This window comes from Homalodisca vitripennis, chromosome 2 (genome assembly GCF_021130785.1).
Source record: "Homalodisca vitripennis isolate AUS2020 chromosome 2, UT_GWSS_2.1, whole genome shotgun sequence".
Lineage (NCBI taxonomy): Eukaryota > Metazoa > Arthropoda > Insecta > Hemiptera > Cicadellidae > Homalodisca > Homalodisca vitripennis.
In genome coordinates, this window is record NC_060208.1 from 70,015,568 (window position 1) to 70,137,463 (window position 121,896).

Below are 121,896 nucleotides of genomic sequence, written 5' to 3' on the forward strand. Positions count from 1 at the left end.
GCACGCGATTTCCTACAGAAAAATTGGGACATAAGAGGCATATTTCTTTTGATCGTCGTTATTACCCTTATGAGATAAATGGTAGCCACTGAAAGATACTCCAAGCTCATGTTAAAGATTTAAATTTTAAAACAGTCTCAATATGCACCTGTGAAATAACTGGAATTTTTCTCCAATATTCTACGATTTTTGTATATAATTGATCTATATTAGCCCAGCGTGGACAGGAGTCAAACAGTCGAATTCATTAGCGCACATACGATGTAATAAATGATGGCGCTCAATGTAATTTTGAAACAAAAATAGGCATATTGTAGGTACATATTATTACAGTCTAAAGATTATGAGCTTCAGGTGTTAAGCGAAATTGCGTATGGTTTTTATTTTAGGCTTTGCGCGTGTATCACTTCTGGATCGACTTAGTTATATCCCCGATGCCATGATTGAGCTTGCTTTGTTCTCTAGATCGAGAGAATATGTACGCACGGAGTTCTGAGAACCAACTTTAAATGATGTAAACATATATCTTTTGTCGCATTATATATTTTTACAAAGAACAGCTGATTAAATTTGAACAGGCTTTTTCACTTAATAACATGTGTTTGCTGCAATGCATTTCTTACGGGCATTTCCCTAACTTTTAGAGACCAGTGGGGCGGAATCCTGCCCACGGGAACGGGATAAAGTATCCTATGTCCTCCTCCCAGTTCTTAGCTACCTCCCTACCAATTTTCAGCCAAATCGGTTCAGCTGTTCTTGAGTTATAAATAGTGTAACTAACACGACTTTCTTTTATATATATAGATACTATTTTCTCGTTGCCATCATGGTTACCCATAAGACCAATGTAAAAAATGCAAAATCATGCAACATTTAGTCTATAACTCAGTTTGTTTTCGAGATATCGTCAGGACATACAGGTAGACAGACATCGCCGGTTTTTGTTGGATTTAACGAGATAAGGACACCTAGTTAATTTGTTGATAAGTCCAATATAAACAAAAGATATCATTGCACATCGGAAATGATTCCACATTTCTGCGTATGGTTAATAATTTCTACGGGTAATTTAGTTCTTATGATTCATGACAGAGTGGAACTGGCCAAGCGCGTGCCATGGCTGGCCATCAACGAACAAGCGCCGCCGCCAGAGACGGCCTCGACCACTACAACTGAGGCTACAGCAACCACTCCGGCCGAGTGAACGAACCGAGGCACTCGCCCCCCACCGACAGGACAAGTACTACTGAGTGCGTTACTAGGCCCATCCATATCTCATATTCACATATTTCTTGCTCCTGTATTATGCTCTAAATTACGCGCTGTAACGTTAAGTCGGTTTAGTGTTAATTTGTTATATTTAGAATTGATTGATGAGGGAAATGAATAGTGAATATAAAGTCTTCCATTATTAATTAGAGGCATTTTTTTGAAGTTAACATTCAATTTTCAAAAGTTTGGGATTATGAAATAATTTATATATGTATAATAATAATATGATATATATATATATATATATATATATATATATATGTGTGTGTGTGTGTGTGTGTGTGTGTGTAAATTTAAGTACACATAATTCAATATTATATGTAAATACAAATTTTTACTTATAAACATTTCATATCAATCATTACTAAGTATTAGTATGACAGTTATTTTTAGTAATTAACGCATTCCTGTTGGGTAGAATATCTACCTTAAGACCACATAACATTATGAAGTGATACTTTTCATTAAATTTGGAAATTCTAAAAAACCTGTCAGTCATGAGCATGTGAAATGTGGGTTGTCGGGTTTACTGACGATGCTAAACCCACTTGAAAGTAGGTTTCTTGGTTTTTGAGCTACGGAACTACCGATAATGAATGCTGAAAGAAACACACACGTCTCCAGTAAAATATTACAAAATCAGTCTATAAGTGTTTTCAAAACAATCTTTACTGATATATATTACCTCTTAAAACAATTGGTTAAGTAATCTGGAGTTTGATTTCAAACTGTAAAAATGGTCGTCTTTGTATGTTTTATTCCATGTGAAATAAAATATACAATTTATGATCTATTGTAAATGTTTCAACACGTAAATAAAGTGTAATAACATAGTTTAAAGTATTTCCGATAAAGGTTTTTGTAAGTTAGAATATGGTATTAGAAATAAATCGTAGTAAATAGTTCCTTCTTTTGAAGCTTAAAAGATTTTATGAGTAATAATGTGACCTCTCTTCCCACCAAAACATATTACAATGATATATACTATCAATGCAGGCGTAGAAAATGACGGTTTATGACTCTTTAATGCCTGTTTCCAACAGCATACACTGTAACTGTACAATGGAGAGCGCAACTTTAATAAGAGTTGCGCTCTTCTTCTCTGTATATGGCCCACAAAGTGTCAAAAAAATACCATGTGGCTTATGGATTGATAATATTAAAAGTGAAACTCAAAATCAATTCCTTGTATGTACCATCAGCGACTTCTCATTTCCTTACAGTAACGTCCCACAAGAAGTCCGTGGAAAATTTCAAGTAAAAGTATAGGTCAGGTAACATATCTTTTGAGGGTTTTAATAAAAGTACTGTGAATAGTAAATATACAATTTTGACAAAACTTAAAGATTATGTCCTGTATTTGATAGTTAATTGCTTACTAAATATGCCTTATAATATCGCACAACATAAGGTTTATCCCAAAATTGAATTAAAAAGAAAAGTTCTAAAATATAGAGCTAGAATTATTCGAGAGGGTTTGGGGGAATCTAAGGCTCCACTTCTGAAAACCCCTTTTTAACGTTACATATCCTATTTATATTTGTTACTGTATTTTTTATAAATCTCCATGTATTAAGTGGCTAGAATTCAATATACAAAAGCTACAATATCCGCCGTTTTTCACTGTCATATAAATTTTATACTTCTCCCAAAAATTTTAAAATGTTACTTAATTTATTTTCTCGTTCCAATCTTTGAACCAACCCTCATTTGACGTGAATTGAAATACGGCTAACGTTGATCATATGATTTTTTTAATGTAGCAGGAAAACTCAGCAATAGCTTACAAATTATGGCAGACTTCATAATATTGTTATAAGTATTCACAAAAGAAAAAAGTAATAACTTTTTAAGAAAATTACAAAATTACAGACAGTGATTTATTACTCGAATTTTCATTAAAATAAAATAGTTGAAATTTTTTTGTTAAAATAATAACAGTTTTACTAGATTTTAGCACGTATTATTTGTATTTATGAATATTCGTGTGTATGTGTAATTATATACGGATGGGCCATAATTTAAAGTTGTCTAAGGATTTAATATGAACAAAAGCTAACATATGTTTATTAGGGAACAAAGTAATGTGCAGAAAATATTATAAGAAAATATAACCAAAATAATATATTTTAAGTCATATATGGATTCTAGTACTTGTTCTGGGTTTCTCTACTCATTTGTACAACACCGGCTAAGTCTAAGGCTAACGAGTTTGGATACGGAAAATTTTCTTTTAGTTTTGTGTTTTATGCACACACTTTTATTTTGTGTTTTTGTAAAAATGTGATAGTCTTTATAGAACACCATACCAAGCACATTTCCACAATGTTACAAGAATAATATTTAACGAGTTTGATATGTCATGCTTGTTGTATATTTTACTATGTAAATCTTTAGTAAGTATTTCCTAAATGTATTTTATTTGTGAGTCGTTGATTTTTTACAAATAAAGTATTGTTTATCTTGCAACGGAAAGTGTCTTCTCTTATTTAACCAACCTACATTATAATATTATCTTATTTTAGTTTCAGTAAACACTAACAAACTACGTCTAATATTAAACAGCAGTTTTGCTCTTTACGCAAACCATCTTCACAATTGGGAGACAGGCGTTATAATGTTAATGATTAAACTACTGTATTCATTTTTATTACTTGTTATAATTTATTAATTAAAGCTGATTGTAAAGAAATACCGCACGTAAGATTTCATCATAATTATACATGTTCTAATAACTCAGTAAAATAAAGCAAAATAAGGATGCAACCTCTGAATGAAAGATAATAAGCTAAAAATTTGCATACGTCTTTATTTTGATGGTATAAAACTTACCTCAAAAGTCTCATATAATCACGTGTACGCGACTTAAGATATTTAAGGTCGAAGGTTACGAAAATCAGTTTTTTGCAAATATCTCGTTTCCCTTACGCTAAATAACTTTGAAGGTTGTTAGAGAATTTTCCGTTCTACAATTTCTCTAACCACCTTTATTACGATGATTTTCGTGACCTTTGACCTTAAATATCTTAAGGCGCGTACACGTGATTATATGAGACTTTTGAGGTAAGGTTTTATACCATCAAAATAAAGACGTATGCAAATTTTTAGCTTATCATCTTTCATTCCGAGGTTGCATCCTTATTTTACCGGACTATAAAGACATCTATAACATAGCTGTGACAGGAAAGGCTGATTCAATGTGATTATTGAGTTTAGCTCAAGTTTGCCTTCATCTTAGTGCAGCGTCTGGAACCTGAGATTCGGCCTTTGAGCTTGTTCGTCCGACTTTTTTGGATCTCCAGATTCTAGGAGTCAAGTCTGAGACAGCGTCAAATTCCAAACGCTACACTAAGACAACCTATCATATAAGTAAGTCCAATGTCACCTAGACATACGTTTTTCATTCATAAGCTATTAAAATGCTTGCTTAAAGCAGAACATGCAAATTGTAATCTAAATTTATACTAATATATTAGTGTAAAATGTAAACTCATAAGTTTATTTTTACCTTGCAAAAATATCTTAAAGACATAAGTTAGAAACCTATGTGTTTGGACTTCCAATTACGTAAGTGTTTCAGAGCTGTCTTGAATTTTTACTGTTAACAACATCTTTAATACGAACTGTACCTATATATATATATATATATATATATATATATATATATATATATATATATACAATTTAGAGCGTGCTATGTTATATATTACATAGACCTATAAGCTTTATATTTATCTTAATTGAGAGATTATACAACTTTTTATCACAATTTAATGTGAACAAATTTAGCTTTGTCAAGTAAATTACCATTTAGTTTTGTTCAGTAAACTAATGCAAACTTTATATTTTATATTTACAGAATTACATATACATAGTACATACTTTACCACTCGACATACTTTTCAAAATACAGAAAATACCATTAACTATGAAGGAGGAGGAGCTCTTCTTATTGGAATATAAATTTTCTATTATTTCACAAAAGAAAACTCACAATTATCCAACAAATTATTGGATAATTGTGAGTTTTCTTTTGTGAAATAATAGAAAACCATTAACTATGTTTTCAAAATGATTGATTTTGAATTCAATGTATGATTTTAATTCGAACATGTGAATGAGTAGTAACTATATTTAAAGTTACTTTGTGACTAAGATATTATCAAAATATATTGCATTAACTTTTAAACTACAAGTCCGCCCCTTCTTCCCGTAACAGGTTTTGTGAAGTTAGACGATTCGCGCCTAACGACTTCCGCTAATTATTTGCAGAAGTACTTACATAAGTAATTATTTGCATATATATATATATATATATATATATATATATATATATGTATATATATATATATATATATATACATATGGGGTCCCTTGACTGCCATTTTGACTCCTAGAAATAGAAAAAAGTCGCACGGAGCGATATCTGGTGAATAAGGTGGCTGTGGTAGTACTGAAATTTGTTTTGAGATTAAAACTTGCTGTACTGATGGAATGGGGCATTATCGTGATGCAGAATCCAATTATCAGCAATGTTAGCACTGGCAAGGAAAGACTCTTTTACAATGTCTTTTTAATATTTCTTTGTAGTAATTTTGGTTAACTTTTTGTCCAGGAAGTACCCATTCTTTTTTAACAATTCCCTTGGAATCAAAGAATCACACAAGCATGCATTTCACTTTTGACTTTGACATGCGAGCACCATTTGTAAACTTTGACGTTTTGTTCAACCAATTTCATCACTAATGATAACACTGTTCAACAATTATGGATTGATTTCCGATTGCTCTAACGGATCGGCTGCCACATTTTTCCATGTTTCACGCTGTTGTGGTTTGAGATTTTTTTGGATCTCTTTGAACAAATCTTTCTCATACCAACATCTTCAGTTATTACTAGACGAACAGTTTATCGATCGATGTTCAGTTCTTCTGCAATCCTTTTCACGGATAATCTTAGATCAGATTAGCACGAGTTCACGCACCCTGGTCAAGTTGACATCCGTCCGTAAAGTCGATGGTCGTTCACAGCGGTCTTCATTTTCAACATTCGTTCTGCCTTCACGAAACATTTTACGCCAACAAAAAACTTGAGTTCTTGACATAAACTCCTCTCCAAAAGCCCTCTGAAGCTTACCGTAAGTTGCCGTTATGTTTTCACCCAATTTAACACAAAAAGAAATGGCATACCGTTGCGCAATATTATGTGGTTCAATTTCCGAGACGAGAGACACAAACACGTCTAAACTTATTACAGCACAACTCACAACTGAGCAGTTGCGTAGAGATGCCCGCTTGGTCTAGAAGCAGTTTATAGATCAAGGTTAAAGATATTGTGCCTATGGAAGCCTTCAGAGTTGCCAGATCTTGCAAAGAAAATCAGTCTTATTAATTTATTGTTGGACCTCGTACATATATTTCTTATGCTGAGTTGGAACGTGTGAAGCGGAATAACATGTTGTGTTTATACGGTCAGACCAGCTTGTTTTGCTAAAGACAATGTTAACATCAGATGCTTGTGATAGAAGTAAAAGCATAAACAAGTATTAGACATTAAACACCACTCCCGTGTACACTCACATCTAAGGTTTTGTTCTAGGTACATCGTGGTACCTTAAAACTAAAAACCCAAATAAGACCTTGATAATAAACTTTAAACTGGTGAAACCTATGTGCAATTGAGTCAATTTTGTTAATTTTTTAGCTCATAATGTGATAATTTATAGGCATCTAAGATTGAAATATTTTGGAATATTGTATTCAAGCCTGCAGAAACAAATTTCTTTGTACCTGTATGAAACACGTCTAACTTTTACCACTGGAACCACCTGCGTTCTATACTTCTAGTATTAGTATTGGGGAGATCCCCAATCAAGTCCATTTCTATTGTACGCACGTAGAACCAAGTATCTTAAGTTACTGTGCATTTCCTCCGATATTGAGGATCAAGGTCTTCTGAAAATCGTGTCATTTTTATCCACAGAATAAAGCTCTCAGGACCGAAGCTTGTTCGGATAAAACCACCATTATACAAAACGTAATTGATAAATTATCAAAATGAGCCTAATGTTATTTATAGTCATTACTGTTCGTTTTATAGACACTAAAACTCGTTTCCGTTTCGCTCCATTCTTTAAGTTAAGTAATTGTACAAAGTACAATACAGTAAACTTACAAACACAGTTAAAAATATAATAAATAGTATTCTACGTAACACTGGTTAAATCAGAACTACGAATATAGAAACATCGACTTGTACTAACTTGTGAGGAATTCAGCTGGGACTGCACACAGTTTGCCTTAAAAGGCCCCCCTCCCCTCCTAATAACTTTCTTCTGAATACAGATTTGAATTACTGTGATGCATGTTTATATAACTAACTGAGGAGTTTTTATGTATGATAAGTATTGACACTTCCCTCCTGCCCCAAAAAGGGCAGTTAAAGATAAGGATCGAAGACATGTGCCACCTCAATACCTGAAATCTTACATAATGTGAGGCACGATTTTGAATCCAAGCTTTATTTTTGTCAAGGCATTTCGAACATCTCACTTAAGTGAAATTGAGGCGAGGTTGCAAGATTTTTACCATTTTATTTCATTACAAAATTATTCACAGTTAATGAGGATTTATAAAACAATTCAAACTTTAATTAGCCACCAAATTTCATAAAAGTAACATTCTAGGCCTCTAGTTTTTTCTATTCTTCTTTTTATAATGCCTTTAAAATGATGAGTCACTTGCTAGTGGTTCCATTTTTGGGAGATAAAAAAGTACAACCAAAAACTTCTCAGTTGATCATATAAACATGCACAAAAGTAAATCACTTCATCTGTATCCATAAGGGCCATCAATAGGGAGGTCTTTTAAGACACCCGGTATAAAAACTGCTTCTCGTGATCATTTTAGCCAACCCGAGTGTCGAATTGTGAAGAATAGGAATTTTCAAGAAGCAAGGTCGGAAAGGGTGGATATGTCCAAAGCGGTACGGCCGAATAGGTATATAAAGGTATATAAGATAAATATCTACTATGGATATGGTCATTTGAAATCAGAATCAAAGGGCACCCAAATAAAAATCTGTAAAACTGTGTGGTTTAGTACTGTAGGATTTTAATGGGTGACGTAACCTATTATAACAGCAGTCTAGAGGCTACAGGAATAATCATTATTCGAAATATTAATTATAAAACAAAAACTCTAATTATAATAGACAACCTTTCAAGCCAGATTAACTTACTCTCAGGATCGTAATAGACGACGGAACCGCTTGTTACGGCAGTCTAGAGCCTATAAGAATTACTACACCTTAAAAACCATTTTGACACAATTTTGATAAAGAATTATTTACAGGTGGTTCTGGAAATAATAACATACTATTATTTCCATGTCTACTACTATCATTCGACGGCATTTAGCTGTATTGACATATTCAGTAACAAACTCAATCTACAAGGCCTAGTAAATAGTTAAACGTACCGACTCGCTGTCACTATAACTCTAGCAAACTGGTTTTATCAAATGTAAGTCGTAACACCGTATGGTAAGCGGCCGAAGAACTATTACTTCAGACTTATGGCGGCAGATCGATACCAGCATCATGTCGGGGCCGCTTCTAGACTGGTGCCACTCGATAAATCGTTATAGAACTTTTACAACTTGTTATTTATTTATTTATACCACATGCAATTTTAACATTTAAATATTTATTATAGTATAATAAATATTTGGAAAACAACTTTTTTATAAAATTTTAATTGTTATATTTTTCCTGCCATTTTCAAAAGCTTAAGTATGTTTAGAAACCATCATGATAGCATATCTTTTGAATAGAGCCTTAAAATCAAGTATCATGTGTCACAGATTTATATTTAAAAACTGTCAGATTTTAAGGGGAGTCGGATGGTCCTATGTCGCTCATGTTAAATTTAACAAGTTTGATGTACATCTCTATATAAAGTATAACAGGTAAAAGGTTGGTTTATGTTTTATTTTAAAGTTTAGGCCTCGATCTATAATATGAGCAAACAGGTTTTTTATCATGTAACAAATAAATTTTTGGGCTGTTGATTCGAGGTTGGTTAAGGAAGCAGTTCACCTTCCGTATCTGAATTGGATTAGAAGAAATGGTTCAGGACATCTCTAAAGGGCTGTATTATTTTAAAAAGGCACAGATTAAAACTGAAAGATGCACACATGGTCAATTAATTACCAATGAAGGTTGAAATATGCTCTCAGTACATTAGATGGGAGAGGAATTTTGGTTATTTACATGTCATTCTTTTGTTCCCATTTCAAATTTTTTACCCATCCGATTCTAAAATATATTTTTTTGATATGCTGCGTAATACACGCAATTGATGAGACCTACGTTGTGTGCCCGATGTGTTTTGTGTCGTGTGCCGGTGATAATTGTAATGACTGATAATATTAATGTAGTTTAACGTGAATTAATTTTTATAACAATAATAATCTGCTATCTAGGAACACATATCTACGTTTGTAATATTATTGAAAAGTATATCAGACTAATGAGGAATAGTTATTTTATTCTGCAGGCTTATCCTGAATTTTGACTTGAAAGTAAAGTTCCGGTTCTCAAATTATTTACAACCGCTGTTTTTTCAACAATTTTATTAAATATTTCGTAACGTTTCTAGATAGCGTAGAGTAACGAATAAAAAATATAGAGTGGGAACTCCGAGTTAAAAGTCGGTTCCTAGATTTCATTATCACGCACTCACGTGTTGTGGTGCCCTACCGCTCACCACAATCGAGCGGCCCTAATCATCAACCACACGGAGCCATATTCAAATTCATCCATATTACATCATTTTTATGTTAAAGAAACTAATAAATTTTACTGACTGGTTTCTGAACATTCTGTTAAAATAGTCAACAGGTTTCTATTTTACAGACTCTCATTACGATAGAATATAAATAATGTCAATAAGAGAACTTCCTGAAAATAATATGTGTTATATAAAACACAAGGTTTCCAATACATTTAACAAAAATTTAAATAGTTATGGCAATATAAATAAGTAGTTGAATACAAAGCAACCCGTAACGAGAACCAATGAATACAAACCTTATTTTGTATTCATTACGAGAACTGCGAAGAATGTAAACAATGGTTTGTACTACCTTTGATTATGTACCAGTCTATTAGAATTGAATGTATCAGTCTATCGCATCCAATGTTACAATCTGTTGCCACTTACAACGTTGTGTTTGGGCACTATCTAGCGGCAAATGATGGAAACAGCATTTATAAATATATTTACAGAAAAATAACCAAACACATCCTAATCTTTTTTAATATAATTTGTAAATATGAGGTAATAACTACACGATTAAAATGGGTAAAAACTATGAGCAAAAGATTTAGTACAGTAGCGCTATATATGCTTTAAATAACAGAACTAACTTTACTGAACAAAATATCTGCCACACAATCCCCATACGGATTAAAGTTTTATTCTCTGAAGTCATATAGCACCAAGAGCGCACATACACAGGGACGGACGGGGCCCGTCCCCTCCCCCAAGAGCATATATTTTATTTCAAAATAATCAATCGCCTAATAGGCACATAAAAAACACACACACTAAAAATAACACTCATTTTTGAACTTTGAAATTAGAATTTTAAAAAATGAATTCAAACTTCATCACCATTTGAATTTACAAAATAAAGGGAGCTACACATATAATACGTCAACTGAATTCAAAACACTAGATATCTGAATTTTTCCATCACAAAGAAACTACGAAACTGAGGTTAGTTCTTACTATTTCTTGTGACTTCTACATGTACCCGGTACTTACAGTAACCGAGTACAAAATGTACTTGTACTGATTTAGAATTATGGGATACAGAGTACTTCTTAAATGGTGCAGGTACATATTCCAGTTACTGTTAATGATGAATAAGTCCGAGTATTGTGGAACGGCGGTAAACGTGTAAAGAAAGTGTATATATATATATATATATATATATATATATATATACTTATATATACGATATATATATCGTATACGTACCTTTACCCCTAACCTGCACGGGTTACTTGTGATCGGCGGTACTCGTACTCTTGGGACAGACGAGTACCCGGTACAAAGTACCTGGTACAATAGACCTGACGTGATCAGTTGTGAGTGAGTTGCCAAGCTCCGAGCAGTTCTGGCGATCTGTGGTTCAAAACGAGCTGTTGCTGATTACGGCAAATTTGAAAAATCTGTTCAAATGAATCTGGGTTAAAATTTTAACGTTTTAGATATTGGTTTTCTAATTTACATGCTCAAGCTAATGGCTATAAGTTCCATAACGTAACCAATGGTGAAGGAGGCTGGATTTTCCGGACATTTGCCATCGTTCAGTGAAGCAAAAATCAGTAACACTACGTTTCGAGATCTGCAATCTGATCTCTTCTTCAGGTAAATAACTAACATAACACATAATTACAAACTAGGTTAAAATAAACAATTCATACCAGAGCATTGTGAGACGTCTAAGTCAGGAATCACAACCACCATGTTGTGTGTCAACTTCACATGCAATTAATACAAAACTAAACACAACACTAATTATTAAAACAGAACTACAGAATACAGGTCACAATACGTCTGCATTAATTGACCAACCACCAACAACTGACCAGAGGCCAATAACAAATGGCAGAACGTCACGGCAGAAACATGATGGCGGAAATAAAAATGATTGGGGGACAGGAATGGGCCCTTTTTTATTATTGGTTCATGCTAGATGAACTTCTTAAAACCATACTGTGACTTCGTATTGGTTTATTACAAATATCTAATATGTTTGATACTTTTAGTTTTCTTTTTAGTTCATTTTTTAGAATTGACAACCAAAGCGGCCTAATCTCGACCGATGGTTGACTGATTGGTTGTTCTGCCAATTTAATGTATGTTGCCTCTAATAGAGGCACTAGCATGTTAACATTACATAATAAATTACATTACGCTTGTATATCTTGGATTAACATTTAGTTTTTATCGGAATACAAGTTGCCGAGTTATGAGTTTTCAAAGTTACTGAGAAGCGCAAATAACGGTAATTTTTATTGAATCAAAAACTAGAAGTTTTCAGTAAATAGTTTTATGTGGCGAAATGCAGAAATAAGACGCTCCCCCGTCATTGTAGTTCAATGTTAGTTTAGTTAGTTTGTAGTAAACTTTTAAACACGGATATCTATACTTTTTGATCCGTGATTCAGCTTTCTTGATTTGTGATTTAAACTTAACTATTTTGTTCAATATTTTGTTAATGTTATAATAACATTTAATTTTAAGTATACTTTATATTAACTGTATTTGTCGTAGAAGATTTTAATTATCCCTGTATAATCTTCCTGGTAATTGGTGGTAAACTGGTTTTACTGTAAACTTTATTCACTCTAACTAGATTAAAGTGTATAAAGTGCCCTCTTTTTATTAGTTTAAACGTACTGTAAAATAACCTAATATTTTAAAAACTTTCCGAAGGAGGGCACTCGGGCCCCACTACTGATTTGGGGGATTTTCCAAATCATCCCGCACTTTCCGGTGCTCCGGATACCCCCCCCCCCCCAAGAGAAGATTTCTGGGTGCACTAATTGATTGATCTGAGGCAGGCCCAGTTAAGTCACATATGGTGACCGTGGAACCATTATTCATACATTTTTCTCAGTTAGTTGGGTACCACACCGCAAAGAGCGCTAGTCTGTTTGAATCTATCACCGCATCATCGCAATCACCGCAAAGAGTTTGAATCTAACGTATTTTACTAGTGCAAGTTATTTTACTGTTTTATACTTTGTTATTGGTGCTCAGGTGTATTTAGACTATATTTATATCATCAATTGAACCAGAGTGAGTGCATCTACCTATTAGTTCTGAAATTCTATTGTTTAATCTTTGCATAATTTAATTAATTTTTCAACCCTATTTCACTTACCGTTGAGAGTGCAAACGGTTTCCAGCTGTCATCATCACTCAACAAGTCATAGACACTAAAATTCAATCAACTGAATCCCAAGAGCCTGGCAGGTTATTTATGCATGTAGCCTGTATATTTTAATTCGCTTCGCTTAGTATAGTTGTTTGACGAGTGTATTATCTCATTCCTTGTTGCTTCTCGCCGCTTTATAACATAGTTCGTCAGTCAACGTGACAAATATCAACTTACTTTTCCATTTATGATACATAATTTACTCATGTTTTGAAATTATTGCTTAGTGTTGCCAGTCATTATTTCAACATTATTCAATTTAGGTGATATAAAAAGCACACTTTCAGTGGTGAACTGAGTAGCTACTGATTTGTGAGCTGTTTGCTTTCTCGTTGTTGCATTTCACAAAGTATAGTTTTGAGATATAAAATACAGTACATTCTTTTTATTATGTCTACTTCCTGTCCTGTTTGCGTAAAAGAAGTCTTAGATACAGAAGAAGGCTTGTGCTGTGATGCCGAGTGTGAGAGATGGTTTCACAGAGAATGTGTAAAAATGTCTAAATCTGAATACCAACGATTTAGCAACGACAACAATACAAAATGGTATTGTCATAGAACTGACTGTAAAAAGACACTGGCAAGCCCAATAGATGCCAAGCTGGATACCATTCTCTCTAAGTTGTCTTCCCTTGCCACTAAAACAGAACTCTCAGAAGGACTACAACTTATAAAAAAAGACCTGGAATTGGTGACCTCCAAATTACTGGAACTTGAGCCTCGCTTGGCCTATGTTGAATCTGAAATAAGCACTATCAAGGATAAACAGGTAGCGGGTTGTGATCAGCTTTTTGAAGATGTTTTATCCGAATGCAACGATCGTAATCGACGTGCCAAAAATGTTATTGTACATAACATCCCCGAGTCAAACACAACCTCAAAAACTGCGGATGCCGTTTTTGTCCAGGATTTTCTTGCTCATTTGAAATCTAATGTTCAGTATTCAGATGTTCGTCATTTTAGATTGGGGAAAAAAAGGACAAATCGTCCTCTCATGCTTTGTATGCCGTCTGAAGGCACTGCTATTCACATTTTCAAAAACTTCAAGGAAAATGATGTTCCTAATAGCATGCGTGGAATATCAATCTCTCATGACCGCACTCCTCGAGAGAAAAGACATCTGGAGACTCTTCGTGCCACCTTAAAGTCCAAACAGGATGCTGGTGATACTTCCCTAACGATTAGATATAAGAATGGAACGCCTTCTATTGTGCCAAAAAAGAATAAATTCCAACGGTAAACAGCAGCATGTTTCTCTGAATGTTTACTGCCAAAATGTAAATGGTCTTCGTTCGAAGCTTATTGAGTTAAAAAATAGTTTATCTGCATGCCTTGATGATGTTATTCTACTATGTGAAACAAATCTCTCTCCTGATATCCCCGACTCCGAAGTTGTTGGTGATACTGACTTCATTGTTCATAGATGTGATAGGTCTGCTGCTACAAGTCACAAAAGTTCTGGTGGAGGATCCCTACTTGCAGTTCGTAAGAAGCTTTTGTCTAAGCGACTATACTCTGGATTCAACATCGAAAGCGTCTTTGCCCTTGTGAAATTAGGATTTGGTTTTGATCTTCTTCTGGCCTGTGTCTACATCCCCCCTTCAAGTCCTCTTTCTGTTTACCGTGAATTCTGTGATGTGGTTACTGAGACAGTCGAATTGGCAAATTTCCCAAAGAAGACACTCATTTTCGGAGACTTCAACTTGCCTCACTTCGATGTCAATTTACCTGTATCTGGCCTCCCTCAACATTGCAGCGAATACCTCCGTGACATGTCTTCCCTGCACTCTCTCTTCCAGATAAATCATGTTCAGAACCATAGAGGAGTAACACTGGACTTGGTCTTTCATTCTGATAGCGAGGTGCAAGTTAGCAGGGCTAATGATTGGTTGATTAAACCTGAAATTCATCATCCTCCTCTGTCCCTTACTCTTGAGTGCTATATGCCCTCTACTTGTGACAACAGCTACAGCGGCTACAACTTGGGGAAATGTGACCTCCCAGCTGCTTTTACAGCCCTACAGGAGGCAGATATGGGATTTATTCACCAGCTGATCTCAGTTGATGAAAAGTTCGACATTCTGGAAAGTTCCTTAGAGAAAATCGTCAAAAATGCAAGTCCGTTGAAGAAATTTGGTATCTCACGCTTCCCTAGGTGGTTTAATAATGACCTAAAAAAATGCATTATCGAAAAGAAAGCTGCGCATGCACGTTTCAAGAGAAGTTTCAATCTTGCCCATTATTATGAGTTCTCGAGGCTGAGAGATACTTGTAGGTCGCTGTCTCGTGAATGCCACATTCGATATTTGTCCAATGTTCAATCAAACATATCTTCTAATCCACGAGCTTTCTGGGGACTAGTTAAAGCTCAAAGAAATACTCCTGATATGCCATCTAGTCTGCATTTAGATGATGAAGTGGCCAGTGACACAACAAGCATTTGCCAGCTGTTCTCCAGTTATTTCAACTCAGTCTACTCTCCCTCGTTACGAGTTTCACCTAGCTTTAGCTATGCTGTCTTCGATTCTCTTTGTGTCATAACAACCTCAACAGAAGAAGTTCTCAGCAAGCTTAAGAATCTGGACACTACAAAGGGAGCTGGAATTGACAATATACCGCCATCTATGCTTCATCACTGCCGATCTCTCTTAGCTGAACCCCTCACAGTGTTGTTCAATGAATCACTTAACAAAGGAATCTTCCCTAGCTCTTTAAAGTTGGGCTTCATCATTCCTTTACATAAAGCAAATGATCCCAGCGACATACGGAACTACCGTCCAATCACTATTCTGCCGGCAATTGGCAAAGTTTTTGAAAGTATCGTGGTAGATAGACTGAATCCTTTTCTATCCAAAATAATCCATCCTTCCCAACATGGTTTTATGAAGGGCAAGTCTACTGTCTCCAACCTCCTGCTCTTTCAAGAATATGTTTTGTCTGCTTTTCGCAAGAACTACCAAGTTGATACAGCCTACATCGATATGGCAAAAGCCTTCGACAAGGTCGACCACACAATTCTTGTGTCTATGTTGCTGGGTTACGGAGTGGCTGAACCTCTTTTGTCATGGATTTCTAGTTATCTTCAAAAACGTTCTCTGGTCGTGAGGATTGGTTCCGCCACTTCCACTCAGTTCTCACCTTCTTCAGGAGTTCCACAAGGTTCTTTGCTGGGACCTTGCCTCTTCAATGTCTTTGTCAATGACCTACTAGACAAATTAACTGTAAAGGCCTTACAATTTGCTGACGACCTGAAGATTTTCATCGCTGTGTCTACACCAGAAGACTCTCAAGAAATTCAAAATAGCCTTTCCGGAATTGAGGATTGGCGTGTCAGGAATAACATGTCTGTAAATCCCAGTAAGTGCTCTTGTATAACTTATCACCGCATCAAATCTCCAGTCATATACGTATACTCCATTTCTGGTACATCCATTCCACGGTCCCAGTGTATAAAAGACCTAGGCGTTATATTTGCCAGCGACATGGGATTTTCTGGACATATAGACCACATCAGTAGCAAAGCAAACAAGATGCTTGGTTTCATAGCAAGATTCTCCAGAGGCATCGACAACCCTTCTGCTCTTCGCTCTCTGTATTGTTCCCTTGTGAGACAGCTTGTGGAATATGCAAGTCCCGTGTGGTCGCCTTACACTGTTGGCAATAGGACGAGACTGGAGGCTCTACAAAGGCGTTTTCTTCGCTTGATTGGTGTCCGGCTGGGTTTTGCCTATCTTGATGTGCCTGTGGAGGAACTGTCCAGCAATCTGAACTTGTCACCTCTTGCCCTGCGACGTGACGTGGCTGATGTTGTCCTTCTCTGGAAGATAGTGAATGGTCGCATGAACTGTCCAGATCTCCTAGCTGAAATCGACCTCAGAGTTCCGGCAAACACAAGATCTCGAGATCTGCTGGGTCGAAGATACCACTCAACCAACTTCGACTTCAACAGTCCTTTCGCAAGGTTTATTCGCCTGGGAAATCGGGTTGCGTCTGGGTGTGACCTGTTCTTCGATGGACTTCACCAGGTTCGCCGGCAGGCCTTCTCTCTTCTTTCTGCTGGGGTTGTACAGGCGCGGACCATCGCGCGGGGAGTGGAAGTTCTCGCCAATTAAGCTACTGATTATACAGCAGTGGCCAGCTGTTCAGGAGGAAGGACACCTCACTTATCGCAGCTCAAGAGTGATTGGAAGCGCCTCTACGGAGTGTCGTGTACTGCAATTTTATATAATAATTTATTTCCTAGCTACTTATTAATTACTCATTTTTAATACTAATATATGGTATTCTTGTTATTGCTAAATTACATAGTTTATTAGCTGTTAATATTAGTTCTCATTGCTTTTATATATTTATTATATTTTATTTATTCCTGTTATTGCACTTTTATATAGTTTATTATTGTTGGTATTTATTATTATATATATTGTATTGTTGTTAGTATCTGATTTTTGTTAATTAATTGCTGTATTTGCAGAACACATCTTGCAGTTTCATTGTTTATGTTTCAATAGTTTATATTTTTGTTTACATCTTGTTGTTTATAAGCTTCATAATGTTATTGTATCGCATTCTCTCGATTTGTACACTTATTCTTTTTTTGTATTTTTGTTGCCTTATCGCTTGTATCAGCTATTGTGTAATTTATTGTAAAATGGTTTGTCCGTTAATAAATAAATAAATAAATAAATAGTCATGGTAACCCGTTTCTGACTGGCTGAGGGTTTTCTTGATTCTTTTAATTTATCAACACCGTTTATGCTGCATGCAGACTGTAGTAATTGGACCGGTTTTTTCGAACAATTTTACTGGGGCCCGAGTCCTCAGGGGTTTCGGGCTACACGTATACTATTTGAAGAACCTATGTAGCGAGACATAACGGGGTCCGGCCGAATATCATTGCCGGGGCCCGCCAAAGCTGAGTTCGGCCCTGGTTGAATGGCAATTTATGTTGGCGTTGTGATAGGAAAAGAAAAAATCATATCCCAATCATCATATATTAATTAAACATGTAACCTTACTCAATTATCAAACTGTTATGGTAGTTAGAAGCCATACAAATCTTAAAGAAGTATTCTTTAAGACAAAAGCAATTTACCGATTGCATTCAAACCTAGTTAATTATTTTGAATCCACCTGTACACATACAGGTATAACATTTAAATCTTGTAGGATTTTAATGGAGGTTCTAAAATGTTTTAAAGAGCCATCAATGTTGTGCAAATCTTTCGCTACTAATAATGTTTCTTAAATTAGTATTTCAAGATGATAGCCTTTCTTCCGACTGAGCTGGAAGAAATATTAAAAAGCAGGTTCTTCTGAAACTCGATTAGGTATAAATCTAGGAATGAATGAACATTTTAATCTTGACGATGAAATATATTGCTTTAATTGAATTTGTTTACTTAAAACTATTTAAATCGTACAAACAGCAACCACAATGCTGTTCTTACTAGGATGCCCGGAGCAAAGGGGAGTTTCAGCTACTACAGCCTACAACCAAGGGTCAATAGTCAATAATTTTAGCTGATCCACCAACCTTGACACTACAGAAGGGTGTGGGAAGGTCCTAACGCTATTACCATAATCCTCATAATAAGATCAGCTTATCTGGCACATTAATATTAGAGCTGATCTAGTAGCACCTCAGTCTGTTGGCAGCCATGGATCTTAGTGGGGCCTTCAACACCACCCCTCCCTCCCCCTCTCTATGGGAACCTCAGGCCCTAGCCAGGTAACCTTTCAGGCGCGCACACACAAATGACACCATTTGTAATAATCGGCCATAATCAAATGAAGATGTTGATTTTAACAGGGTTGTAGATACATGTGTAATGTTATATTTTGAATTCTCAAACGAATTTAATCCTATAGATCATTTTTCGTGTTTCAATCAAAATTAGGACATTTAAAAATGTTTAAACGATTGATTACATTTAAAATTGAACTAAAATTTAATGTAGGCTTATAACCGTTGTAAATACCCCAGTCCTCTTTTGTAGGTTTTTCCAATAATTTAAAGGTTTAAACGTATTATGGCAATATCCATGTTTAACTCAAAATAACTTTGACCATTTAAATTAAATTGTAATGATTTAAAGCTTAGTATATGATTTACATAAGTATTGTATCTATTCGGTGTTAAGCAGTCAAATACTTTTAGCTTCGAGGTTTGAAAGAAATATTGATACTCGATCATTTAATATAATTTATATACTCGTACATACATTTTAAATTGTAACAATTGAAAGGAATATTCAACTACAGAACAATGTATTATGTTATTATTTATAATACATACAAGTGCAACCTTTCCCAACTAAAATGGCGACAATGTAGATTGTTTATTACTCTTATTTCTCAGAATAATTTTTATTTTCATAGACTGTTATAAAGCATTTTTATTAAAATGATAGGTAATTTTACATTTTTTGACCATACATAAAATGTTTAATTTGTTTATTTCCAATTATGTTTATGAATGTGTTATATGATAGTAGTTTTAAAGTGGGCATTGCATTTGTTAACTTTAATATATACATCTGAGCTACAGATTCGCTCTTATGTACTATTTTATAGGTAGTAACCATATTTTTTTTTATCAAATGCACAGTACAGAAGCAGCTAACATGCATACGTAAAACCATTGTTCTATTATATTGTTCTCTCTTCTCACCAGAGCTTGAAGAGATCCTGATCGTGTCAGAGGCGCAAAAAGAGTATAAGTGAAATACAGTATAGTAAAGGGAAAAAGCCAAACAATGGTTTTGCAATGTTTACTTTGAATTTTCCAAATTATTAAATTTTCCTTTTCTTGAATTCCTATCGCTATTTTACAAGGAATAAAAATATATCGTATTCTTATAATTTTTTACATTAATTATTATATATGATTAAGATCATATTAATTTCTTTCAGGCTTCCTAAAACTTAAAATATATAATCTTTATCAAGTTTAAAATCTCTTTGTCTTCCGTAATAATCTTTGTAATCATAAACATAATATTCGAAATAGTTAGGCAATACAATTTAATCATTTCTATTTATCTGTGGTGTACAAGTATAAAAATTTCGATTATAATATATATATATATACTTATATATATATATATATATATATATATATATATATATATTTATATTGGTAGATGTAATTTTATAATTTCTCTTAGCATTTATAATTGGGTAGAGGAGTAATTATCATCAACTGCTATAGCTGTTATAACAAAAGATATGTTAATAATAAAGATTATTTAGATTGTAAAGATTTAAATTTAATATTTTAATATTGTATGAGAAACCCAAACCCAAGAAATATGTAAATAAATTACCACATTTGAATAATCTGCTTATAAAAACACAACATAGAAGCAAGAATCAAACAGAATTTGCTAAAGAATTCAGATGAAAGAATGAAAAGTTTAGATATCTTATGATGATTTAGAAAACACCAATGTATTAGTGAAAGAATATATCGTTTTTGTTGATACTTTATTTATGTCTTTGTACTAAAAAGCATTCAGTATTTCTATTCTTTAATTCAACTTTACTATCTTAAACTATCTTAAAGAACTTACACTTAATAATATAGGCTAAGAAGTTAATTGAATTGGAAGAAAATAAAAAATATAAAATCTTGAAAAATAAAAAATGAAGATGAATCTAGTTTGACGTTCATTTGTGAAATGGATTTTTAAATGTCTTAAATGACAAAAATATTAAATAAACAAAAGAGATAACCTCATTTAACTATAATTTGAATAAAGAAAGTTAAAGATAATGATTGTATATAATTAAATTTGTATAATATATTTTAAAATGCAATATAATAATTTTATAATTTTTCAATGCAACACTCGTATTAAGGGTAACAAATAGAAAATAATTCTGCTCTAAGCATATTTTCTCTTTGATTAAAAAATTGGAAGAAGAAATTTTCTGGACGTCTTTAAACAATAAATTTAAATTATAACTATATAATTTTAATTTATAATTTTTATAATTTTAATATATATATATATAATAAATATAATATATATTATATATATATATATATATAATATATATAGAGTGACAATATAATATATACTAATACATAAACTCATATACAGGATGTTAAAAAGGTCCTGCACGGACTTGATAATTTCCGAGCGATACAGGTAAAAGCAATAAAACTTGGTACAACATGACTGCACCTATAAAACTACTTTTTGAAGTAACTAGCATGTTTTGTCATGTCGGGGGGTGGCTTGCAGGGAGTCATAAGGAAATATTAATTGAATGCATAAATTGAGCATCAAATTAAAGGTTTTTATTAGTAAAGTACAATGGCGCAAATCAGACTTCAAAATATTCACTCTTTAAAAATTACGCTGGTTTAAAGTTTGAAACATGTACAATGTATGTCATGTTATAGATAATGCCTGCCTTGGCTCAAGTTGTGAAAGTTAAATTTAGTAAATGAATACTGGACTTAAGGAATAGTTTTTAAGGTAGTTAGTGACTCTTCACAATCATGTAATGAATGATGTTCTACAAGGAGTTCGTCAAGAAATTTAACGTAAGCATAGCACAATATGTACAATATTATAAATTGATTGATTAGCGAAGAGGAAAACCCTGGTACCAGTTATTACAATAGAAAACTATTTTTAGGTTAAGCTTTGGACTTTAATCTATTCATATCTTACAATGATGTACGTCTTGAGCTATGCTTACGTTAAACTTAGTTGTGTGTACATCAATATCATGTACAACATAAGATGGAAACAATTTTGTTAACCACAAAAGACATATTTAAATGTATTTTCTGAGCATTCAAAATTATCAAACAATGTATTTAAATTTATGGAAGCATATTTATACGTATCCTTAGAACTGTCAATAATTATGTTCCTCGCAGGATGGGCATGGGAGCAGGAGGTCCTCGTATGATGGGATGGAACGTCCCCACAGAAGAACTGGCACATGTCCCTCAACACTGGCTCAAGTACCAAGCTCCTGAGCCAATCCAACATTACGTCCTCGGCTTCCTCTACGTATTCTTCACTATCGCCTCCCTTTTCGGAAACGGACTTGTCATCTGGGTATTTTGCGGGTTTGTGACTCACTGACTTCACTTATAACTTTATCTAACAATGATCATACTTACTTTAAATCTCATCGTGGTTAAAAGTCAATCTTCCAGAAATAATGCAAACCCCAATCTTGATGGTTTTCATGGCTGTGAACTGAAATATTTCAAACTAATTTACAAAAAAAAAAATATTTTTTGAAGCCCTGAAGCACTGGCGTGATCAGAGCGATTGTCCAATCAACCTGACAACAAAACCTGAGTCCTAGCTGGCGACTGCTAGCTGTTACCTGCTGCTTACATCTTCAAACTCAAATCATCTTTATTTTTCATTGTACAAATTTACGTTCAACATGAAAGTCCCAACTAAGATTTTGGTCCAATTTTAACTCCTGAAAATTTTGTTTTAGGCAGCTTTTTTCGGTTTATCATCATTGATCACAATAATTTCTAGATAAAGTGGATTTTTTTTTGTATGAAATAAAATAAAATTATTTTACTTTAGATGAGAATTAATCGATTTTCACTAAAACGTTGCTGTAATTTTGAAAGCTCTTCACTTGCAGCATTCCCCACTTCATTTTCTTTTACCAGATTCAACAGGTTAGTCATCTGCATAAAACCACATTGACATTTTTTTAATGTGTTTATGGTTTGAAAGAGATTTCGGCATATCTTGTAAATAACAAATAAATAATAGGGTCCCAAAATTGAATCTTGAGGTTCATCATTTATAACTACTTGAGTTTGTGATTTGAATGGTTTAATCTTATTATCATGGATTTAAGTCATTTCAACATATCGCCTCCTATTTAGGTTCAAACCACTTTAAATGTATATTTTTAATTCCAAAGCTTTGCAGTTTTTTAAGCATCCTTTCATGTGATATGCTATCGAAAACCTTAGATAGGTCCATAAAAAATCCAACAATTCTACCCTGTTTGTCAGCTGATTCTATTAGAGACTCAGTAAAGTCTATTTAAAGGTGTGATGGTGGATTTCTTTTTAAAAAATCCATGCTGTTTATCATCAAAAAGATTATTAATTATGACTTTATTAAATGCAACAATATGCTGTATCAGAGGAACCCTGACACTGAATAAACTTAGTGGGCATTTCATCGTATCCACTTGACCACTTATTGTTAATAGCATCAAATATGTTAAGTTCGTCTTCACTGAATGGGCAACAACTGAATTTTGACAAATGTGAAAACTTTTATTTAAGAACAAGGAGGTACGTTTTTTAACATTTGATTTATATGATTTGTAAAGTAGTTATTAAAGACATTACTTATAACTAAAGGGTCGCTTATGGGCACCTCACTATCTTCTAAACTAATATTTTCTCTGATTTAATACAATTGAAATTTGTTTCCATATTTATAATTTTTTTGTATTTAAATAGTTTTTCTTGCCCGCAGCATAACAAAAAATCTTTTTATACAACCCTTTTTAAATGATACACCAGCTTTCCTGAAATATGCAACGTATATTCTAAGAACTCCTGAGATCTGAAGCCCTGAAGTCGAATATGGTATTTACGGATAAACATACTGCTTGAAATTGGCTAAATTTCTTTTCCTGTTTTTCCTAGTTTTCAACTACTAACGTTTATCTATTAAACCAATATAACCTACTAACATTTTAATATGACCTTTAATTTTGATTTTTTAATCTCGAAATCAATAGAGTTCTGTTCCAAATAGAACATATGTACTAAGTTTCTAGACTTTTATATTAAGAATAATATCGCACAGAAAGGCAGACAGACTGACAACACCATGATTTTAAAAAGGGCCTGTCGGTCCTTAATAATTAATAGCATTTTATAATTTGTTGTTAGTTAGAAAATATTTGGAGTAATGGTGGTGATGATAAACCCATTTAGGAACCTTCTGGTTCGGAGTCCTTAGTTCTAAAATTAAGGTCTATGAACTGTGTGCGACGAAATCGATCTGAATCCTGTAGCTTGCAGCTGTAGAAGGTACCTCCATATCTGGAACTCAAATTATTGGATGTTTAATTTTAAAGTCAAGGATGTTGGAGCCCTGAAGCTGGAGAGTTAAATGGCTTCTTACCGAGCATATATGAAATAACTTAAATATGCCTCATTTATATAATAGTTTCCAAAATTTCGGTTGAAGTAGTTTTTACCGAAGTCGACAACCGTAGTCGTGTTTAAGATCCATTACTGAGGAAGCAGGAATGTGTGTACAACATACAATTGTATTATTTCAAGATGTGTTGACCTTGCAGTAGTTGTCTAAGCTTGAATCTCCAGAAAAGTAGAGATTCTGAAATCTGAGTGCATAGTTATTTCAAAGAGATCGCTATGAGTTTTGAAGAAAATTTTAAAAGATTCGTGAAATTGATCGTGGTAACCAAAAATCGTTATTATGCTATCCTTTTTGAATGGTACTCCAGCATTCTTGAAATATCCATTGAACATTCTAAGATCTCCGAACATACCGCTTAAAATTTCCCAAATTTATATACCCGTTTTTTCTTATAGTTCTATCATTGTTTTGAACTTCAGTTTCCGGCTATAAAAAATTAATTAATTGTCACTCACTCTATTTATAAGTTACCATAAGCAAACTTATGAATTTTATACAGCAAATGTTAACATTTTTGTACAAATTCCTGCTTAATTTAAATAATTTAGTAAGTCAATTTCAAAACATTTCTTAAGAATTAGTTATTTTGATACTCTAAAACTGAAATTATTTTAACTGCTATGTGAAATGAGTCAGATAGAAACAGCCATTGCTTATTTTTAAGTGTGCCAGATATCATGTAATATTATAAATTTAATTTTGATGAAAATCAGAATTCATTGAATGCAATGAAAAACAGATTTTAGTTTTATAGCAGTAGGATGGTTTTTGTAATTTTAGTTAATTACCGACCGTTCTGTATGTGTAGAACTATATATTTTTTGAGAAATTACTTAAAACATAGACTATTTATTTTCAAGGTTAGTTTCGGACAATGTTCCTCTGTGTTAAACTCAACTAACATTATTCGCTACAGAGCCAAGAACCTGAGGACGCCTTCCAACATGTTTGTGGTAAACCTGGCTTTGTGCGACTTTGTGATGATGCTAAAGACTCCAATTTTCATCTACAACTCCTTCAAGTTGGGCTTCGCGCTTGGCCAGTTCGGATGTCAGGTGTTCGGCATCATGGGCTCCCTCTCCGGAATCGGAGCATCCGCTACAAACGCAGTCATCGCCTACGATAGATACAGGTATTTGTCCTCTTACCGTAACAATCCGTTATATCATTTTCTTATGTGGTCATTGTTAGAATGGGTTTACCAAGACTGTAGAATACGTGTAACGATGCGGTTCTCTAAAGCCAGAGGCCGCGTGTTCGATTCCTGCAGTTTTCAACAACATTTTTAAATATGTTTGGACCTTATTCCTTTAAAACTAATTACCAATTAAAAGAGCTATTGGCGATTAAACATTTCCAAAACATCAAAGTAAAACAAAAGTATTGTTAGGACAAAAGTAATCTTTTACTTATAAATCTTGACTAATTTCTTTTCAGAAAATATCGATACCATCAAATACTGTAAACTATACCGACTTATTGGTTACAGATTTCATTTTTTTTCTTCTAATAAGTATAACACAAACATAGTAAGTTACGAGTTGCTTTTTTCTTTTTATAACTTCAAGCGTAGATTTAATTGGTCTTGTTTAATAGCACAATAGCCCGACCGCTCGAAGGGAGAATGTCGAAAGGGAAGGCCTTTTTATTCATCCTGATGATCTGGGCTTACGTGACACCGTGGGTCTTCCTGCCGGCATCGCAGACTTGGGGGCGCTACGTACCAGGTACTGTCAAAATTCAATATTGTCTCAACATTTTGGTTTTAATATGTTATTTTGGTGCTTCATTTCAACTGGTTTTTACAATCAGCTATGCTACTAATAGTCGAGATTGGTTTTAATATAAAGGTAGAATTATTCCAAATTGAACTTCACCATTCAAATCATAAATTTGACACATCCTTGGAAAATTACCGATAACGGGAGTTGACGGGAAACTACGGTATGTTTCAGAGGGGTACCTGACAGCTTGCACGTTTGACTACCTAACCAAAACCGACGAGACGAGGTTCTTCGTGCTGGTCTTATTCTGCGTCTGCTATGTACTTCCTATGAGCATGATTGTTTTCTTCTACTCCCAGATAGTCAGTCACGTCGTCAACCACGAAAAAGCTCTTCGAGACCAGGTCAGCTAGTCTTAGAGAACTCTAAGATTTTATTGAAAGTAGTTATAACTTGTTCAGATGTTCTAATAGATTCAAAGCTCTATTAATCGATCATGATTTCTTTATACTGATAATTAGGAATAGTATATGGTCTTTGTACATTTCTTTTTTCCAGGCCAAGAAAATGAACGTGGAATCCTTACGAAGCAACCAAAACCAACAGAACCAGTCCGCGGAGGTCAGGATCGCCAAGGCTGCTATCACTATATGTTTCCTGTTTGTGGCTTCCTGGACTCCTTACGCGGTTCTCGCTCTTATCGGAGCTTTTGGCAATCAGTAAGTTTGAGCCAAAATATTTTCGTTTTTATATATTCCGTTTTACAAAATCTTTCGTTGGTTTTACTTGTAACTAAAGTGACTATATTGTGTACACTATGTAGCTGTCACTAAGACACTTCGAAAATCATTATTAAAGTAATTAAAAGATATAAACACATAAAAAGTCATTTATACGCAAATCTCATTTTATGATTTATTAAAATTTTTACAAGAGCCTAGTAACAGTAGTAACTCCAGAACGCAGAGAGTAGTGAACTTAATGGATGTCTAAATTAGAACTAAACTGTAACTTGAACTTGTACTAAAACTTAATGTGGAATTTGAAACTTGACCTCACCTAAATAACCCCATTTATAATTTACTTTGATAGCCTACTTGCAATAAACATTTACAAAGTATAATTAATATTTAACGTAGCCTACCCGGTGACGCAAGATACAAATGTTTTCTCCTCCCAGGGAATTTAAACAAGAAAATACAAAATAAGTGTGAAATGGTATTTTATTGATATTTGAACTTTGTAATCAATAAAATCTAGAAAAATGAAAAACAAACGTTCTCACTTAATATTAATCTAAAAATATTTCTTAATTTTAACTAAATATAAATTTTATTTTATAAGCAGACTCGAGAACAGCGTCGTGGCTTATGGGAGAAGAGTGTCTAATTGACTTGCGTAACCACGGACTGTAGTGATAAACCCTTGCCGCACACCAATGGACGTTCAGAAACTAAGGTCACCCAGAACCTTAGTTCCAGAACCAGTTTGGTTCAGTTTGGTTCCAGTTTATCCAGCGAGAGTGTGAATGAACATCTAACTAATTGCTTGAATGATGTAGATGAGGATGTGGTATTGAAAGGCATATATAGGAAATCAAGGAGAGAGAAAGTGACTCAACAATATTTATTGGAAGGAATTGTCATTAATTGGTAAGGATTGATTGGGTTTTGGAAGTTAATGGTAGTGCTGTTAATCTCGAAAGTGGGTTTGGCTCAAGTACATGTGTTGGTTATGTCCTGTGTCTGTACAGGGCCCTGTTGACCCCAGGAGTCACGATGATTCCTGCCCTCACCTGTAAAGCTGTGGCCTGCATCGACCCTTATGTCTATGCCATAAGCCATCCTAGATACAGGTAAATCCCCAGGAATATTTATATTTGCCTTGTTTTTAGAACTGTTAATTATTTTATATTGTTTAACTTTTAAATCGAATATCGAAGATACCCTGTTTCTTTATTAACACATTTAATTAAAGGCTTGTAATTTTATGTTTATATCTAAAATATTTTTGTCGTTTATGCGTTTTTTTATAACTTTTAAAAAGTTTTCAGTAATAATTTAAACATGTATTCTAATGAAATCAGTAATTTAAGAAAAACTGGCCTTTCTCCTTATTTTGAAATTGCTTCCAGTTTCCAACTACTACTTCTTTAAAAGTACTACTAGATAGTAGATAGTGTAGGCATACGCACACTAATTCGTAATGACAGTATCGCCGAGTGTGCCCGGCTCTTAAAATAACGTGTGGAGTATATATTTTGTCACCGTGACCTGAAAGTGGTACCGGATGCGTTCAATTTGCTGTCGCAGGTTGCCGATCGCCAAGTGAAGCCGTCTCCATTTGTTTCTATCGCGGCATTCAGTCTGCCTAAAGTGGCCGTAGCCATATCTCCCACACTGTAATTAAAACATTCTAAATCACGACAAAACTGTAATAAGCTTTAAACTAGGTTATGTGCCTAAGTTTCTACAAAAAAACCTTCACTGTTCCAATATTATTAACTCCAAACCGGTGTGCTGTTTACAGGGTTGAGTTGTCCAAACGGCTTCCTTGGTTGCCAATCAACGAGAAGCCTCCGAGCGACACTGCCTCTACTACAACAACCGAGGCTACAGCCACCACTCCTGCTGAGTAACGTGCAACCGAGGCCACCCACTGAGGCCAACAGAGTATAAACGCTGCTCTACTAGACAAATACTACAATAGGGTCGTTTGAAAGATTTCTTAACGATTTAATTAACAGCTGAAATGCATTTATTGTTACCATCAACACAGAAACAAACACTATTAAATTAATATTAAATTAGGTAGTTGGTTTAAATCAGCGCATTACTTTAAAAAGCGTATTTCCCTTCGACCTGCTAAAATACAAAACTAATAATACTACGTCTAAAGTACAACTCTAAATGTATTTTATGACGTAATGTTACATACTTTATTAATAAAACACTTTTTTAGTTATCTTAACGCGTATTTGTTTGTATTTTCAAAATGCCCCACTGTTCTGTCATTGTAACGAAAAATAAAAACCTTTACAGATTATTTTATGTTGAAATGTTATTTTTATTTTTACGTATATTACAATATTTACGTAATCTTTTTCAATGCTTTCTTCCAATAACGGCGAATTGAAATGAAATGTCTTCTAAGTTACCAAAATTTTAGATACCTAATACTTGTGACAGATCTTTAAAATATTAAGTTATCTAAAATAATACACAACATGATTAAAGTTATAGAATATTATCGATTTATGCTTTAATGTTGTCGGTAATTAACGCCACCAGATTCTAGTATAGCAGCGTTGTTCAGGTTTTTGACCATGTTCACAAATAAGGCTAACGATTTAGGATACGGAACTAACTTTTTTTATTTTTATTGCACATTTAATTTATCAAACATAGTATGTGATATGTTATATATTTAACATTAGTATAGATTATCTTATGGATTTTATTATACACATTACATTGACATCAATGTAACATTTTAATTTTGTATGTCTATACCATCCTATTATTTTGCATGTATAAATATGTTGTGTTTTGTTTTACAACATATTCCACCTCCTCCATTAGTTTTCTTTGTAAATGGATATATTTTTACAGAGAAATTAAATTATTGTTAGTTGAGCATCCATAAAAACTGTGGTACTTTATTTCAATATATTCCTGATTCTTATTTTGTACTATTTAATAGTAATTATATTAGCTAAGGTTTTTAGTTTTAAACTGGTTTTGGTTGTTTTTATCTCAGAATCAGGGCCGTCACATGCGGTCGCATGGAACTCCGAAACCGAGGGGGTGGCAATGAAGTTGGCCCATCTCTGGCTAACAAAAGGTAGGGGCGCTACGTAGAAGATCCCGGTGCATCAGCGACCCGATATTTCATTTAATTAGAATAATAATTTAAATCAAATAACATAGAGAATATTTGTGTATGATTTCTTTCAGACGCATCTGTGTTTTTATGATTTTAGTATATCCCGAATCCATTACGTTTCCTATATACTTAAGTTTGCTTTTTGGAGTATCGATACCGATACAAAGAGAGCCTCTAATTATAGCTAAAACGTTATTTATTATCACGATATCTCCCACAAGTAATGCGCCGCAGTTGCATTACACCAGTAATATTGAGCTCACCGATCGGCAATACAGTGAAATTGTTCAAACATGCCGGACCGTTTTTGTAGCCTAATGTTATGACAGCACTATTCTAGGATATACTTAATAAATTAAACTAATATTTTCAGATGTTAACAAAATATTACAACGTGAGAGCCAGTAGCGTAGCCAGAAATGTCGTTCGGGGGGGGGGTCTGAAACCGGGGGATCCGGGGGACGTTTTTTGTTATTTGCCAATTAACTCACTGGTAAAAGGTAAATACCAAAAATATGGAGCTTTAGTAACTACGACTTATAGAAAGTGGAAAGATGTAATAGGCAAATTAAACTCTCACAGCAACTCTAGTACCACAAATTTTCTTGTATAGCTACAGAAACTTTACGAAGTTCGATTCTGGCCGAGTAGAAGGCACCAAAGTGATGTTGGATTCACTGGATAAGAAAGAAAAAGAACAAAACAGATCTTCACTCAAACGTATAATAATTGACACAACTATATTCTGTGGAGAAAATTAAATACCCCTTCAGGGACATTGGGCCACTGACGGCCGAAGATCCTTTAGAAAAGGAGGGCAATTTTCGAGTGTTACTCGGGTACGGATCAAACTAACGGTCGGAAATGCACCGGAAAACTCTACTAATTAGAAGTTCGGCTACGGATTTCACTGATTGAGGTATTTTGAATGAGTTATAATGACGATTTTTTGTATCATTACACTGTAGACGAGTATATAATTATCGGAAAAAATAAAATAAATCACTTTCTGTCTGAAATAAAATACACCTGAAAAACTCTAATTATTAGAACTTCAACTACTTCGGACTTTGGTTATTGAGGTAAATGGTATTTTTGATTGAGTTAGGACGGCGATTTTTTGTTATCATTAAACTGTACTCGACTACCTATATAATTATCGAGAAATAAAACACTTCCGGTCGGTAAATACCGAAGAAAAGCTCTCTACTGATTCATTTTAGATATTAATTCATGTCGACTAATAAATATATAATTATCGAGAAAAAAAAACAAAAATAATCACTTCCGATCGGAATATACTAAGGAAAATGAAATAATACCTCAGTCAGTGAAATCCAAAGTAGTCGGAACTTCTTATCAGTAGAGTTTTCCGGTGTATTAACCGACCGGAAGTGATTTTTTTCAATTTTCCTTCTATAATTATATAGGTATTAGTCAGCGTTCAATTGATACCTAAAATCAATGTTCTAACATAATTCTAAGTACCACTTTTATCTCAACGACTCAACCAGTGAAATCCAAAATCGTCAAATTCTGAATCAGTACCGGTAGAGCTTTTCTCGGTATTTTCCAACCGGAAGTGATTTAATTGTTTTTTCTCGATAATTATATATGTATTAGTCGGCGTTGAATTAATACCTAAAATCACCGTCCTAACATAATTATAAGTACCACTTTTACCTCAACCACTCAACCAGTGAAATCCAAAATCGTCAAAACTTGAATCTCTAGAGAGCTTTTCTTCGCTTTTTTTCCCGACCGGAAGTGATATTTTTTCTCGATAATTATATAGGTACAGTGTACAGTTTAATGATAACAAAAATCGTCGTCCTAACTCAATCGAAAACACCACGTTTACCTCAATCACTGAAGTCCAAATTAGTTGAAGTTCTAATCAGTAGAGTTTTTGAAGTGTATTTTCCGACCGAAAATGATTTTTTATATTTTTTTCGATACGGTAATTATTTACACGTGTACAGTTTAATGACACCTAAAATCTATGTCGTAACTTAATTCTCAGCAGTCATGAACGAAGTGGTCGCTAATTTAAACTGTTCGCCGTGTTACGGTTCAGGTTACTTTGCGACGTCACGTGACCGCGCCCTATAGAAATACCGTGATTACACTACAGTATCCGAAAGGCCGAGCCCAAAAGTATCGTTTGATACTTTATGATTTAACGAAAGGACAATTATATGTTTAACAACGGTCATTTCAATCAATTAAATCAATCAATTTAATGTTTGTAGACAAGAGTAATGATAACTATCCTTTTTTCTCCTGCTCCACGCTTTATTTTTTAATATGTCTTCAAATTTCGGGGGGGGGGTCCGGATCCCCTGGACCCCCCTTCGCTACGCCACTGGTTAGAGCTGAGTTTCATAAATATTACCCAACATACTAATAAATCACAGCTAAATGTTGACAGAAATTAACATCACTGTAATAAATTGAAACTTACACTTTATTTATTATATCAAAAACGTTATATCTAGTTTTATGAACTAACAACTTATTTACGGAATTAGAATAATACGGAGTTGTATTCGAAAATGGTAAGACTAGTATTGTACAAAACAGGCTCCAGTAATAAATTACACATGATGTTGTTCATTAATTTAAGTTCATGATTGTTTCAAAACATGTCTTTTTTTTGTTGAACGATTATACAAACTTAGATTTAGTTTAATAGCTTAGTTAAACATAGAACAAATTAATAGTTAGGATCCAAAAACCTGCCCTTCGAACCCCCGTCTAAAATATCTTGGATAATAAGCAATACAATTTGAGATTTCATAAAAACAAAAACTATATTGGACCACACGTATGCTTGCTATGCTAAAAAATTACGTTTATGGGCAAATTCACGTATATCTTATTTATTTGTGATGTTCATCATTTCGATTGTTTTATAGTAGCAGTTATGGAGTTTCTTATTAATACTAGTCCAGAAAAGCTGCCTTGCCAAAGTAATAACTTTCTAATTTTCAAAAACTATTTGGATTGCCAGTCATTTGTTTAACAGTACGCTTTAGGTTGTGATTCCACTTTAAAAAGCATTAGAATGCAAGATGTTTTACGTTTATTAAGTAAAAATAGAGAAATATTCTGAAATTATGACAAAATTTTCAACTTATCAAACTAAAAAAGCATAAAACTATGTGTTTATATTAGTATGTATAGAGCATATAACAACAAACATAAGATCTCTGCCAAAAATACATTATGTGTTATTAAACATAATCAACACAAATCAATAAAAACGTATCAATAATGAAGACGGACCTATTCAAAATTCAATTCTACTCTCATCTCAATCTATAAGAAAATTAAAATGTAATTCTGTTTGAATATTTATACTGGCTAATCATATATCCAAATCTTTTACCATATGTTATTATAATACCCATTATTTAGAAAAATGTAAACATTTGTTCATTTGTGAAGTCCCTGATGATGGAATCATTGATTCCGAAAGGCCTTGGGTAATAATAACATTTATATTGGAAAATATTTTATTAATTTACGGGTGGTAGTAAATAAAAAAATAATCACGTAAAAGTTGCTAATATAATTATTCAATAAATATTTCAGTTGTTGCTAAAAATGTAGAGTTTTAGGTGATAACTAACACGCGTTTAATTAGGGTTACAGCAAATATACATTTCTAACAATTTGTACAACACATGTACTTATCAAATTAATAACTACACGACCCCTAATTATTTTTTCATCACGCAGTAGATTAGGAGCTGGAAAATAATCACCAAGTTATCTGGGATGCAAGATACCCAGCTTATTAAGTTCCAATTAGCCACACAGAATATAAACTGTGTCGGTAGCTTGTTCTGAGCTCAGTTGAGAGTGTCCAGCTGTAACTAGGGATAGAAACCCATACGGGATGGACCTTCAAGATCCCAGAGGACTGAAGATGGAACAGATGGTTGCTATGGAGACCCCCGAGGGTGGAAAGAACGTATTCTTCATCGTAGTTGTGGACCCCTCGCAGTTGAAAGCCGCTTTGCACCAGCTTCCTTTGCAATCAAATAATGCCAAGATCACCTTGTATGAAGATGACGATACTTCTGAAGAAGAAGAAGGTAATTTCAGAATATTGTATTTATTGATAGTCATAGATGTTAAAAAAAGTAAACGGATTTAAAATACAGAAATATTAAAATATTGTGTTAAAGAAAAGAGTTATGGCTCTATTGAAGACGCACAATATTTTGTCCCGTTTTTTTATTTATAGCCTACACATGCTATTAGTCGCAAATTAATTTTATACACTTTTATAATGGATTTTCGACGAAAACTTTTAATATACAGTATACGATAAACTAAACTATTTTCCTACCAGCCATAATGTAGTATATAGACAAGATACATATTTGTACGATAGATGATAAGAGGACAGTATAATAAGTGTATTATTATTTCTATAATATTCGTTGAGATCAATATAATTCGTATTACCATTTGAACGAATAAAATATTTTGACAATAATCATAAATAAACAATAAAATATTATTAACAATATGTTTTGCGATGTAAATTATAATGTGGGAAGGGTTGATGTACAAGTATAGCCATGTTAGCGCCGTATACAATTCTCGATATGTTGTGAAGTTAATTAACTTGGTCTGTGGCAAGAATTTCTTATTTTTAGGAAGGATAAATTTATCATATTTCTCAGCTGATGGGCGGAATACCATTATTGTGGGCTAAGTGCAGGGGTGACCCAAGATAGAAACAACCTTTGCAAGGCCGTATTTTAGTGCCCCCACCCAATCCACCATCCTCCACCCCCACTCCTTCCATTTTTATGAACGTACTAAACTCCACAACGACAATATATCCAATCTTCCTAAAAGCTTTATTAATGGAAAGTAGAGAGGAGGCTGATAACGTATGCAACTAAACAACCGGATTTGGGATGAGGTCAAATCCATTAATTCATACTTTTTCAGGGGGTATAGTATTGACTTTTTAGAATATTATGCAACCTATTACAGAAGAAGGATTTTCGGAAAATGTGGACCAAACTTCTACGAATAAGCAAACGGGTTTTACTTCTCAGAATTGGTAGGGAAAGAATTTCCGTGGGATACTTCCGTAGAAATTCTTGGAAGCTCAAAGAGCTTCTTCAACCATTATATGTACTTTTTCACTTAATAATGCACTGAAGCTATGTCAATCTACTATGTAGCGATGAATAATGTTAACTAACAAACACATTTACTTTTCCTAACCTTATACCTATTACTCGTACAGTCAACTCAGGGAACACTTTAAAATCGGGTTTTAGTTATAATGAATAAGCAAGTTATATTAACCAATGACGTAATAAATAACGAAATGTATATATAATTTACTTTTAGAGATTTGTATGATACTCACAAACAGGTCAATGAGGAAAAGATATTGTGTTATGATCGAATAATTAAATTTAATGTAAGAGTTAAAATCACAACTGCCCAGGTTGAGCTTTACAATTTGATGAAATGACGTGAGAAACGCTGCTGAAACGTTTGAATAAAGAAATAAATTCAAACTATATATAAATTTATATATAAATCAGTATATAGAGATTTTAGTTCTTACAAATTAAAAAATCATAATATTTTAAAATTGTATAGCTTGTTCAAATTATACATAGAACTATACTCTGTTAAAGGATTGTATTATTTTCATAGAACAATGAATATAAAGAAAATGTTTTCTTGGAAATCCTAATATGCCCATATCATTTCACAGTAGGAAGTTGTATTGTACTAGTGAGATTTTAAATTTACTCGGCTCGAAACTCAAAACCGCGAACAGAAGAAAGCTAGGTGAAGCGTTAATGGTGAATCATCAGGCGAGTCTTCTTTTCAATTCTTAGGAGAACGATAAAAAGAAAGTTGTGCTTATAACGCAGAAGGTTTCCGGAATTCCTCAGAAATACTATGGAATGATATCAACTCTCTTTATTTATGTAACTGTAAAGTGTAATCTATTTTTATATTGTATATGTTTAATATTTTTATTGATTTATAGCGCCCTTGCCGAAACTGTGCTCTGTGCAGTAGCACGAATTGATTAAACGTCGAGCAGTCCCTGGCTATGTGTATGATAGCTACAATAAGATTAATTCCTATTAAACTTTAGTTCTGGGACAAAGGTTGTTTTATTTTTAGTATACCTTTAAATAGGCAGTAACTTTTATGTGATGAAGGATGATAATCAATGATAATATTTTAGGGATCAATTTTTATTTTAGCTCTATTACATTATATTTGATTGTAAGCAACTAGTGATACCTTCACCCAATACACTAAAGTTAACTAAATTAATGTATAAAATTAACTATAACCTTGTATAAAATTTATCGGAAAAATTATTATTATTCTCAAACTGTTTGGAGGAATACACAACTCCTGAATACACAACTATTCTTAGTTGTCTGATGGTTAGAAGTGATGCACGTTTGTTTCAGATCGCTAGACATTTTTCTAGTGTTGGATTAAAAAAAAACACACGTTATTCCAGTCAATAACCACGTTTTATTATTCTTGAAAATGTTTAAAAAAAAACATGAATACAGCAAAACGGAGAAACATTGTGGAGACATTCACAATTTAGAATTGCATACAAAATTTCACAAAAATTATATCAGCCGTTTAATCTTAATCATGGTACATGTTTAAACCTTAACCATGACAGGAAAAGTCACGTAGCCTATGTACACTTTTTAGATTAATATATTTTATGAGAACTAGTCTTGCAATTCATCTAATTGTGTTTTAATAGATGTCTATGGTATTTTGTACATTCAAATACTTTTAATATCCAATTTAAGCTACACTCTAATAATATTTTACAAATCAATCACAACTAATTTAGTTTAATACATAATACAAGAAACTTTTTAATATAACAAACCAATTATAATTATATACAAATGTTAGTATTACTTACGAAATAATTAAAGAATGAAACTATTTTGTTCATTTGTTGGCTGGTTTTTGTATTCGTCTTTGATATTTGTACCAGTACTGTTCAGTTTTTTTACTAAATCCGTCATAAATAGAAACAGCTGAGACATCATGGCGACTAAAAGAAGACCATTACATCAAAATTCTCAGTCTAAATTAAATTTTCGTCCTAATGTTGCAGAAAATACCAAATGGGAACCAAAAGGAACGAAACCGCTTCCAGAGCCCTCTTCTGTACCCAAGGTGATTTTAATGATGATCTTACATGTATGCCGTAAAATTATGTTCATGGATACCAGATTGAAGGTTGGAATATACCTAGCAAGTTTGTTTGTGGTATCACTACTTGCTGATGTGTTTCCTTTTCCAAAAACTTATTTTGCCAGGAAAGACAATATTTTCAATGTTTACTTTGTGAAAATCGCATGGGGATGGACTTTAATTCTATCAGTACCTTTTGTAGTTCTGACAAGTTCAACCTACTGTTGTGGGAAAAGAGAAAAGATATTGAAACATTTGATCAGACTTGCTGTGGCTACTGCATCATGGTTTTTTTGGGTTCATTTGTTTGCTTATATCGAAAGCACTGTGGGAAGATGCAATGTAAAAGGAGATAAATATCAAAATAAATCTGCATGTTTAGAACGAGGACTGTTCTGGCAAGGGTTTGATATATCTGGCCATACATTTATTTTGATTTATAGCAGTCTTGTTTTAATTGAAGAAGCAAGAGCAATTATCGGATGGGAAGGAATTGGAGATATGCTGAGAAATGAAGAGTACACCCGAACTTTCAACATCAAGGAAACCAGCAGCAATCCATTAAGAAATTTAAATTCAAGAGACTTTGAAGTACTTAAATTTAATTATGAAAGGTATACTCCTTATGTCAGAGGAATATTTATTGGTATCACTTGCTTTATTATTTTATGGGATTCAATGCTTGTGAGTACAATGCTATATTTTCACAGCATGGTAGAGAAGTTTCTCAGCGGTTGTATAGCAATTTTAATGTGGTATGCTACCTACAACTTTTGGTATGCATTACCTAATTGTCTTCCTCAATTACCAGGGGAGGGAGATTTTAAATATAAAGACTCAAAACCCTTCCAGGGAACTGCCATTGGCTAGAAAGAGCAAACCTGTAGAAAAAGGGCAATTGCCAAAATTTATGGGAATGCCTCTCTATGGTCTCAGAAACGAAATGCCTTCACAAGAAAAATCTGACTCGATGGGAAGTGATAACGGTTTGGGAATTACAGCTCAGACGTGATCTGTAATAAGACAAACGTTAAGATTTTCATTTTAATATGCTCTCTTAGTCCTGATTTTGATAAATTTAACAAATAGGCTAAGTAAAGACAATGTCAGTGTTTTATAAAATATTCAATTAGATAACGTTAAATTTGTTCAAAATATTGATTAATTTTTGTGTTTTCTTATGTTTCCTTTAAATTATCATCTCATTATTTAAATATAAATATTCATGTACATTATTGAAAGGAAATTGCGCCTAGGTCTATGTAAAACAGCTTTATGGATAGAATACAATAAGGGGACTCAGTTTTTTTATGTCAATTAGTATAAACATCGATACTTAATATTCATATATCGAATAAGAGTCTTTCAACATATCTATATTTATAATAACAATCATATTTGAAATTAAAATAATTGGTACTTTGGGATTATACCGACCACACCCAGACATGAATCGTTATTTCACATTTCGTTTCTACTGATTACTAGATTAGCGTAGAACAATATTTCGTCAATATAAAACAGGAATTGTCTTATCGCAAACACCTCCCCATCCTCAGACAGAGGTCAAAGTCGAGCGTCTAGTAGATAACGTGATTGCAGAGTCTCGCCGCCCGTTCAGCTGGTGCATCGCTTTGTTGTACTTCCGTGTTTTACCTCTACATTTCTCCAAACACAAAAATTCAACAAAAACAAACATTTACCAAACTAAACTTTTTATTAAAAAAACACTCAAAACTTGTTTTTATTCTTGATCACATTCCGCCACCCAAAATGCGAGTGCCTCCGGCCATCAGCGCGGGGCAGCACCGAAGGTGCTGCCCCGCGCTGATGTCGACGAAAGAAAAACATCCCTCGAGATAGTACCTATCAGTAAAATATCAAATTCTAGAGGGGCTAATCAGAAATATAAATTGAATTGTAATGGAAAGGCAATGATGTACCGTGCAAATCACGTGATGCCGCGCGGCCTGCCGTAATCAGGATTCTCGAGAGAAAGATAAGATAACAGCGACAACAATACCGATCACAATACCTGGAAATGCTTGTAAGTTTGTAATTTTGTAATTGAAGAGTTGTTTTTTCGTTCTATCATGTTTGTTTCTATAAATTTCTATTTTTGTGTTCTTCATACTGGTGTGGTCGGTATAATCCCAAAGTACCAAATAATTTATATAATATACATAGTGACAATCTCATAAAGAATAAAGGAGCTATAACGATCAAACAAGCAACTAGAACTGGAAATAGGAAAAGTCATAAGTAATAACAAAATGATAATAATATAACAAACATAGAAAGTACAAAATATCCTATTTATACGTTTTCTCCTTGATAGTAATGATTAAACGCTTTCTAGATGTTACTGAAAGCATCTTCTCTAGAAAATCTTGCTTCTCTTCTGTACAAATACAGAGATGATCTGCAAGCAGGTCAGCTGAGACTTTTAAAACTTTGTTTCACGGTCCTATACAAGCTTTTGACTTTCTGTTATTGTCTACAAAAGATAATATGTTTATTTGATGAAAAAATGTTAACAAGTTAGTTATCATTCAAAATCATTATCTGTTGGTTATATCGATAGTTATAATTAAGTAATACTTTCAATATATAAAAAAACGGGTCCAATTATCGTACTCTACCCCAGCTTTATTTATCAGTGAAAGCAGCTAGATCATATAGTGAACTGATTTATTTTAAAATTGTTTATGGTATGCATCAATAATGAAATTACCCAGCCTAGCCAATCATCCAGTGTTAATTTTAATTTATTATTCATCATAGTAAATATTAAAGTGGAATTCCTATATAAACAGTGCAATAAGTACATTTTGAGAACTTTTGTATTTGGTCAAAGTTTGTAACTAATCAGTTCAAATGTAATTGCAGATTTTAGATTACTAAGACTCAAATAATTTCATTTAAAAATGTATTAAGTTGTTTGTTAAATATTTATCAAGTATGCAGTCTTAATTTGCATGTTATATTAAAATACATAATTCAAGTAACTAGTTTTAAGGCAGATTAATTATATTGAGAAAAAGAAAGTAGACTATGAACAATGGTATGAAGGTATTTGATTATTTTGTACATTTTTTATAGCTAGATTTTTAGGTACTTTGGTATTAGCTTATGTGGATATCACTATTTTTGGGAGTTTTTCTTACCGGAAACCCAAACGTAATGGGACATCAGAAAAGTTGAACGATCTGGTATGTGATCTGAGCTCACAAATATACTGATTGGAAAAACCCTGACCATCAGTGCAGGCTTCAGTAGCGCCTTCGACGCCATCCTGCACTTAAAATTAAATGAAATTAAAAATACCTTTGTTAAAGAGGCAGAGTTAGGGCTATTAAGCCCTCTCTACCACTCAACCTGCATTTCTGGAAAAAAAAGAAAAATATCCCTCGAGATAGTACCCAAATTTAAGCTCAGATCACGTGAACGCTCATAAAGATTATCTTTAACTATGCTAATACTATTAATATAATATATTTATGATAACCTAATCCAAACCTTCTTGTATAGCCTAATAAATATAGTAGATAGGGACGGAGTAACCTTCTTCTCGCCAACATTGTTTTCTTTTGCGAGGCAGAAAACAAGGACCAATCGTCATAATAACATTTAATTTTCACAGTAAGTCAAATAAATTCTGTTCTCTCTAATAATGTAGTTTTTCTACGTCCCTGGTAAGGAAAACTCCTCCAAAAATAGTGGCCTCAGAATAACACCAAAGTACCGATTTTTATATTATTTTAGAAAGTGTTGGTAAATGTTTGGAAACAAGTCTTATTCCCATGTTTCCTTTCAAATTGAATGTGCTCTTTACTTAGGAAGTAAATGCAATATTAATAAATAAATGTCAGAAAAAACTGAAAAGAGATAATGAAATCATCTGTTTTCACACACTTTTGCATTGCTTGAAAATTAAAATGTTAACATTAAAATATTTTAACTTAAAATAAAAACATTTAAATAATAAATAAAATGCTCCTGATAAAACACGATATACATTGATTGAACTGTAGAGTTGAAGACTAGTTCACACTGATCTAATCTTTGATCCATCTTATCGCTCAGCATAACTGCCTTCTTGCTTCACATTTCAATTGTTTTGAAAAAAATCTATATGGAAAAAACTTCTTAATGTAGGGAGTTTCTAGTGCATTCTATCACAGACCTACAATCAAATAATTTTAGCCTAATAATATTTCACTAAATTATTTTTAAACCATTTTGCAGTATAGAGTATTGTGTTGAAAAAACTAAGAAAAAGTACTTATCCTAATTACCTGTCAGTTACATACGTGCTCAGACCTATCCTACGAAATAGCCCACCACACTACCTGACAACCCATCCCCTTATCTGACAATCCACCTATCTATCCTTGGGTAAACCACCATACACGAGAGCTAAACGTCTTAGCCAAAAGCCAACCGCTTATTCTGAGGGCTTACCCTACTCAAGAGGGGTTTTCTCCCTCTCTTTAACCTTTCTTTAGTTTTTAGGTCTTTCCTCACTTTTATTTAAGTAGTAGTGCTACCATATTCAATTTTTAAGCACTTTCCATTTGAAAAATCAACATAATGTGAAGTGGAACAGTAACTGTGCTCTCAAATTCAACTATTGCAAATGTGAATTATTTTCTTTCAGACATAATAGATGATTAGTTTTATTGTTATCTTTAACTACAGCGCTACAACTTGAAGGATTAAATATACTGTAAATGTGGCAGAGTACTAAACTAAAAGCTGATGGTGGTACTTAATTGTCTAGATCACAAACACGTTTGCTGCTTAAAAATTGTGCACATGTACAATTGAGTAGGAATTGCACACCCTACATTTGTATAGATAAATTTAGCCTATACTATTTTTTGTATCAATCTCAAACAAATTTGAAAATACAAACCGTATCACTAGAGCTTCATTATGATCTGATAATCGATTAATTATTATTATCTTCGTATTGCAACATAATGACTAATTTTTCAATTTCAAAAACACAATAGATGGTAAAAATCATATTAAACATTGACTATTTTACTGTTTAAAATGTTTCTATCCAACAATTTCAGCACAATTTACAGCCATCTCACATTTTAATGGATAGAGCACAATACTATAAACACCTAGATCAAAAAGAGTCACACATGATTTTCAAGAGTCACAACACAAATACCTCTTTATCTCTTTAAAATTGTGTCTGTGATTCACTGATTTGTCGAATACTAAAAATATCTACATAATTTGTTACACAGTATAGTTGACACCATAAGTCTTAATTATTCCACAGTATAACATAATTGTTTTAAAATACTTGTTATACTATAAGTACAATAAATAATAAACTATTTTAATCAAGGAGAGTGGACACCTTAGCTTCTGGGAGCTTGTTTCTCAATTAGCTTTAATCAAATGATAGTATAAAATGATACTTAATAATAGTTAACTTAGTAGACATCATGTTACAAACAGGATAAGATATCTCTTATATTCTTAATTGCATTATTTTTATGTAGTTTTATGGAAAATATAACTCATTAAAGTAATTATATTAATTAATTAGTGAAGTTAACTTGTACAATTAAATTTAATTGCTAAACATTAACATATGTATTCATCAATTTATCTCTAAATTTTATTAGTTTTTTATATCCCTTAAAAGGTGTGTGTGTTGAAAATGAAGGAGTATTCAATTCTTAATCAACTGTGGGTAATTTATTCGGGAGATTTTATAACAAGTTACATATAAAGAATTTTTACAATTTCTTTAAGGTTTGTGGCCCCTGGATCCTCCTTTTATTACCATTGACCTGGAGATGTACAAAGTTTCATACTTTCTATAAATCTTCTCATAATAAACTGTTTTTGCAAACACGATAGTGTAGACGCTAATCTAATCTTTTAAAGGGGGTCGGTTTTCACTAATTTTTAATGTAGCACAAAAAGTAGTTTATATATCTAGCTTTTATTATTTTAATTTAATTACAAAGTAAGGATGGTGTTTTTTATGATTATGTTTGTAACTATAAAAGTAACTAAATATAGCCCAGACCTGATTAGCTTGTGTGTGATGCCATATTAAAGTTTTTTCATTTCTCATCATAAATGGGTACTAGTTGAGCACCTAACTTTTTTATGCTGAGAGTTTTTATTGTTTTTCAAAGCACAGCTTATAAACGAAGTTTATATAACTATTAATATTATTAAGCTTTTTTATTTATTTTTGTTATTACTTTTGTTAACATTACTCTTATTTTATAATGTGAAATGTCTATAAACTAAGTCAGCAGAATAGTAGTTATTTCTTGAATCATGATATTCATGAGTTTAAAATTAGTGCCACCTGGTAGGGTCTCTCATTTATGGTTAACTAGGGAGGGAACATGATGCAAAAGCCCATGGTAGTCAGGTATTCGTATAGACCTTCCACTCTAGTTTTTTATTACTTACATCTAAATAAACTCTATTTACTCTGTTTGTAAAAGGAAAACCTATTTGAAATAATTGTTGACAAACCAGGAGGAAAAAAGCGTGGGATTTAAAAAAAAATATTTTTAACAATTTGTTACTTTATAACATTTCGAAATCCTATAATTTTGCTAATCTTAAGTTGTTTGAGCAAGACCTAACTAGGCAAGTTGTCTTTGAGGAATCTCTAACTACAACTCCATGCTTGCTTTGGTTTGTCAGCAGTACTTCTTTGATATTCTTTGAATAATCTAATTTTTAAGATTAGCATTTCATATTATATTATCATATAACATTGCGAAATTAAAGCATTAAAATTATTCCGATGGTTGTACATTATACTGGTATTGCGTTTTTGTTTTCCTGCCTAGCAAAAGAGTTTGTATAAAAAGTTTGTTTATTTAATTTTCTCATTACAGTACAGAAAAGGTCTTGCCATAAGTGTTTTCTTAATTCCTTACTTAGTTCATGCACACATATTAGTTATTATTAAGGTAAAAATCATATGTTCCCAAGGAATTTACCTACATGTTGATTAAAATTCTCTGTAAGTACAAGAAGAAAAAAAAAACAAGTGGAAAGATAATGATGATAATATTATCAGTCATATGATGATGAAGCCCTTTCTTAACGATTGTTATTTAAATTAGTTTGACCTCAGGGTGGTGTTGCATATTCATTAGTGGTAAGAGCATATTCATTGCGTGTATTCTAAGTTTATAAAATATTTATTAGTTATCAGTGTACAAGTCATTTTTACTGAGTTTTATTTGAATCATTAAATAGGCTTTTGTAATAAATAAACTGTGAAGATATTCTTACAGTAATCATTAAAGTAGAATCAAATTTTTTTAGTAGAATAAGGTAAGCCTATAAAATAAACCATGAACAGTAAACTCAATTTTTGTTTTGTACGTTCTGACTTGTTTTATATCTGTGATGTTTAAAAATTACAAATAAGTTACAACAAATGTGCCTTGATATACAAGGTCTTTCATTAGAAATTATCTAAACAATTTCTATGTTATTGTGAGTTTATCATTTACTACTAGATTAATAGAGAATAAAAATATTAGGTTTTGTAATAAAAATGTTTTTATTTTAAATTCATATATTTCCCATTTTAATGATAGTATTTCAGTAGTTCATTGTCCATTTACATTATAACTAAAAGAATAATTTAGCGTCAACTTAAGAAACTTGTATCTAGTGCATTATTTTACTAAAATTTTGGTGCCTCATAGTTTTTATTAGACAGTAAATTACAATGCTTGTCATCTTGCTCATTATTAAGCCCGGTGATAATATCATTTAATTGTTTCTTAGTGCTGAAGTTTCTTTTACACCATTAAATTATTTTATATAGACTATTTACTAAATATGAGTTGTTAGCATTCAAAATTATATCCAATATTATTTTAGTTTTAATAGATTTGTTTATATGTATTTTTTAATTTAAAGATTATAGTTTGTTCATCACGGTGTAGGCTGACATACAATGTAGGACATTTTGTTTATTACAAGTGAGACTCAGGTGTTTTTAATATATTGTGTAGATCAAAATTGATGTAAAGTAATGTTTACTTTGCTACTAGTTTTAATGCCATATTATTTTACATTTCATGTAAAACGTTCTAGATTAAATGTTTGAATGTGCAAATATGTCTTTTGTATAGAAATATTTTAATTGCAGTAACATTTTCCACATTTTCTTTTCTTAATCTTGTTTGTTTGTTTGTTTTTATATGGTTATCAGAATCCAAAATTTATAAAATTGACAGCATTTCAGTTTTATATAATTTATGTTAAAATTAAACATAACTCGAGGGAAATGCAATTACCACTCTTCTGCAATCAAATTTAATAAATTTACGTAAGGTTTTTGTCTTTCAAAACAATAAAAATATTATTTTTCTGTCATTTTAAATTTATATGTAAACTATTTTTGGCCTTTTTATTTTCTCTGGTTATTATTGTCTTATCATTATTTGTTATGAAATTTGATATATCAAAGCTTTAAAAGGCTATTAGTTTCAAAAGGAACATGCATGAACTTTTTATGCTTTTAGTTTAGCAAAAACATTTGTGCCAAGTTTGAATTTTATACCTTGAGTCTGTATACAAATTTAATTTTATGTACAAAAATACACAGTTATACGATAAACAAAGCAATGTTAATTAAAGCCTTAATCATATTATATTTTAGAAAATTTTTATCAGATAATCTGGTAATGAGTAATTCTCGACACCCTTAAAAATCTTTATGCAATTGAAGAGATTCCTAAAAGAATTGATTATTTTGAGTGACCAATTGTTATTTTATAAAATCTTAGCCTTTAAAATGAAACATCTTACGAAGCTCTGATGAACAAAATTAAATATGATCTGTCGTCACTACAGTCAGTTCTAGGTGGCCGTTCAAGAATATGAAAATACTATCATTAGTTTTAGATAAACTTCTTAAAATATAATTTTGGATTCTGATTGGAAATAAATGTATTTTGTGTTTGGTAACTCTACTACAAATAAGTTAACCCATTTAATTTTAGGGAATGTGTATACGCTTATCAGTTTAGTTGTAATAGGTTGCTAAAAATATGAGATGTTTTCTTGATTCAACGTAATATTCTCTTAAATTTGGTCTGACAGAGAAAAATCATTGACCAATTAATTTGTATTTTATTGTCTACATAAAGTATTGTATATAATAATTTAATAACTAATTATGAAATTTCTTGTAATTTTTATAAATGCATTCTCTGACCAAAATATTTGGAATTACTAATAAATGTTTTGATGCGTCTCAGATTTTTTTTGTTAAGTTTGTTTTGTATAAGTTATTTAGTATTTTTGAAACGATGTTACTGTTTGTCATATTTCTTATTTATACCATATCATTTCCTGCACAAAATGTTATTTTGGTTTGTTACGAATAAAATTTTGTAATGTATCATTTGTTTTTTTATTAGACCACATTTGACAGAAACAAGTAAATGTGCCAAGTACGATTTACGATTGAATTGCAACCTTAAACCGAGGATGTAAATGCAGAAACGTTAAATTTTCTGTAGTAGATGCATTGGTAAACTAATACTTCAATGGGTCAATATGAGACTATAGCTTTCTCTTAAAATGACAGTAGTCACTACATGAGTTTTTTTCTTAAAAAAATATTTTTGTGACTAGCTTTGTCCCTTGTCTATTCTGCGATTAAATATTTTTGCTCCTCTTGGCTTCGTTAGTGTTTACATGAAAAGAGTAGAACTTGATAGTGACATTTTCATAGTGATAAGTAGAGAAGTTAACTTCCTGTAAATGTGACCAAGTATTTAGATAACTGAAATTACACTTGGCTCTATCTGAGATGTATAATATTGAGGCCAAAAACATCTCATATAGCATGATTACTTGGCATGACATATGTAGCCATAGAACTTTCAGTAACACCGGCCATATGGTGTATTGACTTTTCTCCTCCTTATTCTTTTTGATATGATCTTCGCACAGGCCTGAAGAAGGGCAGTAAAAAGCTAAAAAGGAGAGATCAGCCTCTCTTTTAAAATATTTGTTTCAATTTTGCAAACACCTTTCAGGTGAGCACTTAAGGTAAATGTTAGTACTTTTAATTTCAGCTGTTTGGAATCTTTATATGGAATTTTACAAGTGCATTCGTTAATATCTCACTTCACAAAATGAATGGTGGAGAACTGTTTTATCCTGAATTTTTAAACCTAGCTATGCAGCATATTTACATAGACTATAATTTATCTTGGAATTGTCACAAAACCAGACTAAGCATGTTGTGGGTACTACACAAACCTGCAGTTGACCTAGTGAATATATATATAAGGCACTTATTTTCACAATTTATATGTCACTTCTGTAAATTGGATAGGAAGATCTCTTATGGTATCTATCGATCCGGTTGTCATACTATTTCATTGGCTACTGATGTAAATCCTGATAATTATTCCTTTAAAAAATAGGGATTTGTAATCAAACCAAACAAAACTTTGTACTGTAGAACCAACTCCACATTCAAGATCTTGAATAAGATTTCTATAAAAATAATTGAAGTAGTTTGTGACATTGAAGTGTGTTATTTCACTAAGTGTTGCCTTGATATGGCATGTACTGTAGCTAAGAGTTCACATTTAGCTCTAACCAAATTCCTCAGAAACCATCCAAATAAGTGTTGCTCTGTGGATAAATCTGCCATTTACAGAAATGGAATAATTTACGTTTGAATTGCTGGCCAGCTTAGAGAAATCGTAATATCATCCGTTTTTTAACAGGAGAAACAATTTTTAGTTATTCAAAGTTTTTACTTATTCTATTAGGACTTTTAATTATTTAAAATACTATTTAAGGACATCTAGTAATCAGCCCCAAAGAAAAAATTATTCAGTACAAAAAATAAACATTTTACATGAATAATGTTTTTTATTTATAACAAAATATTTTCATAACCCTTTGCACTTTTCTGGCCACTAAGTGTGGTCCATACTGATTAGTCATTCAGCTCAGGTGAAATTACAAGTATTTGTCTTCAGCTAGTGGACGGCTGGGTACTTGCTTCTCCACTCAACGACTCATATTTAAACGGCAGTATTTGACCCTTGGCCCTTTAAATGACTGGTATTTCAATGCAAACCTCAAACACTTACAAAATTTATTAGCTAAATGTTTTGCCAGAGATAAATTTTAATTGCTTAGAGCATTTGGGCGCTTTGCTAATAATCAGACAAATCAAGGAACAAAAAGTTAAGAGTTAGAGACATCTTAGATTATTTACACAGCTTTTATGGTAGCTACGGTTTCAGGTAAAGAACTAGTTATTAACACGTTTGCTGCTAAAAATCGCTATATAGAGTTCCGTATATGCTGAAATTTTTAAAATTCTTTTTACTTACTTTTCGATGAAATATGACCCTAATGAGAAATAGATGGAAATTACTCATTAGTCACAAAAATTATCACTCTACCATTTTGAGAATGCGGTAACTGTTGTTACTGCTAGATCTTGGGGACAGTCTTCCTCTAGTTACCACCTGCACTAGGGAACGCCCTTTTATGGCAGTGGGAATATTCCAAATGAATACATCATAGCTAAGTGAACTTTATTTTATTCATTTTAGACAAACATTAACAATATTTATACATAAATGTGTAAACCAAAATGAACGTTAAAGTTTATATACATCCCCACTAACTCACTCAAATTCAGTTATTATTTACAAATATGTGGTAAATAATTATAAAAAAGATATTTAAACGTTTACTTGAAACAATATGAAAAATATTGTAGTATATAAATATATCAAATGTAGGGAAAATGAAGAAACAAGTTTTCTAAAATAAAATATTGATACAAATGTGTATATATCCCATCCAAAAGTTGTTTATTATTTAAAAAATATGTGGTAAAAAATAATATTTTTAATACTTGAAAAAAAAAACAATCATCCCAAAAATCCCTTTTTGTCTGTCATTCATGGTATTGGTCAAAAATAATATGGCACACACAAGCCAGGTTGTTCATCACACTGCAAACAGTGCCATACCACTTGTTTCACAATTCCCTTTGACTTTTTACCACTAAATGGCTTCAGTGGCCTTGGATGTGTGGGAGAGTTCAGTAGGAGTTGGTCAACAACTGCTAGATGAAAATCATATAGAGGTATTTTTGTTCATTACAAGAAATTCGCATTTCGTTGAAGAGGTAGTGGGCGTTCATCATGAGTATCTGCAACACGTGAATAAAAATCTTGTACCAACGTATGGGTTTCTTCTTACAGGGATAATAGGCCATCATCTAGTCACTTCGGTCAACTCCCTACATCAAGTGATTATATTTCACGATTGGCAGAGGCTTTTTCCTTTCAAGTTGGTTGCGGTTAACTGAAGTGACTATTTAATTAGTGTGTTCTGTGGATATGTAAGACACTACTCATTTATACCTCCATTTAGCTACAAATACACGTTTGGCATAGCGTGCAATGGTTTCTCCTTTTTTCAACTTAGCTGACTTAACTTCTGTTGAAATGTACTTTCTATCCAATCTGAGCGTACCTGTGATGTATGTATTTCTTCTGCAAAGAGTGGAGGCGAGAGAAAAACTATTATAATTGTCAATGTAAAGGCTGTGTCCATAATTCAGTTTTCCTTGCAATAAGTTTGGTACGTTAGCTGCATGTCCCTTATCACCAAAATTATCTTGTACATCACAATACAAAGAGAACTTTAAAATCAAACGATGAGATCGCACAAACTGTACAGTTTGATCCCATATTTGTGCCATTTTCCTTTTATGTATTAACGAAAATACAGCTGACCACGCCAAAGTACCATGCCCTCATAAATACACAGGTTTTGTTGCGGGTAGTACACAGACATTATTTTGTTATTGAAGTAATCAATAAGAAACTGGACTTTAGATCGATCAGGTTGGCTTTATAAATTGTAGCAACGTAAGATAATCAAAAATTGGTCTCGTGACATGAAATTTGGGAAACAAGAAGAAAACAATTTATTCCTTCTCCAATAATCTTGGAGTATGGGCATTTGTATTATACCCATGTGTAAAAGAAGACCAAGAAAAACCATCAACTCTTCAATAGATAGGTCTTACCACTTACCAACTCAAGAGCCGGGTACAGTATGGGATCCACAAAAATCTCAAGTGCATACTTGTTGGTTACCATAACAATTCCCTCTAAAAAACTATATCCACAAGCAGTCTGAAAAAACTAATTGGAGACTTGCCATCTGGCAAAGGAACTAAAAAACCTTCCTGACTAGTAAAGAGAACATCTTTCATTCCAATCCGGTTGTGAGCGTTCTATTGGGGTGGGTTGTTCTTGTAATCAGGATCCTCAACTTCCGGCTGTGTTTGGTACTCCACATTGTCCATGTTGTCATCCTCATCGTCTGAACTCAATACTGGCACTGTTGTATACCTAGAACTTGGTTGTGGTACACATTATTTGGTCCCGGGGGAAGTTCCATTGTATTGCACAATCACTTACTACTAAAAAACTTTAAAAATAATGAAAAAGTCTAATGCAAAATCAAACTACATAAAAATGCGGAAAAAGTACCTCCTGAGGAGTGAGAAATACAGCGTTGTTACAGCTTGAGTGCTGGCCACACACTGACCTCATTTCTGAACAAAGGCGCAGGGTAGCGGTGGTAACCAGAGTTACCGCTCGCTCCTAGTGCAGTGTAGTGGTGGTAACCAAAGTTACTGCCTGCAGGGAACATGTTAATAAACATTGATTCCATGGTATGGAAGACTTGTTTTAAACACTACATAAAAAATAAATCCTACAATTGTGTTTTAAAACTACAAACGTTTTTATCGTAGTGGATATACCCTGCGTATTTTCTTACACACCAGGAAAATGAAACTCCAGTTGATGCTAATGGTTACAAGTATGATGTGGAGTTTATGGGCTCAATCAAAAATGTTCACTTTAATGGATTCCTCAATGAAACTGTAAAAAACTTTTATAAGAGTGTCCTAACAGCAAAAAAATATTAGACAGCAAAACACGTATTTATGGACATTTCAATAAAAGTAGGATGGGACTGCCAAAAAAGCCTGCAACAATCCAAACTGAAGAAGTACCAAATCTCAACATGGGAAGAAAATTCTAAAATGTACTGATTAAAGAGATGTTAGCATGATCCCAACTGCTTTTGGTCATAATAGCACCCTCATTGATACTGGTAATAAAACAAAAATCAAACACAATATCTATCTTCAAACCTAAGTCTGTGTCAGATTATAATGGTACTAAAAAGGGGTAGCAAAAATTTCAAATTATTAAAAAAATAGTGCTTAGAACTGCTTACTGGTACCACAATGGATAACTCATGGATTTTATGTACTAAGCTCATTTGGAATAAAATTTCCATAATGAAGATTAAAGAAATTGCAGCTCAGAACCTGATTCTAGCAATGAATGCAGTTCCGGTACAAGTCTATTCAGAACGAAATCCCTCAGTCTGGTAAACCCTTAAAGATTGGAAAGAAAAAAGTGCGAAGATGCAGAGGATGCTATGAATGAATCTGAAAAACTTCATCTGCTAGAGAGACTTACAAAAATAACAAAAACTGTGACTGAATTCTGTAAGGACTATCCTGATCCAAACATTTGAAAGTAAAAGACAATATAACTTAATCTTGAATATTCCATGTTACATTTTAATCAAAACTTCAAACTTTATTCTACTTATATTTTTAATTTTGTAAGTATCACTTGTAGACAGGTCTTTATAATATTGTTTACCTACACCTACATAATAATAATCATAATTGGAATAATCATATATATATATATATATATATATATATATATATATATATATATATATATATATATATATATAATTATATTCCAGTTTAAATTGTGAAATAATATGTGCTTTATTGCCTTGTACAAATAAAACCAAGAACTTTGTTCTTACATTTCTATATCAAGTATGTATACCAACATTGCTATGGGACAATATACAAAAAGAAATAAACCATAATTATATAACTTATCAAAGACAATTATTCAAGTGAAACTTATCAAGGACTTTTCTTATGGTGATGTTTATTTTTGTTAATCAATAATTATTTCCTTAATTGTATTCACATTCCTTAATTTACTTCCCTTGCTTCTGAAATGATTTGACTAGTGGCTTTTAATTACCTTTTTTCTTTAATGCAAATCTGTTGTGAAAACTACAATCTGGTTCCAACTTTCACAAAGAAAGAACATATTCTATGATATTTACAGTAAATTCCCTTAACCATTAACAGCTGCAGCTCGTTCTAAATGGATTGCCTTTGTTTAATAAGAAAGTAACATGTTTTCACAGGAGACGTATTAACACAAGTACCCTAACTAATTCAACACATACATAATTTTATGGTGACAGTGTGTAGACTTTTATTATTTAACCCTTTAAGCCCCGGACCTAAAAATATAGTTTGTGCAAATTTTTACCAAGTCTAGTTTTACAAGTAACTGTCTAAAAACCCCAAGGCCTTTTCAGTGATTTTGTACGATTTCATTTGAAAAATCATACCATCACTAATATACTAGCTAATGACCTAAATAATACATTAAAATGTTTGAAATAAGGTACTTTACAAATAAAAAATTCAATAAGGGCTAAAAAATGTTTGTGTACTTTTATATATGTAAAATAACGCATATGTGCAAACTAAAAAAAAGAAAAAAGTTACATTTAACATTTTTTAGAAATAAAACAAGGAACAATTAACCTGTGGGAAATAATTTTATTTCATTTGTCATGTTATTGCAAACATGGAAAAAAAATTTCAGACAGATTAGTTCAATAATAAATATTTTGTAAAATATTTTTTTTAATGACTCAAAACCTGTGACGTACTAGGCCTAGGTTGTGTAACATTATTCTGAGCTGATGTAGATGGTATCTCAGGTGTTAAGTCTTTAGCACTAAATAGGCCTACATTTCTGCCATTGTCACTATCATATTTAGGATCATACGTCGGATCAAGGTCACTATCATCGTCAAAAATATCAGATAATACTGAATCGTCATCTGAAAAGTCAATATTCAATTGTCTGTCAATGTCACTTGAATGTTCTGCTAGGTTTGAGGGTACTTTGGGATTATACCGACCACACCCAGACATGAATCGTTATTTGACATTTCGCTTCTACTGATTACTAGATTAGCGTAGAACAATATTTCGGTAATATAAAACAGGAATTGTCTTATCGCAAACCCCTCCCCATCCTCAGACAGAGGTCAAAGTCGAGCGATCTAGTAGATAACGTGATTGCAGAGTCGCATCGCTTTGTTGTACTTCCGTGTTTTACCTCTACATTTCTCCAAACACAAAAATTCAACAAAAACAAACATTACCAAACTAAAACTAAACTCTTTATTGAAAAAACACTCAAAACTTGTTTTTATTCTTGATCACATTCCGCCACCCAAAATGCGAGTGCCTCCAGTCATCAGCGCGGGCTTCGGCAGCACCCGCGCTGATGTCAACGAAAGAAAAACATCCCTCGAGATAGTACCTATCAGTAAAATATCAAATTCTAGAGGGGCTGATCAGAAATATAAATTGAATTTTAATGGAAAGGCAATTATGTACCTTGCAAATCATGTGATGCCGCGCGGCCTGCCGTAATCGGGATTCTCGAGAAAGATAAGATAACAGCGACAACAATACCGATCACAATACCTGGAAATGCTTGTAAGTTTGTAATTTTGTAATTACAGAGTTGTTTTTACGTTCTATCATGTTTGTTTCTATAAATTTATATTTTTGTGTTCTTCATACTGGTGTGGTCGGTATAATCCCAAAGTACCGGTTTGAGTCACCCATTATTTACAAAATAAAACAATATTTCATACTGAAAGTACCGAAACAATAATATAACTGTCTACTCACACAAACGTAATGAACATCAACACAGTCTACTAAACGTAAACAATGTCACATCAGATGCAGATGTTGTTCTTAGTAACAGCTGATCTTCTTACTCTCTCTTTAGGAGTAGTGTAAATATTATTTAGTAACATTTGACCATGAAATCATATTGCATATGTATGAAAATAAAATTATAAGTTCTAAAACCACTGGTGTCGCTAAAATTAAACACTTAAGAGCCATTTATAATAACTTATATCATGCCGACGACATATCGTCGGCTGGGGTTTCTCGCACTATTTTTAACGCCGGAATATCGTCGGCCTGGGGTTTTTAGACAGTGAAATTTACCGACGATATACCGGCGGCTGGGGCTCAAAGGGTTAAACACTGATATGAAACCCAATTTAATATAGAAATATGTGAATGTATCATGTTACAAGGTATCTTGAGAAAGATTTCAATTGTAGACTTCAAATTTTCCATAGAACATCATTCTACATAGGCAAAAATGAGTTCTACAAAGGTGCATGTCCAGCCGTGGAATTTGGCTGATCGTCGTTGAAGCCCATCACTCAATACGTTGACACAATTTCTTTTTTGTTTGATGGGGAATGTAAAACTTTCTTTTCCATATGATGGTCAGTCGTTTTATCCGTCAATAATGAATGGGCATTAGACTTGAAATTTTTGTATTGAACCTCACTGACTTTTTATGAAACTGAGGTAAATATACCTTTGGCATATCACTCGCTATAATAGTAGCTCGGCAATTATTAACCTATGTCAATAATAATTAAGCTACCAATATTCAAACAAAATTACTGACAACAAATTTTGGGCATTGTTTAAAAAATTATATTGTTTTTACATTTTTGTATTAAAACTTTGTCTTAATCTGATTCTATGGTTATTCAAAAACAAAACACCAAATTTCTTTTAAGGTAGTTTAAAAACCAAGACAAAACTACAAACTATGAATTATTTATTTATGAAAAATGAACAGCAAAACTTATAATCAGTCTAAGTACTGTGAGGGGCACTCCTACTGGAATGATAGCAAGAGGTAACCAACTCATCTATTTCTTCTTGAGGAAGAGAAAGCCCCCGATGATGACAGCGATCGCAGTGAAGATAACAGTTCCGATAACAAGCCCAGGCTGCATCTCTAAAAATGTCTTGAGATGAGTTATCTGCGAGGGCACCGTCTGTTTATATGTATCACGTTGGCATACACGAGCGTAATACCGTGCAATGCCTGGCTTCTTGCCATCACTCCAGTACCTTGTCTCTAACCCCAGCAAATAAAGTCGGTCTAGAAGGATAGTCAAGCTGATGTCCGCTACAGTGAAACGTTCGCTGCACAACCACCTTGGGTCATTCTCTGGAACAAAGACTCACTTGTCATAAGACTAATTTAATTTATATGTTGTTTATATATAAACAATGATACAAATAATTAGTTTAATTATTATTGTTTTATTCTATTGCTAAGTCTCAACCATTTCAGGCCATGAACGCAAATTGCTTACACACATTTTTTAATTTATTACTTTGCTTTTGTGAAAATGATCCACAACAAACTTAGTAAAGTATCTTTCAAAATATACTACTATAGAGATAAAAAAAATAACAGAAATATTTTTAATAAAGTCCAAAAATTATGCATACTGTTTAGTAATTCATTCTTGAAATTTACCATGATAAAATGTAAAATTCGACTTTTTTATAACATTTTCAACTCACAATGCACATTCATTACACCAAAAATTAACTTAAAACTGTGAAACTTAAAAAATAATTGCTATGGGCCATTAATTAGGCTTTTATAAAAAGATTTTAAAGACCTTTGTGGGGAAGTGGATACAAATAAAAAGAAACATTTAACACTATTTTCACCATCGATCTAATTAATTTAACTTTAAATGCAGAGTCCAGATACATCGTGGTTCTCAAGGCCAGTACACTTACATAGATGAGACACCACAGCAAAAAGTATTTTTCCCATTGTAATGTATGCGGGTCGACACTGTACTCTCTATGGGTCGGGAAGAATAATTAAACTACACATTTAGAGTAACATTGCTCTAGGACCGCTCGTAAAAGGAACGGACGGGACGCGGAGGTTACATGACGGTGTCTGGTGGTGGACTCCGGGTGGACTGGCTGGCTGGCCAGCTTGGACCGTTGGTTGTAGGGTAGTGGCGTGATGTGACGTCACAGGAGAGCAGCCTATGAGCATTCTTTATTCTTTTAGACCACATCGTATGTTACCATCGCCTGACAATACATTACTGCCAACATCACTGGTGCAGACATTAAATATCACTATGGATACCTACCAACTTAGTACTTCTCACACTAAATACACTACAATCCTCCCCCTTAAATACATAAGTCCCCTACAATTTTAGAAAATTTATCAATTACAATTTGTTTTACAATTCTCCAATTTTAAATCAATTACAAATGAATAAGAAAATTGACATTATACTCTTTTATTTTTGTAAGTATAGATTATAGAGAACAAAATATAAACTCAATATAATCATTTAACACAAATCACAAAACACTTCAATCAAAACCAATAAATCAGAATATAGCAATTAATAACACTATTGAATGAACACAATTAACAAATCGATAATAATAATGCTTAAACAATATTAATTATATACAAGTCACAATTGGGTTGTATTTACAAGTCCATTTTGACTAAAGGTTTACGATCCCTTAGTGGGTATCGTCTAACAGGTGTCATTGTTTGGGGTGAAACGCTGGAACTGTTATTGTTTACATTTGTACGTGGGCTGGGGCTTTGCCCCTGAGCGTTTCTGTTATTGTTATTGGTTTTGCGGAGCGGGGGGGCAAGGTCGTTGCTAAAAGTACTGGCGACCTTGCGCTCGCTCTGTCCCGCGACTGTATATCGATCGTTTCCTGCGTGTGCTCTGTTTGCCACGCTTGCGTCTGGGAGTCTAGGCATTGTTGTCAAACTCAGGGACATTTTCCGGACTACACTGTAAACCTACCAACTGGTCGATATGTCGTTTCCACCTCATGCCCGTATTCAGTTCAAACTTAAATACGTGACTGGTCCTAATCGTGAAAAACTACCACACCTGGTATCCACTTATTTCTACCTCTGTAATCTCTGGCTATGATTGGTTGTCCAATAGCTAACTGTCTAGTTTTACTACCCCTATAGTACAATCGTTGTTTTTCTTGATTATCTGACATTATTGCTTTAACATTTGGGGCGAATTAAATCTAACCTAGACTTTAGCGATCTGCCCAACATTAATTGAGCTGGCGATAGATTTGGTAGTAGAATGCACTGTATTTCTATAAGTGAACAGGAAGTAGTTACTCAAAGCTAATTCTAAATCCTTGGAATTATGAAGAGCTGTTTTCAATTTATTTTTAATAGTTCTGACTGACCGTTCTGCCAAACCATTGGTTTCTGGGTGGTATGGTGGTGTGAAAAACGTGTGTTTGATACCATTTGACATCAAAAAATTCTTTAAACTCTTGACTGGTAAAAGGTGGTCCGTTGTCGGACACTATGTGGTCTACAATACCATACCTACTAAATAATTCCTTAATTTCACAATCGTGTGAACAGCTGCCGTTGAAGCAACGGGCAACACCTCTGGCCACTTAGAGTACGCAATCTTTTACCACCAAAAATAACTTGGACTGAAAAGGTCCAAAAAAAATCAATATGAATTCGAGACCAAACTCGTTCCGGAACATTCCAATGATGCAGGAAAGCCTTGGGCGGTTTTGCTCGTTCCTCCAAACAGGCTGCAACAGCTGTTAGCTAGTTGTTCTATGTCCCGGTCGATATTAGGCCACCATACATATGCACGGGCTAATGCCTTCATGCGAACAATACCTATGTGTGAAGTATGCAATTCGTTCAGAATGTTTATTCTGAACCTTTTAGGTATTACCACCCTGTACCCCCACATTAGCCCCACATTAGGATTCCTTGCTCCAAGGTTAATTCCGACTGTCTAATTTCAAATGGCTTTAGATCTGGTTCAGTTACAATAGGCCAACCTAATTCTACATTAGGATATTACCTTTTTGATTTCACTAATCTACCATTGATTCTCTTTTTATGTCTACATTAGCTTAATGGTATGTCATTTTCAGCTAAACACTGCAAATGGGTACCTATGACATTAATATTAAGGTCATTCATCCGAGATTTCATCTTTAATCTCACTATTTACAGGTAATCTAGATAAAACCATCGGCATTGCCATGGTTTTGGGACTTAACATACACAATCTCATATTGGAAACCACTTAAAAACAAAGCGTATCGTTGTAACCTACTGGCTGCGAAAGCAGGTAACCCTTTCTTTGGTCCTCAAAAATAGCCACTAAAGGCTTATGATCAGTCTTTAACAAAAAACTGTGTACCATATAAATATTGACTAAATTTCTTAACACAAATACAATGCTTAATGCTTCCTTATCTATTTGTGAATAGTTTTTCTCAGCGCTATTTAACACTCTACTTGCGAATGATATAGGTCTTTCTGTACCGTTCGTATTGAATCTGACTCAAAACTGATGCAATGCCATATGGACTAGCATCACTGGCTACCACTAGTGGTAATGCAGGATCATAATGCGCTAAAACTTCAGCAGAGATTAACTTTTGCTTAATCTCTTGTAGTGCCTTCTTACATGCTAAATTAAATACAAATCGGTATCCTTTTCTTAACAACTGATACATTGGGGTTAAAATAGTGGATATCCTAGGAATGAAACGTGAATAGTAATTAACAAGGACCAAGGAAGGCTTTAAGCTGTGTCACATTTTGAGGTTCAGAGTGCCTTGACAATTGCTTCAACCTTACTAGGTGCGGTATGCAACCCTTGTTTACTGATTAACAAAACCTAAATATTCTAAACTGTCACAGAAAAATTTACATTTGTTCTTGCTCACTGTGAACCCATTGTCTTCAAGTCTTTGACACCACTAGTCTAAGTCTATGCATGTGTTCCTCATTGTTTTTACCTGTTACTAGAATGTCATCTAAAAATACAGTTACCCCCTGGATACCTTGTAATGTTCGTTCTATTATTCTCTGGAATATTCCCGGTGCTGAACTGATACCAAACATAGGCGATTGTAAGCATACAATCCTTTGTGTGTGCTAATTGTACAATACGTTTGACTATCTACATCTAGTTTAAGCTGCTGATAAGCTGAAGATAAATCTATTTTAGAGAATTTTTCTCCGTTTTGTAGGCTGGCAAATATTTCTTCAATTTTTCGGTAACGGGTGTCGGTCTACCTCCAAGAAAGGATTTACAGTTATTTTATAATCCCCACAAATTCTTTTTTTCCCATTAGCCTTAATAATTGGTACAATGGGAGTCCCCATTCACTGGTATCTACTGGTGAAAATAACGTTCTCTTGTTCTAGTCTAGTCAGCTCGGCTTCTACTTTTTCTTTAAGTGTAAAAGGTAACGTCCTAGGTTTAAAGTATTTTGGTACTACATTTTCTTTTAACTTTAATTTAACTGGTGCACCCTTGAAACATCCCAACTTATCCGTAAATACATTTGGAAACTCATTGTACAGTAATTCTACTTGTTTGTTGTTGTTGACAACAGGACGGATTGACAGATGTTTGTTTGTTTACCTCTACAGGTGTGTTGTGGCTTCCACTGACAGGCGTGCATGCGTCTGCCGCCTGCAGTTGGGCACAACCCCCACCATGCTCGTGCGATCAGCTGACTGTACATTGTTTACATTACTAGGCTCTCTAACTGTTAAATCTAATTGCTTGCATCCAATCACGCACTCCCCTTAACAAGGGATTTAGCCCCATTATCTACGATGTATAAAGCTAATTGTTTCTCTTTACCTTTATGTTGTACATTGACCATAACCTTACCTAAAAGGCCTGAGCCTGATCCTTTTCATGTGTATATGAACTTAATACTAAGCTAGTTGGATAAATGTTTATATTTCCTAACTTAGTCTTACAATCTTTTTCTGACATAACTGAAACACAAGCTCCACTATCGACTTCAAATACAATTTCCTTACTTTCCACTAATAACTGTACCGTTATTGGCTCAATTTTATTAATCTTAGTTTCTATTTCTTTAACCGTAAATAGATTGGAAATGTCATACACATCGTCATTGTCTTTATGTTTCCAGTGATTATCTGAACCGGACTCTGCTGATTCTTTACTTTCCTCTACATAGTGCTGCCTACCTTTATAAACATATTGCTTTTTATTGCTGTAAAACTGTTTCCCTTTAGCTGAAGGCTCCTTAGACCTATTTGTAAAAACATTTGGTTTGTTCTCATTAGGTTTGTTAACATAATTTTTCGATCTACAAACTCTTTCAAGGTGTCCCTTCTTTTTACAATGATTACACGTGTACTCACGGAAACGACATTGCGATGCTGTGTGTGATCCTCGCTTTGCCGCAACAATAGCAGGTGATGTCTCCCCAGCGCCTTCCCGCCGTCCGATGACCGTCTCGCTGCGATGCTCGCCGCCTGTGTCCTTTTCGGTATCGACCCGCTGCTCTGCATCCGGTGAATACGTCCTCCTGCAGTTGTCATCTGGGCCCGCCCCCTTCTCAGCAAATTCCATTGCAGTAGCTAGTTGCACGGCTTTTTCATAAGTGAGGTTCTCCTCCCCGAGAAGTCTTTTTTCTGTATCTGTTGGTCTTGCAGACCCGCGACTAATCTGTCCCTTAAGTTAGTCTGGCAATTTATCACCAAATTCACAATACTTAGATAACTGTTTTAAATGCACAATATAATCGCTAACCGTTTCATGATCCAATTGATTCCGCCTACTAAATTTAAATCTTTCCGTGATAAAAGAAGGCTTGGGATGCAGATGATTCGCTATAGTGTCCCACAATTTCCTTGTACGACTTGTCAGACGGTTTTGTCTGGTGTAATTAAGTCTTTCAGTAACGTATAGGTCCTTACACCCATAACTGTCAACAAAGTGCTTAGTTTCTTTGAATTATCGATATCATTACAATCAATAAAAAAACTCAAATCTCTCTATATAAGACTGCCACGATTCTTCCGCACTATCAAAATAACCCATAGACCCGATAGTTGCCATTTTGTTTTCTTGTACACTCCGTAATAACTGTTTAAATGTCCGGTAAAAAATAATCGTCTAACGGCATTAATTGCAACGATTAAAATCAGCTTTGTGCGCGCTTACACCCAGAATAGTTTATATCGATCGGCGTACCTTACTACTCCCGACCGTTGGAATGTCCGGAATGTCCTTGCACATTCGCGGTTATTTGCACGTGTTCATTACGATAGTTGCCCTTCCGCACTATATCACTGTAATTCACTGTTTCAATGTCCCGAATGTCCCTGCACATTCGTTGTTATTTGCACTGTGTTCATTACGCTTGTTGCCCTTCCGCACGTAAATCACTGTAATTCACTGTTGCAGTTGTTTTCCTCGTCGCCACTGTAAGCGACGTTCCACTGTTGCAGTTGTTTTCCTCGTCGCCACTGTAAGCGACGTTCCACTGTTGCAGTTGTTTTCCTCGTCGCCACTGTAAGCGACGTTCCACTGTTGCAGTTTGTTTTCCTCGTCGCCACTGTAAGCGACGTTCCACTGTTGCAGTTGTTTTCCTCGTCGCCACTGTAATGTATGCGGGTCGACACTGTACTCTCTATGGGTCGGGAAGAATAATTAAACTACACATTTAGAGTTAACATTGCTTAGGACCGCTCGTAAAGGAACGGACGGGGACGCGGAGGTTACATGACGGTGTCTGGTGGTGGACTCCGGTGTGGACTTTGGCTGGCTGGCCAGCTGGACCGTTGGTTGTAGGGTAGTGGCGTGATGTGACGTCACAGGAGAGCAGCCTATGAGCATTCTTTATTCTTTTAGACCACATCGTATGTTACATCGCCTGACAATACTTACTGCCAACATCACTGGTGCAGACATTAAATATCACTATGGATACCTACCAACTTAGTACTTCTCACACTAAATACACTACACCCATATTAGTAGTTTTTGACATGTTTATTTAAAATGTATTAATTAGAGCAAATTTTTGTCAATAACATTCAGGATCAACTTAGATGTCAATAAATTTTGTAATAAAACCTTTTATTTTCCCATAGGGAAGAGTTGAAATATAACAGCCCTCATTCAAAATGTCCGATTGTAAACTTGGAAGCTCAAAATCTCTACTAAATCATCACAATAAACAATATCAATGAGTAAACATGATGAAATGATTCATAAAATAAAATTCACACCCAACAACAACTTCTTGAATTCGCGTACAAAACGAAGTGTGGGGCCTCCCCAAGTAGTTTCATCAAAATCCAAAGGATATCAGTAACAACCGGACAGAAATTTTCTACACATTTTCAACCTATAGTGTCCCAAGTAACAAGAGATAACACCTGTCACTATGAAAGAAATACAGCTGATAAATAGAAAGCAAAGCAATTGCCTTGCTTTACTAAAGGTTTTTCTAAAAACTAATATTGCACGATATATTCAACCATAGTGGTTAAAGAGTTAAACATTTAATAGCATAATCAATACATTATACATTACTTTGTAATGATAAAGAGAGTGTGTTTAACTCTTTTCTTGGCAATATAGTGAGTGTGTCAAACGACAGGGCATAGTCACCGTCAGGATGACGTATCTAAACGGAAACAAATGCTAAGTAAAGGGTTAACCAGGAGTACTGATGGCTTTAACCGTCCGTGAATATCCCTAGGATCTACTAGAAATAAGGAAAATTGTCTTTGATGAACTCCAGAAGTAAAAATAGTAACGACAGGGCATAGTCACCGTCAGGATGGCATATCTAAACGGAAACAAATGCTAAGTAAAGGGTTAACCAGGAGTACTGATGGCTATAACCGTCCGTCAATATACCTAGGATCTACTAGAAGGAAGGAAAATTGTCTTTAATGAACTCCAGAAGTAAAAACAGTTTTTAGTTGTATTTATTCAAAATGTATTGAAATATAATGTACCAAAGTAATGCATTATTGGCACCTTATAGCACGTTAAACTGTACATTTTTTGGCAAGGTAATTTTTTAAACACGGGTACACGCAAAGTGCTACTACACGTTTAGTGCACTCATAAGCAGTTTCTTTTCTTTTATACTCTCTGTGTGTTATATTTGAGCACACAAAGCAGCGTTTTGATTATTTGTTTTATTATTACTATTCTGTCACTAGGAACCAGCACCGTACATCAATGATCAAAGAATTGCAAGAACCGAGAATAACTTATAAATGGATTTGCACGAGAAAATTATAGGACTTTGGCAGAAAAGCTGTGATTACATATTCATCACCTTAGAGCAATAATTACTTTGAACACTTCACAATAGAAATAGTACTTAAGAACGCCACAAGGAAACATAATATTATTGATTATTATTGAATATTATTATATATTATTAATATTGATTATCAATAATAATCAATATTATTGATTATTTAAAAATCCGGTCATATAGTGTTAAATTGTTTTTTGAGATCAAACAGCTATAATCGCCAGTACTCTTTTGAAATCATTATCAGCTACTCCTAAACAGATTAACTCTTTTCTTAGCAGTATATAGTGGTGTCACATGACAGAGTATAAACACAGTCAGGATGATATACCAAAACGAATACATGTTAGAATTAAGCAAGAATATGTAAAATCAGAGTTGTTCATATTAGTTCAACTGAAAATAGAGAATGGAAGCTGAAAGATAATTGTAACCATTCTCATCCCCACATTATTATTTACGAGAATTCAGACTCAATTCTAATTCAATAAATTCCAAGCTTGAAAAATTAATAATTTAACGTAAATAAAAACGTAATGTTATGTAAACATTCATTATAAGCATTTTGCACATGTTTTTATTCTAAATTTTAATTGCAATCAAAAGCAATTAATTTTTGTTAAATGTCAATTGAACATAAATCATTATTTTTCTGGAATAAGAAAACCTAAATTTATTATTAAGGCAGTGAGTGAAAAGAAACAATGATATTATACAACTTAAGGCTAAAAAGCAACATTAGTCAAAAAAGACTGTTGTGAGTAATTACAAGCAATTGTTTTTACTGTAGTGTAGACATTTGTTATAATTGAAAAACCATAGTCTTCCACATAGAAAAGAGCTTTTTAATTCAATTTCACATGTGTTAATAGACTGTGAGTAGATACTGGCAATAAGCTAGCAATGAATTATTTTAGGTAGCTAGTGGCCTGTTCATTTGCCCTATCTCTTATCAGGTCAGATAAAATATCTGCCTGATCAGTTCTATCCTTTTCATCTAGACCAAGACAAAGCTATAAAAAATCATTCTGCATCTACTGTAGATTCATTCCTGTTGGGATATGTATGGTATTTGCTACACACATTTTCAATTGACCTATACAATCGATTTTTACTGTGCCTTATTTAAAGTAACTGAGCAAAATTATTGTAAATTGTAAAAGTTAAATTGAAAGTATGGATATAATACTAATAATAGAAAACTGTACAATATTGTTTGAGTCTACAGAACAGTGTCTTGTGATGAAGCCTTTAAGGGGTAAGCGTTACAATTTTTAAATTTATTTTATTATGTTCCATGTAACACTTTATTATATTATTATATGTGTAATATGTAATAATTATATATTAATATCTAGGATCCTCGCTTTAAAAATTCTTTATTTGAATACAATAATAGAGTAAGCCTCAGTTTTATACTTTTCTTTTAGGAAATGTCTAAATTTTAACCCTTTCAATGTGCATTACAAAAAATTCCGTACAGTATAAATAACTCCACCAACGTATGACAGGAAATGTCAAATTCAAAGATTTTGTCTTCAATCGCAAACTGTAGTTCTCAAAACTGGTGTTAAAATGTTAAGTGAACGTCATAGAACAGCTACACTCTACACAATGTTATCAATCTAAAACCGGTTGTCATAGCAACCGAACTTCATTTTGCACTATCAATGGTAGGTTTGACATCTTTTTCCATGTGGGGAGGATGACAGTGCAATACTTGAAAATAATCCGGCTACATAACTCTTAACGCTCTTTTTAATTGTGATGTAACTGTGTTATTTCACTCACACAAGATGAGGGTATTCGTAACTCTTGGTGTGAATTATGTTTATACTCTATGTGTGATTTAACCTGCCAGTCTACCTATAGACAATCTGTCGACCCTATGGGATTCTTTTGGGAGGATGAGACATCTCAGATGTGCTCTGGTGAGAAGCATCATTCCTCTAGTTAACCCTTTTTCTCTCACTCTACCCAATCACAATTGTCTAAGTTATGCTAGTCTTTATCTTTCTTTAAAGTGAAAATAATATAATTAATTAGTCTATATAGCACTCATTGGATGAACTATATTCTTTAGTCTCAAACTAATCACTTTTATTATTTATTTCTTTGCTTTATTTTTAGCTTCAAATTATTCAATGAATTTAATTAGGATTTCAATTTTGTTCCTTTAAAATTATAATTAGGTCTCTTTTTAGTGGATTGGAAAATCCCATGTCTTGTTTCCTTATACGTATTTATTTGTAAAAAATATAACAGTTTTAAAAATTTGTTTTTATTTGTTAAACCCTATGTTAACCCTTTTAACCCCGGCCACTAAATCAAGTGATGTGCCAGAAATCCCAAGCCATTTTCAGACAAAATGTAAGGGTTTTGTAAAAAATTCATAACTCAGTTATTTTTTAGAATATTTAGGTAATTCTTTTTTTGTTTTACTTCTATATACATGTAGCTTACAGAATTATACAAATAAAATTATTATTATGAAAGTATTTTTTTTTACATACATATACATATATAAAAAAAATAAAAAAATGAAAAAATTCAAGTTTGATCATGGAAACCATATAGATAAAAAAATATTTGACACGAAAATACCCATTTCCTTTATGGTACATTTAATCCTTAATAAAAGGAAACAAAAATTATAGGCCTACCTTATTTAAAAGTGAAGTAACATAAACTTTTGTAAAGCCGCGTAAATTTTTCTTTTTACCATTTCTGGGCAAGGCAATGTAACAAGACCTTTGAAATTCACAGCACTTAAAATAAACATAAAACCAAAGTTATTTCTGACAAAATAACTAAAACTGTTCATAATCTAAATTAAAAAAAAAAAGTTTTAAAAACAATATTTACATCAGTACAAAATGTTTTAGCACTTGTGGTCACCAAAACAATTGGGGTGAATTGTTTGTTTGCAACTGAGTTACTAATTAGTGTATTTCCACTTACGGGAGACTTTGAACAATGTCTTTTACTCATTTTGAAATCAAACAAATAATAAACTAAACTTTAACTGCCGTACTTTACACTGCTTTAACCTAAAACTGTGAAGAAAAACGGAATATTCACAACCACGTGATATACAGCTGTCTGCAACAAGCGTGAGCAGTCAGTCGAGACGAACTGCAATTGCGTAGTCACAGACTGACAACATATGAATTCAAACCATTACAAACTAATATATTTCGATGCAAAATATCTTTGTGCACAAGTCTATGGAATTTCAAAGCATTTGGTGAAATAGGTGGCCAGTAAAGTTATAAAAAGTGCATGTCCGCACTATACGGACGTCGGGAGTTGCCGCCATTTTTACGACGTCCGTATAGTACGGACGTCGGGGTTAAAAGGGTTAACTTTATGAATCTGGATTTAAGTAGAATTTTAGGAAAATTAACATGAATGTTTCAAGCTAATTCCACGCTAAGGAGAAATAAAGAAATTTAAATCCAGCACTCTAAGGGTTAACTCACCACTCCTAGAAGCAAGTTCCTTCTCAACTTCTTGTAGGGCTGTGTCCACTTGGTCTAGTAGTTTTTCAAATGATGCCTCGTCCATTACCAATTGATGCTTCTTCTCTTGAACTTCTGCCTTCTCCAACAAAATTCTCTTGATGTTCGGATGTTTCTCCGCAAGCTTTCGAAGATTCGCAACATTCTTTTCTTCACCAGCTTTAGCACAGACATTATATTTCTTAATACACAATATTAACCACTTATATAACAGCCCACTGAATTTACTTCAGTGATAACTTAAGAGTACATTTTCTGTAATAACAATTTTATAAAGTTACCTATTTCATTATATTTATAAAAAAACTATTTATAAAAGAAAATAAAAAATTAATTCTTATGCATATTTAAATATTACAATTATTATGGTAAATAACACAAGCAATATTACATAAGCCATTTCAATATTGGATAGTGAATTATTGTTAAATTGTCAAATAATATAAAAAATACAAAATTATAAAATTTTGTTATTGGAAAATATTTAAATACTAATATTTTGTGTTTATAGAAAAAGCATTTCTATAATGGTCGATAGTATAATGTCCATAAAACATGTCAACTATAATGTTGGCAAAAGCGTGGTTTCAAGTCTAAAAATGGCTATGCAACAATCACCAGCTTGGACACTGGCAAAGTCTTCGAATCTGAAGTTTTAACCAAACATTGTGATGGATGTATGAAGGTGAAGGGAAAAGACAATATAAAAAAAGACCTACACAAAACCATTTTGTTAAAAACTATGAGGGGTCTAGTGGAGGGATGGAGAGCATGGCAGCTGTAAATATATTTGCCCGGTCTGAAGAAAGAAGTGGAGTGCGCTATGTAAACTACTTAGGAGTCTCTAAGGCATTTGATAGTGTGAACCAAGTAAAACTCTATGGTGAGGATGTGGAAATAAAGAAGCTCGAATGAGAATAGGATGGGCACGCTACTAAGAAACCTTGATGAGATCTAAAAAAATACTATCTTGAGTCAGTAGCGTAGCCAGAAATTTCGTTCGGGGGGGGTCCGAAACCGGTGATCTGGGGGACGTTTTGTGTGTTAATAAATTGCCAATGAGTTCACTGGTAAAAGGTAAATACCAAAAATATGGAACTTTAGTAACTACGCCTTATAGAAAGTGGAAAGATGTAATAGGCAAATTCAACTCTCACAGCAACTCTAGTACCACAAATGTTCTTGTATAGCTACAGAAACTTTACGAAGTTCGATTCTGGCCGAGTAGAAGGCACCAATGTGATGTTGCATTCACTGGATAAGAAAGAAAAAGAACAAAACAGAGCTTCACTCAAGCGTATAATTGACACAACTATATTCTGTGGAGAAAATGAAATACTCCTTCGGGGACATTGGGCCACTGACGGCCGAAAACCCTTTAGAAAAGGAGGGCAATTTTCTAGCGTTGCTCGGGTACAGATCAAACTAACGGTAGGAAAATGCACTGGAAAAACTCTACTGATTAGAAGTTCGGCTGCTTTGGATTCACTGATTGAGGTATTTATGAATGAGTTATAATGACGATTTTTTTGTATCATTACACTGTAGACGAGTATATAATTATCGGGAAAAAATCACTTTCGGTCGGAAATAAAATACACGTTAAAAACTATAATGATTAAAACTTCAACTACTTCGGACTTCAGTTATTGAGGTAAACGTGGTGTTTTTGATTGAGTTAGGGCGACGATTTTTTGTTATCATTAAACTGTACTCGACTAACTATATAATTATCGAGAAAAAAATCACTTCCGGTCGGTAAATACTGAAGAAAAGCTCTCTAAAGATTCAAGTTTTGACGATTTTGGATTTCACTAGTTGAGGTAAAAGTAGTACTTATAATTATGTTAGGACATTGATTTTAGGTATTAATTCGACGCCGACTAATAAATATATAATTATAATAAAAAAAAAAACGAAAATAATCACTTCCGATGGGAATATACTAAGGAGAATGAAATAATACCTCGGTCAGTGAAATCCAAAATAGTCGGAACTTCTTATCAGTACAGTTTTTCCGGTGTATTATCCGACCGGAAGTGATTTTTTCAATTTTTCTTCGATAATTATATAGTTATTAGTCGGCGTCCAATTGATACGCGAAATCAATGTTCTAACATAATTCTAAGTACTACTTTTACCTCAACCACTCAACCAGTGAAATCCAAAATCGTCAAAACTTGAATCTGTAGATAGCTTTTCTTCAGTATTTACCGACCGGAAGTGATATTTTTCTCGATAATTATATAGGGTACAGTGTACAGTTTAATGATAACAAAAATCGTCGTCCTAACTCAACCGAAAACACCACGTTTACCTCAATCACTGAGTCCAAATTAGTTGAAGTTCTAATCAGTAGAGTTTTTCAAGTGTATTTTCCGACCAAAAGTGATTTTTTTTATTTTGTTCAATAATTATATACACGTCTACAGTTTAATGACACATAAAATCAACATCATAACTTAATTCTAAGCGGTCATTTTACGTCCCCAAGACGAATTTGAACGAAGTGGTCGCTAATTTAAACTGTTCGCCGTGTTACGGTTCAGGTTACTTTGCGACGTCACGTGACCGTGCCCTATAGAAATACCGTGATTACACTAAACTATCTGAAAGGCCGAGCCCAAAAGTATCGTTTGATACTTTATGATTTAAACGAAAGGACAATTACATTTTTAACAATGGTCACTTTAATCAATTAAATCAATCAATTTAATGTTTGTAGACAAGAGTAATGATAACTCTCCTTTTTTCTCCTGCATTTTTAATGTCTTAAAATTTCGGGGGGGGGTCCGGACCCCCTGGACCCCCCCTTCGCTACGCCACTGTCTTGAGTGATGTTAAAGCATTACAAGGGAAAGGAAGACTTATTTATAAAAAAAATTAATCAGCTACAAGAATACTATAGAAAAGCCATTAGAGAAAACACAAATGATTTGCGAGGTATGAGAAGAGCTGTTTGGGCCACATATTGTCATTGTGGTTCCTTGGACGATGAACCCCTACATCTACTTTGCCCTGATCCACCAAACACATGGTGTAGGTATAAAATTGCTGAACATGAAGGAAAGCTTGAAACTTTTAAACACAAAAATTCACTACCTCAACCTGTCATGGAGGCAATAAAACCTGTCTAAAAGCTCTTGTAACCCAAGTTTATTATGTGTTTACCCATGTAAAACTAAGGATGTAAATGAGTCTTTCAATAGTGTGGTGTGGACTCGAGTACCTAAAGGAACATTTGTTGGAATGAAAACTTTAGAAATGGGTGTTTGGGACAGTGTAGTAACATTCAACAATGGCAATGCTGGAAGACTACATACTCTTAAGATGCTGGGCCTGAAAGACGTAGGAGAGTACACTTTAGAAGGATTGCTCCGATCCGACATTGAAAGGCTTCGGAAAGCAGCAGAGGATATGACAAAAGAAGCCAGGATTAAGAAGAGAAGGCAGCTACTTGCAGAAGAAGAGATAAATAATGACTATTACTGCCCTGGAGGGTTTTAAGAATCACTAAGTTCAGTAATAGTGTTATCTTTATCTGCGATTTCTCGAATTTAAATTTTTTTGTATAAGTACACTTTATTCAGACAGTAATACAGATATCTTGCTGACATGTTTATCCTGTGTTCTTGACAGTATAACTGATGTGTGGAACTAGGATTATGCCAATCTAGTTGACAATAAATTAAAAAAATTAAAATATCAAAAATAAATAAAAAAATAAAAGGATTTACAAAATTTAATTGTTTTTTATATATATATATTTGTAACCATAGAGACAAAATTCTAGTTCAGTGTACTGCTCAAGCATACAGATTGACTGTGTAAAAGTTTTCACGCTATAGGTTAAGGGTTCCTCAGAATAATGTACCTAAACATAGAAAATTTAACTTTGGCTCTTATGGACCGTTCAACTCCCCTTAATATGAGTTTTCGGGTTCTTCTGTGAAGTGATCCCATAAATATTCACACCATAAGATAGATATTTAAGAGTCCATGCTCACAAAATATATTTTTAAAATGTTGAAGTACACATATTTTACATTTGTCTTAATGTAAAAAAATTTAATGGAAGAAATTCTTTAAATTATACTTTCATGAATATCTCAGCCAAATTTTTATCGATGAGTTAGTTATTTCCAAAATTTCGAACTATTTTCATGTAGTACGATGTCATTGCCAATTTCTATAATTAGGTCAATTTGGTTCATGATGGTTTTATTGAAAAACATATAAAATTATATTTTGTTGGATTTAAAACAAAGTTTTTACTTTCAAAGAAATGTTTGATTAATGTTGTTACTAAAAAAACGTACCTAGCCAAAAGAACTTTTCTGAGGCTACTACTACATGAAAAGTTAAATTTGAATATACAAACCTGTAGATAATTTTATTATTTATTATTTACTGGTAGATTTATATAATTGATGTATCAAATTAAAGAACAAGTAGATTTTAAATGATTAAAATAATTTTTAGTTTGATATAATAAAGAAATCAACCTCCATGAATTAATAGTTAAAATATGGAAATGTATTAACCCTGGAACTGGCAGCCACTTTTCCTCATATGGCAGGCCTATGTTTGGGTGTTTTGTACCCGTACTTTACAAATGTTGTAAAAAATACATTTTTAATTGCTATAAACCTATATGTGTAATACATTTTTAAAGAGAATGTGGGGATGATTATAGTATAGAACATTAAGCTAAACCATTAAAAAATATGACTATACTACGAACATTGCTTTTTAAATATTTTTAAAGTGGTGGGACTGCACCTATTAAATTGTGATAAAATAATAAATATTAGAATCTGATATAACTAGTAGATTCTTAATTTTATCTAGTTTCAGAAAATATATAATGGTATCCAGGTTATGTTGAAGAAAAATGAAATATATTGTAAAGAAATACAAATAGTAGGCCTACACGAAAGCTAAATTTGTTACTATGGGTACGATTATTTACACAAAATATATACAAAAAGAAATTTACATGCCATACCTACAAATAGATCTGTACATAAACATATGACTAGAAACTCAAATTCTCTTAGAATATCTCAATGTAGTCTTAAAACCACTTTAAATTGTTTTGCTGAAACAGGCATTAAATTCTACACAACTCTCTTCCTTCTCATCTTAAATCTCTTGAAATTAATTGTTTCAAGAAAAGTGTAAAAAAGCTATTGATTATTATCAGCCCATATGACATCAGTGATTATTATGCTGTAATTGGATAGACACTTGTTACTAGGCCTAGGCAATGTATATCATAGATGATAGTTCATGCTGAATTTGTTTCTGACACTGCTACACATTGTAAAGATGTTCTGGCAATAAAGAATTTCAATACTTCTTACAGTAAATGTTTCCAAAATATACCAAAATTTATAGAATTATATGCACTGAGAAACAATAAATAAATTAATAACCAATTTATAAGTCTTTCTATTTTTTATTTTGGAAAAGAGGTAGGATGTACCTACAATTTGTTACTATGGGTACAATTATCTTAAAACATTAAAATTAAGAAAGTACATTTTGATATGGAGATATTAACTGATATATTAATTTTTACAATAAATAAATACTAATCTGTAACTCGCTGAAATACTGATGTAGTTTTTTGTTTCAGAAAGCATAAAGGGAAACCAAGGTGTCTTTTTCTTCTTCTTTTTCTAAGGGGTGGGCTGTTGCCATGCACTTAAGCTTAAGAGCTTTTTTGCGCACCCTAGAAGCACATCATGAAACTGACCAGTCTACGGTGTCAGTAGTTCTACAAACCCCAAAACATCCGATCAGGTCCTCCTGGAGAAATTCACCACCCTTGTCCAAACTATCAAAGATGACATACTGCTTACTTGCTATTGCAGGATAATAAAAGAGCAGGTGTTCAACAGTTTCCTTCTGCTCATCACACATTCTACAGAGCGGATCCTTCCAAAGGATACCGTCTCAGTGAAAATGCTTTCTCAGGTAACCATGTCCGATAGAGAAAACACTGATCTACATAGTGAGAGAAGGTCAGATGCCACCCTAGGGGAAGGCAACTGTAGAACCATTCTGCTCATTCTCAGACCCGGATGCAGCCTCCACCTTCTCTCATGTTCAGCGCAAACCCATTTCAAGACAGCCCCCAGGGATTCACACCTAGAAATGCCACAAAACGGTTGAGGTCACATTATATTGGACGCTGAGCCCAAGTTAGCCAGGGCATCAGCTCTTTTGTTCCCAGAGATCCCCTCATGACCAGGAACCCAACAAACAGTCACCTTGTTGATTCTGGCAAGGGAAGAAATGACTTGATAGCAATCCCAGACAAGTTTGGAGTTGAACAGACAAGAACCAACGCCTTCAGTGCTACCTGGCTATCTGTGAAAATGCTAATCTTCTTACTCCTATACTGCAAATGAAGATTCTCACGAGCACACTTCATAATGGCTGTGACTTCTACCTGAAAGACTGTGGGTTAAGGATTCATAGGAACCACCAGCTCTTTCCTTGTCTCACCCCTGTAGTTCCAGCACTTGTGCCACTTTTTGTTTTAGAGCCTTCTGTAAACCATTCAAAAGCTCCGCTGGTGGAAGATTTTTTTTTTCCTCCGACCAATCCTCCCTAGAATGTATAACAATCCTAAAATGTTTGTTAAAGGAAAATTTTTGTGGCATCTAATCACAAAGCATGTGCAAAGCAATCCTGTGAATCAGGAAACCTAGGTGTCACTCTCAAGACCTAGGTTTTCTGAGTCTCTGACAGGTTCTCTAATGTCAAAAGTCAGCAAAATTTTGGAACATAACTAGGCTTACTAGTATCAAACATAAAACCATGAAATTACTAACAAAATACTATACGTATTACAAAAAAAGATACATAATAAATTCGTTTATAAGTAAATAACAATATGCCACAATATAAATACCTTTTGAGACTAAACCTAATGACCAAAATAGAGACAACTGCTTCAAAATGGCTAGATGAAGATGATCGTTCTGGCAAGTTTATGACATCACTGTTGCCAAAACAGCTAGACAAATTTCACCATTAAAATCAGCAATTCTTTCTGTTTGAAATGGTATATAAATAGTGGTGGTAGTGTTGACTTATGTACTATATGAACTGTCAAAAAGGGTGCATGTCAGATTGACATTATAGTGTCGATTTTCACTCCCGAATCAATTCAAATCGACATATTTCGATTGCCAGTTCCAGGATTAATTAATCTATAATATTATATAAAAATCTAATGGTGTCTATGGTTCGTGTGTGTATTACTCTATTTGCAAAAATTACTGGACTGATTATACTGAAATTTTACATGACATTCTTAGGGTCCCTGGTTAACATATAGACCTATTCTTATTTCGAACATTCCTCTGGGCTACTCCCCACTGGCCTCAAAAATTGTGAAAAATCCCATCTTGGTCTAAAGATACATTACAACAAATAAATATTACTCATTTAAAGAGCCTGTAAAATCTTATCAAAGTCCTGTGTGAACATAATTTTATGACAGCATAAACATATGTTTAATTAATTTAACTATTATTATTAATTTGTTTACATTTAGTCTTGAAAGGATAAGTAAGTTTGATAGTAATAACACTTACTTTTTCTGCAACCGCTGTTGAGCTCAGAATAAGAAAATGTGTAGTAAAAATATACTTGTAACCTTCTGTATACTTGTAACTGTTCATATTAGCAAATATTAACCCTCCAAATGCCAAACCGTTTTTATCCAATTTTGCAACTTTTCTTTCTAAAATCTGTCTTTCTAAAATCTGTAAAAAAAATTTTTTTTTACTGCAAAACTCTATTTTGTATCATTTTTTCACAATGAACAGTGTAATACAATGTTAATAAGTAACTAAAGATAAAAATTTCATTTAGATTTTTTATGGTGAGAGGAAATTTTTTTTGTTTTTTGCACGTAAACAAGGAGAGAGGTGTGGCTGGAAAATACAGTAAAGGACATAAATTTCAAATTCTAAGATAGCCTAAAGGTTAAAATTTAGTCTAGTTTCAGAAAATATATAGTTTTGTATGAGTCATTGGGTAAATAAATTAGTCTCAGTACAAAAAGTGAAAGTAATACAAGAAACGTGGGTTTCGTAATCAAAAATACATACATTTGTAAAAATTTTAATAAATTGTTATAAACTGTAAACCTAACTATATTTGATATAATTTCATTTACAATAAGCTAGAGAACACTATAATAATAAATATTGTAAGAAAACCTAAGGTTTTTACTTTGTATGGTTAGTAGAAACCAAAATTGTTATAATACGTTGCTAAAAAAAGGGATAGTTACCTGATAAAAACAGTTATCTAATAATGTTTTGAGTTTTGTTGAATTTTCCAAACCGATACCGACAATCTGTTGATTGGCATTTAAGGAACAAAAATAAACAACGGATATTGATAGTCGTTGAATAATGATAGTCCGAAAATGATAAGTATGCAGTGTTTGGTCAGTTCTATAATACAGATATCAAAGACAAAGTTACTATCTAACTTTTACTATAAATTTACCCTCCGAGCATCCATCATCAATATTTTTGTGATAAACATTCATCTCTTTAAATTCACTTTACCGATGCTAACACCGGTCAAATCGCATTATAACCTATACCGTTCAAAATCCAGTAAGTTTTTATGTTTAGTGGTCTTTGGATTTCTCGTAGTCTGTACCGAACATTAGTTTAAATTGTACTCAACTGTTGTTTCCAGCGTAGTGTGTATGCACTGTATGTTGCTACTCAGATATGAACATGTGAATTTCACTGTTTATAGTCCATTTTGTCCTTCTTTACTTTTCTTTTCGTTATTATGTAGTTACTAATTGCTAGAAATGATTATTGCATATAAATTTTGTTTATGCTTTTCATAAAAGATGTTCACTATTTTGATTTTCCTATTTATATATATATATATATATATATATATATATATATATATATATATATATATATATATATATATATATATATATATATATACATATATATATATATTTACATTAAATTTATATAAATGGCAATAGCCGAATTTAATTTCAATAAATATTCAATCACAAAAAGTACTTGCTCCACCGGAAATCAAACCCAGATCTCTCACTTGCCAGGTGAATGTGCTGCCATTACACCACAGAGCTCTACTTTTGAAATTAAATTCGGCTATTGCCATTTATACAAATTTAATTTAAATTAAAAAGTTGTTTTATAGGTATTTGGTCTGTCGATATATATATATATATATATATATATATATATATATAATATAATTAAATAATTTAAAAAATCTTATAGCAATGTATATTTCTGTGTTCATGGCAAAATTTGCTACAAGTAGGCCAATCTAAATGTATTACTGCCATATTTATTATAATATAAAAAGTAGGAACATTGTTAATCAATGTGTTATATACCTACCGCAAGTAGGGAAAATTTCAAATATGAGCTTTTTCATAAAAGTATATATAACAAAATTTATTAATATAAACTGTTCAACATTACACATTTCTGTCTTCAGGATAAAGTTTCCTATTTTGACATATTTCCTTGATTCTGGAAACAAGGAAAACAACACTGGCGTCGCAAATATAGTAAGTCACTTAAACCAGCAGTGCTCATACATAATTGCTCAAACCTACAAAATGAATGCAAAGCCACTGGTAGCTGTTATTAGAATTATAAGGACATAAAATCTAATATTTGAGTTAGAGGCAAAATACCAGAAATATTATAAATTTTCACTTTGTTTCATTGCCATAGTAGAGGCCGTGAGGAACGAGGCGGTCCCTGACCTTGAGCAGAGAAAGCAGTTAGAACCGGATTTTCAGTGGTGGGGACGGCAGACGCTCAGTTCGCTGCTATCTCTTCCGCAGTAAACACCGTGCCATACACGCCTTACTAAAAACATTATTTCTCGTGATATAAACGTGAAGTGCCAATTTCATAGTATTTAAGTACCGTAAGTTTAGTAAAACGTGTTACGTACCGTTATAACAGTGTGTATTTTACAATTTTTATATACTTAGTAAATATTTTTGTTATACATTTGTGAATACCTACTGGGCTAACTTTTCTTCCTAGAGTAGTACATCACTGGGCCGCTATCTTACACTTCCCCTCCACTGGCGAGCTATCCCACCATTACCCGCCTCTTCCCCTACTCAGGGCTCCGCTCGTTCCTCACGTCCTATACTTGGTTTACACAGTACAACATTCCACTGACAGGAAGATAGATAGCTCAGTAGACTATGTATGGACCTGGTTAGGTGGTCACACTAAGCAGAAGTATTCCATCCGGTAATTTAGACCAGTCAATACTCCCAATGATGTGTTTGTTTTATTATTAAATATTTATAAATACTTTGATTTCATTTTATTTTCAAATTATTATGTAAAACTTAATTTTTGTTGTATCCTATACAAAAATCTGGGGTTCAGATCCTCACCCCCAGCAATCATTTATTGTACAGTCATAACATAATATATATATTATAAATAAATATTAATATATATTTCTTAAATATACTATATATACAGGGTGTATATTAAGTCCTGCACAGGTATAATATTTTCTGAACGATAACAGATAAACCAACAAGATTTGGTACATCAACACTACACCTAAAAATCTACTTTTTGAAGGAACTATCAGTTTTCTGTAATATCATGGGGACGTCCCGCAAGGAGTCAGAAGGAAATCTTAAATAGGAACATAGGTCAATATGCACATCATTTTAACCCTTCCAACGCGGCTAACGCCTAAAGACGCGGAACTGTCGATGCTTTAAACGCGGATTACGTCTACAAACGCAAATGCTTTACTTATGAAATGGCGAAGAATTAGTTGTTAAAACTTCCGTAAGAGAGCAGGTCGATGTTCCTTTCGACTGTTGGGACTAGATAAAACGCTTTGTCACCATTGGTGGACGTTGTAACGGTATCTACTCGGGTTGAAAGCAATCGCCGCCATTTTTTTATGGCCTGTGACGCGGCATACGCCTACAGACGCGATCGTTTCATTCAGCTGTTTAACTACGTGTGTGTTGGTCGTATGTTGGTTATATTGTTAAACAAAGTGTTTTTAATCAGTCCGTTGTAATTCTTATACAATTATCTTATACAATTCTTATAAAATTGTTTTTACTAACATTTAGTATAATTTTTTTGTTATAATGGCTAATCCAGATGATCCAAGTTTTGACAAATGAGCGCATTTTTGGTATATTATGTGTAATATTTTTTTCAATTATTTGTTTTGTATTTTATACCAGTTTCACCATACAAGTCCAGTTTATTTATTCTAAATAAATAAGGTTTATAAGTATAATATTTGTTTCATTTCCCTTGTAGGCTATCTATAAATAAGTTTGTGTTGAATTTCACATTATCACATTTCAAAATCTTATACTGAACTTATTTATTTTATGTACTAATGATACAGGAACTTCAGTTACAATTTTACTCATTATAAATAACCTGTATAAATGTAATGTAATCTGTCAAATAGTGTTGCTATGTACATTATCCTGCAATGCAGTTTATTCAAAATTTCAAATATTTTCGTACGTATAAAATTTTCAAAAATATGTAATATTACATGTTTATTATTTTTTCTTATTAAGGTAATACCAAGGTATATGAAACAAAAATTAGCATTGGGAAATTAAAAAAAAAAATATTCTTTTATGTCTTAGCGTTTGACAGTAATTTAGATTAGCGCTTTAAGGGTTAAAGGGCTTATCTAGCAGAGTTTAATGCTGCAAACCGCACTCAAAAAGGTTGATCCAGTACAAAATGGCGGCTGTTCAAAGGTTTTACTTGGTTACATTTTATTAGTAGCCATAACCCCAGTAAAGCAAAACTGCAACCAAACGAATACTGCAGCTAAATACTATATTATGCTTGTCAGTTGTACAGAAGTAAATTATGACATTAGTTATCCTCAAGTAGTAGCAGGCCTTCCTGACCTATGACGATCGGAAACACTTCCTGTTTCCATAAAGCGTTGAACAGTTCTCCCTACAGGTGTTCTAGAAATTGCCTGCCTATCGTGAAAGTAGTCATTAAATAAATGGCATGCTTCCTCGTGTGATCGTCTGTTGTTTCCCCAACGAACCATCATAAGAAGTGTTATACGTTTACGTTCGCCAAGCGACATAGTGTAGTTGAAGAACTACAAGCAATACGACAAACTCATTTGTACTAATAGAAAGGATGGACAGCACTACCAAAACAAGAAAACTAGAATAGCCTACTATGAACAGACTGGCTAATAGGAAAGTCCAAACTGCGACCCAAAGATAAGAGCTTTCTAATTGTTACTTATCAGGTTTTCTCCGTTATCAATATATTAGGACCAAATTTGTAACCCTTGAGGATAACTAATGTCATAATTCACTTCTGTACAACTGACAAGCATAATATAGTAGCATACAGCATATTTAGAAAAGCATATTTAGCTGCAGTATTCGTTTGGTTGCAGTTTTGCTTTACTGGGGTTATGGCTACTAATAAAATGTAACCAAGTAAAAACTTTGAACAGCCGCCATTTTGTACTGGATCAACCTTTTTGAGTGCGGTTTGTGGCATTAAACTCTGCTAGATAAGCCCTTTAAAATGATGTGCATATTGACCTATGCTCCTATTTAAGATTTCTTTCTGACTCCTTGCAGGACGTCCCCATGATATTACAGAAAACTGAGAGTTCCTTCAAAAAGTAGATTTTTAGGTTTAGTGTTGATGTACCAAATCTTGTTGATTTATCTGTTGTCATTCGAAAATATTATACCTGTGCAGGACTTTATGTACACCCTGTATAACCCAAATAATGGACAAAGATTAATGCAAACTTACCTACGAGAGCTTTCCTGACAGGAGCAATGAATGGTGCTTTTGGTTTGCCAACAAATTTGGGATGTAAAAACGAACCAATGGTGATTACGTTTGCTGGAATGGGATCCAACAGGTTTCGAAAATGTAGGACCCTCTGGCGGATTTCTGGCCCTTGATCCAAAGGTATCAGTCGTGTGTCCCCTGAAGTGATAATAACAAAAACAATTCCTTAAAGAAAAATATTACACATAAGTGTGCCCAATAAGAGTTGCAGGGCAAATTTACCCTTTTACCTGATTACAAGCATGTATATATACAGGGTGAGTCAGAAATATGGTAAAATATTTTAAGACGTGATTCTAGAGCTAAAAATAAGAAAAAAATGTTATATAAAGGTAGGTCCGGAAACGCTCCATTACTGAGTAATGGCTGCCGAAAGATTTTGCTTTGTTTTCAGTTCACCTGGTGAAATTAAGTGATTCTGAAAGGTTTTGTTCTTACTTTTTAAGTAAAATAAGATAGATTTATAAAGAAAATCACCTGAAAAATCAAATAAAACCACTCTAGAGGTTGTAGTGTGAATAGTTTTTGAGAAAAAGTATGACATTTGCCAAACATCTAATAACAAAAATACCGTCTTAAATGTTTGATGTCGAATAACATTGTTAAATGACCAGTAAACAAATTGTTTTTCATAATACAGATTTTAGAAAATTTAATTCTGAAAACAACCATAATAAGCAAAGTCTAAATGTGTAAAAAGGTTATGAAATTGACTCCTCACGTATTACACTACACAGCAAACTTTCAGGTGAACTGAAAAGAAAGCAAAATCTTTCGGCAGCCATTACTCAGTAATGGAGCGTTTCCGGACCTACCTTTATATAACATTTTTTTTCTTATATTTAGCTCTAGAATCACGTCTTAAAATATTTTACCATATTTCTGACTCACCCTGTACATAGTCTTTATGATATATCTGTCCGACGATCAAAGTTTCTCAAGCATATGGTCATTTTGGTGTGTTAAATCTTTGATAATTTAATTTAATTGGAAAGTAGATAATACACTAAATTACTATTTGTGAAGAAGAATAGAGGATATGTAATCCATGAAGATGTATTGTCTGTGAAAAGAAAAATCACAATTGCTCTAACACACCATATATATCTAAAAAATGATATTTTTAGTTTGTACTTTCCCAACATAACTAAGTTTGTTTTCTATAAATTTTAAGTGTTAACTTTTAAAAATCATGTTTTATGAAATAAAAAATGTTTTTGGGTATTTTAGACATCTTTTTCTTTTATGTTATCAGAGAAAACAATAATTTTCATTACTCTTTTACGTTATAAAAAAAAATGTAAAATATTAAAGCATGTAGCCTACGTTGTATAAAGCACCCTTGTTGTCAAGCATTGAAGTTCATTGTAATTTACACATCTAATAATGTTTTGAACAGTTTAGTTATTTGAAACGTATTAGTATAACATTATACGTCTTCATTTAGAATGTAATTAAATAACTGTGCTCAGTTTAACACAAGCAAGATTCGGCAAGATTAGCCTTGTTGTAAAGCTATTTGTTTGGTTATTAACCCTTTCCGGGCCAGGCGGCAATATATTGGCGCCGGTGACATACGCGAAAAGCGCCAGGCGGCAATATATTGCCGCCTTGATATTCGTCGTTTTCTTAAATAAATACGACGTTAAATGATTAAAGTTTTATGTTTTTTTTATTCCCTGGTATATTTGTAGATAATTAATACGAATATCATTTTTATTTTGGAGGTCTATGCGTTTTTATTTCGTAATTTGTCACGTGACATTATCAGCTGACTCGATCTATTGTTGTTATTCTTTATGCTTTAGTGTAATTGTATTATTGTATGCTGGATTCTTCATTATTTTATTTTGTGGTTGTAAATATTAGTAGTGTTAGTAGTTACCTGCTTAGCTATTGTGTGTAGTAGTTACAATGACTGACAATTTGCGATCTCACGGGAGTGAAATTGTAAGTAGCATATTTGTAAATAGAAAAAGTGTAAATAAATTTCAAATAAAATTGTGTAAATATTTCTTAGTAGATAGTGTTTTTAACTGTATTGAAACTGTTTATGGAATCCTACAATCATCTGTTTACTGGTACATCCATAATGTGAATATTTATTTTAAGTTTCTTGCAGTGTAAGAGTCAGTTGCTTTATCATTTATAAAATGTTGCGAAGTACAATTATGCGTATTTATACAAAATGTGTCATAATAAATTTATTTATGAGAGAAATAACACAAAATTTTGTATGGTTGTTCCTTTCTAAATGTACAATATAATAACATAGCTTCCCATGGTAAAATTATTTTTTCTTTTTTAGTTATTTACAAAAAAAAATAAAAAAATAAAAATTTTTTTATGTAACCATTAAAACATCATTTTTTCTAAATTTTAAATTACTTAAAACTACATCTATATATTTTTTTGTTGATAGTATATATCTATACGAGTAATTTGGTGCAACTTTTAGGTCACTCTCTAATTTTTATGAAAAGTTATAAATTTTAATCTAAGAGACTGCAAAATCGCCAATTTTAGCCTGGCACTTTTGACTAGTCACAAGGGGATATGATATGTGAAAAAATTTTGCAACACCTCACATTTGGTCCTGGCCCTGAAAGGGTTAAAAGAGTTGAGAACAGTGACATCAAGTGCAGAAAGAAGGGAGGAACTAATTAAGGGGCAAGAGGAGTAAGGGGACTGATGTTAGTGGGGGAAGGGCAAGTGCGCTAATACTCGTGCATCCAAGAGCAACCCGGCAGGAAGCAGATTGAAAATCCGAAGGTGCACTGTGTCTTTTTAAGAATCAACACATTCCATATGAATGGATTTTTTACAATACAAAAATTCCAACTTTTACATATAATTCTTCCAGAGGGAGTAACACATTTTTAATTCCAAATTATGCATTAATTAATATTTTGTCCATAACATTTTAAACATATGGAAAATGAACTCATGTTTTTCAAAATAAAAAATATGACTATCCCTCTGATCATGTTTCACATACTGTACAAATTTTAAATCCTTACTGTCACACGTTTTCCATTGGGCCTGGTTATAATAAAAACACCCAAAATAACTTCTTTTAATGTCTATAATTTTTCGTGAAATGACCCAAAAAATATTTTGTTCTTTTTTTATCTTCAGGAAGGGTATCTTGAAGGAGATTTTACTCAACCCAAAATCGATTGCACCACCTTCAGAAGTGAGGTTATGTTTGAAGTCTATCACTGCAAAAAGCATTGATAGGTATGTGGATATCTAGGTGTTAAAAAGTGTCCAGTTCAGTAAAATTGTTTGATACTACATTTAAAATTTGTTTACAATGTTTTTTTTTTCGTATAATTTAAATTGGATTTGGAGTATTATGAAGTAACAACAAAACAATTTTATCACAATTATTTAAAATTACCTTAATGATAAAATTAGCACTTTCATAACAAAATCCTGCTCCTTAAGTGTCCATTTCAAATTTTAAAAATTCATTTAAACTTTGATTATCAATAATCAGTTAAAGTAGGAAGAGAGGGGTTAAATTACTTGTATTCCGTTAGTCTGTAGCATTTTCAAAATCTGCCATGTTTACATTTACATTCAAGTAAATGTTTTTACACATAAAACACAAAATAAAACTAGTTTTAATAATTATTTATTATTTTACAGAATTTTAAAAGATAGGTGCTGAATCAAGTCAAAATTGGGCTTAACTTGTTAGAATGTAAACTCCCATCACTTTTTTTATGAATGAATATATTTATTCAAAGTTTTGCTGTACATTAACTTATTTCTAAATGCTGTATGTCAAAATCTTTAATACTTTAGGAAATTGTGTATATCATATTCTTCTTTAACATTTTAAGTAGCAGGTTTTCTAGAGGCCAATTCTTCACATTTAGCTTTCCAACTTGGTCAATTTACATTTAAATAATGGTTTTATTTTACTCTAGGCATGATTGTTTACATGCATCACCTCAATAATCATACTATAATGAAAATTGAACAAATTTATATTGTTTTAATATTTTATATTATAATTTTATTACACCAGAAATATAAGAAAAAAATGTTTGAATCAAATTATGAGTTAGTTTTTCCTAACATTCTTAAACTGTAATAGATATGGCCAAACTCTGAATTTAAAAAAATCCATAATTATTTAATTGATCTTCAAATTTTTTTAATCATAATGTGTATTAATTATTTAATTGATCTTCAAAGTTTTTTAATCATAATGTGTATGTATCAGAGGTTATTGTTTAAATGTTTTGATTTAAAGCTAATTTTATGTTTCAGATCTTTATGGTTTTTAATTAGACAGAGAGCGAAGGGCTCTTACTTTATACTTTCAGAAACATTATGCCAGAGCCTTTGATAACAATTTTGTTCCTCTCCAAAAACAGCAAGGAGTTGACAAACAGAATGCCACCACGGGTGCCAAATACCTTTGGCCCGCAATTGGTTTACAATTAATTTAATATGCATGTTTTAGAGAACTTTCATCTTACGAAAGTTTATTCTTGCACTATGTAATACAGTAATGAACACTTGCATGTCTATTTCAAACAATTTAAATCTGGTGCCTTTTACCATTGCTGAAGTTGTCCTCTAAATAGTCTATAATCCGTGCAGAATCTGGGATTATTTTCACACCATCTTTCAGCACTGGAACTTCTCCACGAGGATTTATGTCCAGAAACCATGGTTGATACTGTTCACCCTTTGCTATGTTGACAACTTGAGATTTGAATGGTAACCTCTTCTCCATCAGTGCCATGATCACCTAGAAATTATAAGTATTTTAAACCCATTCTTACAGTCTAGAAGTATGAGTAAAGCCAATGCCATTCAAGGGAACAAAATGTAAAAGAGAATAATATCTTTGTGTTACATGCTTCATCATAAAAGCTTGTTTGTATAAGAAGAAAACTAATTGGAGATTAGAAAAGTTGGATTTTATGTTTTAAAGTAATTTACCAAGCAACAATAAATTTAAGATATTAAAATTAGGCAAGAGATTAACACATCCACTGCTGACGACGCCTTTAGGCGTCACGCCAGCCTTATGGTGTGTGCAGCTGATGCCTTTCGGCATCAAAGACCGGTTATGGCGCGCGCTTATTTCCTGCCATATTCTGGTGCAGCTTGTCAGTCAGTAGTTACCAGTGATACTGTAAAATTTCATTTGGAGGTTATATTACTTGGTGTTACCGATAGTTTTTTATTACATGTTATACATCGTATAAATATGGGTGACAAAAGGAAAAGAGACTTTCGTAATCCTGATAACTAAACGATTAGTGAAATTGATCGTGATGTTGATTATGATTTGTGAATTTTAATATTGGAAGACAGTATACAGGTGTGTAGTTATTATAATAAACATCTGTACAATATAAAATCGTTATATTATGTCCTGTATCAAAAATACATCAATCGCCCATAGGCGCCATTAGCACACACTACAAGAATGTTGTGTTATGTGCTGACAACGCCCATGGGCGTCATTATGATTTTTTATTGATTTTGACTAAAAATTATTATTAATATGCATTTCTAATACTAATAAACAATTAAAAGTACTAAATTTAATTTTTGTATATATATATATATATATATATATATATATAATATATATACATATATGATTCACGAAGATACAAAGATATATTCAGCACACAGTGTAGGTGTAGATGATATGGTCAGCAGTGAATGTGTTAAACATTCAAATTTGTATTTTATATCAGAGGAGATTGTAAGTTACCTTTATGGCACAGCTTCCAGATATACTGCTTTGTGACATTATACATACGTGTGAATCAATCACATTGTGCTAGCAGCTACTTGCTACTGTGGTGCTATTGAGTCTGCTCATTTTGTATGATGTGATTTCAGTTTGTTGATATTTTGTGATAAGGAATTCATATTAGTGATATCAGTTGTTCAATAGAAGAAAACTTGGGTGATTCTGACAATAATGATGATATTCAAAACTATATGTTTAGTGATGAGCAAACATTTTTTACTGTGTAGAATCTTGGAGCATTGGAAAAAAGGTTTATTGTACTATCACTAGTATAAACGAATACAACATTTTCCAATATAACTTTTATTTTGTGCAAGGCCTTTCTGAATCAAAGATTCCATCATCAGGCACTTCAATAATTATCAAATGTTTGATAATTTTTTTAGTATAATTTTTTGATAATTTTTGAAGTGCCTGATGATGGAATATTTGATTCAGAAAGGCCTTGAACAAAATAAAAATTATATTGGAAAATGTTTTACTCGTTTATACTAGTAATAGTACAATAAAGTTTTTACTGTGTTTTGTATTGTACATATTATATAAAAAACCTTATGTAAGTAAAATGTTAATTTCTTGTAGCTTAAATTTTACTGACTAAACAAATATATTCATCATACATTCATTTTCATAGTGTAACTAAATTTAAAATTTGGTTACCCACACTTTCTTGGAAACTGTAAGAAATACTTTGTTGAAAGCATACATGTTTTAGCAATCATTTTGCTTTTTCTTAAAAACAAAGTTATAGCCTTATTCATTACAAATTTTAATAAACTGCTATTTTTGGATGTTGTAATACAAAAATATGTAATGTCAGTGCTTCTGAAAAAAGTATGTACAGTAAGCCTGTAAAAGGCTTAGCGCAGGACTGTACGTGATCCGCAGGATGAAACATATCAGCGACCTAGGAACAGCTAAAACTGCATACTATGCTCTCTACGAATCACATCTTCGATACGGTATAGCAGTCTGGGGAGGTACCACACTAGGCAACCTGCAACGGGTCCTAATACACCAAAAGAGAGCAATTCGGATCCTTGCAAGCCTACGCACAAGAGATTCATGCAGACAAGGCTTTCAAGAACTGAAGATTCTCACTGTGGTTAACCTATACATCCTGGAAGCTGTGACCTACGTACACCTGAAATCACCTGATGAAGTGATGACGAGCACAGCAACATGACTACAACACTCGGCATGCTGCAAACTACCATCTTCCAGCTCACCGCCTAGCGTCCACGGAGAAGAAGCCAACGTATGTCGGAGCAAAGCTGTGGAACGCCCTTCCATTAGAACTGAAGAGGAGAGACCGACTGCAGTTTGGACACAAACTAAAACTCTGGCTTCGAGACCATCCATTCTACACAATAAATGAATTTTTAAACAGAACTTTCTAACCTGCTGTAACAAAATAAAATCTGACGATTGTACTGTTCTCTAAGAATATGTTCAATAAAGAATGTTCAAAAGTTCAAATTAAATTAAATAGTTACAAAGTTTAGGACATACACGATAGGCAGTCATATACATTTCCATTGTCACAATATAGGATTGCACCAAATACTGAAGCTTGATGTTCTTTTTAGCTTACTACTTTCTACACTTACATTAACCCTACGTTGGTTGAGGGGTGAGCACTGTGCTCACTTAAAAAATAATTTTGCTCCAAATTCTGTTAATTTGGCAATACTAACCCATAACCTGCAATAGCTGCAGCCTCAAAATTGGGGAGTAGGCCTAACGGGCTGGCAGTCTGAGTCACTAAATGACCTTCAGTCAAAGACGCCAAAACAAATGATACTATGTATCAGTGAGCGCGTTATTTTGATTGTATTCAGTACAGGTGCTATAAATTATTTTATTATGGACAGAGAGAATCAGCGAATATGTTATCTTGAACAAAATGCTTGAGTCATTTAGGGAGAGATGTTCTTTCTGGCAATACATGCCGAAGAAGCCTGCAAGGTATGGTTTGAAATTGATTGCTCTAGTTGACACCAGAATGTATTATACATACAATTTAGAATTGTACTGTGCAACTCAACCAGACGGGCCTTTCTCATTCGATAACAGAATCCAAGCATTTGTAAAAGGAGTGAATGTGATAGACAATATGAAAGAATATTCCGTTGCAAGAATTTTGTTTCACTTGCCCCATCATATTTTCTTTTCTCTTCTTGATATTGGAAGGATCGATGCACTGATCATCCTGAATTGTAACACTTGAGAGAAGTTTACAAGATTACTTCTTAAAAAGCTGGCTTGTAATCTTATAAATCCACATTAGACATGGAGAGTTTCAGGTAATGGACTAAAAAATTATCACAACTGAAAATAAGGAACCATCTTGGGATGCCCTCTCAAACACCTCCGCCAGTGAGGAACACAGAGAGGGTCAAGTGTGGATTCTGTCCTAAAAAAAAAAAAAAAAAAACTGATGACAGTGAAGTGTGCAAGTTGTGCAGCACCAATATATGGTGAACACACAGAGAACACCGAGACACTTTGTGCTCAGTGCAACAGGAACATAAACTCTGAAAGTGGATCTGACTCTGACTAGATTGGTACTTCTTGTGTATAAGTTATTCCACATCTCTTTAGCTTATAAATTAAAAATGTGTAAAATTAGATTTTGGTATCATAAACATTGGTAACAGTTAAACGTATTTCTGATTAGACATATCTTGTAGAGTTGTTAATTTTATCTTTTATAATGTGATTGATACATATTCAAGGGTATGGTAACTTACTACATGTATTTGTATGATGCTTGTTTAGCTAATTAAACAATAATGAAACATAAACCTAATTTGTTTGATTTATAATTCAACATTAAATCACACTTAGTAGGGCAAAAATCATTAGATTAGTGCAACACTTATCCGTCAACTATCTGCATGAGTCAGGTTACCTTAACCAACATAGGGATAAAGAATAAGACAAGTGTAATTTATAATAGTTTCAAATATGCTTACAATGCAAAAATGGGGTTTCTAATGTAGTCAGAACACTAGCCTGGATAACACAATTACAGAATGGAAAGTTAATTACTCAATTTTTATAATGAGTGAGTAAATCTACAGTTTGGTGTTAATTTGTTGCAGTTAACTCAGCATTACATATCTATCAAAATTAATTTTGACATAATAATAATTAATCTAGACTAAGTTTTAGGTTATGTTATTTATCATGAATCAGCTGTTTATTCAACCATCAGCTGTCTACTAGATTACATAACCTGTTAAGCAATTTTGACTTTAGAGGTAAAATTGTCAACATTTCTTGGATCGATTCATATACAACTAATATGTGAGAAATATAATAAAACATACCTTTTGAGCATAGAATGAATAATTATTCAGGTACAATAATAATCCATTTCCCTTTTCTTGTTCCTTGGGAGAAGAGACTGCTTCACTACCCGTTGCGGCCATGACTTTGACATCCGTATGATAATTGCTGTTAAGGTTACGATCCTGCAAGTTAGAGTTTGAATTGCTAAAATAAGAAAAATTATATACATAACCCACACACAAACATTGTCCAGTTTTCAGTGCACACAATCTATTTAATAGGACCTTGGCAGCTTGAGAAAAAAACATTTTAATCTACACAAACTAATACTTTTACATCAGGTCACCACAGCCCAGCATTTTATAGAAATATAAGTTAAATTTATAAGTGTGTATTATATTAAATCAGAAATGACCTTGTCAAGATTCTATCCATCACTTCTTCACACTGTATATATTTTATTATGAACACAAAGTAAAATGCGTTTCTTCCAATATTCTGACTAATTGCGTTACTGTTACTATCGGAATGAAAGTGCCTGCCTGACGTAAGACGAGGTAATCTAAATTTGGAGGATAGCGAAGCTTCTATCTGACTGTCGGTATGATATTTTTAACTAGCAATTCCCTAACTCAGACAGTACAATCATCCAATGGCCATTCTTCATTTTTATATGAATAGGTCTTTTGAGATTAAATCAGTAAATAATTCAAATTTAAATTAAGACGTGGTCATATATTTATAATTTAACCACAAACGGCTAATTACAATGTTTTCTAATAAGTTATTCTCTATCGGTGTAGGTAACATATTCTGTTGATCCCTTTAAACAGTCCTAAAATCTTTCTAATATCAAGAAACATTTAATGGTACATTTTTCAATTTAATATTTGTCCACTGTTCAGTATAACGGACACACTATCTGTATGAGTTACATGAGTAAAGTTATTTATAAGTAAACTATATATAAATTATTTAAATTAAAATTTACTTTTTCACCAGTAGTATTGAGTGTGCATATTCCTAAGAAACACAACAATATCCCACACTTCATTGTTTTATTTTCGATCCCACGATTTAGCTATATGCACTGTACTCAACAAACCACAGTAACATAGAACAAGAACGGACTAAAACGCAATCAGCTTGTGTAAATATAGACCATTCTAATCACTACATAGTGATAGTTTTATAGGTATAATAGTTTGGTGTGTGGTCAGATTCCGTTATATGCCCCCAACGCTTAAACTTTTGCAACTCCTGTTTTGTGCATTACAACTATAATTTTATATTAAATCTAATATATATACAACCGCATGTGTAACTGACTGACTGACTGACTCACTCACTCACGTATACTAATTCTAACCTACTTCCAGATGAGTTAGAGACTTGAAATTTGGTACACAGATAGCTTTCCACGTGTAACCACCAGGAAAATCCCGAAAAGTGAGAATTTTTCATTTTCAACCCCTCAAAAAAATTCCCAAAAAATCGCGCATTCTTCACCCCTGCAGGCATTTTTTGTAAGCCCGATAGCGGGCGAACCGTTGGAGCTAGCTCGGATCTGACGGAAAATTCATGGTCAGGAATGAAGTGAACTACAAAAAAGGTCTAATGACTTTTTGCTCTATCTTCCATGGTTAAGCGACAAAACGCTCGAACATTTGAAATTCCAGAGATTTTTTCGATAAAAATAATGTTTCAAGCCCGATAGCGGCCGAACCGTTGGTCGTAGCTCAAATCTGATTGACCCATCAAATTAGCAAATTGCGCGATCTACAGAAAAGGTCCAGTAATCTTTTGCCCTATCTCGATTGGTTTGGCCGAAAAACGTGATTATGTACAATTTTGTTGTAACTTTTACGCGAAACTTTTGTTTTTGGGGTCGATAGCGGCGAAACCATTGGTCGGAGGTCAAAATAAGACTAACGTTTTATTTAGGAAATAAGATGACCTACAAAAAAGGTCCAGTGACTTTTTACTACTATATTTCCCTTAGTTTGACCGCAAAACGCGATTAAGTGAAAATATTGGACATTTTCGCCTAAAAAATTTACATTCCGGGCTTGATAGCGGCTAAACGGTTGGTCGTAACTCAAAACAAATTTTAAACGGGATTTAGGAAATCACGTGATCTACAGAAAAGGTTCAGTGACTTCGGGAGTTGGCTGAGCGTTAGCTAAGCGTCAATAGTAGATAGGGACAGAGGAATATTTATTATGTTCACAGACACAATACCCTCTAAAAAAGGCCCAAGTGTATCATTAACCCCCGGTAATATTAACCCCCCCCCCCGGGGATTTCCTGGTATGACCTGATAACCTCCTGTACATTCAACCCCCTGATGTGTTAACCCCCCTGGTAACATTAAACCCCCCCAGGGAATTTCCTGCCATGACCTCATGTCCGAATTTTACCAGTCACCAAATCTCTTAACCCCCCCCCCCTGGGAAGATCCTGGTATGACCAGATAACCCCCTGGAGACTTATCCCCCGGTAACGTTAACCCCCCCTGGGAATTTGTTCATATGACCAGACAATATCCTGACGAAATTAAACCCCCTCTTGTCTTAACCTCCTTAACATTAATCACCCACCCAGGGAATTTCTCGCCTTGACTAGATAGTCTCCTGGTGATATTAAACCCCCTGTTCGACTTAAAATACTGCCTTGAGGTCGGTTTTTATTATGTTTATACTAAACAATTCAAGATAGCTGACCCGTGCAGACTTTTCTCCCGAGCTCATTTCTGGCTAAACCATAGGTCGTAGATCAGATCTGAGGGCACAATCGAAAGACAAAATTAAATTTCCAACAAGAAAGGTCCAGTCACTTTTTGTCGTATCTCTAACGGTTTAACCGCAAAATGCCCTCAAAGTCAAAAGTTTTTACGAATCCGGAAAAAAATCTATGAAAAAGGTCAATTTTTAAATCCCTTGTCATTTACTTAATGTCCGGACTTAACCAGTCACCGAATTCCGCTTATCCCCGAATTTGCAAGCGTTTACTTTGGGGGCCTGGGGGCGTAGCCCCCAGCGAGCCGAAGGCGAGTTGCTGTAACTATTGTACAATGATCATGCTTTAAGATCATTCATGACCGATGATAATAAAGAATGTATACAATGAACAAACATTTTAAATATATTTCGCCAATATTTTAAGCAATTTACTTCAACACATAACTAATTAAAAATTTGTTTAAACAATTCATAATTAATTGATACTTTCAACATAGTAAAACACGTACTTTTTAATGTCAGTGGGTAAAAAAGTAACTGGTATTTAATACCCTCTATGGTTCTGACTTGAATTTATTAATTAAATAATGTTGAATAATGTATTGAATACAAGTAATTGTACTTGTGTCTTAACTATAATGGGTTCAAACATTCCTGAAAGTTTTTATTATATAATATTAATACTACCACACATTAAATACTTGACCATCACCACAGCCTAATATTAAGGTGAGTAGTTTTTATACTTCTCAAAAATCTAGAATTGATCGCAATTAGTTGCTGGATTACTCACATTTTATGTTATATAGAACCAGATATTGTGAATTTAAAATTATTAAGAGGAAATTATAGGTTAGGAAGATGAAGTATACATATCCTGTTAGGTTTCTGTGTTTCTTTGAATTATGAAGTGAATTATTTAGATATAAATTTTTCTGAGTATAATTTGCTTCAACATAAATTGAACAAGTTTGTGACATTGAACTAATGCATATTGGCACGTTTTTTGTAGTTAGACCTAAAGAAGCCTACACCAAAAAAAATTATATTTGGTATTTGTGGGAAATGTGCTTTCACACAAATATTATATAATATAGTGTATTATAAAGTAATAGTATAGTATGCTTGTTATTTTTGGATTAAAACTATCTGAAATCCAATGCTATAAGTTTCTGTTATGAACCTTATAGTTTCAAGTGACAAATAGTCTAGTCTCGAAGTAATATATGTTATTACACCAAATATATATCATGCTAAGTTTCACCACAAATCAAGATAAAAGGTAGTGATGAATAATTACCAATATATTAAATAAGGAGACCAGGTTTTTGTTTTCTCATAATCAGTACTGTTATAAATATTTATGAAAATGTATACATTCATATCTTGAATTGAACACTCTAGTTTAGAAATATAAACTACTCATAATTTTTACTTACCTATTTGAAGTATTATCAGGAGTTGAACTAGTAGATGCATGTGTCATGTTGTTTCATTAGACGCCATCGTATGAAAATTTCAATTTCCACAGCATTTCTTCTTGAATATGGAGACATCACAGAAGAGGACAGTGGAAACGAACTGAAGCTGACATGAATCAACTTCCTTCTCGTGTGCTTCGATCTACAGTTCAGGTTTACAATTTGTCTACATAAAGCTCTGTCAAAACGGAGTACAGGAGGAACATGAGCCAACCATCAAAGAAAACAGGACTGATACATGCCCACTTGAAACTCTAAAAGCTATGGAGAAAGACAAACGTGGTTCGTCGACATTCAAGACCAAGAAAACATTTAGTCGAGAGGTGGCACGACAATGCTATTGTAATCTTACCTTCCAAATGCCAGTGTTTGGCCTCTAACAAAAGTAGACAGAGTTTTTGCTGTGGAAGGTAAACTCACCAAAAAATGGCTAGCCATAATTTGTAAATGTAACAAGTATACGAGTATGAGTGGTGTTGATCGCTTTTACGAAAATGTACAGTCAGTCACTACAGTACAGAACTACTCTAAAATCTAAGGACGAAGAAATGGTGGTTTCTTTTATTTGCATTCGGACTTGATGCAACCTATCAAAACGCTTGGCAGCTTTTCAAAATAATGACTGGGCAAAATCTTACGTATGTAGATTTAGGAGAGTGGTTTTTTATATGTACTGTGGGCTATATGGAGTGCAATCAAAGAAAATGACTCCTGTGGATCTCCACTCGAGAGAAAATTAGTTTCTGAAGTCGATCGCAAAAGTGATAAAGTTGATGAACATTTCCGTAAAGACTGTTCTCAAAGAAGATATGCCCAATGCCATCAGCGCACGATAATCATGTACACACATGTGTTGTAGGACTATATATTCAATGTTGGTTTACATACCATGCCAAAATGTAAGGCTAAGAAAATCCAAACCCAAGAACGAACGTTTTCTTTGTAATCTTTACAAATCTAAGTCTACTATTAAAATTATTACCTTTGTTAGTTTTTAAATTTTCTCATTGTATGAATAAAACAAGTCTTATTTTATAAGACGTATTCTTATTGTTATCCTTGAATACATCCCTAAATAAGTGATTAGGTGGTAGGAAATATATGTTTAGCAAACACAATAACAATAAACTCTTCTCACTGCAATGCCCAGTGTCACATAGAGGTAACACCCATACAAAATAGTAAACAATATTTTATTTTACAGGCTTAAATGGTGCCAAATTACACAATTTTTATTATAAACAATAAATAAAAGTTATGGGAATAGAATACCTCTGTACTAGTCGTAGCCCAAAACAAGTGTTGATATGTTCTAATGTTTTTTGTACGTTATTAACTGAAAGGACAATAGTTTTGGATTGTGGTCTTGTTGATATTGAAAAGTATCTTGGCTAGACAGTGTTGTCGAAAAAAGAAGGGTCCAAAAACCAAAAAGGATGATTTATATATCCATGTTCATGAGTTCAGATTGGGTGAATAAATTATGGATATTATTGGAATCCAAGATCCATATGAGAAGAAAAGTAAAAGGAGGAAGCAGCATTAAACACACTCAACCATTTTAGAAACTGTGCAGGTAAATCAAAGGGGGCATTGTGAGGTGCGGTTTTAATGTATTAAAGGACATACATCTACAGATAAATTTCGAGTTAGGCCAAGTTGGTCTCAAAAATGGAGCTAACTGTCAAGAAACTTGAGAATGCAGTGTCCAGAGCAAAATATGATGAAGTACAGAATGAGTGGTTAGAGAGAAGATTATAGAAGAAGTGCATGCTTAAGATTGGGAAAATTGGCACTAATTACCACATCGACCAAAGTTCAAATCAAAGAGCAGCACTCAGGTAAGACCTGCTTTTATGCTTCAGCCAAAAAAGAACATTTGTCTTTAAACGATTTTTTAGTTATTGGAATGGATTCACTTGGATTAATACCGTGATTACTGCGCTTTACTATTAATAACGTTGAAGTAATTCTATAATTATTATATGGAAGCTTCTATATTATGGATTGTGAGTGTTGCTTTCTTCAGTGACTTAGACTACTCTTATATGTCTGAAGGTCCTCAGATTACCATTTATCAATCCACAGAACAGAATCTAAAAAAAAACTTTATCTTCATTGCCCAAACTAATCAGTAAAAAACTCTTTTCAGAACGCCTTCTATGTTTATAATTGTGTAACAAGCTGGCAGAGCCCCCAGGAAGTTGTACAATTTATCAAGGGGGCAAACAATATTTTTGATGAAGAAATGATTGACTTAAGAGGGTGAAAAGTCTCAGATCCGAGTCTTTTAGAATCAACATATACTTCTGCTCTAGGCATACGGACAAGGCGGAAGAAACTCTGTAAGTTCGTTATATGGAGAACTATATTGTCCACAGCGCATAGAATCTTTGACCTCATTGAGATAGCTTGTCCTATTTCTCTTTTTCGCAAGTTAATGATACAACAGAGTTCGGTTACTAAGTGTGACTGTGATAAAAAGGTGAGAGAATGAATAAGTAAAATATTCATACAGTTGTTGGAGACACTCATATTTTAGAATATCTAAAAATACCAAGATGGGTGCTAGAAATGGAAATATACCTAAGGAACTCAATAGTGTATAACTGTTACGATGACAGCAAAGATGCATTTGCTACAGCAACCTTTCTTAAAACAGATTATGCAGATTGCTCAGTGAATATTCAACCTATTGTGCTGCACCGCTCAAGGCAATGGCAATCCTCATAATGGAAGTTATGGATGTTACAATCGTTGCAAGACTCACAGTTACAATAACAAAACTAATTATATTCCACGATTTGGAGTGGATCTTCTGCAGTTGTTGCGTGGGTAATAAGAAAAGAACCATGGGAAGATTTTGTCTGGAATCCGTGAGCGAAATAATACTTCCTGTTAAGGGAAATGGCAATGCGCATATGAGTCCTGAATCCCACATACTTGCCTTCTCGAATGTGTAAAACTACTTGAATCCTAATGGCGAAAGAAAGAAAAAATTGACTTGTAATTTAATTTTTGTATGTAAAATGAAATGTAAATATTTATTGTACTTTAAGTATACTGGTGTACAGTGTACTATTACATTCTACTTCGATTTCATAATTAATTTGTAAACTTACATTTTTTTCAGAGCTTTTAAGATGGCTTAACCTGTAATAAGTACAAAAACCGTTTTTAATGTTGTTAATGGTTGTATTTGGTTAGATGTAAATAAAATATTTTAGGTTACGTTTTAATATAGGAGTATAAATTTTATTTTGTTTGTTCATATGTGTGTATGTATTTTCGGGGGTCGTCCACAATTATTGAGAAATATGTATCTCCACATTGTTGTCTTTGTTCCACTATGCATACCGAATCAGCAGAAAACATTTGGCCCAATCGGAGAATGATTAGAGATCCCTTTGATTTGAAAGATTCCGTTTTTATTTTAAATTTGTATACATTTACCGTTTAAAGGTTACTTTTAAGCAGTCCAGCTAAATATTACGATACACTTGCTTTCAATAGGTTTAATTAGTTGCACCAATTTCACCTACTTTATGTTGTGAAGATCCATTATTCTTATACTGGGATGGTAAATTACTCACAGACATTTGGGAGGGGGGCAATGACAAAGTTGACAGAGTGGCGATTCTTGTTACTGGATACGGGGTCGAAAAACTTATAGGAGTCCCAAAGACTGAACAGGAACAAGCTACAGCTTGTCTAAACGCTCTGGATGATTGGAAACTCCAGAAAAATGTGCGTGCTTTAGTATTTGACACAACAGCTGCCAATACAGGGTTGAAGAGTGGTGTATGTGCCATTCTTGAAGACAGTTTACATTCTAGCCTTGTGTGGATTCGATGTAGTCAACATGTACTTGAAATTGTGCTGTACTTCGTTTTTTGGGCAGCTTTTGGAGTTAGTGAGGGCCCTGATGTTGCCTAGCGTTTCAAGAAATACTGGCCTCAGTTTGACAAGGAAAATTTTTCCAGTAGTAATGATTTGTTTTAAGCCAATGACAAAACAAAATATCTCAGAAAAAATATGGTGCTATTTTAGAGTTAAAATCAGTGAAAGCTGCCTCGAGATTGACTACTTAGAGCGTCTACAGTTGTGTAATGTTTTTCTTAGTGATACAATTTTAGAATCGAAAATAAAGTTCCGAGCCCTAGGTGGTTTGCATAATGCACGTTAGATGGCTAAGGCTATTTATTGTCTCAAAATAGATTTATTTAAGGATCAGTTTACCCTTACATCTAAAGAAAAGAAGGGAATCACTGAGGTCAACTTGTTTGTAGCAATAATCTATGGGCGGCATTTGGAACGAGGCGCCCAAAGCTAAGAAGGTAGTTATAAATGACGTTGCTTCTTTTAAAGCAAGTTGAAACATATCCTAACTGCATTGTTAGGAATGTCGCTTTAGTAGCATTTAAACTCCACCTATGGTTTTTTCCGAACACTTGATTGGATTAGTACTTTTTGATTCCCGCGTCAGTATCAACACCAAAATAATTGTGATGGTTAAAAACCTACAGCACCCATCAAAGCCTAAGGCCCTTAAGAGACTAAAGAAAAATGTACAAAAATGGTAAAGAAAAGCCTCTTCTTTCTTTTTCAAGGACCCTGTGTTGTAGCCTAATGATCCGAACTTTATCGATTCTCAAGAGAAAGCACAGAACATTAAAATAGTGAACTACTGTGCTGAAAGAGAGATTGCTGTGATTCAAACATACACATTGAATTCTTCTATAACAAAAAATGAAGAACAGTTGTTTCATTACCTTCTTCAGTTAGTATCACTACACAGAAAACAGTTTCTAACGGCAAAGAAGGCACTTTTGTTCTTTATAGTGTGAAATCGTAGGGACCTCTAAATATTGACCTATTCGCCTAAAAATTATTTATATATTATATAATGCCAAATGGAACAAGGACATGAATATGGGGAATACGTTTTCTAACATTTGAGCTTTTGAGCCACTCTAATGTATATGCATGCGTGTGTGTGTGTGTGTGTGTGTGTGTGTGTGTGTGTGTGTGTGTGTGTGTGTGTGTGTGTGTGAGATTTAACTTTAGAAGATAAAATACAGGTGGCTTCGTCATATGAATACCAAGCAAAAAAAATTATGACAGTTGTCAAAATGAAAACACCATAACAGTCAAAACCTAAATCAATGTGTAATTGTCATGGCCACTGAGAATTAGTTATATTTTTCTTTTTGCTAATTAGTAAGAAATTTTCCTTAAAACTACAAAGTAAATTTAATTTATTCAATTTTTATTTCTTCTTGTTGTAGAGGGACATTAAGGAGGGGATTAAAACAGGACTAATTTTTAAAATAAAATGGCTGACGGGAGGAAAGCTGGTTCCAGTGGAGGAAGATATCTTTATAAAAGAAGAGCAAAGAAATCAAAACCTGTTGAAATAGAAATATCGGATTCTTCAAGCGACTCAAATGAAGATAGTAAGTTTAATGTGCAATGTTATTTTGATGTATGTATAAAAAGATCAGTTGAAATGTAGTCTAGGCTAAAATGTAAAGGTTAACATTTAGTGGTATTATATTTGGTAAAAAACAGTTTAGGGACTCCTACTAAAATGATCTTGGACTTTATAAACTGTTATTATCAGAACTTTTAGCTAGGAAAGTATTTAAGATTACTGATTAAATTAATACCTAGGGTAGAAAATAAGCGGCTTATAAACCCTGCAAATATTTTTGTTATTGGTAATTTTAGCGAATGGTTCAATGTTTTTATCTGAAGGAATAATTCAATACTACATTTTATTTAACTTAGCATATCAATTCAACTTATTAGTTACAGTAATTTTAATGTGAAAAATAAACAGCAAGGGTGACTAATATTTTGAGACTTTCAAAGTGGCAATGAATATGAGGAAAATATACGAGATATTTCTCACAAATGACGAGATTTGTTTAGGTGTCTTCAACATTTTGGTTTGGCTCCTGGTAACCCTTGGGAGAATTCTTGGCTACAGTATAATAAGTGGCCACCAGCACAATTGGATCATAGGCTAATTAATTATCAATTTTGGGTAGGGTCCAATAAGCGGACCCGGTTTTTTATATCGAAATTGGCAAACGATATTACTTAATCATAACCATCGATATAATCAATCGATACTGATGAATTATTTTTAACAACTTAAATAATCTGTATGAACAGCTGTAAACACTTTCAAATATACAATTAAGGTAATATTTTAAATTTCACGTAACATTGTGTATTAAAATGGCCGTCAATCTTAGGAAGCTTCACGAAATTGCTTTAAAAGACGATAAAATATGATTTTATGGCTTCAGGATGTTGGGTTAGTACCTAAGAATCCATTATGTGATATTTGTGGAAAGGTAACAAATGTAACTGTCAGAGGAGCTAACATGGTCGTCTTCAGATGCAAAAAAAGAAGGTAATGGTGGACACAACTTTAGTAAAAACGTTTCCGTTCTGTTTCATTTAGTTAAAGTTATGAGTTTCCCTGATTTTGGTTATGTTCATTTATTATTTGTTATCATTAAATTCACATTTTAATTTAAACATATGATTGTTATTACTTTTATATCGATTGATAGTCTATGATTCGATATGCGAATATTAGGTATCGATGATTATATTCTTCGATATAAAAAACCGGGTCCGCTTATTGGACCGTACCCTCAATTTTAAATATCGATACTATCGAATACGACATTTGATCTCTAGATATTCATTGCCAACTTTCTTTATTTAGACTAGTGACGTCATTACTAAATGTTGGGTCATTCCACATCAATTCAACCAAAGAAAAATCACTTTCTCACCCACCATCTCAGATTTTGATGAAACTTGGCTTGTTTGTTCTACCCATGAAGATAAGTCACCATGCCAAATTTTAACACTCTAACTCTTACCGTTCCCTTTTTATAGCCTTTCAAAGTTTTGCATTTCCACAAATTCTAACCTATGGATATCGCAAAATGAAGGACGCTTACGTTTCGAAAATAATTTGTAACTTTTTTATTTACCATTAAATCTCCATGAAAAATTTATAGGCTTATTCTTAAAACAATGAAGATTCTAGAAAAAAAATACCTTAAACCTCTAAGTTAACCTACTAGGGCTGAAAAAAATATTTTGTTTGTAACTTTTGTATTTTTTTTAAACGAAGACTTAGTTTAGCGTTACATTAAATATCGTCGAAAGGGTATGTGATAATCACAAAAACTTTTTTTTCTAAATAATCCTTACTAAATTGGGCTATTAAATGATGAAAAAAATATTAATGGGGTTTTGACACCTTTGTTGTGTTGTATGTTATGTCAAATATAAGTTGTAAGATTTCGGTTTTACAGATTTTACCATGTCCTAGAAGTATTTTTTTTTTTTTTTTTTTTACTGGAATTTGATAAATAGCAGACATTCTACTAAACCAAGGTTTAACTTTAAAACAGTACAAAATTTAATAATAACACATTTAGTTGGGTTTTTCCTTGTTTTTTAAAAAACATAATATCTATTCGTACTATTCATCAGGAACACAGCACTAATTCATGCAGCACACTTTGAAGAAAACTACATAGACCTGACAAAAATGTTGGTGTATGTGAAAACCAAAATAGAGAATGTATGTTAAGGCACTGTAGCCTATGCCCACCAAAGGAAAATCTAACAAGTTTTTTACTTACAAAATTTGAAGATTATGACGAAGACGACTCAATTGAATTTAATCAGTGGGTTTCAACCGACAGATCTCAAGTGATTACTCAAACAGCAAACATTGAAGGCTATATTTAAAAACCTTAACATCTAAATTGGAAAAACTTGTTCCCCACTCCTTCATTGCTGTCGCAATCAAAGTTTTCCAAAACCTGTAGTGTCATTAGACTTCAGTGAAAATTACTCGTCCACGATCCAGGATGAAGCCCAGGGATACCACTGGACATCTGATTCCTGCACTGTACACCCTATTATTATAGTTAACCAATAAGCAGTGTTGAAAATGAAAGATTAGTTTTGTCTCTGTATAATATCCGATGACATGAAACATGATGTTTTCTATGGTCTACAAAATTCAAGAAATTGTGGTCAGAGTACATTAAAGAAAATTATTCACATGTAACAGAGATTCACTACTTCAGTGATGGCTGTGCAGACCAATATAAAAATAAATTTAATTTTATCAACTTCTGCTTCCATGAACAAGAATTTTAAGATCAAGGCACAGTGGTCGTTTTTTGCAACTAGCCATGGGAAGACAGAATGCGATGGAATTGGAGGCACCGTGAAAAGGTTGGCAAGAAAGGAAAGTCTTCAGAGACCTCTTGGTAATTAGATTCTGTCTCCATCACATTTGTATGAGTTTGTAAATCAAACATTACAAAAGATTAATTTTTTGTTTTATTTCAATAGATGATACGCTTAAAAAACACGTTCTGACTTAGAACGCTTTGAGGACGTACAAACAGTCCATGGAACCAGAAGCTTCCATAACTTTAATCCGATAGACAGTTCAGGGAACTTGGAAGCAAGGAGGATCAGTTCCGATGAGAAAACCTGCCCTGACGTTTAACTTGAGGATTAAATCAACATCATTTGTGACAGAAGAAAATTTGTAATCCATCATGCTACGTGGCTTGTAAATATGATCTATAGTACTTTAGAATCACATAACTGAAGTGAATAAAGAAGAAGGTGATGTGACTGTTAAATTTATGCATCCTGCAGGGCCATCACCATCATTTCATTGGCCAAAGCTTAGAGGACATTTGCCCCGTGCCGATACCTCATGTACTTGCAATTGTTGATCCTCCTTACATTTCGACCGGAAGAACCTATAGGTTTCCAGAAAAATGTGTCAGCTCAATTGAAGAGAAAATTTTCAAAACTCCATTAAATGTTTTTCCTGTAAAAATTTGGAATGTAATTAAGATGTTGGAAATATTAATAGTTAATATAGGTAAGTTAACACCTATTGTTTATTTTTAATTTTTGAGTTTGTTTGAAATTAAGTTCTTTGAACATGATGATTCAGGTTAAAATATGATGTTATGAATTGAATAATAAAATATACCTTCAGATATCCTGAATAATAATGCAAGCCTAGAGATCATTATAATCCCTGGAAATCCTTATTGCTCAGTATAATTGGGCGGAAAAAATAAATTGGAAACCTATTATTTAATGTAATAAAACACAACAAAGGTGTCAAAACCCCATTAATATTTTTTCATCATTTGATAGCCCATTTAGTAAGGATTATTTAGAAAAAAAAGTTTTTGTGATTATCACATACCCTTTAGACGATATTTAATGTAACGCTAAACTATGTCTTCGTTTAAAAAAAATACAAAGATTGCAAACAAAATATTTTTTTTTCAGTCCTAGTAGGTTTAACTTAGAGGTTTAAGGTATTTTTTTCTAGAATCTTCATTGTTTTAAGAATAAGCCTATAAATTTTCATGGAGAATTTAATGGTAAATAAAAAAGTTACAAATTATTTTCGAAACGTAAGCGTCCTTCATTTTGCGATATCCATAGGTTAGAATTTGTGGAAATGCAAAACTTTGAAAGGCTATAAAAAGGGAACGGTAAAGAGGTAGAGTGTTAAAATTTGGCATGGTGACTTATCTTCATGGGTAGAACAAACAAGCCAAGTTTTCATCAAAATCTGAGATGGTGGGTGAGATGGCCTGGTTGAACTGACATGGAATTACCCTGTTGCTAGTGTTGTAATTACCAGCTGTTATTATTTCGTTTATGTAGGAGAAGGCTAGTGACAAGGACAGGCACAATGGCGATGAATATGGAGATATTGGCTCAAATATTTTATAAACGCTGAGCAATGTTTTAATATGTTACAATATAATGACCTTGCTCCTTTAAATCCAAATTGTCTAGTTTGTATTGACAAGATGAAAACTAGAAAAGAAAAAGAAAAGTAAGAACAAACATTACGTAAAGACTTTTCATCATTCTAAATTTGGTTATGAATATAATGAAAAATCGTGTACTATTTTATTTGAAATCAAACAAACTATGACTTTTAATTATTAATGAATTTACTTTTGACGGCATCAGTACCTGCAGAAATGCCATTTCAGATTGGCTAAAGTAATCTTAATTAATACGCTGCTCAAATGTTTGAATATAGTTTAGTTATTTTATGCAATCTGAAACAATACATTTATTTTACATATAAAGGTATAGCTTCACCATAATACAATTTTAAAAGCATAAAACTTAATTCAGTTTGCTCAAAATTAATTCAAAGTAAAATTGTTTAGAAATACATTTAAAATTAAAATTATGTGTTTCATTATTGACTAATAGCGGGCAAAACAGTGGTGTTCGTTTCTTCTTTGTTCCTAAAATAAACTATATTATAACTTATGCTGTATAATTTTCTTAAGTATGAATCTTATTTCAATTCAGTTTACTCATCAGTTGTATTTCATAATTTAAATTATTTTACTTATTATGGAAAAAACATAGCTTCCTTAACTGGAATTTGTAACCGGATTTTGAGTAATTTACAACAAAAACTAAGTAACTGTTCAACATTAGGGTGTAGCTTTCGATGTATCTACAGATATTAAAGATAACCCACAATTTACTTGCCATATTTATGAGATATGTATCAAATGACTTTAAGATGGTTAAACAGCTCTTATATATGTTTACATTGAAGGATACTACTGGTGCCTGCGACATTAAAGACAGTGTTAAAAAAAAATATTCAGTGTACATTAATAACATTTTGACTGTTGCTAGTGACGCTGCACTATTTATGATAGGTACAAAACAAGGATATATCGAGCTTTTGAATTTTGACAATTCATTTCCTGATTTCTTTTTAGTGCATGCATTATTCACAGAAACCATTTATCAGCAAAGCACTTTGAATATCCACACGTTATGCTAGATGTTATAAAAATTGTCGTTATCAATTTACAACAACGTGACCATGGAAAGGTTTCCTGAAAACTACAATTTTTCCTGAAAACAATAGTGAAGAAAAAATTCGTCGGCAACGAAAATCAAAGGAGTTACGATTTTTTGAAATCCTCTGAAAACTGTTTTTGACAGTACCTCTGGCAACACTATCCATATTTGAAAGTTTGGTATTACTCCGCGGCTCTCTCAAATAAAGAAGGGACGCCATTTTGAACTATTTTGTTCCTCCGTGTCTATTCTTAACCTCCTAGTTCAGTAGTGGTAATGGCACACCTTTGTGTTGGATGTTCATTAAGGTAAGTGATAAGTTACTGAAATGATGTTGAGTAGTACGTTAATCCTGTCAACGATGCCTGCCCGCTGCGCACTGCTTGCTCTTTTAGAAAAAAAATTAACTCGAGCTTGTAAAAGTTGAATCCCAGATCACGTGATGCCCCTGCTCCTTAACGCAATAATGCCCGAAAGGCATCAATATAATACAATAATATGTTTTCCCCCCAGTTTATATGCACCTGTGATAATAATACTTGGCTATAAATGCCCAACCCATGAAAAAAAGTCCATCTGCCATGGTCACGCTATTGTAAATAAATACCAAATTGTCAACTACATTAATTTGTTCAATTGTCAAAACCAGCAGTTTAGATCATTTGTAGAAGAATTGGATAATGACTAGCCTCTTAATGATGTATCTTGCAATTGCTTAGTGAGATGTTTATTGGTAGGCAATGTTCTGGCGAATTTCCACTGGCTAGACCCAATTAAACAGATTTTGCTAAATCATTGCAAGATAGAGGAGAACTTGTATCTGATTTAGCATGGAACGTGTTTAGCTTTTTATATCAAATTAATACTGTTTCAAAAAGACCTTGGACAAAAACAGACATTCGTTTCAAATGTCTTGACAATTTATGAAAGTCTTCCTGGTGTTTCAAGTGGAAACAAAAATATTTATTAAAAATGTTTAACCTTTTTGAGGAGGCTTCAACATTTTTTGCATCCGTTAATTTAATTCACATTATACTTTTTGCCGCAGTGAATGCGTAATCAGGTACAAAGAAATCTCTAGATAATTATTAATAATTATCTGTAAACTTGCCCATATAATTGTGAACAGTTATACAATAAACATTTGTTTTTAGTAATAATGCATTATTTTCACAGATGAACCGCCAATTTCCTTTCCATCTACTGTACCTCCATCCAAGTCCACCACAACTCCCATGCCTCCTACATCAGAGAACCCCACAACCACAATGGAATGTCCTGTATGCCTGCAGCCCTGCATCCATCCGGCTCGACTACCTTGTGGTCACATCTTCTGCTTCCTGTGTCTCAAGGGTATCGCCCAACAATGCAAACGTTGTGCCATGTGTCGCCAGGAGATTTCACCAGACTATCTCGACAGACCAGACTTGCTCCAGGCTCCCGATTCTCAAAATGAGAAAGAAGCAGAAACGTTTGAGGACGGCTACCAGTGGTTTTACGAAGGCCGAAATGGTAATTTTTATCTTGTGTTCCTATGATTTTTAAGCTAAATACAGTTTTATTAGGTCCGGTTTTAGTCATGAAAAATTCGAGGTTGAATACTATCAAATATATAGTTTGTACCACCCCCCAAATAACAATCTTGGGTATGAAGACTTGTATCTTTGATAATTTGGAGAATAATTTTTCACAGACAGAATATTGCGGGACGTTAAGTTTGAGTGATAATCTGTTAAACAGTAATTTGCTTGTTGCCAATAATATTTTGTTCAGCAAATTTAATCTATTCCCTGTATTTAAATCACTTCAGCCTTCTTTATGTAAATTCCTATTCCTAAAAATTTTGTCCGTTTATAAGGTAGCACAGAGACTTTCTTTGATGTATAAAATTTAAAGGTAGATAATAAAAAAAAGATAATATGGTTCTAAGGTGAGCAATATTTATAAAAAATGTTCATGGGTTTGGAGAGTCTGATTGTCAAGACTTTTTATTATGTTGGTACTTATCTTTCTGAAGTATAGTAAAATTTACAGTTGTATTAATTGTTTGCATTTTCAGCGGTAGCAGCTGAGGTGTTTTAGAAAATCAGCGATATTTCGTTTATTAAAAAAATTGATCAAAGAACTTGTATCAAGACCGAAAAAGGCTCGACAAGAGCAGTCTTACACGAAGGTTGTGCTCACTGTGTTCTTCTATTTTAATGGCATAGTGCATCATGAGTTCTTGCCACAGGGTTAAATAGTCAGTGAGCACCTGTAAGTTCAACGCCATTTGTGTGAAGCAATCCAAAAAAATCACCCGGATTTGTGGCAGAACAGTTCATGGCTTTTGCACCATGACAATGCACCTTCTCACACTTCATTGCTTGTTCGTGAATATTTGGCCAAAAACAGTCCTGTAATAATGCCCCAGAATCCATATTCTCCAGACATGACTCTGTGTGACTTTTTTAATTTCCAAAAATAAAGATAACCTTAAAGGGCCATTGTTGTACATGCATAGATAACATTAAAGGTGCATCACTGAAAGAGCTAAAGTTCATCCCAAAGATCGAGTTTGAGAAGTGTTTTGAGGATTGGAAGAAGCGTTAGCACAACTGCATAATATGTGGGGAAGTGTTTTGAAGATGACAAAATTAAGATAGATTAATATATTTTGTTTATGAAAATTCCATTACTTTTTGAACCTTGTGTGTTCTTATGTATTTTTAATGTTGTTTACAAATATTTTATTTCATATTATCAGGATAATATTACATTTGTGATTTTAGGCTAATTTGGATGATTACAACAGAAAAATATATCTAGCAAAATAATTCGACATATAGAACAGAAGAAAAAGAATGTGTTTAAACAGTATATAAAAAAGCTGTTCTACAGATGTTATAGTGTCTTAAAATTTAATTTTTTATATAAATGCAAGAACCTCAATATTACACACAAAAAAGAATAGAACATACAGAAAAAAACCTCCTTGGAATTATTGTAACAAAAGTCGTCATCTGAAGTAAGATATTAAACCTACAAATAAAAGATTTCTTTGAATCATAACATTAAAACTTTGTTGTGTTAGCAAATTTCCTCCAATAATTTGAAATGAAAATGAACTAACATTTACATATATTTGATAAAATTATGTAATATTGTGTTTGATGAGTCTCAATTTCTCAATTATTTCAATTTCTCACTAGAGTTTAGCTCCACTACAGCTTCAGCTCATTGCAGCGTCTGAAAACTGATGCAGTCACAGACTTGACTGTAATATGGAATCCACATCCATCTGGAAGAGATTCAAAGAAAGTCTGCAATGAAGAAGCTTAAAACAAAGTCTTTGCAATGTTTTGACATCACAGACACAGACTACAAAATCAAGTACAAATCAAAATGAAGAGGTGTTCTTTTTGTCTCATTAGGTGCAGAATTGGTGAAATGGAGCCAACTCAATAATCACATTGAATCACCCCTTCTTATCATGGTTGTGTTATGTGTAGGAAGCTCGGTTGCTCTGCTGTGCTTTAGGGTCGTGTCTAACATTGTAGCGACTCACATTGTATCTTAAAAGCTATAAATTGTACATGAGAATTAAAAAAGAATATATTCCAAAAGCACAAAATCAATTGCACCACCTCTACAAAAGGTTTGAAGTTTGGCACAGACATTTTTTTTAATTTGAAAAAACAAGTAACCACTTATTGTTTGTTTATGAATTTGTATAAAAAAGCATGTATGTTCACATTGTACGGACATCTGCATGTTTGTTAAATTGCTAATTTCTGTTTAGTTTGTTTACTTGGATTTCTGCCACTCGTTTACTTCAATTTGTAACAGCTTATAAAATCAGCACATTGACATTAAAAAAGGGTGTAAAATATTCCTCTTTTTAGTTGTATGATTTTATTACAATAATACTGCTAATAATCATGGTACTTACCTGACTCTAAGATTTTTGTGCTGTATGTGAAGATTAGTATATTTATGTGAAATGTTAAACTATGGTTGTAAATTATATTTTGAAACTGGTTCCCTAACATGGAAAATTAAGTAGATTAGTTATGATACATATATTTTTAAATCAATATTGTGATATTTCTCATGTTTTTCTATTTTAATATTTTTGATTTTTCAGTACTATAAATTGTGTGAAGATTGTTTATGGTGAAAATATACTGTCTCTGAGTCTGTGGTTTCAGACTAATTAAGATCAATTTTAAAACTATGGATATCGATATATATCATCCTGGTTTTCTGAAAACCCTAGGCACTTATTCTGCTAATAAAATTAGTGATTGAGAGCCCTTCTTATGGGAAATCTGCTACTTTTACAGTCTTGTGCTGTGACAACTAGTCAATAAAGGCCTGGTTTGTAATGTATTAGGATGGTGGAAATTTGACGACCGCATGACGCGGGATCTGGAGGAGGTGCGAGAGCTTGGACTGGACAAGCTAGAGACTTTGATCTGTGGAACTCTCTACGTTATAGACCTGCAGGCGCTGGTGCAGTACAATAAGGAAACACCTTGGCGGCGGCGCAGAATCAAACGTGATCTGGCAGCCAACGTAATCATCAAAGGGGTCGCAGGCATCAGATAATGTCTGACTATTCTGCTTTCATGAGAATTGTACCTTACAACATTCCAAGCGTTAAAAACCATGTTCTGCTACTTTGTTCAAGTGTATAAAAAGTTTGTGCTTGTTATAGTGATAAGTGATAGCTAGAAATGTTTAAAAGGAGAAATAAGAAAATAAAAACCAATTGTTTGTTTGAGTTATTGTTTTTATCAGTAAGACTGACAAATTAATTTCTGAAATAATAAGATTACAGATACTGTATGTGCCAAATCCATGATCCATAAAATGTACATTTTAGGTGTACATAAGAAATATTTCGATTAGGATTGGCTATTTCAAACCGTTTATTGTAGCCATATCTAGTTTTTTTTAGTACTCAATATAAATAAGTCTTGCTGGTCCTCTTTAAGAGCCCTTTCTCCTTCCATTACAAATTTTGCTATAGCATTATTTGACAGTTGATAGTTTACTTTTGAACTTAGAAGCATAAATTAAAAGTATGAAAGAAGAATATAAAAAGATTGAACCCACAATAAGAACCACATTACATGATATTTTTAAATAACTTTATAGGTTTGCTTTGTGAAGACTAAACTTCTTTTTAGATAACATTATTAATATGTTGATTGTGGCAGGCAATCATTATTTGGTATAGTGCAGTTTCGTTTATTTACTCCAGTATTGAAAGTTAAAAAAAAATTACTTTGTCTACCACATTTTTTCAGTCCATCATCCTAAAACATCAATGATTATGTACTACAAATGTTTAGTCATTATCACCTGAAATCAGATGCCTACATTTAGAGATGTAACGATTTTTTTCTGAAGTACACCTAAAGCATATTTTGAAATGTTAAAATTCTAAAATCTATTAAATTCATAAACAACTATATAATTTTTAAGATAAGGAATTTTATCTTGTAAAAGCAGAATGGTCAGAAGAGTTTTTATTTGATGTCAAAGTTTAATCGTTACATCTCTATTGTCGTAGGTTGGTGGCAGTATGACGAACGCACAAGTCGAGATCTAGAAACGTCGTACAAGTCGGGAACTCGGACTTGTGAACTTCTCATCGCCGGGTTCCTATACACAGCAGACTTTGACGAAATGGTGCAGTCACGCCGCAACGAGCCTCATCGACGCAGACGAATCAAACGGGACTTGGCAACAATACCTAAGAAGGGAGTAGCGGGAATTCGGTATGCCGTAAACATAGATTGTGTCTCGGACCAATTAAGCTCTCTCACACTGAATGATCCTCCATCAGATTCAGAGAGAACGGGTAGTACCTCCATGGCAAGTTGTGATACGCTTTAAACGTTTCCATATTTTAGCTCGGAGTAAGACGTGTTTATGTTATACTCATTATTAACTCTCATTTAACTGTCAGCATGACAGTACCTTATTTTCCATTAGCAAACTAATGTTGAATAATGATTTGTAAATACTAATCCTATTACAGTAAAAATGTCCTATACTCGTTAAGGTGTGAGAACATGTCTGCTATATGTACATAGTATTTGTGACATCTTCAAATGAGATGTGTTACTTATAATAGGAATATGTTGTTGTGAAGTTCAAGATGTCTAGGTTGAAGTTGTATGCAAGTTTATTTTGATAATTTATGGTCATTATTGGTATAACAAATACAATATTTTAAACTATCATGAAGTTCTTTTCGTCAATACCTACCTAACATTTTATGTTACATGGGTAAAATATTTGTTTTAAAGATCAATATACAATTTTTGGTTAGAGTATTTCCATGAGTTAACACATTTTACAACATACTTTACTATAAAAAGTATCTAGAAGGCAACTAGAAACAACATAGCGCACTGACTAGTCTCTAGAGAAGTGTCTCCTAAGAAATCAGTGTTTTAAGTGGTAATACCCCAACAAATTATTATTACTTTGCAGATAAATCTTACCTTGGAACACTAGTAAGTAATTAACATAATATTTTTATCAAGAAACAACTTTACAGAATAATTATACAAATAACTGACACTGTCAAGCTACTAGTCAGAAACCACTTCAAGAACAAGAACTTTTTTCATAAATAACTTCAATGCACCATTTAATATTTATAACCAACACGATTATCTTGAGAAGAAAGTAAAGCTTTTTAACGAATCGAGATACAAATAACCGCCCTGACATAATCAGTGATAGCTAATTCACAAGCATAAGTTATGTATCAAACCAATTCATACAGTCAAGTAAGTACAGGAGCTGTACAGCACAGAGTGAGTAGATCACACAGGTGGGAGCAATGAACCAACACCTGCTGACAGTGCAACTGCAGCACCTAATAATGCACAACTACTCTGCCTCAATTACCTTAGCTTTTTATGATAGTTATTTATTTTTTCATTTGTAAACCTAAATCTTCATTCAAACAATAGTTTGTTTAATGCATCTGACTTCCACCGCCTACCTTGTTTAGGCTGCTTAAATACTATTTGGTAAGAAACTTGATTTCCCTTAAAATCAAACAAAATTATACTCTTCTTCAATTCACAATGGAACTTGAAAACTTCAACGTATATAGAAACAGCCATATTTATTATAACTGATTTAATTTTACATTAGAACTTTTCACATAAAATACAGTCAAATCTCAATATAACAAATTCCTTGATACAACGAATTTTTTTAAATTCCCCAGAAGTCTCCATAAGAAACAATGCAAATTTCACCTCTACATAACAAGTAAGAATACAAGAATAAAGAATACTCACAACCTCAATATAATGAATTTTTAGTAATCCTGGAAAAAATAAATCACTCTCAGTATAGTGAATTTTTCTTCGTTAGAACCTCTTGTAGTGAAATTCATCTCTATAAAACGTAAAATTATCAAATGCGATGAAGACAATCTGACAAAAAAGAAAATTGGACATCACGAAAGAATTTGGCATTCCGCCCAGCACTTAAGCTACAATTTATTTTAAAAAAGAAAGAAGTTCGATGACGGAAGTGTACTGTGTTCTACAATCAGAAAGATAAAGCCGTGTGAGCTGAAGGACTTAAAGGAGTGTGTGCTTAAATGGTTGAAGCAGTGCCGAGACAAAAATAGTGCAATAAGTGGACCTATACTTCAAGAAAAAGCCCAACAGTTTTCTTTTGAACTGGGACACAAGAACTTCCGAGCTAGCAAGGGGTGGTTGGAAAACTTAAAAAAAAACTAAATTAACTTATTTTTGAAAAGTGAGCGGTGAAAGTGCAAAAGTCGATGATGGTGTTTGTACTGAGTGGAAAGACAAACTTCCTGAGCTAACCGAGGGATATGAACCAGAAAACATCTATAATGCAGATGAAACTGGATTGTTTTTCAAATGTTTACCTGACAAAACATTGTCATTTAAGGGTGATAAATGCCATGGTGGAAAAAATTGTAAATATCGTTTAACAGTTATGCTGGGAGCAAACTGCACAGGGACTCATAAATTAAAGCCTTTAGTAATTGGAAAAGCGAAAAAACTACGTTGTTTTAAAAACGTGAATGAACTTCCTACAGACTGCATGGTGAATACAAAGGCTTGGATGAATTGTGACACTTTCAGTGCATGACTTCGAAGTGTTAACAAAGATATGAATAAGAAAAAGAAGAAAGTTCTCATTTTCATTGATAACTGCATGGCTCATGGAGACATTCCAAGGCTGAGTAACATTAAGGTTGAATATCTTCCTCCAAACTGCAACTGCTTGACCAGGGCATTATCAGAAGTTTTAAAGTAAATTATAGAAAAGAGGTTGTACAACAATTCTTTAGAGACATGGAAAGCCGTTTACCTACAATTATCAATGTCTTGGACGCCATGTGGATGATCACAAAAGCGTGGAGTAAATTTACAGAAACTAAAATTTGTAATTGTTTCAAGAAGAGTGTATTCACTGTCACAACTCAGGAGGACAATTCAGACCAGCCTCCTACACAAGAAATCAACACTGCGGAGGGTTGGGAAACAGTCAAAGAAGCATTAGAGCTAGAGAAGGATGCAGAGTTCGAAGACTGTTACTTTTGATGACGACGTGGCTGTGTGTGGGGAGTTGACGGACGGTGACATCATTTCTTCTGTGACCTCTGTTCCGGATGAAAATGTGGCTGCCGAAGATGACTATGAACCAGATTGTGTAATGCCTGACCCGAATTTATAAGGCTCGTGAAGCCATTGGTGTTCTAGTGTTTTTTTTTTTTTCTTTAAAAGGGTGGTTTGAGTGAAAGTGGGGTAACATCTATAACTGAATTTGATTGCTCATTGGATATTATCAATGTCACATCACTTAAGCAGACTACTATTACTGACTTTTTCTCTGACAAATAGGGCGAAAACAGCATCAATTATGATGCCATTGAAACACAAAATGTAGATTAGGCCATTTAACCTTAACAATTCGTAATTTTCAGCCTAGTAATACTGTAGAGTACGAGTACTGTATTTTATTTTACTGTATTTTTTTACTATCTGTAGCGTAAGATTTTTAAGTTTTGTTCAGGTCATGTTTGCTTTTCAACTTTCTTTTAATGTGTTTTCAAAGTACATAGCTACTTATTACAGTTTTTCTGTTTTAAATACAGTATTCTTATTGGAACAAAAAAATAAAAATACAGTACAGCATACAATTTCACAATTTTTTAACCGATGGTCTGTGAACCTCGATATAACGAATTTTCTGTCCGGTCCTTTATATTGAGGTTTGACTGTAAATGCCAAACCTTTAAAAGGTGATTTAATTTTATTTCTGAGCCTCAGGGTGATTTAATTTTATTTCTGAATTAAAAAGATGTTTTACTTACAGAACGTAAGGTTCTGAATTACAGGATTTACTTAATGTAAATGTCTAAGGTTGTTACTAGCACCCCAAAATACAAACATTTCAGGAATATTTATGATATTGATGTAATCTGACTCTTAGAACATTGGCTCACTGTTGATTTAGTCAATGTAAAGTCATCATAACTCCTCAGGGCTACATAGTTGCAGATGTATTATGTAGAAATGTCCAAAAGAATGGTGGTGCAAGTTTTTTTGTGAGAAATGGAACAGTGTTCAGAAATTGACTTAAGCCAGTTTACTTCAGAGCCGAATTGTGAATTAAGTTGTATTAAATTAAATGACCTAAATTAATAATTGTAAGTTTGTATCGGTCCCCAAGAGGTGACATAAGTCTATTTTTTCAAAAATATGAAGAAGCCCTTATTTATCTCTAAAAATACAAATCTAAACTAGCAATCTGTCGGGATTTTAATAGCGAATTAGTTGATTCAAAGAAACGTGAATGAATCTATTTTCTTTTCGTACCTTTTAAGATCACTAAATTTATTTAGCTCAATTAAAAAATCAACACAAAATGGTGCCTGTATAGATAATTTAATTGTTAATTTTTCAAATGATAACTATTCTGTTGACGTTGTTCGTGCCTGTTTTGAAGATCATGATCCATTAATTTTCAATTATTTTCTTAATTCATCCAATAAGGGCAGTTCTAATCTAACTGAACCTTTACATAATAACAATTTTGTATATATTAGGAAACATAAAGAGGAATACATAGAGGCATTTATTAACCCTGGAACTGGCCATCATTTTTCCCAAAATGGCAGGCACTTTTTGGTGATTTTGTAAGGGTTTTGTATTTTAATCACTGCTCATCTATTTTTTAAGATAAAAACATTTTAAAAACATCAATGTCTTTAGAAATAAATGCAGTTTCCCAAAAAAATATTAAAGATTAAATCATTTAATATACTTTTACCTTTTTACAGATTAACGTAAAAATATTAGTACAGAATAATTTTTTTTCAAAATGTATAGCACCCTCTCAGGTAATATGAAAGTTTTTAGAATAATTCTAAAATATACAAAAGTTTGTTTATATACCTCAATTACAAATTACAAAAAAAATATTTAAGTAAAAGAAGTTTATTGGTACTTTTGGATAATACGAGGGCTGTTTTTTAAGTAAGGGCCGTTCTCCCGTACACGGTAGTAGTTCGCGTTCCTGCCGTAAGGCGCCCCGCATATTGAGACGCAGTCTGAGCAGCGCAGCGCAGCACAGGGCGGGGCAGTTTTTGTAAGCCAGGGCGCATATTGCCACACGTGGCACGGCCCGGGCAGCGCAGCACAGCACAGGGCAGCAGCGGCGAAAAATCTGCGTCGCACAGTTTACCTCGCATATTGGGAAGCAGTTATCATACAGCAGTTCAGTGTCTTGTGTGTTTGTTGATATAGTTTTGTTTTATTATAATAGTTTAACATAACAATAACAGTTACCTTGTTTACCTAGTTTATTACCTTGTTTAAAACCTTGTATGATGAGCATGTTGTCAAAATATTTGGATTTGAGTTCTGACTCAGATTCTGATGCCGACCTAGATTTATTATTACTACTTCATCAGAGAACAAGAAAGAACAAGCGTAGAAACAGTGACTACCTGAAAAAAAGAAGTTCTCATGGTGAATTTGTTCTGACAAAAGAGTTGTGTAGTGAAAGGTTTACGAACTATTTTCGTCTCAACAAAGCGGAATTCCAAGAAGTTCACAGCCTGGTCCAACCTCTTATTTCTTCCGAGGGATGTAATGCTCAAAAACCAATTGGGAGTGAAGAAAAACTAGCAGTATTTCTAAGGTAAGTTTTTATTTATAAGTATAACACCAATATGAAAACGTGTAAGTACAATGAAAAAATGGAAAAATCATATTGCCTTACTGTAATAATCTAAAAACATTAGGTGTTAAAGGTATTGATAAAAGAGTAAAAGAGACCAGTGAAGACGTTGGCAAACTGGGGTTTTCAGGGGCGTAAGGCGAGGTCGACGTTGAACGATGTCCTAGAGCTGAAGAAGAGGTAGAAGTTTCCGGAGACAAGACGTTTGGAGAACGTGACCAGTTGTCATACGTTAACTGACGATCCTCATACATAGGCTGATGAACTTGATGCCGGGGCTGTTGTGGGGAATGGGTAGGTTGTTGAATGTTCAGCAAACGTGCTTCCTCGTCGGTTACTGACAGAAAGACATTCCTTCTCACAATATGCTGGGATGAAGGAGGCATTTTTTTTGTTAGCTCATACATCGACATGAAAAATAGATGTAAATCATCTGAAGGAGCTATTTTTTCATCCAGTTTTTTTCTTTCTTTAGCCCGCTCTGTTGCCCTCTGCTCACGCTGTTCAATAGCTTTTACTATTACGGTGTCAACTTCATGTTTTTTAAATTTCTTTTGTGGTCTTGATGGTGGTGGCGATAGATTATCTGTAGGTTCCTTTACAGACAAATCAACTGAGTTAACTCTTTCAACGTCGGCTGTGTCTGGCTGAGACTCTTCATCAACTATCCCGGTAATGTTATTTTCGACGTCCTGGTTCTCTTCTGCCTGCTGTGTTTCTGGTTGTCCTCGTAGTTGTGGTTCAGAGTTGGGGTCATCATTGGTAAAACTTGTTTCTCGATTTTCATTAACCATGTATTGCAACAAAAATTCCATTTGAGCTTGAAACCTCCATGGTTTAATATCTGTTGCTGCTGCACCACTTTTCATCATACGCTTTTGCCGGCGTAGAGCATCTCTATGGTTGTTCCTTAATTTCTTCCACATAGATTTTACCTCTTCAACTGAAAAAGAGAGAGATAACTTAATACTTATTTTATTTATAACGATAAACAGGTAAGGGGATTCCACACTGGAAAATGACCATTTACCAAAAACAATTTTGTTGCATACGTTTGTTCCGCTAGGCTAAACCAGAACTATCTACTGCAACTATTAAGTTATCTATTGCATGAAAGTAGCATATATATTTTTTTGTTGTAGGTATCTGGCTTCTGGTGACAGCTACAAAAGCATCGGCTACAGTTACCGGATGGGAGATAGAACAGTAGCTAACATCGTGAATGAGGTCTCCGTCGCAATATGGACAACTATGCAGCCGGATTATTTGCCACAACCTACATCAGAGACGTGGCTGTCGATTGCGTCTGATTTTAATTCAAGATGGAATTTTCCTCACTGTGTGGGGGCGATTGATGGGAAGCACATTGTTATAAAGAAACCAAACAAATCTGGATCATCATACTACAATTACAAACACACTTTCTCCATCGTCCTAATGGCAGCTGTTGACGCTACATCAAAATTCACTTTCATCGATGTAGGATCCATGGGGAGATTCAGTGACGGTAATATTTTTTCAAGTTGCGAATTGGAAAAAAAATGGTAAGAGGAAGTCTTAAACTGCCCTCCCCTTCTGAACTTCCCTCCTTTCAACATAGTATGCCATACGTGTTTGTAGGGGATGAGGCCTTCCCGCTAATGTGCAACTTGATGAGACCCTACCCAAAGAAGCAAGTTACGGACAACCATGAAAATAAGGTGTTCAACTACAGGCTTTCACGGGCCAGACAAACTGTTGAGTGTGCTTTTGGAATTCTAGCATCGCGATTCCGCGTATTCCAAAAACCATTCGAGATTAAAGTTTCTAGCGTTGTCAGTGTCGTAAAAGCAGCTTGTTTGCTACATAATTATCTGCGCAGAAATGCTGCAGTAAATGTGGATAGTGAAGATGTTTCAACTGGACAATTACCAAAAGAGCAACTGGTTCCAGTATCAAGGAATCGAGCAAGAAGTGTACAAGCAGCTTTTGCAGTAAGACAGAAGTACACTGCATACTTTAACTCAGTAGGAAGTGTGGAGTGGCAGGATGAACGAGTCTCTGAAGGACAATATTAAATTCATGTTTGTAGTTGGTCTACGACTGGAGTTAACCCACTGGAGGTTGTATCTTCTGATTGTCCATACTGTTAGAAATATAAGTCATTGGCATGTTATATGGCTCATTTAAAAAATTGACAGCGCCCCGCATATTGAGACGCAGTCTGAGCAGCGCAGCGCAGCACAGGGCGGGGCAGTTTTTGTAAAGCACGTGTTCGCTAGAGAGCGCGCATATTGTGGCGCAGGGCAAGGCAGGGCAGTGTAGTCCCGCACGTCGACTGTCCGTACTTGTGGTCGAGACACAGAAACTGCTTCACATTGTTGACCTGCGCCGTCTTACGCCACTGTTTTGCAATGGAATGTCAAGAGGAAAAGTTAATTGAAATGGTGCGTGTTTATCCAGTTTTGTATGATACCAGTGATGGAAAATATATGAAGACTAAATACAAGCAAGAAATCTGGGGGAAAATCGCAAAAGAACTCAACATTGCAGATGGTAAGGGACTTGTTATTAGTTAACCCTAACAAAATCTATGTATCTTATTATTTTCAGGTTATCTACACCGAATTTCTGTTTTATATATCACATAAATAACTTTTCTGTACTACAGTGATATTATTAATATTTTGGGATAGGGATAAATACATTTACATAAATATTATTTAGAAATAAATACACGATTCTTGTAAAATGTTGTAAAAATTAGTTATTTTGAGATATAAAATGTCAGGAACAGAAATTATTTTACTACATTAAATTTTTTACCACAAAAATTTAGTTTTATTGTAAACATTTGTATGAAAGAATTATAATTCTGTGTACAAAAAAGGCTTTATATAAAATAAAAACTAAAACAATGGAGGATAGGCCTACTTTGTGTAGGATGTCAATTTTTTAAATGAGCCATATAACATGCCAATGACTTATATTTCTAACAGTATGGACAATCAGAAGATACAACCTCCAGTGGGTTAACTCCAGTCGTAGACCAACTACAAACATGAATTTAATATTGTCCTTCAGAGACTCGTTCATCCTGCCACTCCACACTTCCTACTGAGTTAAAGTATGCAGTGTACTTCTGTCTTACTGCAAAAGCTGCTTGTACACTTCTTGCTCGATTCCTTGATACTGGAACCAGTTGCTCTTTTGGTAATTGTCCAGTTGAAACATCTTCACTATCCACATTTACTGCAGCATTTCTGCGCAGATAATTATGTAGCAAACAAGCTGCTTTTACGACACTGACAACGCTAGAAACTTTAATCTCGAATGGTTTTTGGAATACGCGGAATCGCGATGCTAGAATTCCAAAAGCACACTCAACAGTTTGTCTGGCCCGTGAAAGCCTGTAGTTGAACACCTTATTTTCATGGTTGTCCGTAACTTGCTTCTTTGGGTAGGGTCTCATCAAGTTGCACATTAGCGGGAAGGCCTCATCCCCTACAAACACGTATGGCATACTATGTTGAAAGGAGGGAAGTTCAGAAGGGGAGGGCAGTTTAAGACTTCCTCTTACCATTTTTTTTCCAATTCGCAACTTGAAAAAATATTACCGTCACTGAATCTCCCCATGGATCCTACATCGATGAAAGTGAATTTTGATGTAGCGTCAACAGCTGCCATTAGGACGATGGAGAAAGTGTGTTTGTAATTGTAGTATGATGATCCAGATTTGTTTGGTTTCTTTATAACAATGTGCTTCCCATCAATCGCCCCCACACAGTGAGGAAAATTCCATCTTGAATTAAAATCAGACGCAATCGACAGCCACGTCTCTGATGTAGGTTGTGGCAAATAATCCGGCTGCATAGTTGTCCATATTGCGACGGAGACCTCATTCACGATGTTAGCTACTGTTCTATCTCCCATCCGGTAACTGTAGCCGATGCTTTTGTAGCTGTCACCAGAAGCCAGATACCTACAACAAAAAAATATATATGCTACTTTCATGCAATAGATAACTTAATAGTTGCAGTAGATAGTTCTGGTTTAGCCTAGCGGAACAAACGTATGCAACAAAATTGTTTTTGGTAAATGGTCATTTTCCAGTGTGGAATCCCCTTACCTGTTTATCGTTATAAATAAAATAAGTATTAAGTTATCTCTCTCTTTTTCAGTTGAAGAGGTAAAATCTATGTGGAAGAAATTAAGGAACAACCATAGAGATGCTCTACGCCGGCAAAAGCGTATGATGAAAAGTGGTGCAGCAGCAACAGATATTAAACCATGGAGGTTTCAAGCTCAAATGGAATTTTTGTTGCAATACATGGTTAATGAAAATCGAGAAACAAGTTTTACCAATGATGACCCCAACTCTGAACCACAACTACGAGGACAACCAGAAACACAGCAGGCAGAAGAGAACCAGGACGTCGAAAATAACATTACCGGGATAGTTGATGAAGAGTCTCAGCCAGACACAGCCGACGTTGAAAGAGTTAACTCAGTTGATTTGTCTGTAAAGGAACCTACAGATAATCTATCGCCACCACCATCAAGACCACAAAAGAAATTTAAAAAACATGAAGTTGACACCGTAATAGTAAAAGCTATTGAACAGCGTGAGCAGAGGGCAACAGAGCGGGCTAAAGAAAGAAAAAAACTGGATGAAAAAATAGCTCCTTCAGATGATTTACATCTATTTTTCATGTCGATGTATGAGCTAACAAAAAAAATGCCTCCTTCATCCCAGCATATTGTGAGAAGGAATGTCTTTCTGTCAGTAACCGACGAGGAAGCACGTTTGCTGAACATTCAACAACCTACCCATTCCCCACAACAGCCCCGGCATCAAGTTCATCAGCCTATGTATGAGGATCGTCAGTTAACGTATGACAACTGGTCACGTTCTCCAAACGTCTTGTCTCCGGAAACTTCTACCTCTTCTTCAGCTCTAGGACATCGTTCAACGTCGACCTCGCCTTACGCCCCTGAAAACCCCAGTTTGCCAACGTCTTCACTGGTCTCTTTTACTCTTTTATCAATACCTTTAACACCTAATGTTTTTAGATTATTACAGTAAGGCAATATGATTTTTCCATTTTTTCATTGTACTTACACGTTTTCATATTGGTGTTATACTTATAAATAAAAACTTACCTTAGAAATACTGCTAGTTTTTCTTCACTCCCAATTGGTTTTTGAGCATTACATCCCTCGGAAGAAATAAGAGGTTGGACCAGGCTGTGAACTTCTTGGAATTCCGCTTTGTTGAGACGAAAATAGTTCGTAAACCTTTCACTACACAACTCTTTTGTCAGAACAAATTCACCATGAGAACTTCTTTTTTTCAGGTAGTCACTGTTTCTACGCTTGTTCTTTCTTGTTCTCTGATGAAGTAGTAATAATAAATCTAGGTCGGCATCAGAATCTGAGTCAGAACTCAAATCCAAATATTTTGACAACATGCTCATCATACAAGGTTTTAAACAAGGTAATAAACTAGGTAAACAAGGTAACTGTTATTGTTATGTTAAACTATTATAATAAAACAAAACTATATCAACAAACACACAAGACACTGAACTGCTGTATGATAACTGCTTCCCAATATGCGAGGTAAACTGTGCGACGCAGATTTTTCGCCGCTGCTGCCCTGTGCTGTGCTGCGCTGCCCGGGCCGTGCCACGTGTGGCAATATGCGCCCTGGCTTACAAAAACTGCCCCGCCCTGTGCTGCGCTGCGCTGCTCAGACTGCGTCTCAATATGCGGGGCGCCTTACGGCAGGAACGCGAACTACTACCGTGTACGGGAGAACGGCCCTTACTTAAAAAACAGCCCTCGTATTATCCAAAAGTACCAATAAACTTCTTTTACTTAAATATTTTTTTTGTAATTTGTAATTGAGGTATATAAACAAACTTTTGTATATTTTAGAATTATTCTAAAAACTTTCATATTACCTGAGAGGGTGCTATACATTTTGAAAAAAAAAATTATTCTGTACTAATATTTTTACGTTAATCTGTAAAAAGGTAAAAGTATATTAAATGATTTAATCTTTAATATTTTTTTGGGAAACTGCATTTATTTCTAAAGACATTGATGTTTTTAAAATGTTTTTATCTTAAAAAATAGATGAGCAGTGATTAAAATACAAAACCCTTACAAAATCACCAAAAAGTGCCTGCCATTTTGGGAAAAATGATGGCCAGTTCCAGGGTTAATAAATGCCTCTATGTATTCCTCTTTATGTTTCCTAATATATACAAAATTGTTATTATGTAAAGGTTCAGTTAGATTAGAACTGCCCTTATTGGATGAATTAAGAAAATAATTGAAAATTAATGGATCATGATCTTCAAAACAGGCACGAACAACGTCAACAGAATAGTTATCATTTGA

The 121,896-nt window shown here is 33.5% G+C and overlaps 5 protein-coding genes across 9 annotated transcripts in view; 4 read left to right on the forward strand and 1 right to left on the reverse strand.

The window, feature by feature from the left end:
• LOC124354122 (opsin, ultraviolet-sensitive-like) overlaps window positions 1-3,747 on the forward strand; it is a 10,900-nt gene extending 7,153 nt beyond the window's left edge. Inside the window, exon 8 of the mRNA XM_046804351.1 lies at window positions 1,093-3,747. Within this exon, the coding sequence (XP_046660307.1) occupies window positions 1,093-1,204 (112 nt within the window). The 3' untranslated portion in view covers window positions 1,205-3,747. The remainder of the gene's footprint in view (window positions 1-1,092) is intronic.
• A 15,181-nt stretch (window positions 3,748-18,928) lies between these two features.
• Window positions 18,929-29,846, forward strand: LOC124354123 (opsin, ultraviolet-sensitive-like). Its single transcript, XM_046804352.1, has 8 exons — window positions 18,929-19,016; window positions 22,185-22,379; window positions 25,391-25,606; window positions 26,071-26,201; window positions 26,430-26,602; window positions 26,757-26,917; window positions 27,952-28,053; window positions 28,728-29,846. The coding sequence occupies exons 1-8, from the start codon at window positions 18,946-18,948 to the stop codon at window positions 28,834-28,836; spliced, it is 1,158 nt and encodes a 385-aa protein (XP_046660308.1). The 5' UTR covers window positions 18,929-18,945; the 3' UTR covers window positions 28,837-29,846.
• A 4,080-nt stretch (window positions 29,847-33,926) lies between these two features.
• LOC124354125 (acyl-coenzyme A diphosphatase FITM2) lies at window positions 33,927-38,343 on the forward strand. 2 transcript variants are annotated; one of them, XM_046804354.1, is made up of 2 exons: window positions 33,927-34,186; window positions 36,127-37,169. In XM_046804354.1, exons 1-2 carry the CDS (start codon window positions 33,988-33,990, stop codon window positions 36,156-36,158), a joined length of 231 nt encoding a protein of 76 aa, XP_046660310.1. In that variant the 5' UTR covers window positions 33,927-33,987; the 3' UTR covers window positions 36,159-37,169. The 2 variants fall into 2 exon arrangements, with proteins under 2 accessions (XP_046660310.1, XP_046660309.1); XM_046804353.1 differs by lacking the exon at window positions 36,127-37,169 and adding an exon at window positions 37,246-38,343 and having other exon boundaries at window positions 33,930-34,186.
• Window positions 38,344-55,199: 16,856 nt separating this feature from the next.
• Window positions 55,200-90,248, reverse strand: LOC124354126 (ganglioside-induced differentiation-associated protein 1). Of its 3 annotated transcripts, XM_046804357.1 has the most exons (6): window positions 90,100-90,248; window positions 89,147-89,290; window positions 84,596-84,788; window positions 79,976-80,155; window positions 67,065-67,262; window positions 55,200-55,615 (listed from the first exon to the last, which is right to left on the reverse strand). In XM_046804357.1, exons 1-6 carry the CDS (start codon window positions 90,160-90,162, stop codon window positions 55,311-55,313), a joined length of 1,083 nt encoding a protein of 360 aa, XP_046660313.1. In that variant the 5' UTR covers window positions 90,163-90,248; the 3' UTR covers window positions 55,200-55,310. The 3 variants fall into 3 exon arrangements, with proteins under 3 accessions (XP_046660313.1, XP_046660311.1, XP_046660314.1); XM_046804355.1 differs by lacking the exon at window positions 90,100-90,248 and having other exon boundaries at window positions 89,147-89,651; XM_046804358.1 differs by lacking the exons at window positions 89,147-89,290; window positions 90,100-90,248 and adding an exon at window positions 88,790-88,923.
• Window positions 90,249-98,413: 8,165 nt separating this feature from the next.
• LOC124354127 (E3 ubiquitin-protein ligase rnf146-like) lies at window positions 98,414-110,498 on the forward strand. Of its 2 annotated transcripts, none has more exons than XM_046804360.1 (3): window positions 98,414-98,786; window positions 105,442-105,777; window positions 108,641-109,030. In XM_046804360.1, the coding sequence occupies exons 1-3, from the start codon at window positions 98,666-98,668 to the stop codon at window positions 108,853-108,855; spliced, it is 672 nt and encodes a 223-aa protein (XP_046660316.1). In that variant the 5' UTR covers window positions 98,414-98,665; the 3' UTR covers window positions 108,856-109,030. The 2 variants fall into 2 exon arrangements, with proteins under 2 accessions (XP_046660316.1, XP_046660315.1); XM_046804359.1 differs by lacking the exon at window positions 108,641-109,030 and adding an exon at window positions 109,826-110,498 and having other exon boundaries at window positions 98,418-98,786.
• Window positions 110,499-121,896: the final 11,398 nt, after the last annotated feature.

What these genes read in the sequence shown, in the direction of transcription:
- LOC124354123 (XM_046804352.1), top strand. Translation starts at nt 18,946, where the DNA reads ATGGATCTTAGTGGGGCCTTCAACACCACCCCTCCCTCCCCCTCTCTA. An exon ending in ATCGCCTACGATAGATACAG is followed by an intron (nt 25,607 to 26,070) that starts GTATTTGTCCTC and finishes CTTGTTTAATAG; the next exon opens with CACAATAGCCCGACCGCTCG. An exon ending in AAAAAGCTCTTCGAGACCAG is followed by an intron (nt 26,603 to 26,756) that starts GTCAGCTAGTCT and finishes TCTTTTTTCCAG; the next exon opens with GCCAAGAAAATGAACGTGGA.
- LOC124354125 (XM_046804353.1), top strand. Translation starts at nt 33,988, where the DNA reads ATGGACCTTCAAGATCCCAGAGGACTGAAGATGGAACAGATGGTTGCT. An exon ending in TACTTCTGAAGAAGAAGAAG is followed by an intron (nt 34,187 to 37,245) that starts GTAATTTCAGAA and finishes CTAATGTTGCAG; the next exon opens with AAAATACCAAATGGGAACCA.
- LOC124354126 (XM_046804355.1), bottom strand. Translation starts at nt 89,416, where the DNA reads ATGTTTTTTTCTCAAGCTGCCAAGGTCCTATTAAATAGATTGTGTGCA. An exon ending in ATTCATTCTATGCTCAAAAG is followed by an intron (nt 84,789 to 89,146) that starts GTATGTTTTATT and finishes TATAATTTCTAG; the next exon opens with GTGATCATGGCACTGATGGA. An exon ending in AGAGGACAACTTCAGCAATG is followed by an intron (nt 80,156 to 84,595) that starts GTAAAAGGCACC and finishes TTATCACTTCAG; the next exon opens with GGGACACACGACTGATACCT.
- LOC124354127 (XM_046804359.1), top strand. Translation starts at nt 98,666, where the DNA reads ATGGCTGACGGGAGGAAAGCTGGTTCCAGTGGAGGAAGATATCTTTAT. An exon ending in AAGCGACTCAAATGAAGATA is followed by an intron (nt 98,787 to 105,441) that starts GTAAGTTTAATG and finishes TTATTTTCACAG; the next exon opens with ATGAACCGCCAATTTCCTTT. An exon ending in GTTTTACGAAGGCCGAAATG is followed by an intron (nt 105,778 to 109,825) that starts GTAATTTTTATC and finishes CTATTGTCGTAG; the next exon opens with GTTGGTGGCAGTATGACGAA.